General features: G+C 41.2%; 3 protein-coding genes and 1 pseudogene across 8 annotated transcripts; 3 read left to right on the top strand and 1 right to left on the bottom strand.

The window, feature by feature from the left end:
* Positions 1–62,936: 62,936 nt before the first annotated feature.
* On the bottom strand, positions 62,937–74,847 carry RMI1 (RecQ mediated genome instability 1). Its single transcript, XM_075549842.1, has 3 exons — positions 74,631–74,847; positions 66,114–66,202; positions 62,937–64,923 (listed from the first exon to the last, which is right to left on the bottom strand). Exon 3 carries the CDS (start codon positions 64,885–64,887, stop codon positions 63,007–63,009), a length of 1,881 nt encoding a protein of 626 aa, XP_075405957.1. The 5' UTR covers positions 64,888–64,923; positions 66,114–66,202; positions 74,631–74,847; the 3' UTR covers positions 62,937–63,006.
* A 107-nt stretch (positions 74,848–74,954) lies between these two features.
* Positions 74,955–85,605, top strand: HNRNPK (heterogeneous nuclear ribonucleoprotein K). 6 transcript variants are annotated; one of them, XM_075549844.1, is made up of 17 exons: positions 74,955–75,099; positions 77,022–77,098; positions 77,208–77,287; positions 77,596–77,693; positions 78,121–78,177; positions 79,604–79,647; positions 80,528–80,600; positions 81,025–81,096; positions 81,586–81,699; positions 82,037–82,165; positions 82,623–82,930; positions 83,036–83,090; positions 83,334–83,417; positions 83,698–83,713; positions 83,791–83,873; positions 84,202–84,371; positions 85,062–85,605. In XM_075549844.1, the coding sequence occupies exons 3-17, from the start codon at positions 77,230–77,232 to the stop codon at positions 85,093–85,095; spliced, it is 1,395 nt and encodes a 464-aa protein (XP_075405959.1). In that variant the 5' UTR covers positions 74,955–75,099; positions 77,022–77,098; positions 77,208–77,229; the 3' UTR covers positions 85,096–85,605. The 6 variants fall into 6 exon arrangements, with proteins under 6 accessions (XP_075405959.1, XP_075405961.1, XP_075405963.1 ...); XM_075549846.1 differs by lacking the exon at positions 74,955–75,099 and adding an exon at positions 75,312–75,461 and having other exon boundaries at positions 85,122–85,605; XM_075549843.1 differs by lacking the exon at positions 74,955–75,099 and adding an exon at positions 75,313–75,461.
* Positions 85,606–91,352: 5,747 nt separating this feature from the next.
* On the top strand, positions 91,353–91,667 carry LOC142448901 (NADH dehydrogenase [ubiquinone] 1 subunit C1, mitochondrial pseudogene; annotated as a pseudogene).
* Positions 91,668–101,859: 10,192 nt separating this feature from the next.
* QNG1 (Q-nucleotide N-glycosylase 1) lies at positions 101,860–112,668 on the top strand. Its single transcript, XM_075549841.1, has 4 exons — positions 101,860–102,398; positions 102,851–103,110; positions 109,561–109,756; positions 111,874–112,668. Exons 1-4 carry the CDS (start codon positions 102,062–102,064, stop codon positions 112,104–112,106), a joined length of 1,026 nt encoding a protein of 341 aa, XP_075405956.1. The 5' UTR covers positions 101,860–102,061; the 3' UTR covers positions 112,107–112,668.
* Positions 112,669–122,270: the final 9,602 nt, after the last annotated feature.

The raw sequence follows: 122,270 nt of genomic DNA, 5'->3' as shown, positions 1-122,270 counted from the left end.
AGTGGAGAGCAAATGGTTTGAGAATGATGAGGGCAATGAATGTACAGATGTGCTTTACACAATTGATATATGTATGGATTGTGATAAGAGTTGTATGAGCCCCTAATAAAATGATTTTTTTAAGTAAGAAAAAAAAAAGACAATGACTATATTTCCAAAAAAAGAGGACCTGATATCAAGGGCTCAAGCAGAAGTGAATTGTTTTGGAACTGTTGATAGCAACATATATACAACTGTGCTTGATATTAAATGATTGATTGTTATTAATGTCAAGACCTAGACCTAAGACCATCAGAAAACACATCATTAACTGTTATTAATTTCAAAAATGACTGTATTTCAGAACAGTTACAATTTATTGAGCATCTGTCAAGCACTATGGAAAATAAATACACCATCTTTTTCTTTTAAATTTTTTTAAAGAGAACAAAAAATCAAATCATTGTGAATGAGGGGGAGTGGGGAATAGGGACCCAAAGCCCATCTGTAGGCAACTGGACATCCCCTGACAGAAGGGTTGTGGGGAGGAGAGGAGCCAGTCAGGGTGTAGTATAGCAACGATGGAACATACAACTTAACTCTAGTTCCTAAAAGCTTCCTACCCACCCCCACTATCATGTTCCCAATTCTACCTTACAAATCTGGCTAGACCAGAGGATATACACTGGTACAGACAGGAACTGGAAACACAGGGAATCCAGGATGGATGATCCCTTCGAGACAAGTGCTGAGAGTGGTGATACAGGGAGGGTGAAAGGCAGGTGGGGTGGGAAAAGGGAACGGATTACAGGGATCTACATATAACCTCCTCCCTGGGGGATGGACAATTTAATAAATTCAGATTATATGTTTTTCTTCCTTCCTTAAAAAAATTAGATTATAGCCACAGACATAGAATCCAGGATTATAATACATCACATAAGGTAGTATGACTAGAAGTACTATATCAATTGACTACATTTCAGACCAGAAACATTAGAAATAGTATGGAGCGACAGGAAGGAAGTGACTATGGAAAACATTGAAAATAGGAATCATCAAGGCTTCTCAAAACTCACTGTCATCAGCTCAATTCTGACTCATACATAGCAACCCTGTCAAGCTTGATGAATGAATATTTGCTAAGAAAGGGGAAGTTAAAAAGTAGCCTCAGCATCATTAATATACAAAGCTGATAGAATAATAACAAGTCAACTGATGTGTATTAATCACTGTGGTGTCCTGTGCACTCCCGCAACCCCATCCCCAGCATTCTTCTTTCTTGATCATCTTTCATTGGAGAAGCTAGAAAACTAGACAGTCACTTCCTCCACCTCCTTTCCAGAGACCAAGATGAACATGCAACTTAGTCCTGGCCAATAGATGTAGGGAGGAGTTCTTTGAGAAGCTTCTGTGAAATTTTTACTTTTCTGACAAAAGGGACATTTATGCTGACACTTACTTTCTCTTTCTTCCTGTCTTGAATGCAGATGTGATGCAGGGAGCTGCAACAGCCTGGTGAGTATAATGTGAAGATTTTAAAATAGCCATATGAAAAATTAATAATTTTAATTTAATAAATAAATAAATAGAGCCATAGGCTAAAGACTGCAGGTTTGGCAGAAGGCTTATTAACAACCTGAGATAATGGAGATGACACAAGCTTGATTGGTGAAAATGAGGACTTGACGCTCTTGCTGGTGAAGATCAAGGATTACAGCCTTCCATATGGATTATAACTCAATGTAAAGAATACTAAAATCCTCACAACTAGACCAATAAGTAACATCACGATATATGAAGAAAATGTTGAAGTTGTCGAAGATTTTGGTCTTGCGTGGATCCACAATCAATGCTCATAGAAAGCAGCAGTCAAGAGATAAAAATAGGTGTTGTATTAGGTAAATCTGCTGCATAAGACCTCTTTAGAGCATTTAAAAACAAGATGTTACTTTAAGGATTAAGGTGTGACTGACCCAAGCCATGGTATTTCCCATCACCTCATATGCACGTGAAAGTGAGACATTGAATAAAACTGAGGAAGAATTTTGATAAAATTTCATTGTGATGCTCACAAAGGATATTGAAAGCACCATGTACTGCTGAAAGGATATACCAGTGGTTCTCAACCTTCCTAATGCTGCAGTCCTTTAATAGAGTTCCATATGTTGTGGTGACCAACCCAACCATAAAATTATTTTCGTTGCTACTTCATAACTGTAAGTTTGCTACTGTTATGAATCAGGCGACCCCTGTGAAAGGGTTATTTGACACCCCCCTAAAGGGGTCCCGACCCACAGGTTGAGAACAGCTGGGATAAACCAATCTGTCTTGGAAGAAGTATTGCCAGAGCAATCCTCAGAGGCAAGGATGGCAGCACTTTGTCTTACATACTTTGCTCATATTGTCAGGAGAGACCATTCCCTGGAGAAGGACATCATGCTTGGTAAAGTGAAGGGTCGGTGATAAAGAGGAGTCCCTCAGGGAGATGGATTGACAGAGCAGCTGCAACAATTGGCTCAGGTATAGGAATAATTGTGAGGATGGTGCAGGACCTTGCAATGTTTCATTCTGTTGTGCCTAGAGTCACTAGGAGTCAGAACCCACTCACAGCACCTAACAAAAACAAGCAGAGAGGAAAAACAGAAATTGCGTTCTTGGTAGTACTTTCAGTGGCTCCCCAAAATCTAGAACTGCCTGCCTCAAAAATATTTATTTATGAAAATTTAATGTTTATTGTCTTAACCACTAGCATCTAGTAGTCTGTCCAGTGATACAAGCACTGTGTACGTGTCATGCCCTACTCTAAGCAATTTAATTTCAGTCTAATGCAAGTCTAAGCATTTGATAAAGAATGTGCAATTATTCCCATTTTACAGGGGAGGAAATCAAAACACCTAAAGTCAAATAACTTTCAAAAATTCACACACCTAAAAAGTCGCATAGCATGGATTTGAACCAAGCATTCAGCCTCAAGAGCGCTAACCATTAACCACTAACTACGGCCTCTCACTAGGAGTGATATCACAGACAGAAATAAAGGTTGGAGGGGCCGGCCCAAATCCCAAGTCCATGGACACCTGCCTCTCCCCCTGGAAGAATTTATTTCAGAGGACAGCACTGAAGCTGCAGCTACAGGAGAGGGACATGTCTGATCAGAGCACACAGGAGCAAATGAAGGGGGAGGAAGAGAGAGTGGAGCACATACTGGCCCACCAAGCCTTGAAGACAATATTCCCATTGAGAGCATCCAATCCACAGAGAAAACCACATGGCTGGCCCCACTATGAGACACAACATCCCTCACTGACCTATAGCCCTACAGGGGACAACACTGGAGACACAGTGTGGGAATTGTGCCCCATCTGATCCCACTGCACCAAGGCAAAACACTAAGGTCATGCAACAGAACAGCAAGGGGAACTGAGCTATGACGTACCCAGGGACCACCAAAAAATAGACTTTGGGGCCAGGGCTTGGCACCCCATCAGACTCGACCAGAAAACACTCCTAAAGGCCAACAAACAGTCCTTGAACTAACTACAAGCTTTTCGTTTTTGTTGTTGTTGTGTTGTGAGTTTTTTGGTTTTGTTTTTTTGTCGTTGGCTTTTTGTTGTTGTTGTAGTTGTTTTCCTTTCTTTTCTTTCATTGCTTTGTTTTGCTCTGTCTGGTTTCTGTGCATGTTATTATCTCCACAGGTCTGTCTAAATAAAATAAGCTGGATGAACAAACTGGAGGAGAAAACAACAGGACCAACAGTTCTGGGGGCACATGGGAGAGAGGGAGGTCGGGGAAAGGAAGTGGTGTTAACAAACCCAGTGACAAGGGAACAACAAGTGATCCAAATAGGTGGTGAGGAGGGTGTAGGAGGCCTGGTAGGGCTTGATCAAGGGCAATGTACCCGAGAGGAATTACTGAAACCCAAATGAAGGCTGAGCATGACAGTGGGACAAGAGGAAAGTAAAAGGAAATAGAGGAAAGAGTTAGGAGGCAAAGGGCATTTATAAAGGTCTAAATAAAGGTATGTACATATGTAAATATATTTATATATGAGGATGGGAAAATCAAGCTATGTGCATATATTTATAGGTTTAGTAATAAGGTAGCAGATGGACATTAGGCCTCCACTCAAGTACTCCCGCAATGCAAGAATTTTTTTCTATTAAACAGGCATTCCATGATGCTCACCTTCCCCACATGCTCACTGAAAACAAAGCAGGTGCATAAGCAAATGTGGTGAAGAAAGCTATAGCATCTGGGGTCTTAAAGGCTTAAGGGTAAATAAGCGACCATCTAGCTTGGAAGCAACAAAGCCCACATGGAAGAAGCACACCAGCCTATGTGATCACAAGATGTCGAAGGGATCAGGTATCAGGCATCAAAGAACAAAAAATCGTATTGTGAGAGAGGGGTGTGGGGAGTGAGGACCCAAAGCCCATCTGTAGGCAACTGAACATCCCCTTACAGAAGGGTGGTGGGGAGGAGAGGAGCCAGTCAGGGTGCAGTGTAGCAACAATGAAACATCCAACATTTCCTAAATGCTTCCACTCCCACCCACCCCCACCCCCCACTACGATCATGATCACAATTCTATCTTACAAATCCAGCTAGACCAGAGGATGTACACTGGTACATAAAGGAACTGGAAACACAGGGAATCCAGGATGGATGATTCCTTCAGGACCAGTGGTGAAAGTGGTGATACTGGGACGGTGGAGGGAGGACAGGGTGGAAAGAGGGAACCAATTACAAGTAACTACATATAACTTCCTCCCTGGGGGATAGACAACAGAAAAGTTGGTGAAGGGTGACATCGGACAGTGTAAGATATGACAAAATAATAATTTATAAATTATCAAGGGTTCATGAGGGAGGGGAGTGCAGGGAGGGGGGAATGAGGAGCAGATGCCAGGGGCTAACATGGAGAGCAAATATTTTGAGAATGATGAGGGTAACAAATGTACAAATATGCTTTATACAATTGATGTAGGTATAGTTTGTGATAAGAGTTATATGAACCCCCAATAAAATGATTAAAAAGAAGAAGAAGAAAGAAAAGTACAAGGACATTGCGATAGTTTATTGTGCCAGCCTGGCAGATAAACACAAGTAGGATTAACTGAAGGGCAGAGGGATAAATGGCTCGGTGAGCCTCACCTTGCTTATTCTGTGCCTCAGATTAAAGGGGTACACTACCTGTGGGATGCCTAGCCTGTGGACTGTGTCTCTGTAAGTTGAGGTCCCTTTAAGCCCACCAGATTGGAATGTTCATCTCTGGAGCTGGGGACCGACAGTTGATGACAGTTGGGGACTTGCCTTGCTGTTTGCTGCCTGGAGATATATAGCCCAGCTCTCTCTACAGTAGGGAACTGGCAACTGGCGGCTCTCAAGCCTTAAAGGACTGCTAGTGTCTCACTGCTTTATAATTTAACTGTTAATTTCTTGTATTATCTATCTGTATATAATTTAATGGTCCATTTCTTGTATTATATATATATCTTTATAAATATATTTATATATAATTACTAGCAATCTGATTTGTCTCTCTAGAGAACCCTAACACAGACATCAAGGAAAAAAAGAAGAAAGAAAGAAAGGTTGGAAACAGATGTTAACAATTGGGAATCCAAGTGTAAATATCCATCAGGCAGTTAGAAATGCCAAATCTGAAACACAAAGAAATAAAATAACAATTCTACTGTTTAAAACTCTCATTTGCATAGAAATAAGCATTGATTGAGGACCTACAGAAGTTCCACCTACAAAGTGAGTTGAAAAGAGCTATAAATAAAGCATTCTAACTTTACCTAAATAATGAAGCTTTGTTGACAGAATGTCTTTAACTGGACAAATGCTTGCTCCCTCATTAGTGCAGCATTTAAATTCTGACTTATAGATGCATAATTTAAAGGAATATTGTGAAGCACCACACTCCTTACTGCCAGGGATGATTTTTGGTTGTACATAGCAATTCCCCAGTGTAGGCCAATGTAGAACATGACCTCAATCTTTCAGCTAGCTACAAAATTGCAAGGCTGTGCTGACCCAGCAAATTATCCAGAACCTGGAATAGGGCTTCCTTGGCTACTGACAGTATCCAATCATGTTCAACATCAGGACAGACTGTCCAAAGAAAATAAAATGGATATTGTTTACTTTTAGTCCACGGGGTTCAGAGTGAAAGGACAGATGTCTATGAGGAGGCCTAAATGAGAAGGTGACGATAACGGGTGACATTCCAATAATGAATGATGATGGCAATAGAAACTTGTATTTCTTGAGCACTGGCTCTGTTCCACGCCCTGTGTTAGGTAAGTGCCTTCCATGCATTATCTTATGCTAATAATCTCTGGTCTGATTCTATTTCAACAGAATCACAGTTTCTGGAGAAAAGCACTATTATTCTAAATTACTAGATAACTTGTCATGTGCCAATTGCTTGTTTGGCTTTTATTTGCTTTTGTATTTATTTGTTGGTTGGTTGGTTGTTTAATTAGTTGTGGAGTTTAGCCATCTTGCTCCAAAAAGACCTAAAAAAAAATGATCAACTGAAATATTCTGTTGATGCCCTGCGTGAAACACTATGATAATTCTCGGGTAAAACTGACATCAGGACAACAGAGCAGTTCTATGGAAAATAGATTATTAGCCTCACTAGGAGAACTGTGAATTCATATAAACAAGTAAGATTCATCTAGAAACTCCCTATCACCAACTTTGAAAGGTTAGTAGTTACATGGCCCTAGGAATGGAGCTGACCTAATTGCTGCTGATCCAATACAAGGCTATAAAAGGACCAGGGAAGGGAAAGAAGTCTATTATACAATCCAGGTATTGGTTGCAATGTTTTGTCCTTTCCTATGGGAAGAACATTAACCCAGTTCTAGTCTGGACATGCTGATCTTCATGATAAATCACAGATGAGACTAGAACAATTTTCCTGCCAATAAATGCTTAAATGATGCTACAATCACTTAAGTAACTAGAGTACACATATTAAAGCCTTAATTTATCATCCTTTTGACAAAGCATTTCTGTTAGAATGTAATATTTCTCTAGACTCAAACTCCAGGACCAATCATTACAATTACTTCCAGTTTTTCCACTAAAGGGTACAGGTTTTCATTTATTCTCTCTGCAAGTAAGAGGAATTATAAATGAGTGTCCCAAATCAATGTTAATACAAAATTATGAATTTAAATACTATTCATACTTTGATGAGCTTTTCTTAGATCCTTAATCTGGGATCAATTTCTCCTGGAATTTTTTTGTTTGTTTTGTTTAAATGGGAATACCTTTTTTATTATTATAGTATACATGTTTTAATGTTGTAATATGTATAATATCTATTGTTATAATCTGCATTAAGCACATATTAACTATATATTTAGTAAACATACAATTCAACATAAAGAAAACAAAAATCCTCACAACTGAAGCAATAGACAACATCATGAAAGACAGATGAAAGTTTGAAATTGTCAAGGGTTTCATTTCATTTGCATCCCCAATGTGTGCTCATGGAGGCAACAGCCAAGAAAACAAACAGCACATTACATTGGGTAAACCTGCTGCACTAGACCGCTTTAAAGTGTTAAAGAGTAAAGATGTCACTTTAAGAACTAAGCCATGGTATCTTTTAAAAAAATATTTTAGATCATTTTATTGGGGGGCTCGTACAACTCTTATCACAATCCACACATACATCCATTGTGTCAAGCACATTTGTACATTTGTTGCCCTCATCATTCTAAAAACATTTTCTTTCTTCTGGAGCCCTTGGTATCAGCTCATGTTTTCCCCTGCCTCCCCTCCCCCCTCCCTCACGAACCCTTGATAATTTATAAATTATTATTACTTCGTCATGTCTTATACTATCCGATGTCTCCCTTCATCGACTTTTCTGTTGTACGTCCCCCAGGGAGTGAGTTATAAGTAGATCATTGTGATCAGTTCCCCATTTCTACCCCACCTTCCCCTTCCTGGTGTTGCTATTCTCATTATTGGTCCTAAGGGGGTTATCTGTCCTGGATTCCCTGTGTTTCGAGTTCTATCTATACCAGTATACATCCTCTGGTCCAGCCAGATTTGTAAGGTAGAATTGGGATCATGATAGTGGGGGGGAGGAAGCATTAAAGAACTAGAGGAAAGTTGTATGTTTCATCATTGCTACACTGCACCCTGACTGGTTCAACTCATCCCCGCCACCCTTCTGGAAGGGGATGTCCAGTTGCCTACAGATGGGTTTTGGGTCTCCACTCTGTATTCCCCCTCATTCACAATGATATGCTTTTTTGTTCTTTTGATGCCTGATAACTGATCCCAGCGACACCTCATGATTATACAGGCTGGTGTGCTTCTTCCATGTGGGTTTTGTTGATTCTCAGCTAGATGGCCACTTGTTTATTGTCAAGCCTTTAAGACCCCAGATGCTATATCTTTTAATAGCCAGGCACCATCAGCTTTCTTCACCACATTTGCTTGTGCATCCGCTTTGTCTTCAGAGAGCATGTCGGGAAGGTGAGCATTATGGAATGCCAGGTGAATAGAACAAAGTGTTCTTGCATTAAGGGAGAACTTGAGAAGAGGCCCAATGTCCACCTGCTACCTTAATATTAAACCTATAAATATATATACATAGCTATATTTCCCCCTCGTCATACATAAATATATTTACATATGTACGTGCCTGTATTTAGACCTCTATAAATGCCCTTTGCCTCCTAGTTCTTTCCTCTATTTCCTTTTACTTTCCTATCATGCTCAGCCTTCATTTGGGTTTCAGTAATTCCTCCCGGTTACATGGCCCTTGATCAAGCTTTCTTAACCCTCCTCACCATTGATTTTGGATCACTTGTTCCATTGTTCCTGGATTTGTTACCACCCACTTCCTTTCCCCTTCCTCCCACTCTCCAGTGTGCCCCCAGAACAGTCAGTTCTGTTGTTTTTTCCTCCAGCTTGTTTATCTAATCTACATAGACCTGCAGAGATAATAATATGCACAAAAAACAAGACAGAGCAAAACAAAGTAACAAAAGAAAACAAAACAACTACAATAAAAAACCAATGACGAAAAGCCTGTAAATAGTTCAAGGCCTGTTTGTTGACCTTTTATGAGTGTTTTCCAGTAGAATCTGATGGGGTGCCATGCCCTGGCCCCAAAGTCTATTTTGGGGATTCCCTCGTGACTTCCTTACTCTGCTCCCCTTGCTATTCTAATGCATGCCTTTAGTGTTTTGCCTCCATGTGGTGGGGTCAGATGGGGCACAATTCCTGCACTGTGTCTCCAGTGTTGAAGTCATGGTATTTTCAATTGTCTCATATGCCTGTGAAAGTTGGACAATGAAAACGGAAGACCACAGAAGAATTGGTACATTTCAATTAAGGCATTGGCAAAGAATATTGAAAGTACCATGGACTATCTGAAGAACAAATAAATCTATTTTGGAAAATGAATTTGAATATGATATAAAGTTATGGGAGAAATTAATTAGGAGACATGATATTCTAATATTAGAAAGTTCATAGTATCTTATATTACACAAAGGTATGAGAATTATTCGAATTTTACATGGAAAAATATTATTTTTATGAACTTTTGACACCCCTCATGGACATCTTCAAGTGGAAAGTGACAGCCAGACTGATTTCTAAGATGTCCTCACCCGGACACAGGCTCCCTACTGGCTTACTCTTTGAGCTGCTAACCTCAAGGTCAGCAATTCCAAACCACCAGCTGTGGGATGGGAGAATGAGACTTTGTACACTCATAAAGATTTACAGTCTTAAAAACCCACCAGAGTAGTTTGATTCTGTCCTATAGGATCGCTATGAGTAGGAATTGATCCATCGATACCCTATCAAGCAGGGTGGACCTGTCTCTGTGTGTTTCTGTGGCATTAAATGTTTACAAGAGTAGAGAGCACCATCTTTCTCCTCCAGAGCAGCTAGTGGTTTCAAACTGCAGCCCAACACATAACCCACTATGTCACCTAAGCCTTCTTCAATATGGATACAAAGCAATGATTAAATTTCCAAGAAATAAATCTAAATATAGAATTGGGGGAAAATCTAAATGTGAAATTATATAACCAATAAAATTACATTCAACATAAGGAGGAAACAATTATTTTTGTATATCAGAAAACTTAGAAAGTTAATGAGCACCAGATTATACTGGAAAATCACTAAGAGATTTATTCCTTAAAAATGAGAACAATATGGGGGAGGGAGAAAAAAGCAAAAAAAAATTAAAACAATAGACATGTATATACAATTTTCAAAATATTTATAAAGTATTAAAAATCAAGTCACTGATTTTTATTGTTAATTTTTAATTACAATCAGATTAATTACATCTTCAGTTGTCTTTAATTATCATCAAAGAATCAGATGAATTCAAGATTAGAAATAGGAAGAAAGGTGGAAAAGCTTGAAACAATTATTTTGTTAGGAGCATACAGAATAAAAGTTAATCCTATACTTCAAGAGAAAAGTTAAAATTTAAATATGTATATTAAAGATTTAAGGGTAGCCATTTTAGCAATAAACCAACCAAAAACCCTACTTAGGAATTTTGAAGTTGTAAATCTTTGCATGAGCTGAAAACATCGTCTTTCTCCAATCTCCAAGTTACTAAAAGGAAAAGAAAAGAAAAAGAAATAACAAAAATACACTAACCCAAAGAGATACAAAAGATACATTAGCTAAAATTAAATTAAAAATTTATATGCTCTCTCTCTCTGCTCGGACCTTGCTCCTGAAGTCATGACTGAGAGATCAAGGATCACAGCCTTCAGTATGGATTAAAACTCAACATAAAGAAAACCAAAATCTTGACAATTGGACCAATAAGTAGCAACATGAGAAACTGAGGAGAAAAAATTTGAAGTTGTCAAGGATTTCATCTTACTTTGATCCACAATCAATGATCATGGAAGCAGCAGTCAAGAGTTCAAATGATACATTGCATTAGCTAAATCTGCCACACAAGACCTTTTTAAAAATATTGAAAGGCAAGAATGTTACTTTGAGGATTAAGTTGTGCCTGATCCAAGCCATGGTATTATCAATTTCTTCACATGCATGTGAAAGTTGGAAGTTGAATAAGAAAGACCAAAAAGAAAATATGATGCATTTGAACTACGGCATTGGCAAAGAATACTGATAGTATCATAGACTGCCATCTCACATACTTCAGACATGTTATCAGGAGAGAGAAGTCCCTGGAGAAGGACATCATGTTTGAGGGGTCATCAGAAATGAAAAGACCCTCGACAAGATGAATTGACAGAGGGGCTGCTACAATTGGCTCAATCATAAAATCAGTTGTGAAGATGGCACAGGACAGGCAGGGTTTTGTTTAGTTGTACATAGGGTTGCTATGAGTCAGAACCAACTCAAAGGCACCTAATGGAGGCACCAACAACACAAGTTAAGGACACACAAGAAATCCCTGTTACTGTTTTTATAATTCTGATTTCCATGCCCAAATGTGATACCTTTTGACATGGTCAGGAAAATAGTCTTGGCACTGAAGAATAATGAGTTGATTGAGACAGTTCTGGATGGTGTGCAGAAAATCATTCATTGTCGTTACACTTCCAGAATAGCTGAATTCTCTTTGTGGGGGAGAGTGGGAATACAAGTGAACACAAACAAGTGGAGTAACCATGTGAGAATATGGGAGCACTTCAGAATATTTTGTTGCTCTGTATTTTAGTCCAAAATAAGGCCAATAACACGAAATCTGCCATGGTTGAAAAATAAATAAGGTGTAGATGATAATGCTAAAAAATTATGTACAACCATAAACCCCCAAATAGGAATCCTTATGTAAGTCTTAAGAAGTATCTGTGGATAAAGATTTTATTGTTATTGTTATATTACCACCATATTAAAATTATAAGGCATAAAGTAGAAAAAAAGAATTTATTATACCTCCTTCCCAGAAGAATGTACTACAGAGGAAGCACTGAAGATATAATCTGAGGAGAGTGGCGGGTCTGTCCACAGCACACAAGAACAAGCTAAGAGGGAGAGAGAGCGACAGAGAGAGAGAGAGAACTTCATCATGGCCCACCAAGTCCTGAGGATGACATCCCTGCTCAGAGCAGCCAATGCACAGAAAGGACCATACTGCCTCACTGACGCACAGCACTATAAGGGACAGCATTAGAGAGACAGTGCAGAAAGTGTGCCCAGTCTGAGACTCCCCCCTCCCCCACAGCAGGGTGAAACAAAAAGAGAGCAACTGAGCAGCAAGGAAAGCAAAAGAAGGAAGTTCCAAAGTGTGTTAGTTCAGGTTGGTCTGATATCAGTCTATAAATTCCTCTTCAGACTCACACAACACATGCAATTATGCCAAACATAGGAAGATCACAGGCCAGTGGGTGGAAAGTCATGTGGGTTCAATGGCAGTGGAAGCATCTCCAGGGCTCTGGCTTCCATCAGTGTGTGTCCAGCCTCCAGGAAGGAAGACAGGATCTCCCAGAAACCTCAGGAGAAGGAAATGCCCACACAGAGGCATGATTGGCTATGACTTGATTGACAACATAGACTCCGCCCCTTCACTCAAGTTGACAGTTTATGTAATTGCCACAACAAGGAATCCGGAAAATTGACTTCTGAAGGGGGCAGGGCTTGGCCCCTCACCTGGAACTATTTATCAGCTCTGTCTCTCTCTTCTCTATGTCTATCTATATAAGATGGGCAGGATAAACAATCCTGAGGAGAAAACAACAGGACCAATGGTTCCAGGGGAGCCTGGGAGATTAAGAGAAAGGGAGTGAGGAGCCAACAAGTAAGAGAAAGGGAGTAAGGAAAGGGAGTAAGAGAGTAAGTAAGGGAGTAAGGAAAGGGAGTGAGGAGCCAACAAACTCAGGGACAAGGAAAAAATACGGGATCTAAAGCTGACAGCGAGGAAGGTGTAGAATACATGGTGGGTGTTGAGCAAGTGCAATGTATTCAAGAGGAACTACTGAGAGCTGAATGTAGGGCAAACATGCTAGTGGGACAGGAAAAGTAGAAATAGAGGAAAAAGCTAGGGGAAAGTAAAAATAAATAGAGGAAAGAATTAGGAAGTAAACAACATTTATAGACATATAAATATAGGCATGTATATATGTAAATATATTTCTTTTAATGATAGGTATTTAGATTTATGTACATAATATGTATATGTTAAGTATTAAGATAGCAGACAGACTTTGGGGCTCTACTCATGTCCTCAACACAAGAATAATTTGTTCTAATAGCCTGGCATGCTGTGATACTCACCTTCCCAACAAGATCGCTGAAGACAAAATGGGTGTGTAAGCATGTGGTGAAGAAAGCAGATGGTGCTGGCTATCAAAAGATATAGTGTCTGGTCTCTGAAAGCCTCGAAGTTAAACAAGCAGCCACAAGCAGGGAAGCAACTAAGCCCATATGAAAGAAGCACATCAGCCTGTGTGATCAACAAGGGTAGATGGGAACAGGTATCAGGTATCAAAAGATATCAAACAATTATATTGATGCAAACAAGAGGGGTCGGAGTGGAGACCCAATGCCCATCTGTAGACAATTGGACATCCACTCACAGAAGGATCACACAGTAGGGATGATTCAACAAGGGTGCAATATAGCACCAACGAAGCACACAACCTTCCGCTAGTTCTTGAATGCTTCTTCCCCACCACTACCATGATCTCAGTTTTACCTTACAAATCCTGCTGCACCCGAGTATGTATATTGGTGCAGATAAGAGCTCTTGACACGTGGAATTCAGGAAGATAAACCACTCAGAAACAGTAGTGGGAGTAGCAACACCATAAGCGTAGAGGGAGTGGCGATGGGGGGTGGGGAGGAGAGGGAGAAAGAGGGAACTGTGTCCGGAGCCATGAGGCCCGGCCATTGCTTGGAATTTATTAGCCTGAGCTCTGGGCATTCTTCTACCCCAGCCTACTTGACAGAGCACTGCAGCTGTAAAGCTTGAGCAAGCAAGGGGTGATGCTCTTTAGATAAGCACCTGTGTCCTGCATCCCCTTGATTGGGCAAAAGATCGTCTTCCCCTATGCTTGATTTGCATGTACATGCCACTCCTCTGCGTACCTAATTGAAGACTGTAAGCCCTTACTGACTCATGGGCAGGGCACGCTCCCCTGAACTCCCTGATTGGTCTGTTGCCAAGGTAGCCTAATCTGCATGTGCAGCTGAGGCTGCCCCCTTGGCTGGCCCTTATAAGCTGTGACACTTTGGTCATTAAAACAGGACTTGATCAGGATATTGTCTTGTCCTCATTCTCCGTGCCTCTTGTACCCCCCCAATTCCCACTCTCTCCTCCAGGACCCACGGTGAACGTCCCGCGGGACGGGACATACTGGCGCCCATCGTGTGAACTGGATACGAGGGATAAAGTGAGGGATGAAGGCGCAGGAATAAGCCGGCGAGTTAAAGTGGAAGAAAATTCCTTCGGCTGCCACGGGAACCTGCTGCGGTGAGACTGAAGGTGAGAGCGCCTAAAGATGGGTCAAGAATTAAGCAGGCATCAGATTTATGTGAAACAATTGAAAGAGGCCTTAAAGGCACGGGGAGTAAGGGTTAAAAGTTGTGATTAAAATCAGAATCCCATAACAGACACCACTGAGAAGCATGGCCGTGAATAAAAAAATAAAAAATAAGAGAGTAAGTGGTGAAAAGTTGGAAGTAATAAATTATGGGACAGAATACTAATAAATGTATGTATGTAAATATGTTTCAAAATATGTTATAAGCTAAAGGAACAAAATAAGTTACTAAAGATTACAGAAGTTTTCAGATTTTGTAGCTAGAAAAGTTCCCCCTCCACCACTGAAGCCGCTGCAAAGTGAACCTCATGGCTTTGCAAGCGGGCAAAAGCAGTTAGAGGGCAGATCAATACATTATCATGATAAGGATCTAGGATTTAGAAACCTGGTGCCTGGAGACTCAGATGTCCTGCTGGGATGAAACAAATGGCAAAGGGGGTAGCCTGGGATCAAGAGTATGAGTCATTAGCAACAAAACGGGGAGTAGATTTAGGAATTCCAGGATGTTATTCCATTCAAAACTGTAAAAGATTTAAAATCTGCTTGTTCTCAATATGGTTCTGTGGCTCATTTTACTATGGAGTTAGTAGAAGCCGCGATAGGAGAAAATGTGTTTTGGGCAGAAGACTGGTAATAGCTGGCTCAAATGTGTTTGTCAGGAAAAGACTACTTGGTGTGAAATTCAGAGTTTCTTGAGAGTTTTCAAAATACAGCAGATATAAGCTGTTTGTGTGAACAAAGTTTGTGTGAACAATGTGTGTGTGTGTGTGTGTGTGTAAGTATTACATACTCTTTCACTTTGTATGTGCAAAAAGGTTTTTTCTGAATGTTTATTTTAAGGATAAAATCACTTGCTTGTGTTTATTACTGCTTAAAGTTGAGTCTTTTTTGAGTATTTAAAAAATAATTATACCAATGAAACCACTCTCTCAAGGAAAATATTGCCATCATTTGTAGACTATGTAACTTTCAAGTATGTGCTAATTTTTTGTCCATTTGTCTAATTAAAAGCAGGACTTGATCAGTATATTGTCTTGTCCTCATTCTCCGTGCCTCTTGTACCCCCCCAATTCCCACTCTCTCCCCCAGGACCCACGGTGAACATCCCGCGGGACGGGACAGAACTGATCACAATGATGGATATATAACCTTCCACCACCACACCAGGGGGACAAATAGCAGAAATGCGGGTAAAGAGAGACAGCGAATGGTATAAAATACAAAAATAACAATAATGATATATAATTGATCAAGGATTCATGTAGATGGGAAGGTGGGGGAAGAAGAGGGGAAAAGAGGAGCTGATACCGAGGGCTCAAGTAGAAAGAAAATGTTGATGGCAACATATGTATAAGGTTTATTTTGGACACGAAAACAGAATTAAAGACCCAATTAACGAAGTTTTAGAAGCAGGCTTTATTGAGAAACTTGCGGGCGGGCTCAGCAACTCAGGGGATTGAGTTATTGAAGCCATACCTTGGGAAATTTTTGCTGTGTTTTTTATACCCCCTGTTGGTAGGCACAGCTGGGGGGGGGCATGCTTACAGAAGGGTTCTAAAGAGGGGAAACAGTCGTTAAACTTTTTCTGGGAATTGGGTAGGAGTTGAGCAAACAAGCTGAGCAAGCATCCTTTTAGTGAGAACATACACTTTTGGACATTTGTGGTTTACCGAAGGGAGGGGGAGGTTGGTGAGGGGTAAGTTTCAAGAACTAACATGGAAGCACCTGAATCAAAATGGAGTTTCTTGTGCCAAGGACATACAATATGTACAAGTGTGCTTGATACAACTAATTTATGGATTGTTATAGGATCTGTAAGAGCTCCCAATAAAATGATTAATAACACCAAGAAAGAATTTATTATGAACTTAGAGCTATATGATTTGTTACATGTAATTTCAAGTTTCATAAAAAATAAAATAAATAAATAAAATGATAAAATCATCTAAATTATCTAGAGTTAGTGAATGACATTTAGAATAGTTTAATCATTACTTAAAATAAAATCCATACGAGACACTCAAATTTTTATAAATCATGCTTCTTTTCTTTTTATTTAAATCATTTTATTGGTGTTCATACAACTCATCACAATCAACACATACATCAATTGTGTAAAACACACTTATACATTCGTTGCCCTCATCATTCTCAAAACTCGCTTTCCACTTGGGTTCCTGGAATCAGCTCATTTTCCTTTTTCCTCTCCTTCTCCCTTCCCGCTCCCCCCTCCCTCATCATGCTTTTTATATTGTATGTTTATTCTCTGATAACTATTTATAACTCATTCTCCTTACATTTTCTGACTTCCCAATTGAAATAAAATAATAAGTGTTTAAAATCTGTCAGTGCAAAAACGTCTTTGGGTGGTGCAAATCAGCAAACAATTTGCTCTTGATTGGTAAAACCAAAGGGTTGGCAGTTTGAACCTACCCAACAGCACTATGGGAAAAATGGGCCTGATGATTAGCTTCTGTAAAAATTACAACCAGGAAAACCCTACTGAGAATTTCTACTCTCCTATGTCACAAATCAAGAACAACACCAACAAAAATCTGTCACTATACAAATTAAAGATCAATAGTTCTGACTTTTTATTCTCATTCTGATTAACAGCACAAATCCTTTACTTTTTCTGAAGCAACTGTTCCTGTGTTCATTAAATCTTCTTTTATATAAGTTTTTTAATTCTATAAGTAAATTATATAAATAAAGTACGACAAACACAAATCCAGTGCTGAGAATCACTTGCATTATTATTTTCCTAATTAAAAATCATATCATGCTTAATTCAAGAATAATACTAGCTCAGTGTAGATTAGAAAAAACTGTACAAAAATTTTTCAATATTCATAATTGATAATAACAAAAACCAGAGTAAAGACCTCTGAAAATTCTCTCCTCTATGAAAACAGTAATAGAAAATTTGAGAATTTCCAGAACTCTGGAAATTAACCAAAAGTTTGCAGCAACCCAAGAGGCAATTATTTAATTTATAAATAATTAAAAAATCATTGTGGTAGGAACAAGCGTTGTGGTAATTGCTACAAGGCACAAAGCAGTTTCAAACCACCCGCTGCTCTTCAGGAAAAAGATGAGGCTTTTACTCTGTTGAAAATTTAGTCTCAGAAACTCACCAGGTCAGTTCTACCCTCTCGCATAGAATCGCTCCAAGTCAGAATCTCCTCAATGGCAGTAAGTTTAGTTTGGAGTTTTGGTAAAGTCCCCAGGGGGTTATGCCTGGTGGCTGAGTTGGTTAAGTATTGGACTGCTAACAAGGTTGGTGGTGCAAACTCACAAGTCATTCTGCAGAAATAATCAGGTTGTCCGCTCCTGGAAACCCCACAGGGAGTTTTTCCCATTAGAGTTGCTATAAGTTGAGACCAACTCAATGGCAGTGGTTTGGTTTGGTTTTAGCTCCTCCCCAGGAATCCCTGGGGAGCATAAATAGTTAGTGTTCAACTACTATCACAAAGACTGGCTTTCGAACTCCCTCAGAATTGAGAGGGTAGAAACATCTAAAAATCTACTTCCAAATGCTCACAGCCTTGCAAACCCTATGGAGCTGTTATACTCTGCACACTGGGTCACTGTGAATTGGAAATCAATGTGCAACTAGTGGCTACTAATGACCATATTCCACAGGTGGCACAAACAGGTCATGCTGAACTATTAACTGAAAGGGTGACATTTCAAACCCATCTAGCACTACCAAGGACGAGAGGCTTGACTATAGCCCAAAGATCAGATTGACGGGTCTGAAAAGGCGCTCTAGTGGTGGAACAGGTTGCACATCGTGAGCTAACCACAAGGTCAGCAGTTAGAACCCGCTAGCCCCTCCTCGGAAACTCTGTGCTTCTGTAAAGATTTACAGCTTCAGAAACCAAAAGGGCAATATTTGCCCAAAAGCAAAGATAAGAAGGCAAGGAGGGACAGGAAAACCGGAAAAATGGAAAGAGGAAGCCCAGGGAAGACATTGTTGGTGTTACAAACAAGGTCACCGAACAACTTGCATAGGAAGCATTCATGGAAAATGAATTTGCTGTGTAAACTTCCACATAAAGCATAATAATGTTCCAAAAATAAAAGAATGCAGCCAAAAAAACACCATGAGTCTAATAATTCCACCACAATCCACAACAAATTCTGATGCCTCTTCCCTAGCTCTCCTGTAGCTTTGGAAACCAAAACCATCACTATGAAAGCCAGAAACCTGCCAAGGCATTGGAAGGGTCAGAGCAAGGTTGGGGCTCCTTCAACACCTCATTCCCAGATAATTATTACTTGATCTGTTTAGACGATAAGTTATTTTTTGACCTGTTTGGAAGGAAAAGCTTGAAATTTCCCCAAAATAAAAAACAAAAGATGTTGACTTAGATACCTAGTGTTTCTGGGCCATAAATTCCACAAGTAGGTGGCTTTAAATAACAAATACTTCCTCGTTGTTCAAGAAACCTGAATCTAGGGCATCAGCTCCAGGGGAGGGTCCTTGTTTGTCTCTTTCTATTTCTAGTAGTTGCTGGCAATGCTTAGCATTCCAAGACTTTTAGACAGAAGGATAATTCAAAAGGTATAAGAAAAAGGTATAGACAAAGACATGTACATGCAAATATATATAGGAGGATGGGAAAATAGATCTATGTGTCTATATTTATAGGTCAAGTATTAAGGTGGCGGAAGGACCTTGGGCCTCTACTCAAACACTCCCTCAATGCATGAATACCTTCTTTTATTAAATTGGAACTCTATGATGCTCACTCTCCTGACACAACGGCTGGAGCCAAAGTGGGTGAACAAGTAAATGTGGTGAAGAAAGCTGATGGTGCCCGGCTATCAAAAGAGATAGTGACTGGGGTCTTAAAGGCTTGAAGAGAAACAAGCGGCCATCTAGCTCAGAAGCAACAAAGTCCATATGGAAGAACACACCAGCCTGTGTGATCGAGTGGTCCCGAAGGGATCAGTTACCAGGCATCAAAGAACAAAAAAATCATATCATTGACTGCACACCTCCATGATAGGATCGCTGAAGACAAATGGGTGCATAAACAAATGTGGTGAAGAAAGCTGATGGTGCCCGGCTATCAAAAGAGATAGTGTCTGGGGTCTTAAAGGCTTGAAGGTGAACAAGCGGCCATCTAGCTCAGAAGCAAAAAAGCCCACATGGAAGAAGCACACCAGCCAGTGCGATCATGAGTTGCCAAGGTACCAGGTATAAGGCATCATGCACAAAAAAAACATATAAGTGTGTGTATGTATGTGTATATGTGTGTATATGTATATATGTATATATGTATGTATATATGTATGTATATATATATATATACCATATTAAATGAAGGGGGAAGTGCAGAGTGGAGACCCAAGGCCCAAGTGTCGGCCAATGGAGATCCCCTCATAGAGGGGTTTAGGAGAGGAGATGGGTTAATTAGGGTGCGAGGTAGTACCGATGAAGAACACAGCTTTCCCCCAGATCCTGGATGCTTCCTCCCCCCAACTACCATGATCCGAATTCTACCTTGCAGGGCTGCATAGGACAGAGGCTGTACACTGGTACATATGAGGGCTGGAGGTACAGGGAATCCAGGGTGGATGATACCTTCAGGACCAAGGGTGTGAGGGACGATGCTGGGAGAGTGGAGGGTGAGTGGGTTGGAAAGGGGGAACTGATTACAAGGATCCACATGTGACCTCTTCCCTGGGAGAGGGAAAGCAGAGAAGGGGGGAAGGGAGACTCCGGATAGGGCAAGATATGACAAAATAATGAGGTATAAATTACCAAGGGCATATGAGGGAGGGGGGAATAGGGAGGGGGGGGGAAGAGGACCTGGTGCAAGGGGCTTAAGTGGAGAGCAAATGCCTTGAGAATGATTGGGGCAGGGAATGTATGGATGTGCTTTATACAATTGATGTATGTATATGTATGGATTGTGGTAAGAGTTGTTTGAGTCCCTAATAAAATGTAAAAGAAGAAAAGAGAAAAAAATGATTAGGGCAAAGACTGTACAGATGTGCTTTATACAATTGATGTATGTATATGTATGAACTGTGAAAAGAATTGTATCAGCCCCAATAAATTGTTAAAATAAAAAAAAAAGCAAAAAAAAAAGTGGAGAGCAAATGCCTTGAGAATGATTGGGGCAGGGAATGTATGGATGTGCTTTATACAATTGATGTATGTATATGTATGGATTGTGATAAGAGTTGTATGAGTCCCTAATAAAATGTAAAAAAAAGAAAAAAAATAACTGTAAAAAAAAAGAAAATGGAATTAAAAGATAATGGAATTTCTCCAAGAAATTTTTTAAGCTCTCTCATATGAGTTTCGTGGTCACATGGTAATTCCTCCTGTGTGTATCTCTTGGTTCTCCATTTTGTAAGACACCACTAAGAAGGAATTTCACTTACTAAATCCTAGCTCCAACTTAAGAACAATTAGTTCTTACATCATGACCCTGCTCAATACTCACCTTCAGGAAAGGAACACAGAAGATAATGGTATGATAGCAAATTGTGGCAAAGAATTTGGGTGCCCAGCTATGGTGTCAGATGGTGTGTGGTGTCTTAAAGCCTTGTCTCCAAACAAGCAGTCATCTAAATGGCATGTCAACTAAGCCCACATGAAATAAGCACACCATCATCAGTCACCAAAAGATAGAATCCATATAATCCAAAATCCAAGGAGGGATCAGAACTTAAATTGTGAGAATCCAGTGTGCAGAAGACGATGGATGACAGTGGGAGCCCAAGATTCATTTGTGGAGCTACATAGGAAATTAGCCTTCTGAGAACTCCTCCTATCTAAAATTGAGGAATGAGAGGAAAGTGGTCACTAAACTAAGTGCTTGGGAGAGAGGAGTATAGAAGATCAAAGGCATAAATCTGACCTGAACATTTAAAACTTTTCAGTAGATCCCCTCTCCACCCAATCCCCCTCTATAATGCAGGATGGATCTGATCTTGTTTCCAAAATGTTCAGTATTTTGGATTTGTATTGTTTGGTTTGGGTTTTGTTTGTTCATATTAGAGTGTATCTCAGAGGTGTTATTTCAATGGAGGTCACCCTCTTGAAATTGAGTTATATGCTTTGCCATTTTTCGGTATAAGAAACCCAGGATTGATGAATCCATACGGACAGCAAGTAGAATAAGGGGTTCGGCAATAAGTGTGGGAGGCCTGGTAGGGTATGATCAAGGGAAATGTAATCAAGATGAATTGCTTAAAACCAGGTGGGGTCTGATCATGATAGTGGCACAGGAGGAAAGTCAAGAGAAATAGAGGAAAGAGCTGGGCGGCAAAGGGCATTTATAGAGGTCTAGATAAAGACATGCAAATATGTTTATATATGAGGATGGGCAAATAGATCTATGTGCCTATATTTATGGTTTTAGTATTAAGGTAGCAGAAGGACATTGGGCCTCCACTCAAGTACTCCCTCAATGCAAGAATACTTCTATTAAATTGGCACTCTATGATGCTCACCTTCCCGACACAACAGCTGAAGACAAAATGGGTGAATAAGTAAATGTGGTGAAGAAAGCTGATGGAGCCCAACTATCAAAAGAGATAGCGTCTGGGGTCTTAAAAGCTTGAGGGTAAACAAGCTCAGAAGCAACAAAGCCCACATGGAAGAACACACCAGCCTGTGTGATCATGGGGTGCCAAAGGGATCAGTTATCAGGCATCAAAGAACAAAAAACCATACCATTGGGTGCACACCTCCATGATAGGATCGCTGAAGACAAATGGGTGCATAAGCAAATGTGATGAAGAAAGCTGATGGTGCCTGGTTATCAAAAGAGATAGTGTCTGGGGTCTTAAAAGCTTGAAGGTAAACAAGCAGCCATCTAGTTCAGAGGCAACAAAGTCTGCATAGATGAAGCACACCAGCCTCTGCGATCACAAGGTGTTGAAGGGATTAGGTACAAGGTCATCAGAACAAAATAATCTCACCATAGTGAATGAGAGGAGGAGTGCAGAGTGGAGACCCAAAGCCCATTTGTCAGCCACTGGAGATCCCCTTGCAGAGGGGTCTAGGGCAGGAGACAAGCCAGTCAAGGTGCGATGTAGCACCGATGAAAAATACAACATTCCTCTGGTTCCTAAATGTTTCCTCGCCCCCCCCTCCCGCCCCCCTGCCCACTAGCATGATCCCAATTCTACCTTGCAAGTTTGGCTAGACCAGAGGATGTACACTGGTACAGATAACTGGAAACATAGGAAGCCAGGGCAGATGATCCCTCCAGGACCAATGATGTGAGTGGCGACACTAGGAGGATAGAGGAAGAGTGGGTTGGAAAGAGGGAACTGATTACAAGGATCTACATGTGACCTCCTCTCTGGGGAATGGACAGCAGAGAAGTTGTTGGATTGGGGAAAGGAATGCGAGTGCACCTTGGGCACATGGAAGAATTACAACCAGTTGAGATGCAAACACGGCAATAGGAGTTTTTTAGTTTTTTTCTAGCTTGAGCTAGGGCTTCCCTCCCTCCACTGCCCAGCGCAGCGGGGACCCAGCGTCCAAAAGGGAATCAGCCCCAAGTTCTTTGTTCCCTGGGCTTTAAGGGACCGGGGGCAGTCCAGTGTTGCTGTTCTTTAAACTTATTGGAGAAAACTTCTAGCATCAGCGTTGTCCAGTGGTGGTTGGCAAGTAGTTCCACTCGTATTCTCTTGACTGGTCAATTAGGGATGGTGGTCGCTGCTCCCTACTGGTCAGTCTGGGACAGGTGATGCCTTCTCTGACAGAATTACCTCAGTGTCTAGGAATCTGAAATTAGAGCTTAAGCCTGCCCCAGACTTTGGTTTTATACAGCCTGTCATGGTGCTGGTGCCGGCTGTTGTAAACCAGGACCCCACAAAGTGGGTAAAGGGAGATGTCAGACAGGGCAAGATGTGACAAAATAATAATTTATAAATTATCAAGGGCTCATGAGGGAGTAGGAAGCAGGGAGGGAGGGGGGGAAATGAGGACCTGATGCCAGGGGTTTAAGTGGAGAGCAAATGTTTTGAGAATGATGAGGGCAGTGAATGTACAGATGTGCTTTATACAATTGATGTGTGTATGGATTCTGATAAGAGTTGTATGACGACCCCCCCCTAATAAAATAGGGGAAAAAAAGAATAAGGGATTCGGGGGAGGGGAGTACAGTGGTGGGGGGTGTGTAAAAGGGACACAATGTCAAGGAGAGCATGTGGGAAAAGAATGTTTGGAAACTGTGGTAGCAATTCTACTTGACATGATTGAAATATGAAATAATGATATATGTATTAAACCGTAGCTAATAACTTTTAAAAGAAGGAATTGAGTTTAAGATCCACCCTCTTCCAGTTTGACCTCACTAATATGACAAAAGAAAATTCCTGTTTCAAAATAGGATCACCTTCATAGTTAGAGAAAATTAGGGCTTGGTATCCTTTTGGAGAACAAAATTCAATCCATAACCAACAATATAGAGAAAGTGTGAGAGATAGGTAAGAGACAATGAAAATATCAATCTAAGAAGTTCACATCTGGCTGATAAGGTTCCTGAAAATTAGAACATAAAAAAATAGGAGTGAAAATTATCAAAGTCTTTATGCAAGAAGTTATCTCAGAACTAAAGAAGAACACGAAACCTCATTTTGAAACATCCCATCAATTGTCCCTCAGAACCCCCCCCCATAATGATAAGTTATTATAATCTTCTAAAGGGGTAAAGGATGTGTCAACCTGCCATTTATCAGCAGCCCATGGTACTAGAAGTCAGTGGAACAAGTTCTTCAAGGTACTGAGAGAAATTAATTTTCTAAATAAAATTCTATACCCAAACTTTCCATCAGTATGAAGAGAAATATGGACATGGCCCAGAATTCAAAAATTCACAAAATTTACTTCACACCACACCATTTCCTTGAAAGGTACCTGAGAATGTACTCCAATGAGATGAGAGAGTGATAGAGCAAAGGGTATTAAAGGGAAATTCTAAAATGATATACCCTGCAACCAACCTAAAAAGCAACTAATTTACAAATTATCCACAGGCTTTGCCCATATCTAGGATAGCAATGGGTTACACATGGTGCTACTCACCACAAGGCCAGCCAGTCCACAGGAGAAAGAAGGGGCTCAGATGCTCACGGGCAGCTCTACCATCCTATAGGGTCACTATGAACTGGTATTGGCAGAATCACGGTGAGTTTGGTTTGAGTTTTTAGATCATCCCCACACCCCACGGGAAACACTGATGAGATTCAGGGATCCATTTGTTAATCATTTAACAACACACCACTGGAGGGCGTGTGGTGCCAAAGTGTGAGGTTTTAATGAGAACAATTAGAGTCTCTATTTGAACCTTTCTCGGTATTTTACCTGACTCAAGTGTTGGGACACAACTCAAAAAAAGAAATACAACGCCAACAGATACTTAGACTCTGTATGAATACTACTTAGATAGCTATGGGTGCATATAGGTTTTGTATGTTACAGTCAAATTTTCAACTTTAAGTCAACAAAATATATCTGCCCTCTGAGAAAATAAGGTAGCCAAATACAGGAGACCAACCCCAACCTGCTTATCCCTGTGTAACATTGTAAATGGCACCACTTGTCTAAGGAACCGCCCTTTGGATATAAAATATTTTAACAGGATGTTGGAATATGCCTCAAATATTGCCCAGACTTAACTTGTATTTTTCCTTCTGTCCATTTTTAAGCCCTTTCCCCCCAAGAATGTATCCCATCATTTATCAGTTTTGACCAAACCTGGACCACCAATTATGCACAGAAACAACAGTCACAACCTTCAAGTCAAGCCAGCATAGATGTTCATTGATGAAGGAGCCAAAAATCACCAGAAAGAGCTCACCAGACATACTTGGAAGACATTTGAATGCAAGACCTCTGATAACCATTTTCTGTAAAGAATCCTAACCCTGCCCTAATGGGCATTCATGACCATTCCTCTAACCTTCCACTTATCTGTCAGTTTGTCATACTGTGGTGGCTTGTGTGTTGCCGTGATGCTGTAAACGATGCCACTGGTATTTCAAATGCCAGCAGGGTCACCCAAACTGAACAGATTCCAGCAGAGTTTCTAGACAAAGAACAGACAACGAAAAAGGACTCAGCTCCCCACTTTGGAGGTAGTAATTGCTGAAAACCTTATGCATAACTTCAAAACTTTGTCAGATGCTGACCTAATGAGGGAAGCAGGACATTGTTGGAAATCACGCCAGAGGATGGGCCCCTTGGTCTGAGGGCACTCAAAACGTGCTGAGGAGTACTTTCTCAGAGTGGAGTTGACCATGGTGGCATAAATGGAGTAAAGCATGTGGGAATGGATCCTTCAGGGTCTTCATTTGCTAATGGGGCAAAAGTCAAGGTAAGAAGAAACAGCTGCAAAAATCTGCTAATGAATGTAACTTAGAATGTGTGAAATATGAATCTAGGGAAATTGAAACTAATAAAAAATGAAATGGAATGCATAAAGATACATTAGTGAGTTGAAGTGGACTAGTATTGGCCAGTCTGAATCAGATAATCACATGATTTGCTCTGCCAGGAATAAGACAAGAAGGATGACTTTGCATTCATTGTCAAAAAGGACACTGCAAAATCAGTCCTGAAATACAGTGCTGTCTGTGATAGGACTGTATCTATCCTCCTTCATGGAAATACAAACTATTATTTCAATTTATGCACCAACCACGAAAACTGTTGATGAAATTAAAGAATTCTACCAACATCTTCAGTTGGAAATTAACCAAACATATGATCAAGATGCACTGATAATTAGTGGCAATTGGAATGCAAAAACTGGAAATAAATAGGAAGGAACAGTAGTGGGACAATATGTACTTGGTGATAGAAACAAAGTTGGAAATCACATGATAGAATTTTGTAAGACCAACAATTTATTCATAGCAAATACCTTTTTTCAATAACACAAAAGGCGACTGACTATACACATGGACTTCTCCAAATGGAATACCCAGAAATCAAATTGACTACATTTGTGGGAAGAGATAATGGAGACACTCAATATGAGCAGCTAAAACCATGTCAGGACTGTCTATAGAACAAACCATCAATTGCCCATATTTAAGTACAGGTTAAAGTTGAAGAAAATGAAAGCAAGACCATAGAACCAAAACACGACCTTGACCCTATCCCACCTGAATTTTGAGAACATCTCAAGAACAGATTGGCTACATTGAATGCAAGTGACAGAAAACTGGATGGGTTATGGAAAGACATCAAGAACATCATTCATGAAGAAAGCAAAAGGTCAAGACAAGAAAAAAAGAAAATATCAAAGTGGATGTCAGAAGAGACTCTAAAATTTGTTCTTAATCAGAGAATAGCTAAGGCAAATCAAAGAAAGATTTTAGTCAAAGAGCTGAATAGAAATGAAATGTGCAAAGATCTGGAGTTAAAAAAAAGGACAGAACACATTCAGACTATCATAAACTGAAGAAAAAACTGAAGCCTCAAGTTGCAATATTGAAAAGTTCAATGAGAAAAATATCAAATTATGCAGGATGCATCCAAAGAAAATAGAAAGAATACAGTCTCTTTACCAAAAAGAATTAGTCCACATTCGACCATTTCAGAAAGTAACATTTTAGCAAGAGCCAATGTTGCTGAAAGAAAAAGTTTAGGCTGCACTGAAATCATTAGCCAAAAATGAGACCCCAGGAATTGATGGCATACCAATTGAAATGTTTCAGCTAGCACTAGAAACACTTACTCATCTATTCCAAGGAATTTGGGATGCAGCTACTTGGCCAACTGACTGGAAGAGATCTATGCTTGTACCCTTTCCCCCCAAAAAAGGTGACTCAATAGGATTCTCAAATTATAGAACAATATCATTGCTATCACATACAAGTAAAGTTTTGCTGAAGGTCAACCAACAATGGTTGCCACAAGACATTGACAGGAAACCCAGATTCAGGAGAGATTGTGGAACAAGTGACTTTAGGATATCAGATGGATCTTGGCTCAAGATAAAGAATAGCAAAAAGATGTTTAATTAGGTTTTATTGACTATGCCAAGGCCTTTGACTGCATGGGTCATAACAAAGTATGGATAACCTTGATAAGACTGGGAATTCCAGAACCTATCATTGTGCTTATGTGAAACTTGTACATGGATCAAGAGATAGTTGTGCAACAGAACAAGGAGATACTACATAGTTTAAAATCAGGAAAAGTATGCATCAGGATTGCATCCTCTCACCATGCTTAATTCAATCTGTATGATGAGCAAATCATCAGAAAAGTTGTCTTTTTTTAAAAATCATGTTATTGGGGGCTCATACAACTCTTACCACAATCCATACGTACATCCATTGTGTCAAGCACATTTGTACATCTGTTCCTATCATCATTCTCAAAACATTTTCTTTCTACTTGAACCTTTGGTATCAGCTCATTTTACCACCTCCCTCCCCCATCCTGCCTTTCCCATGAACCCTTGATAATTTATAATTTTTTTCATGTCTTACACTGTCCAATATCTCCCTTCACCCACTCTTCTGTTGTCTATCCCCCAGGGAGGAGTTATATGTAGATCATTGTGATCAGTTCCCCCTTTCTACCCCACCTTCCCCTTCCCCTCCTGGTATCACTACTCTCATTATTGGTCCTGGGGTGGTTATCTGTCATGGATTCCCTGTGTTTCCAGTCCCTATCTGTACCAGTGTACATCCTCTGGTCTACTCAAATGAGTAAGGTAGAATTAGTATCATGACAGTGGGGGACAGGAAGCATTAAAGAAATAGAAGAAAGTTGTGTTTCATTTATGCTATACTGCACCCTAACTGGTTCGTCTCCTCCCAACAACTCTTCTGTCAGGGGATGTTCAGTTGCCTACAGATGGACTTTGGGTCTCCACTCCCCACTTCTCTTCATTCACAATGATATGATTTTTTGTTCTTTGATGCCTGATACCTGATCCTATTGACACCCCATGATCACACAGGCTGGTGTGCTTCTTCCATGTGGGCTTTGTTGCTTCTGAGCTAGATGGCCACTTGCTTACCTTCAGGTCTTTAAGACCCCAGACGCTATATCTTTTGATAACCGGGCTCCATCAGCTTTCTTCATCTCATTTGCTTGTGTACCCGCTTTGTCTTCAGTAATCATGTTGGAAAGGTGAGCATCATAGAATGCCAGGTTAAAAGAACAAAATGTTCTTGAATTGAGGGAGTACTTGAGTGGAGGCCCAATGTCCATCTGCTACCTTAATATTAAACCTATAAATATATGCACATAGATCTATTTCTCCGTTGTCATATATAAATATACTTACATACGTATATGTCAGTATTTAGACCTCTATAAACATCCTTTGCCCCTTAGTTCTTTCCTCTATTTCCTTTTACTTTCCTCTTGTTCCACTATCATGTTCAGCCTTTTATGGGGGTTCAGTAATTCCTCTCATTTATATTACCCTTGATCATGCCCTACCAGGCCTCCTACACCCTCCTCATCACCGATTTTGAGTCACCTGTTATTCCTTTGTCCCTGGGTTTGTTAACACCCACTTCCTTTCCCCTGCCTTCCCCTCTCCTATGTCCCCCCAGAACTGTCGGTTCAGTCCCGTTGTTTTCTCCTCCAGATTGTTTATCCTGCCTATCTTATCTGCAGAGATCAGAGTATGCACCAAAAAAACAAGACAGAGCAAAACAAAGTAACAAAACAAAACAAAACAAAAACAGTGACAAAGAAAAGAAAAGCCTGTAAACAGTTCAAGGTCTGTTTGTTGACCTTTAGGAGTGTTTTCTGGTCGAGTCTGTTGGGGTGCCCTGCCTTGTACCCAAAGTCTATTTTTGGTATTCCCTGGGGGCTTCATTGCTCTGTTCCCCTTGCTGTTCGGTTACATGCCCTTAGTGTTTCACCTCAGTGTGGTGGGGTCAGATCGGGCGCATGAATTACTAATCTGCTAAAGGGACAACCAGGGAAAAAAATAACTTTTTTTTTAATCCAAAGAAAGCCTAAAAATTCTGTGATTGGATTACCCAAAGAAGTCCCCAAAAAAGCACAAAGAAAAATTGTCAAACACTTGCTGGAAGAAAACTTCTCTAACATCATTAAAGGTGAGAAGATATATATTCAAGAAGCTGAATGAATCTGAAACAGGATGGAGCCTGGAAGAAAATGATCAAGGTATATCAAGTCAAAGTTCCCAAACCCAAAGACAAGGAAAGAATCCTGTGAGAAGTTAGGGAAAGCAAAGTTACAAAGGAGAACCAATAAGGCTAACTTCTGATTTCTCAGCATAAAGAAAGTAAGAAATAATAAGATGACATATATACAATTCTAAAAAAATTGAATCATATACCAGCAAAATTGTCCCTCAAATATAATCATGAAATTAGAACAATTCAAGGCAGACAGAAATCGAAGGAACTTATGAAAACAAGACCAACCTTTCAAAAAATAATAAAGGAAATTCTTCTGACCAAAAAGTAACAATTGCAGACAATAATCTGAAATTAGCATACATGACAGCACCACCTAGATGTCAACCCAGACACAGAAGTGTACAAAGTAAAACAAACCTCCAAGACTCAAAATAGTGAACTAGTGATATAATTTTGTGATAAAGAATTACAAAGTAAAAAGAGGGAATAGTGTACTTCTACGTCCTAATGGGGAGGAATTAAAGTAGATTTAACTTAAGTGAAAAGGAGGAGAGAAAAGTGATGAAAATTGAAAGGCACATGGACACAACTAGTCCAATGGACTAATAGACCATAAGAAAACCAATCTCCACGACCGTGAGTCCAGAACTAGATTGTGCCTGGGTACCACTACCAATTGCTCTGAAAGAGAGCACATTAAAAGATCCTTGGACAGAGTGAGAGTAAAACGTGAAGCAAAATTCAAAATCATAAAAATACCAGTTCAAACTTACGTATGATGGATCAAATCATTGTATTATATTATACTTGGTCTTGACCCAACCTGAATTTGCTCTAGGTTCAAGTATTTCTCACGTGTTCAATGACAGAAATTTCTTCTCTAGCTTTTTAAGTATGGATGGTGACCTTTGCTTTCTTACTTTATTTGTATTTTCATCTTTATATTATTGTTATAAGTCTCTCTTGTTATTTTGCTGGTTTTTTTTATTGTTTCTGTTGGGTTTCCCAGTTTGTGATGCACAGGAGGAGTGGATGCAGAGAGACAAGAACTAATGCAATGGTTTGTCCGGAACAAGCCCAGGTTGGGTGTGGGTGTGGGGATTTGAAGGCCAAAAAATGAATGCAAGTGGGGGAAGGGAGCACTGTAATTGATTGTGATGATATATATACAACTCCTTTTCAAAGCAACTTAATTATGGAAGTGTATGATATGTGAATGCTATACCAAGAAAACAACTAAAAAAAATTTTAAAGAAACCAAACTTGACCAATGGTTTCCATGTGTGAAGGAAGAAGAGTATTTGTTTAAGGACATAGAGTTTATGTTAATGGAGGTGGAATGATTTGGAAAATGGTATGAATAATAGTTGTACCAACACAAAGAGTATAATCAATTGCACTGAATCATACACGTAGAAGTTGTTAAATTTAAGAATATTTTGTTGTGTATATCCTTGCCATAATTTGTGGTGGTGATGATTGTACAACTCTTCTTGATAAGCTTGAATTGTATAACATGAGGATAAAGTGCAAATAAAACTGTTTTTAAAAAATCTATAGCAAGCAATATTCTACATTTTAGGAACAATATTCTTTTATTTCTGTTAAATGGAATATATAATTGTTGCCTATGCAACCAACTTTTGAATATAACTATTATTTTATAGCACTATAACAAAACACAGATGGTAAAAAGACAACGTTGTGAAGATATAATTACAATAAATAAGATAATGTTTAAAAAATATTAGGTTCACTGATCAGATAAAAACTCGAAGAACCCTCAGAACTATGGCCTTTAGTCACCCCTCATGTCTAGAACTGAACTAGAACCCAGTTCAATTTTTAGTCAAATAATAGATCTATAACACTAGAGAATATATACACACTTTAAGATAAATATCCGTTTAAAATAAAAGGGGCGAGGAGACTTCCGGGAAGATGGTGACGGAGTGACACATACCAGAGGGACTCCGCAGAATCCAGCCCAGGAGAATTGCTCAGAGGGAAATTCAACGCCACTGGATCGGAGGAGACGCATCATAAAGATAAGTAGGCTCAGATCTACGGTGTTTTGAGGGGCTGGGGGCATTTGGCTTCCCTCAGTGGAAGCCGGCTGGGGCTCGACGCTAGCCTAGCCGCTGTGTCTGCCCAAGCGAGGACCATTTGGAGCCTGTACCAGGGCTTGGCCTCCCCGCAGTCACAGTTTTCCCCTGCCTGCCTCAGGGCAGGGACAGGGCCCTTGAGGCTCCACCAGCAGGGATTGGTGTTCAGCTGCATTGTTGCTTCTGTTTGCGTCTCTGCTCTATATTCCCACGCAGCCTTGGAGGGCTGCGCAAGGGCTTTTTCGGGGCACAGCCACAGCTTGCCGCGCTGCGTGGGCTGAGCAGGGACTGAATCCAAACCCCCACAGCTCCATAGGCAGGGATCAAGCTACAGCTACACTGCGGTGCCGGTTAACATCTCTGCTCTCTGTCCCCCCACTTCTCTGGGGGCTGCTCAGCAGCTTTCTTGTGACTTTTCTTGGGGCTCAGCTACAGATTGCCACTGGGGCTTGGGGCAGGGAGTGGGCCCTTGCAGGTCCACAGGCAGGGAGTGGGACTCAGCTGCATAGTTGCTTTTCCTTCCCTCGCTTCCCTGTACCCTGCACAGACCTGTTTCACTTTGAAATTTTTCTCCCCCTCTTGTTCCTGAACTGCTCTCTCACACTCCATTGCAGACTTACGGGACACTCCCATTGACCTAGGGCATTTGCGCCTGGGCCACACCCAGCTAGGTGTGCTCCACCCTGCATAGATAGCCCAAGGCTAGGGAAAGGCCTGCTTGCTCTCCAGGGGATACTCCTCTGACTCCTCACCAGGTAGTTCCTGCCTGTGTACCTGGGGACATAAGGCAGCTCAGCCAACACTTATCAATATTCAAACCAATAGCAGGAACTTCAGCCCAGCCTCTGCAACACTGGGGCAGGCAGCCGACCTGCCATCTGGGGCACTCCTCTGATAGGGAAGCCACAGGAAGGTAAAGTGGTAGGTTAATAACCTAGCAAAATCAGCTGTAGGCAGTTCGAAGAACCATTCCTATAAGTCTTCCAGAGAGAGACTAGAAAATGGCACCTGGTCCCTCAAAAACAACTCGATGCAAACAGCCATCAGCCCCAACGACCTCAACGAAAAAACAGGAGAAACAAAAGACAAAGGCAGAAGATGTGCTGAACATAGCAACATACATAGAAGAAGCAGACATTGAGATGCCATACAAAGAAACTCTCAGAATGCTGCTTAGAGCCATGCAGGATATGAGGGAAACAATACAGAAAAAGGATGAAGCGATAGAGGAGATAAAAGCCATACACCAAAGGGAAATACAGGAGCTTAGGGAGAAAATAACGAAAAACAATAGCAAAATCATGTTCCTTGAGAATCGATTGGAGGAATCAGAGAACCGCATCAGTGTCTTGGAGGACAGCCAAGCAGACTTTAATAAATGTGAACAAAAATCTAATAAGAGCATCAGAGAAGCCGAAGAAAACCTAAGAGCTATCTCTGATGCTATGAAGAGGAACAACATTAGAATTATTGGCCTACCGGAGGAAGACACAACAAAGAAGTCATCTGCAACAATAGCGAGAGAATTCTTGTAGGAAAATTTCCCCAGCCTAATGAATGAAAACCAAGCAACCATCCAGGAGGCTGAAAGAACACCAGCACGACGAGACCCCAAGAAGAAATCACCAAGGCACATAATAGTTAAACTATCCAACTTTGAGGAAAAAGAGAAAATCATGAGAGCAGCTAGGGCAAAACAAGCAATCACATATAAAGGTCACCACATAAGGATATGCTCAGACCTATCAGCAGAAACTATGAAAAAGAGGAGAGAGTGGAGTAACATATTCCAAAAGTTGAAGGAAAACAACGCAAATCCAAGAATACTCTACCCAGCCAAATTATCGATCAAGATCGATGGAGAAGTAAAAGTATTCCCAGACAAGGGAAAACTCAAAAAATACGTTAGAACAAACCCAGCCTTACAAAAGATCCTCGCCGACTCAGTATGGGCAGAAGAACAAAACTCACCAAGCACAAATAAGAGACCAACACATAGAACAACTTCACCCAGAGCACAACAAAGAGAAAACAGGCCCCAAGATAGGAATGGCTTAAGGATGGAAAGAAGTCAAGAATGAAACACACACAAAACACATACTAATGATAAAGGAAAGTAGGAAAACTCCCAACACAAAAGGTGTAAAATGGCATCACAGAGTCCACACATTGAGATAATAACCCTGAATATCAATGGCCTGAATTCAGGCATTAAAATACTGAGACTAGCAGAATGGCTTAGAAAACACAACCCATCAATCTGCTGCCTACAGGAGACACATCTCAAGGCTACAGACAAAAATAGGCTGAGAATCAAAGGCTGGAGAAGGACCTACCAAGCAAACAGCAATACAAACAAAGCAGGGGTTGCAATCCTTATCTTGGATAAAATGACCTCAAAGTGCAAACCATAAAAAGAGATAAGGAGGGACACTATATAATGCTCAAGGGAATCATAGACAATGAACCACTAAGCATTGTAAACATATATTCCCCGAATGAGAGACCAGCTCAATATGTCAACCAAACCCTCCAAAAGATTAAGAAAGAAATCACAGACTCGACAATTATAGTGGGCGACTTCAACACACCACTCACTGAGAAGGTTAGATCACAAGGAAAGAAACTCAACAAGGAGACTAGGGAGCTAATCTCCACAATTAGACAATTTGACCTAATAGATATTTACAGAGCTTTTCATCCAAATAAAAAAAAATTTCACATTCTTTTCAAGTCCCCATGGCACATATTCGAAGATAGACCACATGCTGGGGCATAAGGAAAATCTACATAAATTTAAGCACATTGAAATAATACAGACCTCTCTCTCTGACCACTGTGCCATAAGACTGGAAATCAACAAAAGGAAGACAAAGAAAATAAGAGCAAATAATTGGAGGATGAATAACTCTCTACTGCAAAAGGAGTGCATACTGGTGCAGATCAGAGACGAAATCAGGACATTTCTAGAAACCAACGAAAATGAGCACATGACGTACCAAAACTTATGGGACACAGCAAAGGCAGTCATCAGAGGAATGTTCATAGCAATACAAGCACACCTAGGAAAGGAAGAGAGACTCATGATGGATACACTGACACAAAATTTACAAAAACTAGAGCAGAGTCAGCATGACAACCCTACTAATAGCAAAAGAAAAGAAATTATAAAAATCAGGGCTGAGATTCAGGAGAGGGAAAATTAAAAAACTATGGAAAAAATTAATATCGCTAAAAGTTGGTTCTTTGAAAGGATAAACAGGATCGATAGACCATTAACAAACCTAACCAAAGAAAGGAGGCAACAAATCTCAATAGCAAAAATAAGGGATGAAAGAGGGGTCATTATGACAGACCCTAATGAAATCAAAAGGATAGTTACACAGTACTATGAAGGATTGTACTCCAATGAATTCAACAATTTGGAAGACATAGACAAATTCCTGGAAAAACAATCCCTCCCTAGACTATGCTTGGTGGACATCAAGAATCTCAACAGACCCATAGCAATAGAAGAAATAGATAAGGTTATCAAGAGATTACCAACAAAAATATCCCCTGGACCAGATGGCTACACTGGAGAATTCTACCAAGCATTCAGGGAAGAACTAATACCAATCCTACACGAACTTTTACAGAACATAGAAAAAGATGGCAAACTCCCAAACTCCTTCTATGAAGCTAGTATAACTCTGATACCCAAACCGGGCAAGGATCCCAGAGGAATCGAGAACTACAGACCAATATCCCTAATGAACATTGATGCAAAAATCCTTAACAAAATACTAGCCAACAGAATACAAAAGTATATAAAACAAATAATTCACCATGACCAAGTGGGATTCATACCAGGGATGCAGGGATGGTTCAACATACGAAAGACCATTAGTATAATTCGTCACATTGACATGAAAAAGTATAAGAATCACATGATTATATCAATAGACACAGAAAAAGCATTCGACAACATCCAACACCAATTCCTGTTTAAGACACTAGCGAAGATAGGAACGGAAGGAAAGTTCCTCAAGACAATACAAGCTATATATGAAAAACCAACTGCCAAAGTGGTAGTCAATGGAGAAAAGACTAACACAATCCCACTGAAAAAGGGGACCAGACATGGATGCCCCCTGTCCCCACTCCTATTTAATATCATGCTGGAGGTTTTAGCTAACAGCATAAGGCAAAGAAGTGACATCAAAGGTATTCATCTGGGGAAGGAAGAGGTGAAACTATCGTTATTTGCAGATGATATGATTCTATATATGGAAAATCCCAAAAGTTCCACAAGGGGAGTACTGGAAGCAATAGAGGAGTTTGGCAGAGTGGCAGGATACAAGATCAACAAACAGAAGTCCATCAGACTGTTATACACATCAGATAAGACCACAGAAGAAGAGATCAAAAAGGTGGTACCCTTCACAATAGCCAGACACAAATTGAAATATCTAGGTATACACCTGACTGAAAAAACAAAAGATCTATACAGGGAGAACTATAAAATACTATTACATGAAACCAAGAGTGACCTCAACAAATGGAAGAATATCCCATGCTTTTGGATTGGAAGACTTAATATAGTTAAGATGTCAGTTCTGCCAAAAGCACTATATAAGTTTAATGCCATCCCGATACAATTACCTTCATCTGTCTTCAAAGAAATGGAAAAAACTGATTACCAACTTCATATGGAGAGGGAAGAAACCCAGAATTAGCAGAGAACTCCTCAAGAAGAAGGACACCGTGGGAGGGCTTGCTTTACCTGACTTTGGCACATACGATGCAGCCACAGTTCTCAAAACTGCATGGTATTGGTACAATGACAGATACTCAGACCAATGGAAAGGAACTGAAAACCCAGAAATAAAAGCATCAGCATACAGACAGCTGATCTTTGATAAGGGCCCCAAAAAGATCAAATGGGAAGCAGATGCCCTCTTTAACAAGTGGTGCTGGAAAAAATGGATATCAACATGCAGAAAAATGAAGCAAGACCCTTATCTCACTCCATGCACAAGAATAAACTCAAGGTGGATTACAGACCTTGAAGTTAAACCCCAAACTATAAGGGCCATCAATGAGGGAATTGGGACCAACTTGAGAACTTTGGCACAGGGAATACACAGGCTTTAGAAATAGGGAAGGACACAAACACAGAGGAGGCACAAATTGACAAATGGGATATACTGAAGATAAAACACTTGTGTACATCTAAAGAATTCACCAAGAGAGTAATAAGAGAGTCCACAGACTGGGAAAACATCGAAGAGAACGAAGAGAAAAAGGCTAAGAAAGTTGCTATGAGAAAAAAATCATCCATCAAAAATGCACCTACTCATCCTCCAAGAGTAGCAAGGATTGCCATATGAGAATTTCACTGGGGAACCTTTACCCTTTATGCTTTCCAGCCCTGATCTTGAACCCTTCCAGCTCTTTGGGTTCCCAAACTCAAAAGAACAGTGGAAAGAACATGATTTGAAATGCTACAGGATGTACATCAGCCGTTCTGGTGTTGTGTGAATTAAAGAGGGCAGAATTAGGGGTTGGGAGGTTACAGAGATGGAAACACTACCTTCTTAAGTGTATAGACCAAAATGGAGAACACAGCATGGAACAACAGCTTCCGGTCTGCTAGCTGCAAGGTAAGTAATTCAAAACCACCGAGCCCCACAGGGGAAGAATGAGACTTTCTACTCCTATGAATATTTTCAGGCTCAGAGACTCACAGGGACACTTCTACAGTGCCCCCTAGGATCACTATGAGTCAGTGATGTCTCTAAGGTGAACCAAAAAGGTAAACCATGCATCTAAGTTAAACCATAGATGTATGAATGGCTTTGGGGCTTACACTTAACTAGCCCCAATCTAAGATAAGTTATAATATGGCCTTTCTTGATGCTCCGCCTTATGAAAAGATCACTAGATACAAGTGCCATAGCAAAATGTGGTGCAGAAACTAGATGGTGCCTGACTACCCTACCTGGGGTCTTAAAGGTTTGTTTTCAAACAAGCAGCCATCTAAATGAGGAGTCCACATGGAAAAAGCACACCAACCTGTGTGATCAAAGGATTGTAAATCATATAATCCAAATCTAAAAGGGACAATGTTATCAGAGGTGAAATTGTGAACACCTGGTTTTCAGAAGGTTATGGATGACAGTGGAAGCACAAAATCCATTGGCAGGGTCCACACATGGATTTAACCTCTGGTGAATCCCCTCTGATCTACTTGAGGGATATGAGAGCCTGGTAAATTTGATCAGGGCAAATGAAGTTAGGTTAAAATGTAGTGTCTTATTTGATCTCCCTTTTGACCCATTTTAAAGCTGTTTACCTTTAAAAAAAAATAAAGGCGAAATACATGAACCCTTAATGTTTTTTCCATGTCTTACACTGACCACTGTCTCCCTTCACCCATTTTTCTGTTGTCTATCCCCCTGGGAGAGAGGGTTGTATGTGGATCATTGGGATCAATTTCTCCTTTCTCCCTCAACCCTCCTGGTATCGCTACTCTCATTATTGATCCTGAGGAGTTTATCTGTCCTGGATTCTGTGTTGAGAGCTCTTCTGTACCAGTGTACATGTTCTAATCTAGCTGGATTTGTAAGGTAAAATTGGAGTCACGATAGTAGGGGGCAGGAAGAATAAAAGAACTAGAGGAAAGTCATGTTTCGTCTGTGCTATACTGCACCGTGACTGGTTTGTGTCCTCCTTGTGACCTTTCCATAAGGGGATGTCCAATTGTGTACTGATGGGATTTGGGTTTCCACTCTACCCTTCCCCTCATTCACATCAATATAATTTTCTGTTCTGGGTCTTTGAAGCCTGATACCTGACCCCATCAACACCTCATGATCACACAGGCTGGTGTGCTTCCTCCATGTAGCCTTTGTTGCTTCTGAGCTAAATGGCCACTTGTTTATATTCAAGCCTTTAAGACCCCAGATGCTCTATCTTTTGATAGCCGGGCATCATCAGCTGTCTTCACATTTGCTTATGGACCCATTTTGTCTTCAGTGATCATGTTGAGGTGAGCATCACAGAATGCTGGGTTATTAGAACAAAGTGTTCTTGTGTTGAAGAAATGCTTGAGTGGAGACCCAATGTCCATCTGCTACCTTAATACTTAACATATAAATATATGTACATAGATCTATTTCCCTATCATTATATATATATATATATATATATATATATATATATATATATATATATACACACACATGTACATACCTGTATTTAGACCTCTATAAATATCCTTTGCCTCCTAGTTCTTTCCTCTATTTCCTTTTACTTTCCTGTTGTCCCACTATCATGTTCATCCTTCATTTGGGTTTCAGTAATTCCTGTTACATTTCCCTGGATCAAGCCCTACCAGGCCTCCTACACCCTCCTCGTCATAGGGTTTTGGGTGACTTGTTCCTTTGTCCCTGGGTTTGTTAACACCAACTGCCTTTCCAGCCCCCACCTCCCCCTCTCCCATGACCCCGCCTCCCCAACCCCAGCTGTCAGTCCAGTCCCATTGTTTTCTCCTCCAGATTATTTACCCTGCCTATCTTATCTAGATAGACCTATAGAGATCATAGTATACACAAAAAAACAAGACAGAGCAAAACAAAGCAACAAAACAAAACATCAAGAAAAAAAAACCCACAACAAAAAAAGCCTGTAAGTAGTTCAAAGGTCTGTTTGTTGACATTTAAGTGTTTTCCAGTTGAATCTGATGGGGTACCACGTCCTAGACTCATTTTTGGGATTCCCTGGGGACTCCTTGCTCTGTTCTCCTTACTGTTTTGTTGCACACCCTTAGTGTGGGTGGGGTCAGTAGGGTGGGGTCAGATCAGGCACAGTTCCCACACTGTCTCCAGTGTTGTTGCCCCGTAGTGCTATAGGTCAATGAGGGATGTCCTCTTGTGGTGGGACTGGTCCTATGGTGTGGGAAGCCACAGCTCTCGCCGCCATTACAAGATGGCGCCGGGCAGTCAGGGCGGTGGTCCAGTTAATGGTAAACAACCACTTAGAGCATGCGCACTGCTTAGATGACCTAGTCATAACTCCACCCTGGAGTATGCTAATAAGGGTTCTGGAGAACGCACCAATCAATGCACAGCACGTCCCCATAGAGCGCATATAAGCAGCAGTACTTTGGGGCTTCGGGGTCTTTTTCCGCATCTGCAAGTCGAACCCGCATTAAACGCCTGTGGAAGAACCCTGTTGTGGCGCGTCCTTCTTGCTGGCGAGACTGAGCGCGCGACAAGTGGTGCCGAAACCCGAGAACGACCACCTCCAGCACGAGCGGAGACCCCCTGTCATCAGGGAGGATTCAGAACCGCACGGCGTGGGAAGAAACGGTAAGTTCTGAGAGACATGAGCCTGAATGATTGTTAAGCCGCTTGCTGGTGCTTGAGTGTCAGCGTGTGAATACTTCCGCTTTAGATTTTAACGGCGAACAGCCAGGCCGCCTTTTCTTTATCGCGCATAAATCGGGTGTAGATAAATCCGTGCGCGCCCGTGTGTTAAGTCCTTGTATACATAAGCAGGCAACATGGGGAACGCGGCAATAAAGACTATGGTTACGGCTCTCGATGCCCTATTGAGAAAGAGAGGATTAAAAATTTCAGAACAGACTTTGTGTAAATTTGTAAAAAACATAGATGAGACAGCACCATGGTTTGTTTCCACAGGCTCGCTAACATCCGCGAGCTGGAATAAGCTAGGGTGAGACATAGACCGAGCCGCTGAAGCCGGATGGCTGAAGCCGGGGATTAGACCCATTTGGAAGCTAGTGAAAGCATGCATTGAGGACAAAGAGTGTGAGCAGCCATTGCGCCAAGGGCAGCAGGCTTTAGAAGATGTTCAGGAGAGCATATCAGAAACAGAGCGGGAGGAAGAACAAGGAGCTCGTAGGAAGCAGCACAAAGCTGTTAAAAATGAGGAGGCTGCACAGTTAAAATTAAAAGAGGAAGTTGATCAACAGAAGAGCCGTGCCCGCCATTCGGAGCCCTTGTACCCGTGGCGAGAACTAGAGCTTCTTGAGTTATCAGAGGAAGAAGAGGAACAGTTAGAGGAGGCAGCCACTCGCTACGAGGAGGGACGGTATAATGCTTTTCAAGTAACCGCTGTGAGCCCGTCCGCGCCACCCCCTTATAGCGAGAACAGGCAGAAAGGGTGTGGATACTCCTTTTGCCCACCCGGTACCCGCAGAGCAATACAACAAATGTACCCAGTATTTGAGGACCAGAATAATGCTCGTTATCATACGCCTTTAGAGCATAAGCAAGTGAAGGACTTAGCTGAAGCAGTAAGATCTTATGGTGTCAATGCAAATTATACTCAGTCCCTGATTGAGAGACTTACAGGCAATGCTATGACACCTGCTGATTGGACTTTTGTTACAAAAGCAGTCTTGACAACAGGACAGTATTTGGAGTGGAAATCCCTGTGGCAGGACCTATTAATGGCTCGGGCTAGGGAAAATGCCGCAGCGGGGCAACCCGCATGGAATTTTGAAATGCTGACAGGTCAAGGAAGATGGGTTAACAATCAAACAGCCTTCCCAATATAGGTATATCAACAAATAAATACTGCCGCGAGCAAGGCATGGAGGACCTTGTCTAATAAAGGAGAGGTTAGAGGTAACTTAACTAAAATTATACAGGGACCTACTGAGCCTTTCTCAGATTTTGTCGCCCGTATGTTGGAAGCAGCAGGAAAAATCTTTGGAGATCAGGACACAGCCATGCCTCTCATTGAGCAGTTAGTTTTTGAGCAGTGTACTAAAGAATGTAGAACAGTTATAACGCCCTGGAAGTCCAAAGGACTGCAGGCATGGATGAAGGCTTGCAGGGAAGTTGGCAGTCCTTTGACAAATGTAGGATTGGCTGCTGCAGTATTGGCGGCCCAAAAAAAGAGCCCCCCTAAAATGCTTTCAGTGTGGTAAGGAAGGACACATTAAAAAACATTGCCCTACTGGCACCGCGAGTCAAACTGGGATAGGGACCAAAAGGACCCCGGGAGTTTGCCCTCGGTGTGGTAAGGGTAGACATTGGGCCAACGAATGCAGATCTGTGAAAGATAGCAAGGGGCGCCCCCTAGAGCAAAATGACCAGGAGCCAAAAAACGGGAAGCGGGGCCCTCGTCCCCAGGGCCCGCAAATGTATGGGGCAATCCAGGAGGACGGCCTCCGCCCACTGGGGAGGCCACTCCCAAAAGGGCCACTGCGGGATCCGCAGGGGTGGACCTCAGTGCCACCACCAGAGCAGTACTAACGCCACAGCAGGGATGCCAGCCCATCCCTACGGATTTTTATGGTCCCCTTCCAGAAGGCACCATGGACTTGCTGCTTGGCAGGTCCTCCACCACCTTAAAAGGCTTAATTGTGCACCCAGGAGTCATTGATCAGGATTTTACAGGACAAGTAAAGGCAATGTGCTCCTCCCCACGGGGAATATATGCCATCTCACCTGGAGACCGTATCGCGCAGCTCTTGGTGTTGCCTAGCAAGCATGCACTGTTCCCAAGTACTAAAGTTAGTAGAGAAAAAATGAGCTTTGGATCATCAGGAGAAGCTGGGGCCTTTTTCTCAGTGCAGTTAGATCAACGCCCAACTTTGACATTGGACATTGAAGGGAAAACCTTTGAAGGTATATTAGACACAGGGGCAGACAAAAGCATTATATCCACCAAATGGTGGCCTTCCTGCTGGCCGGTAACACAATCTTCACAGTCTCTACAAGGACTCGGGTATGCATCCATGCCTATGATAAGCACCAGACGGTTGCACTGGAAAGCTGAGGAAGGACAATCAGGCCAGTTCCAGCCATATGTCCTCCCCTTACCTGTAAATTTGTGGGGAAGGGACATGTTGACAGACCTAGGATTAGTACTAACCAATGATTACTCACCTATAAGTCAAGAACTTATGCAAAAAATGGGATATGTACCGGGAAAGGGAGTTGGGAAACACCTACAGGGTCGTCCTGAACCAATAGAGGTAGCAGTGAAGAAAGATCGCACAGGTCTGGGTTTTTCCTAGGGGCCACTGCGGAGCCGCTACCCATTCCGTGGCTCTCAGCAGAGCCAGTTTGGGTACCACAGTGGCCGCTCCCAGTAGAAAAATTAATTGCGGCACAAAGGCTAGTTAAGGAACAGCTAGAACTAGGACATTTAGAACCATCCGTGTCCCCGTGGAACACACCCATATTTGTTATTAAGAAAAAATCAGGGAAGTGGAGATTGTTGCATGATTTAAGAGCCATCAACGCCCAAATGTCACTCATGGGCCCTGTGCAGAAAGGCCTCCCATTGCTATCTGCAATACCTAAAGGCTGGACCGTCATTATAATAGACATTAAGGATTGTTTTTTCTCCATCCCTTTGCATAAGAAAGATAAGGAAAGATTTGCCTTTACCCTACCCTCCATTAATCATGAAGAACCTGACAAACACTTTCAGTGGCGAGTTTTGCCACAGAGAATGGCCAATAGTCCTACTATGTGCCAGTTATTTGTGGACCACGCCCTAGCACCCGTCAGAGAAAAATTTGGTCAGTTAAAAATCTACCATTACATGGATGACATATTAATAACTGGAGAAGAGGAGCCAGATGTGCAGCAGGGATACAGCGAGGTACTTAAGGAATTAGAATCCCATCAGTTAGCCATAGCACCAGATAAGGTCCAACAATCTTCAATTGGACAGTTTTTAGGAGCCACAATAAGCCCATGTCACATAACGCCTCAAAAATTGACTATACGGAAGGATCAGTTAAAGACATTAAATGATTTTCAAAAGTTGCTAGGAGATATCAATTGGCTCCGCCCATATTTAAAGGTATCCACTGCTGACCTTAAGCCATTGTTCAATATCTTGGAAGGAGAAAGCCATATTACTTCTCCTCGAGAAATCACTCCTCAAGCCCAGAAAGTATTAGAACAGGTTGAAAAGGCCATTTCTGAAGCGCAGTTAGATAGAATAGACATAAAATCTTTTCAGCTGTGCATTCTAAAAACTGCCTGCGCGCCTACTGCAGTCTTGTGGCAGACTGGGCCTTTGTTGTGGATCCATGCCCACTCCTCGCCTTCCAAAACTATTGAACACTACCCTTCTATGGTAGCCACAATGGCCCTAAGGGGTGTTAGACAGCTATTATGCATTTTGGAAGAGAGCCTAGCAGCGTCATTGTCCCATATACTAGTGAGCAAGTTTCTACACTGTGCGCCACTACGGATGAGTGGGCAATTTTTAAATGCAGTTTTAATGGACTAATAGACAACCATTATCCTAAACATTCCTTGTTGCAATTTGTGAGTTCTCATCCAGTAATTTTTCCCCGTGTCACTGTTAACAACCCCATTAAGGAAGCTTTAGACATTTATACAGATGGCTCTAAAACAGGCAAAGGATGTTATGTAATAAACGATCAAGTGACTACATTACAATTTTTAGCTGATGCACCCCAATTAGTAGAATGTTTGGTGGTCTTAGAAGTTTTTAAGAAATTCACGGAGCCAATTAACATCATATCTGACTCCCATTACGTAGTCAACGTGGTGTCTAAGCTGGAAATTGCTGGCTACATTAAGCAATCCAGCAAGGTAGCAGACATCTTGTCTCAAATTAGAAAATGTATTTTGCAACGAAAACACCCATTTTATATTCAGCATATACGTGCTCATAGCTTGCTCCCGGGACCCATGGTAAAAGGTAATGATTTGGCTGATCAAGCTACAAGAGCTTTCCCTGTGTTAACTAAATCCCACTTTGAACTTGCTAAAGACTTTCATGAGCTGTATCATGTGCCTGCTGCCACCCTACGCATTAAGTTTCCAATTACTCACGCAGAGGCTCGCACTATTGTGTTGCAGTGCGCCAAGTGTGCAGAATTTATTTCCAAACCCTCGGTCGGGGTAAACCCTCGAGGCGTCCGTCCTCTCGACATCTGGCAAATGGACGTTACCCACGTATCTGCTTTTGGAAAGTTGCAGTACGTGCATGTGTCAGTGGACACCAGTTCTGGCATTGTACATGCAACACCCCTAACGGGGGAAAAATCCAGCCAAGTAATTCAACACTGCTTAGAAGCCTGGAGTGCATGGGGCAAGCCCACCATGTTAAAAACAGATAATGGGCCTGCATACACTTCCACCAAGTTCCGACAGTTTTGCTTGTAAATGCAAGTGAAGCACTTCACGGGTTTGCCGTACAATCCCCAAGGGCAAGGAATTGTGGAACGATGTCATTGCACTCTAAAGCAATATTTATCAAAGCAAAAGGGGGGAATAGAGACCGTGACGGTCACTACCCCTAGAATGGCTTTATCTCTAACCCTTTTCACCCTAAATTTTTAAAATTTGGATGAGAAAGGCCAATCAGCTGCAGACAGACACGGGCAATGGCCAAAGCCACCAAAGGAAATGGCCCGGTGGAAAAATGTCCTAGACAACAAATGGTATGGCCCGGACCCCATATTAATCAGGTCCAGGGGAGCAATTTGTGTTTTTCCACAGGAAGAAGAAAACCCCATCTGGGTGCCAGAGAAACTGGTGAGACTAATTAAGAAGGAGGATGAAGATCGTGGGAGCAGAAAGAATGAAGAGGACAGCGATCCATCCAGCGCTACTACTGACGCTAATGGTGATATGGGCCCCGGTAGCACAGGGAATTAAGAACAGTATTGTGTCTCAAACCGCTGAAGCGTTACTGCAATGTCAGCGTGTGGATGCCCATCTGACCTCTGGCATTTTTTTTTTTTTATTTTTTTTTTAAACATTTTATTAGGGGCTCATACAACTTTTATCACAATCCATACATATACATACATCAATTGTATAAAGCACATCTGTACATTCTTTGCCCTAATCATTTTTTTCCTTTTCTTTTTTTACATTTTATTAGGGGCTCATACAACTCTTATCACAATCCATACATGTACATACATCAATTGTATAAAGCACATCCGCACATTCCCTGCCCCCAGCTGCACCACTTCTAAGCAACAATTCTACCTCCTCAGGGAGGAGAGTATGCCTTTGGTGAATACCTGGTTTCTTTTTTTTTTTTTTCCTTCTTTTACATTTTATTAGGGACTCCAACAACTCTTACCACAATCCATACATATACATACATCAATTGTACAAAGCACACCCATACACTCCCTGTCCCAATCACTCTCAGGGCATTTGCTCTTCACCTAAGCCCCTTGCATCAGGTCCTCCTTTTTTTCTCCCCCTCCCTCCCTTTTCCCCCCTCCCTCATATGCCCTTGGTAATTTATACCTCGTTATTTTGTCATATCTTGCCCTATTCGGGGTCTCCCTTCCCCCCTTCTCTGCTGTCCCTCTCCCAGGGAAGAGGTCACATGTGGCTCCTTGTAATCAGTTCCCCCTTTCCAACCCACTCACCCTCCACTCTCCCAGCATCGTCCCTCACGCCCTTGGTCCTGGAGGTATCATCCACCCTGGATTCCCTGTATCTCCAACCCTCCTATGTACCAGTGTACAGCCTCTGTCCTATCCAGCCCTGCAAGGTAGAATTCGGATCATGGTAGTTGGGGGGAGGAAGCATCCAGGATCTGGGGGAAAGCTGTGTTCTTCATCGATACTACCTCACACCCTAATTAACCCATCTCCTCTCCTAAGCCCCTCTATGAGGGGATCTCCATTGGCTGACACTTGGGCCTTGGGTCTCCACTCTGCACTTCCCCCTTCATTTAATATAATATATATATACACATACATATATACATATACACATAAATACACATACATACACACACTTATATCTTTTTTTTTTTTTTTGCATGATGCCTTATATCTGGTCCCTTGGGCACCTCGTGATCGCACTGGCCGGTGTGCTTCTTCCATGTGGGCTTATTTGTTTCTGAGCGAGATGGCCGCTTGTTCACCTTCAAGCCTTTAAGACCCCAGACACTATCTCTTTTGATAGCCGGGCACCATCAGCTTTCTTCACCACATTTGTTTATGCACCCATTTGTCTTCAGCGATCCTATCATGGAGGTGTGCAGTCAATGATATGATTTTTTGTTCTTTGATGCCTGGTAACTGATCCCTTTGGGACCACTCGATCACACAGGCTGGTGTGTTCTTCCATGTGGACTTTGTTGCTTCTGAGCTAGATGGCCGCTTGTTTATCTTCAAGCCTTTAAGACCCCAGTCACTATCTCTTTTGATAGCCGGGCACCATCAGCTTTCTTCACCACATTTACTTGTTCACCCATGTTGGCTCCAGCTGTTGTGTCGGGAGAGTGAGCATCATAGAGTTCCAATTTAATAAAAGAAGGTATTCATGTATAGAGGGAGTGTTTGAGTAGAGGCCCAAGGTCCTTCTGCCACCTTAATACTTGACCTATAAATATAGACACAAAGGTCTATTTCCCCAACCTCCTATATATATTTGCATGTACATGTCTTTGTCTAGACCTCCATGAATGCCCTTTGACTCCTAGCTCTTTCCTCCATCTCCCTTGACCTTCCTCCTGCCCTACTACCATGCTTCATTGCCACCTGGGCTAGAGTATACCTCTTCTCTAAGCAACCTTACCCTTGATCATTTCCCACCAGGCCTGCCACTCCCCCTTCTCTACCCTTTGGGGTCCCATGTTTTTCCCTTGTCCCTGGGTTTGTTAACACCACTTCCTTACCCCCCCCTTCCCCCCACCCCAAGTCCCCCCGGAACTGTCGGTCCCGTTGTTTTTCATCCAGATAGTTCATCCAGCCTGTCCTATTCAGACAGACTTGTGGAGTCACTAACATGCACGAAAACTAGACAGAGGAACACAAAGCAACAGTATATAACCAGACAACAAAACAACCAAAACAAACCACTGAAAAAGAACAGAACAAAACAGTTCACAAGAGAAAAGCTTGTAGTTAGTTCAGGGATCTTTGCTGGCCCTTAGGAGCGTTTTCCAGTCCAGTCTGTTGGGGCACCACGCCCTGGCCCCAAAGTCCACTTTCAGCATTCCCTGGGGACCTTGCCACTCCATTCCCTTGCTGTTCCGCTGCACTCCCCCAGTGCATTGCCTCGGTGTGGTGGGATCAGGTCAGGTGCAATTCCCACACTGTGTCTCCGGTGCTGTCCCCTGTATCGCCCTTAGTCACTGAGGGGCATCATGTCTCATAGTGGGGCCAGCCATGTTGTTCTCTCTGTGGACTGGCTGCTCTACTCAGGAACATCATCATCACGACCTGGTGGGCCAGGCTGTGCTCCACTCTCTCCTCCTGCCCCTTCATCTGCTCCCGTGTGCTCTGATCAAATATGTCCATCTCCCATAGCTGCAGGGTCAATGTCGTCCTTTGGAACAAGTTCTTTTCGGGGGAGGGGCAGGAATCCACTTAATTTATGGTGCTGGGGCCTGCCTCCCAGACCTCTCCACCGGTTCCGTCCTCCACGCCGGGATAATGCATTCACACCTTGCGACACTGGGTTGAAGTCTGGTCCCACTTTCCCTGTGGAGATATAAACAATACCCTCCCCTTGGGTGGATTAATGCCCCATTTCTGTCATGCTGATTGTACTTACCTCAGGGGACTCATGTTGTACCTGTCCCTTTGGGACTGGCTTACCTCGCTTAGCATAATTCCTTCCAGCTCTTCCCATGAAATAACGTGTTTCATGTGCTCATCGGTGCTTTTCAGTGCTGCATAATACTCCATTGTGTGTATGTGCCAAAGTTTGCTAATCCACTCGTCTATCGATGGAAACTTAGGCTGTTTCCAAGTCTTTGCTATTGTGAATTGTGCCGCAATAAACATTGGAGCGCATATGACTGGTCGTGTTTTATTTGCTGCTTCAACCGGGTATATGCCCAGTAGAGGGATGGCTGGGTCGTAAGGTAGATCAATTTCCATTTTCTTTAGGTATCGCCAGATTGCTTTCCACAGTGTCTGTACAAATCTGCACGACCACCAGCAGTGGAGGAGGGTTCCTATTTCACCACAGCCCCTCCAACACTTGTTGCTCTCTGATTTACTGATCTGGGCTAGCCTCAGGGGTGTTAGGTGGTATCTCATGGTTGTTTTGATTTGCATTTCTCTTATGGCAAGGGACTTCGAGCACTTTCTCATATATTTATTGGCCATATTGATCTCCTCTCTAGTGAAAGTTCTTCTCATTTCTTTTGCCCACTTCCTTAGGGGGTTAACTGCTTTCCTCTTTTTGCAGGTCATGATGGTGTTGTAGATTTTAGTAATGAGCCCTTTGTCTGACGTGTCATTACTAAAAATCTTCTCCCAGTCTGTGGGTTGCCTTGTCACCCTCTTGGCAAAGTCTTTCGAGGTGCACAGGTGTTTTATTCTTATTAGATCCCATTTGTCGATTTCCAGATCACCTGTGTGTGTCCCCTTCCCTGTTGCAGTGAGCCTATGTGCTCCCTGGGCCAGTGCTCTGAGATTAGTCCCGATTCCTTCCTTAATGGTCCTGATGGTTTGGGGTTTGACTTCTAGATCTGTGATCCACCTTGAGTGTATTCTTGTGCATGGGGTGAGGTAGACGTCTTGTTTCAACTTTCTACATGTGGATATCCATTGTTTCCAGCACCACTTATTAAAGAGGGCATCTGCTTCCCACTTGACATTTTTGGGACCCTTGTCGAAGATCAGTTGTGTATATGCTGATGATTTTACTCCTGGGCTTTCTATTCTTTTCCACTGGTCTGAGTGTCTATCATTGTGCCAGTACCATGCTGTTTTGACCACTGTAGCTGTGTAGTAGGCATTAAAATCAGGCAGGGCGAGTCCTCCAATTGTGTCCTTCTTCTTGAGGAGTTCTCTGCTAATTCTGGGTTTCTTCCCTCTCCATATGAAGTTGGTGGTCAGTTTTTCCAATTCTTTGAAGAAGGTTGATGGTAATTGGATTGGTATAGCATTGAACTTGTAGAGTGCTTTAGGAAGAACTGTCATCTTTACTATGTTCAGCCTACCTAACCATGAGCAGGGGAGCTTCATCCATTTGTGAAGGTCACTTTTGGTTTCCTGTAATAGGGTTTTATAATTATGCTTATATAGGTCTTTAGTATTTTTTGTTAAGTATATTCCTAGGTATTTCAGTTTGTTCTTGGCTACTGTGAAGGGTACTTCCCTCTTAATCGCCTCTTCCATGGCCCTGTCCGATGTGTATAGAAACCCTACCGACTTCTGTTTATTGATCTTGTATCCTGCTACCCTTCCGTATTCCTCTATTGCTGTAAGTATTCCAACTGTGGAGTTTTGGGGGTCTTCAATGTATAGGATCATGTCATCTGCAAATAACGATAGTTTCACCTCCTCCTCTCCCAACTGGATCCCTTTGATGTCCTTCCGCTGTCTTATGTTGTTAGCCAGAACCTCCAAAACGATATTGAATAGAAGAGGGGACAGGGGGCATCCTTGTCTTGTACCCTTTTTCAGTGGTATTGTTCTTGTCTTTTCTCCATTGACTATGATGTTGGCTGTTGGTCTTTCATAGATAGCTTGTATGAGCTTGAGGAACTTACCTTCCAATCCTATCTTCATGAGTGTTTTGATTAGGAATGGATGCTGGATGTTGTCAAATGCTTTTTCTGCATCTATGGATATTATCATATGGTTTTTATCCTTTTTCTTCTCGATGTGGTGTATGATATTGATGGATTTTCGGGTGTTAAACCATCCCTGCATCGCTGGGATGAATCCTACTTGGTCGTGGTGAATGATATGTTTGATGTTCCTTTGTATTCTATTGGCCAATATTTTGTTAAGGATTTTTGCATCTATGTTCATTAGAGATATTGGTCTATAATTCTCTACACTTGTGGGGTCTTTTCCCTGTTTGGGTATCAAAGTAATGCTGGCTTCGTAAAATGAGTTTGGGAGCTTGCCGTTCTTTTCTATGTTCTGGAATACTTTGTGGAGGATCGGTGTCAGCTCTTCCCTGAATGTTTGGTAAAATTCTGCTGTGTAGCCATCTGGCCCTGGGGCCTTTTTCCTTGGTAGGTTTTTGATGACACTCTCTATTTCTTCCTTCGCTATGGGTTTGTTGAGGTTCTTGATCTCTGTCTCAGATAATCTAGGGATAGATTGTTTTTCTAAATATTTATCCATGTCTTCCAGGTTTCTGAATTCATTAGAATACAAACCTTCATAGTACTTTGTGATTATCCTTTTTATCTCATTGGGGTCTGTTGTTATTGCCCCCGATTCATCTCTTATCCTGGCTATTGATGATTGTTCCTTTCTATCTTTGGTAAGCTTTGCCAGGGGAGTGTCAATTTTATTAATTCGTTCATAAAACCAGCTTCTAGTTGCGTTAATCCTTTGCATTGTTCTTTTGTCTTCCCACTGGTTTAACTCCGCCCTGATTTTTATTATTTCTTTTCTCTTGCTATTGGAGGGGTAGTTCTGTTGACTCTGTTCTAGTTGTTGGAGGTTTTGTGTTAACATATCTGTCATACGCCTTTCTTCTTTTTTCATGTATGCATTCAGTGATATCAAGCTACCTCTGATAACTGCCTTTGCAGTGTCCCATAAGTTTTGATATGTTGTATGCTCGTTCTCATTAGTTTCTAGAAATTTCCTGATATCCTCTCTGATCTGGACCTTAACCCATTCATGTCGCAGGAGATCGTTGTTTATTCTCCAATTGGTGACCCTTGCTTTTCTGGGTGCCCTCCTATTAATCTCCAGCTTTATGGCATGGTGGTCTGAGAAAGACGTCTGGATAATATCTATGTGTTTGAATTTACTCAGGCTGGCCTTGTGCCCCAGCATGTGATCTATTCTTGAGAAAGATCCGTGTGGATTGGAGAAGAATGTGAAACCTTTTGCTTTTGGATGAAAGGCTCTATAGATGTCTATCAGGCCCTGTTGCCTAATTACATTGTTTAGCTCTCTGGCCTCTTTGCTGAGCTTCTTTCCCTGTGACCTGTCTTTCTCTGATAGTGGAGTGTTGAAGTCCCCCACTATTATTGTTGTTTCCGTGATTTCTTCTGTCATTTTTTTAATAGTTTGTTTGACGAAATTTGCCGCGCCATTATTAGGTGCGTAAATATTCAGTATGCTTATTGCTTCCTGGTTTACTGAGCCTTTGAGCATTATGTAATGTCCCTCTTTGTCTCTTTTTATGTTTTGGATCTTGAGATCCATTTTGTCGGAGATTAAGATAGCCACTCCTGCCTTCCTGGAGTTACCATTTGCTTGGTAAACTTTCTTCCAGCCCTTTATTCTCAGCATATGCTTGTCTGCTTGCTTAAGGTGTGTCTCTTGCAGGCAGCAGATTGATGGGTTATGTTTTCTAATCCAATCCTCCAGCCTCTTTCTTTTAACATATGAATTGAGCCCATTTGTATTCAAAGTGATTATTACAATCTCTGGCTTCATGGTTGCCATATTCTGTTTTGTGTTTTGGGTCTTTGCCTATCTTCCTTCATATCAGTGTACTGCGTTTGAGTGGAGGGTTTCTATCCTGTCCTCTTTTCCATCTGAGACCGTGTTGTCCTGGTACGTGTTGCTGGCATGTTGGCTTCTAGATGGAGATGGGCTATATGGTGGTCTCCTGGAGGTTCTAGTTGGAGCTTGATCTTCTGGCCATAGTGAGTCAGCCAGTATGTTCTGCAGGGTCGGGTGACTTGCAGTATATTTTTTGAGTTCTTCCTTGTCCTGGAAGACCCTTATCTTACCCTCTATCTTAATGGATAACTTGGCAGGGTATAGGATTCTGGGGGAGGCATTTTTATCTTTCAGAATTTGGAAGATGCTGCTCCATTCTCTCCTCCTCTTCATGGTTTCAGCTGATAAGTCTGAGCATACCCTTACCTGCGCTCCTTTGTATGTGACTGTCTTCCTTTCTCTTGATGCTCGTAGAATTTTCTCTTTTTCCTCTAAGTTGGATAATTTTACAATTATATGCCTTGGCGTGTTCTTCTTGGTGTTTAGCTTAGCCGGCGTCCTCTCTGCTTCCTGTATGAGAGTCGGATTCTCCTTTGTTAGGTTGGGGACATTTTCTTCCAGGAATTCCTTTGCTATCTTGGCGGTCGATTTGTGTGTTATGTTGTGTTCCGGTAGACCGATTATTCGAATATTATTCCTCTTCATAGCATCTGTCATTGATCTCAGGCTGTCTTCTGTTTCTTTAATTTTCCTATCTGATTGTTTTTCTCGCTTGCTTCGTTTGGTTTGAGCGTCCTCGAGTTCACTGATACGGTTCTCAGCCTCCTCAAGCCTAGATATAGCTTCTGTGACCTTTTGTGTGGCCTCTGCTACCTCCTCTGTTAGTTTCTGCAGTTCCTTTTGGTGGATAGTATTCATCCCCTCTATTGTGGACTTCATCCCCTCTATTGTGCATTTCATCCCTTCTATCATTGCATCCTTATTTTGGTTTGCTTCTCTTAGCTCCTGTATTACTGCAAGCAGAGTTCTGAAGATTTCCTTTTGTGGCTGATCTATATCTGTTTCTTCTATGAGTGACGTTAGGTCTGTTAAAGTGCCTCGTTTTTCTGATTTTTTTGTTGGGAGTGATGTGGTCTGTTGATTTTTCCTTGATCCTTTAATAGGCCCCATGCTTCTGGGAGACAGGAGTAACCTTATTGTGTGGAGGCTCAGGCCACTGTGCCGTCTCCTGGGGTGGCTGGGGCGGGCTGCGGCAGGCTTAGGGCTGGCACTGGGGACCCAACAGGGCCCCAGGTGGTGAGAGCTGGCTGGAGCTCACTGACGGCTCCTCAGGGACTGCAAAGTCGAGACCCAGGCTCCACTGCAGGTGGAGTGTTTGATCTGCCCGGGCTGTGAGCGGGGCGCGGGGAGGCCCCTTGGATAGCTGCACAGGCAGCTGCGGGACACTGCAGGGAACAATGGTGTTCGCTCTCCGCCCTTTGGGCGCGAAACCGCGGGGGGTAATGGCGCCGGCAAAGGAGGCTTGGCGCGAAACCGCAGGGGGCAATGGCGCCCTTCTTCTGCTCAGGCTCAGAGTCGCGGCTGCCGGGGTCCCCTCAGCACCCTGGGGAGGGCACCTACTCTTGTGCCTTGCGCAGGGGGGGGCCCTTGGTGGGCAGACTCAGCAGCGCGGGGCGCGGCGCTCCGCGGAAGCTCAGGGTCCGGGACAGGCGCGGGTTGGGCTATGGCTCCTGTTGGCGGGAAGTGCTCAGCGCAGGGTCCCCGCCAGGAGTGGAGCTGGCGCTAGGCTGCCAGGGGCTGGCGGGGGCGGGCTGGGGTGGGAGGCCAGCGCACGGCGGGCAGGTGGAGAGGTCCGCGGCAGCGGTGCGGGTGGATGGTCCCCCGTGGGGGTCGCCAGACAACCCGCGGGTCCGCTCCCCTGAGCTTGGATGAATGGAGGGAGGGACGTGGGCCCGAGGGCAGATCGCTGCCCTGCGGGGAGAGGGGAACTGCGGGAGAGGAAAGCTTCTCTCCCAGTGGAGATCCGCGAGTGGGGAGTGGGGAGTGGGCCGCTGGAGTAGGCAGGGCAGGCAAGTGGCTCTGGGCTGGCGTCCGGTTTGGGGATGGAGCCTAAGCCGGTCGCCAGTGAGCTCACGGCAGCTTAGTGGCCAGAGATGTCCCACTAGTCCGGTCCTCTTTCACCTAGACCCCTGCTCCGGACAAATACGTGGGGTAGGACTGGGGTGCTGTCCCAGGGGGATATTTCACTCACCAGACTCTTACTATTCAGCTACCTGGTCGCCCATCCCGCTTTGTTTGGAGGAGCTCTCAGAGTATGCGGGTGTCCCTGTCGGCCATCTTCCCCCTCCCCGGCATTTTATTATTAAATCAAAAAACAGATTTGCTCCAGCAGCAAATCAACCAGCTTACCACTATGGTACAATTAAGCTGTGTCTCTTCCACCACAGCGCTTTGCATCACTCCAGTGTTATATGATAATTTTAGTGCATTGAGTACTAATATTTCTCAGTATCTCACAGGACAATGGACCAAAGAGTTGAACCAGCTGCAAGAAGACCTCCTGAGGCACAAATCGACAAATGGGATATACTGAAGATAAAACACTTGTGTACATCTAAAGAATTCACCAAGAGAGTAATAAGAGAGTCCACAGACTGGGAAAACATCTTTAGCAATGACACATCAGAAAAAGGCCTTATTACTAAAATCTACAGTACTCTGCTAGCTTCCAAAAAGAAAAAAACCAATAGCCCACTTGAAAGGTGGGCAATGGACTTAAACAGAAGTTTCACAGGGGCAGAAATCCGAATGGCCAACAAACATATGAGAAAATGTTCCCGATCTTTAGCCATAAGAGAAATGCAAATTAAAACAACAATGAGGTACCACCTGACACCCTCAAAGGTAGCCCAATTCAAAAAATCAGAAAGCAACAAGTGTTGGAGGGGCTGTGGGGAGACAGGAACTCTCATCCACTGCTGGTGGGCCTGTAAGTATGTAGAGCCACTATGGAAATCAATCTGGCGATACCTAAAACAGATGGAAATAGAGTTACCATATGACCCAGCAATCCCCCTACTGGGCATATACCCAGAAGAGGCAAGAAACAAACCAAGACCAGACATCTGTGCTCCAATGTTCATTGCGGCACAATTCACAATTGCAAGGAGTTGGAAGCAACCCAAATTTCCATCAACTGACGATTGGATTAAAAAACTGTGGTATATACATACAATGGAATACTACGCATCACTAAAAAGCAGTGATAAACGTATGAGGCACATAGCGGCATGGGAAGAACTGGAGGAAATCATGCTAAGCAAAGTAAGTCAGGCACAAAAGGACAAGTACAACATGAGTCCGCTGAGGTAAGAATTTTAAAAAATTTTTTTTAAAAAAAAGCAAAAGTGGCATAGGGAAAAAAGCTACTGTATACAAACATTTTAGGGGTGAAGACGGGGTAGTATGGAAGAGACCAGACCAAAACCAGGGATGTACATGGTAGACAATGGTGGAGGAGGTGGGGAAAGGAAAACAAAAGGATGAATACAAGGAAGAAAAGGATAGTGGGGTCATGGGGCATTAATCCACCCAAGGGGAGGGTATTGTTTATATCTCCACAGGGAAAGTGGGACCAGACTTCAACCCAGTGTCGCAAGGTGTGAATGCAATATCCCGGCGTGGAGGAGGGAACCGGTGGAGAGGTCTGGGAGGCTGGCCATAGCACCATAAATTAAGTGGATTCCTGCCCCTCCCCAGAAAAGAATTTGTTCCAAAGGACGACATTGACTCTGCAGCTCTGGGAGATGGACATATCTGATCAGAGCACATGGGAGCAGATGAAGGGGCAGGAGGAGAGAGTGGAGCACAGCCTGGCCCACCAGGTCGTGATGATGATGTTCCTGAGTAGAGCAGCCAGTCCACAGAGAGAACAACATGGCTGGCCCCACTATGAGACATGATGCCCCTCAGTGACTAAGGGCGATACAGGGGACAGCACTGGAGACACAGTGTGGGAATTGCACCTGACCTGATCCCACCACACCGAGGCAAATCACTGGGGGAGTGCAGCGGAACAGCAAGGGAATGGAGTGGCAAGGTCCCCAGGGAATGATGAAAGTGGACTTTGGGGCCAGGGCGTGGTGCCCCAACAGACTGGACTGGAAAACGCTCCTAAGGGCCAGCAAACGATCCCTGAACTAACTACAAGCTTTTCTCTTGTGAACTGTTTTGTTCTGTTCTTTGTCAGTGGTTTTTGTTGTTTTGTTGTCTGGTTGTATATTGTTGCTTTGTTTTCCTCTGTCTAGTTTTCGTGCATGTTAGTGACTCCACAGGTCTGTCTGAATAGGACAGGCTGGATAAACTATCTGGAGGAAAAACAACGGGACCGACAGTTCCGGGGGGACTTGGGGTGGGGGGGTAGGGGGGGTATGGAAGTGGTGTTAACAAACCCAGGGACAAGGGAAAAACATGGGACCCCAAATGGTAGAGAAGGGGGAGTGGCAGGCCTGGTGGGAAATGATCAAGGGTAAGGTTGCTTAGAGAAGAGGTATACTCTAGCCCAGGTGGCGATGAAGCATGGTAGTAAGGCAGGAGGAAAGTCAAGGGAGATGGAGGAAAGAGCTAGGAGTCAAAGGGCATTCATGGAGGTCTAGACAAAGACATGTACATGCAAATATATATAGGAGGATGGGGAAATAGATCTACGTGTCTATATTTATAGGTCAAATATTAAGGTGGCGGAAGGACCTTGGGCCTCTACTCAAACACTCCCTCAATGCATGAATACCTTTTATTAAATTGGAACTCTATGATGCTCACTCTCCTGACACAACGGCTGGAGCCAAAGTGGGTGAACAAGTAAATGTGGTGAAGAAAGCTGATGGTGCCCGGCTATCAAAAGAGATAGTGACTGGGGTCTTAAAGGCTTGAAGATAAACAAGCGGCCATCTAGCTCAGAAGCAACAAAGTCCACATGGAAGAACACACCAGCCTGTGTGATCGAGTGGCCCCAAAGGGATCAGTTACCAGGCATCAAAGAACAAAAAATCATATCATTGACTGCACACCTCCATGATAGGATCGCTGAAGACAAATGGGTGCATAAGCAAATGTGGTGAAGAAAGCTGATGGTGCCCGGTTATCAAAAGAGATAGTGTCTGGGGTCTTAAAGGCTTGAAGGTGAACAAGCGGCCAGCTAGCTCAGAAGCAAATAAGCCCACATGGAAGAAGCACACCGGCCAGTGCGATCACGAGGTGCCCAAGGGACCAGGTACAAGGCATCATGCAAAAAAAAAACGATATAAGTGTGTGTATATATATGTGTATATGTATATATGGATGTATATATATCATTAAATGAAGGGGGAAGTGCAGAGTGGAGACCCAAGGCCCAAGTGTCGACCAATGGAGATCCCCTCATAGAGGGGTTTAGGAGAGGAGATGGGTTAATTAGGGTGTGAGGTAGTACCGATGAAGAACACAGCTTTCCCCCGGATCCTGGATGCTTCCTCCCCCCAACTACCATGATCCGAATTCTACCTTGCAGGGCTGGATAGGACAGAGGCTGTACACTGGTGCATATGAGGGTTGGAGGTACAGGGAATCCAGGGTGGATGATACCTTCAGGACCAAGGGTGTGAGGGACGATGCTGGGAGAGTGGAGGGTGAGTGGGTTGGAAAGGGGGAAGTCATTACAAGGATCCACATGTGACCTCTTCCCTGGGAGAGGGACAGCAGAGAAGGGGGGAAGGGGAGACTCCGGATAGGGCAAGATATGACAAAACAACGATGTATAAATTACCAAGGACATATGAGGGAGGAGGGAATGGGGAGGGAGGGGGAAAAAAAAAAGAGGACCTGATGCAAGGGGCTTAAGTGGAGAGCAAATGCCTTGAGAATGATTGGGGCAGAGAATGTATGGATGTGCTTTATACAATTGATGTATGTATATGTATGGATTGTGGTAAGAGTTGTATGAGTCCCTAATAAAATGTAAAAGAAGAAAAGAGAAAAAAATGATTAGGGCAAAGACTGTACAGATGTGCTTTATACAATTGATGTATGTATATGTATGAACTGTGAAAAGAATTGTATGAGCCCCACTAAATTGTTAAAATAAAAAAAAATAAAAAATAAAAAAAAAGACCTCCTGAATCAAGTTGTCCGATTGAATGGAACACACGTGGAACCCCTTACCCATGAAAATTTTTCTTCTTAGCTTTCATCTGCATTTTCCTACTTTAAGGAGTGGGTGGGGGTGTTTACATTTGCTGCAATAATGTGCTGTGGAGGAGTGTTGTTGCTGTGGTTGCTCTGCAAACTTAAAGCTCAGCAAAGGCGTGACAAGGTCATCATTGTGCAGGCGCTCTTAGCAATTGAGCGCGGTGGTTCCCATGATCTTTGGCTTTCTTTGTTAAAAGAAAACTAACCCCCATAAGTTGTCAGCTCTCGCACCCCAAGGGGAAGACCCCATTGCACTGGGAAGAGTGACAGAAATTGGATCTTGGCCAGCCCTTGCACCATGCGGAGCTCTGCTCATTGCATGCATCAGGGTGACCAGATTTGGGTTCTTATATCCATCTTGATCTCCTGGGGCTGCTGGAGGCTCCGGGATGGATCGATGGATTAGGCCTAAAATAAATAAGAAAGGAGGAGATGTGGGAAGCCACAGCTCTCGCTGCCATTACAAGATGGCGCCGGGCAGTCAGGGCGGTGGCCCAGTTAAGTGGTAAACAACCACTTAGAGCATGCGCACTGCTTAGATGACGTAGTCATAACTCCACCCTGGAGTATGCTAATAAGGGTTCTGGAGAACGCACCAATCAATGCACAGCACGTCCCCATAGAGCGCATATAAGCAGCAGTAGTTTGGGGCTTCGGGGTCTTTTTCCGCATCTGCAAATCGAACCCGCATTAAACGCCTGTGGAAGAACCCTGTTGTGGCGCGTCTTTCTTGCTGGTGAGACTGAGCGCGACACACTATGGTCCTCTGTACGTTGGCTGCTCTGAGCAGGAATAATCGTCTCTGGGGCTTGGTGGGCGAGGATGTGCTCCACTTTCTCCCTCCCCCTTTGTTTTTACTGTGTGCTCTGATTCGACCTGTCCCCCTCCCTGAGCTGTAGCTTCAGTGTTGTCCGCTGGGGTGAATTCTTCTGGGGAGAGGGGAGGCTGTCCACATAGTTGGGATTGGCTCCCTGCTTCACACATTAACTTTCAACATGATTTATCACTGACACCTAATTCATGATGTTTAAAAAAAATCAACCCGATGATACTTTATTAATCATCTTATGTGAAATGATTACCACTGATACTTTAATGATCATCTTATGTGAGAATCAGTAGCCAGTAGAAAAAAAACTTTTTGCCCAAAACCCATCTGCAGAGTCTATAGTCAGATTAAGCCACTGGCAGAACTCCTCTAGCCACAGGCAAAGATGGGGAACTTGACTGTGGTAGTTTGATAATCTGTTGTCAATTTGAGAGGATTAATGAAGGGGTGGTGCAGAGCCTGTCAATCAGGTTGCAGCTTAATAACCTCCTTTGGAGGCACTAAGGAGATAAATAGCTCACTGGAGGTGGGACGCAGGCTGACTCCCTGGGAGACATTGCAACTGACAAGACACATGGAGCTACACTAGTGCTGAGCTGGAAGAGCCACGTGGAGATCCCTGCCAGTACTGAGATGCTTTCAACACCACTGGATCCACAAGACTTCCCGTCCACTGGCCTATGATCTTCCTGGATTCGGCACCAGTGCATGTATTTCATGAGTCTGAAGAGGACTTTATAGATTGGAACATATGGGCTAATATCTGACTTATAAACTTGATCTGGACTGGACTAGTATGTTTTCCTTTTTATAACTTTTTTGGGGGGGTGTTTTCTTAATGTGCAATTATTCTTTATATAAAGATCTTTCTTATATACATGAGTCTCTATAAATTTTGTTTCTCTAGTCTACCCAGACTAACACACTATCAAACACAGATCATTGTAACCTGATTATGCTGAATCAAACTTGATATTTAGCTAGTTGACGTCCCAGACCCAACCTGAATTTGTTCTAGGTGCAAGGATCTCTTGCTTGTTCAATAACAAAAATTCCTTCCCTGGCTTTTGAAATATTGATAGATGTCTTTTCTTTCTGGCTCATTGTTGGTATTTTAATCTTTAAATTACAATTGTTTTATGCTTACCACCTCATTTTGTGTCTGTTCTTTAGTGTTTCTCAGTATGTGAAGCACAGAAGTAGATGCACAGAAGTGGATGCATAAAGATAATAACTAATGCAAGGATTTATAGAGGATGTAGAGCTTGGTAGGGGGTAGTTGGGGAAAGTGAGGGGGTTTCGAGAGATAACAGTACAGGTGGGAGGGGGATGGAGCACTAGAACTGCATTTGATTATACAACTCATTTTAAAGGTTATTTAATAATAGGGGAAAAAAAGAAAAGGCTCTGAAATTGATTGTGGTAATGACTGTACAAATTTCCTTGACATGATTGAACAATTTAATTGCATGCTGTGGATTATGTGCCAATAAAACTAAAAAAACAGTGTGGGAATTGCACCTGACCTGATCCCACCACACCGAGGCAAATCACTGGGGGAGTGCAGCGGAACAGCAAGGGAATGGAGTGGCAAGGTCCCCAGGGAATGCTGAAAGTGGACTTTGGGGCCAGGGCGTGGTGCCCCAACAGACTTGACTGGAAAACGCTCCTAAGGGCCAGCAAACGATCCCTGAACTAACTACAAGCTTTTCTCTTGTGAACTGTTTTGTTCTGTTCTTTGTCAGTGGTTTTTGTTGTTTTGTTGTCTGGTTGTATACTGTTGCTTTGTTTTCCTCTGTCTTGTTTTCGTGCATGTTAGTGACTCCACAGGTCTGTCTGAATAGGACAGGCTGGATGAACTATCTGGAGGAAAAACAACGGGACCGACAGTTCCGGGGGGACTTGGGGTGGGGGGGTAGGGGGGGTAAAGAAGTGGTGTTAACAAACCCAGGGACAAAGGAAAAACACGGGACCCCAAATGGTAGAGAAGGGGGAGTGGCAGGCATGGTGGGAAATGATCAAGGGTAAGGTTGCTTAGAGAAGAGGTATACTCTAGCCCAGGTGGCAATGAAGCATGGTAGTAGGGCAGGAGGAAAGTCAAGGGAGATGGAGGAAAGAGCTAGGAGTCAAAGGGCATTCATGGAGGTCTAGACAAAGACATGTACATGCAAATATATATAGGAAGATGGGGAAATAGATGTGTCTATATTTATAGGTCAAGTATTAAGGTGGCGGAAGGACCTTGGGCCTCTACTCAAACACTCCCTCAATGCATGAATACTTTCTTTTACTAAATTCGAACTCCATGATGCTCACTCTCCCGACACAACGGCTGGAGCCAAAGTGGGTGAACAAGTAAATGTGGTGAAGAAAGCTGATGGTGCCCGGCTATCAAAAGAGATAGTGACTGGGGTCTTAAAGGCTTGAAGAGAAACAAGCGGCCATCTAGCTCAGAAGCAACAAAGTCCACATGGAAGAACACACCAGTCTGTGTGATCGAGTGGTCCCAAAGAGATCAGTTACCAGGCATCAAAGAACAAAAAATCATATCATTGACTGCACACCTTCATGATAGGATCGCTGAAGACAAATGGGTGCATAAGCAAACGTGGTGAAGAAAGCTGATGGTGCCCGGCTATCAAAAGAGATAGTGTCTGGGGTCTTAAAGGCTTGAAGGTGAACAAGCGGCCATCTAGCTCAGAAGCAAAAAAGCCCACATGGAAGAAGCACACCAGCCAGTGTGATCACGAGGTGCCAAGGTACCAGGTATAAGGCATCATGCAAAAAAAAACGATATAAGTGTGTGTATATATATGTGTATATGTATATATATATATATATATATACCATATTAAATGAAGGGGGAAGTGCAGAGTGGAGACCCAAGGCCCAAGTGTCGGCCAATGGAGATCCCCTCATAGAGGGGTTTAGGAGAGGAGATGGGTTAATTAGGGTGCAAGGTAGTACCGATGAAGAACACAGCTTTCCCCCAGATCCTGGATGCTTCCTCCCCCCAACTACCATGATCCGAATTCTACCTTGCAGGACTGGATAGGACAGAGGCTGTACACTGGTACATATGAGGGCTGGAGGTACAGGGAATCCAGGGTGGATGATACCTTCAGGGCCAAGGGTGTGAGGGGCGATGCTGGGAGAGTGGAGGGTGAGTGGGTTGGAAGGGGGGAACTGATTACAAGGATCCACATGTGACCTCTTCCCTGGGAGAGGGACAGCAGAGAAGGGGGGAAGGGAGACTCCGGATAGGGCAAGATATGACAAAATAACGAGGTATAAATTACCAAGGGCACATGAGGGAGGGGGGAAAGGGGAGTGAGGGGAAAAAAAAAAGAGGACCTGATGCAAGGGGCTTAAGTGGAGAGCAAATGCTTTGAGAATTATTGGGGCAGGGAATGTATGGATGTGCTTTATACAATTGATGTATGTATATGTATGGATGGTGATAAGAGTTGTATGGGTCCCTAATAAAATGTAAAAAAAGAAAAGAGGAGAAAAAAATTATTAGGGCAGGGACTGTACAGATGTTCTTTATACAATTGATGTATGTATATGTATGAACTGTGATAAGAATTGTATGAGCCCCTAATAAATTGTTAAAATTAAAAATAAAAAAAAGAAGAAATTTCAACAATTCCTTCAACAGTTAGTATAAAAAATTTTATTTTAAAAAGTTATACATACAACAAACATGATTAAACATTTTTAAGTTTAAATGAAATAAATTATGAAACTTTCTTTTTACAAAGGCAATTTCAAAATATGGAAAATTCACGTATTTCTTGTTGCTTTATTTTCTAATACTATTTTAGCAAACTATTTATTCAATCGCTTCTTTAAAGCCACAATATGTTCCACATTAACATCATGTAGTGACAATACCATTGCTTTAGACAAGGAGGGATTAAATGAAATAGTCATCAAACAGCACAAATCTATAAGCTCTCTCTGACATTTCTGCAAACCTTGATGAAATTTCTGGTACTGAAGAGGATCCTTCTTTAGCTGTTTCATTTCTGGTACTGAAAACCCTATCAGACTAGTAAGTATTTCATCTACAAAGTCTACATCTAGATATGCAGTGCCATCAGAAATCTTTGCAGTTATATTCCAAATGCCACCAGAGCTTGAGAGATTTCCAGTTAAGGTTACAATGAATGCTTTGACTCTGACTGTTGTCACTTCCTTTGGTTTACTGGCCATTAGGACAGACAAATACGTAAAAGGTAGAGAATACAAATCCACAGTGCTAGAAAGATTGCTGCTATTCTCTGGTGACCTTAAAGAACAAGTCTGTAAATGATCATTTTCATTAGATAATTGTAAACTCTCTTTTGGTACATAATTGATTAGATTGCTACCTAATATTTTTTCATTTAAGGAGTGTTCATCTATATTACTAACAGTTTGATTTACTGTATTATCTGTCTTTGGCTTTATAATATCCTTATTTATAAAATCATGGGACAGGGAACCATTATGATCAACTGAAAAAACACTACTATTTTGATCCCTAGCAGATGGACAACCTAAAGATTTGTATTTATTAGTTATTTGTTCAGATTTTTTTTTTTCATTCCAACTATCATTTCCATTTTTGCAACTCAAAGAAAAATTATTAAGAGTATTAGACTTAAGTGATATTCTCTGTACACTTTTATCTGTTTTCCTGTTCAGAGCCAATGGCTGCAATTCTTTAGTCTTCACTTGCTCCTTCTGGACACTTTCTTCTAAAAGCAAGACCTCTTCCAATGAAAAGTCATCTAATTCTTCATCAGTGAAAGGCACAAATTGACGTGGTGGTTCCTCCTTTCGTCCTGGAGAAATAGAAAGTCCTTGTCCAAAACTCAACTGCCTTGTGGTTTTACTCTCTGAAGAACTACCTGTGTGGAAATAGCCTTCTTCCAAGGGGTCATTATTTGCTATAAGTTCAGTATTTTCATCAAAACTTGCCAATAGTTCCTCATCAGAAGGTTCTAGTGCAGGATCTAGAGTAGTTGTAGTTCTGGCGATACTTGGGTTAGAATTATTTGGGATGACTGAAACTAAAGGATCAAGTTCTCCAATTAATCTTGCAAGTACTTTTTCTTGGCCATATTCTTCTAAAAGAGCATCTACTTCACCTCCTAACACTTTTACATTTTCTGGTTTCAATAAGAAAACACCAAGACGGTAAGAAATATTTCCATAAATCAAAATTTTTGTACCTGGAGGAAGACCACTGTGAAGAGTTGGAATAGGCTGAAATTCCATTCCCTGTATTTGTAAAATTCCATCTGTCATCTGCAGCATCAGCATTCGTGATGGTTTTGCTTCCCAAGGTCTCTGTGGTACTTGTGTTTCAGCTGTAACATGATCATTTGTCGTATTCCTTCCTCTCAACTTTTGTATCTGGGAATATGCAGGTTGACTTACATCAACCAATGAATTAATCTGCAGAGCATAAAATCCAGTCAGTTCTCCTTTTGGAATTTCTAAAATGTCATCAGGTAAAACAGGATGCTCCAAATCTCTCAGATCAGTTAAGAGCCATTGTTCAAACACTTGCTTATTAATTTGTGCCTGACTCAATGTAACATTATGATTTTCTTCTTGGATCCAGTTAATACAAGCTTCCAGCCACATTGGAGGCACTTTAATATGCCAAGTAGCAGAAAGCCAGGTTTCCGCCCTTGATACAATCCCAGTTACACTCATTTCTTTTAAGTAAAAGAAATATTATGCACCAATTATCTACAAGAAAAAAAAACAAAAATTATAATTTAGTATATTTAGGTGTAGTTTCTATAATTCTCTACAACACATAAATACCCACTACCAGTAAGTCAATTCAGACTCAGAGCAACCCTACAGACAGAACAGAACTGCTCCCTTGGGATTTCAAGGCAGCAAATCTTTGTAAGAGCAAGACAGCCAGTGGATTCAAACTGCTGACCCTGAAGTTAGCAGCCCAATGCTATACCACCCAGGATCCTTATAACACACAAATAGAGATAACCAGAGGCTTTAGGTTTTTGTTTATCATCTGAAAATTCTGTAAGACCAATTCAAATGCCACAAGTAGTCTCATGGTATACTGAGAAAAGCAAAAGATTTCGAGAGAGAAATACCATATATACTCAAGTATAAGTCAACCTGAATATCAGCCGAGGTACTTAATTTTACCACAAAAGTGCATTAAAAATGCACTGAAAAACTTGGCTTATACACAAGTATATATGGTATCTTGATTTGAAAGGTGACTGGCAAATTATAAGCTAAGTGATATAGCATAAATTTCTTTATGCCTCTCGCTCAGTTTTCTCATTTGTAAAATATAAACACTACCATCAATATGACAGGATTACTATAAGGCCTGCAAAACAACTATTCATAAAGTATAAAGTGAAATCTATGAAATATAAATAGTTATTAATGTACAAATGTAATCATATTCTGATTATTTAAAATTTAATTAAGAAGCAATGTTCACTGAGGTTCCTTTCGCATCTATAAATCAGACTCTGTTAAAATTAAAAACATACCCTTGAGATTCAAAGCTGATGTAACACCTTTTATTTGTTGGCTAAATATTCTCAACACTTCTGCCACATAAACATACTTATTTTCTTAATATGATAAACACGCTGCCATCAAGTCAATGCCAACTCCGAGCAACCTTATAGGCCGATGAAGGACTACCTCTGAGTTGCTTGAGACCGTAACTCTTTTCAGGCTCAGAAAGCCCCATCTCCCTTCTATGAACTGACTGGTAGTTTCAACTACTGAACTTACACTTAGCAATCCAACTTATATCCAGTACACCAAACAGTAACAAAACACCAAGGATTAACAAGCACTGGTTCATAAAGTGTTGTGTCCATAAATAAAGATGTTTAAGAGATAGAATTTATAAGTTTTAATATGTCCCTAAGAAAACTTACCACTTGTTCAGGAGCATATGATTTGATAAGAAGTTCTGTAACTGGTTGTTCAGTGGTGTGCTTGTAACCGCTACTGCTGAGAAATGGCTCTGGAAGTCAAGACAAGAAACAATAAAGGTTATAAGAAAAGAAAATGTAGAATCACTTTGTTTCTTTGATGAGTATAAGAGTTTTGATACTGTGATCAATCAAACAGGAGGGTTGGAGTGACAGAAACACAAACCAGCAACCTTGAGAAAGTTATATACTCTCTCTAATCTGGCTTTCTTATCCATATACTTACCTCAATAGGGCTACTATGAATATAAAAGGAGACGGAAGAAACAGTGTATACCATACATACTCGTGTATAAGCAGAATTTTTGGTCTTTTCCCCAGCACATTTTTAATGCAGTTTTTGTGGTAAAATTAGGTGCCTGCTGATATTCGGGTCAGCTTATGCGCAAGTATTTATGGTAATACATTAATAGCATATAGCTCTAGCGCCACCACCCTTCACTTACAAACTCTATGCCTGAGACAAGTTACTGATGAATTGCATTTTCTGCCCAGATTTGTGATAAAGATTAAATAACTTATTCTAAACAAAGCAGCACCTGACACAAATAATTTAGTAAATGTAAACTATCAGTAGGCTTCAAGTAATCACTATGGTACTGGTAAATAGCAGCTCCTTAAATTCAAATTGATGCTATCTCTACAATGTCTCTCCAACAAATGGTGTTTCAGTCTTTATCTCTCAAATCTACTCGAACTTTCCAACTACTAACTTTCTGAATTATCATGGAGTCTGCTCAGAAAAGCAGTCAAGGTTTCCTATTCCCTACAGAACATAGTCCCAATACTTTATCATAATATTAAAGAACTTTAGCTAAAAAAAAGGCCTCACTTTTAACAATGAATTATCTAGTATTAGAAAAGACAACATAAATACAAAAAGACAAAATAGATTAATGAAATCCCATAAATATTAACAACTTTTGCTCATCAAAAGACTTGTCAAAAAGTGAAAAAAAACAAGCTAACTGAAAGAATATCTTTGGAAACCATATTCAATAATTTAACAACAAAAAGATGAATGACTCAATCATAAAATGGCCAAAACCTTGAGAAGACGTTTCACCAGAGGACATTAAAAAAAAAATTTTTTTTTAAACAAAGAGGACATTCAAATAGCTACAAAACGCTTAAACTCAGTGGCATTACCCCTTAAAGTTGCAAATCACAACCACTTCACTCTCCCTAGAATGATCAATAGAAAAAAGAAAACAGAAAATAACAGGCAAGAATATGGGGAAACTGGTACAGTAATTCACTACTGCTGATGAGTATGCAAAATAGCACAGCCACTGTGGAAGACAATGCAGCAGTTCCTCAAAAGATTACAAATAATCCATAAACCTGAACCCAATGCCATTTTCAGCCAATTGCAACTCATGTTGTTGTTTGTTAGGTGCCATCATGAGAAGAGATTTTCTATGAGCAACAGAACAAAAGACCACCCAGTTCTGCACCATCTTCACAATTCAGTTTGAACCCTTTTGTCAATCCAACTTGTCAGGGGCCTTCTTTTTCCCTACCCCTCCACTTCAACAAGCATGATGTCCAATTCCAGGGATTGGTATATCCTGAGAAGATGTGCAAAGACCATGTCTCACCATACTTGCCTTGAAGGGGCATTCTGGCTATAATTCTTCCAAGACAGATGTTTGTTCTTTTGCAGTCAAATCCACGGGACTTAAAATACTCTTTAGAAGCACTAGAACTCAAATGCACCAGTTCTTCAGTCTTCCTTATTTAGTGTCCAAATTTCATATACATGAGGCCCTAGAAAACACCCTGGCTTTGGCCAGGCACACTTTAGTCCTCAAAGTAATATCCTAGCTTTTCAACACTAAAGAGTTCTTAGGCAGCAGTTTTATCCAAATCAATGTGTCATTTATCTGTTGACTGCAGCTTTCATGAGCATTGATTGTGGATCCAGGCAATACAAAATCCTTGACAACTTCAAAATTTTCTTTATTTGTCATAATGTTACCTATAATATTCCAACTCATAACAACCCAGTAAAGGGTTTCTGAAGCTGTGTATCTTTGCTGGAGCAGAAAGCCTCATCTTTCTGCTACAGAGCAGCTAGTGAGTTTGAACTGTCAAACTTGCAGTTTGGGGTCCAACACTAACCAAACAGCATTTCCAAAGCTCGTTGGATAAATGTCACCCCTTTGATCTCAAATGGTTGATTATTGTAAGGTGTGCACCTCTTCATAGTATTAGTGTTTCCCTTGGACCTGTCCATAAGACCCAGCAATTCTACTCTTGGATACATACCCAAAAGATGTAAAATTGGACCCTCAAACAAACATGCATACAACATTTTTCACTGCTGCACCTTTCCATTGAAGGAAATCCAGTCCATACAAATATTATTCAAATCTATGCACCAATCATGAAAGCTGGTGATGAAGAATTCTACTGTGTTCAGTCTGAAAATGATCAAGATGCATTAATAATCTTTTAAATGATTAATAATTAAAAGATAATTAAATAATTATCTTTTGCATTTTAGAATGCAAAAGATGGAACAAAAAGGAAGGAACAGTAGTTGGAAAATATGGTCTTGGTGAAAGAAAGAAAGCAGGAGATCACATAGTAGAATTTTGCAAGGCTAATGACTAATTTGTTCATAGCAAATACCTTTTTTTTCCCCAACAACACAGTGATTATATATGAGGACTTCTTTGGATAGAATATAAAAATAAAATATTATAATGAAATGTGCAAGGACCTAGAGCTAGAAAGCAAAAAGGAAGAACATGCATAGTCTATTTTAAACAGAAAGAACTCAAGAAAAAATTCAAGCCTCAAGTTGCAATATTGAAAGATTCTATGGGCAAAATATTGAATGATGCAGGAAGCATAAAAAAACTGAAAGAATACAAAGAGACACTGTACCAATATGAGCAAGATACAATTATACTGAAGGAAGAAGTGCAAGATACACAAGCATTAGCCAAAAATAAGGCTCCAGGAATTGATGTTTCAACAAGATGATGAAACACTAGAACAATGGCTCTCAACCTGTGGGTCACGACCCCTTTGGGGGGTCAAACAACCCTTTCACCTGGGTCACCCGATTCATAACAGTAGCAAAATTACAGGTATGAAGTAGCAATGAAAATAATTTTATAGTTGGGGGGAGGTCACCACAACATGAGAAACTGTAGTAAGGGTCGTGGCATTAGGAAGGTTGAGAATCACTGCACTAGAAGGACACATTCATCTATGCAAGTAAATTTGGAAGACAACCACTTTTCTAGCCAATTGACCAGAAAAGACCCATTTGTACCCATTTCAAAGAAAGGTGATGAACAGAATACTCAAATTAACAGGAAAATATAATTAATATCACATTCAAATAAAATTTTGCCACAGGGGCATGGGAGGGGTGGCAACAGGGAAAGGTGAGCAGTGAGTCAACAGTGATGGGGCCAGGGCAGTAAGGGTTCTAAAGTTGATGGTGAGGAGGGAGTAGCTTTTCTGGTCATGTTTGATGAATCGAATTGTATCTGACAGGAATTACTGAAAAGTGAACAATGGGTAAACATGATAGTGGGGCAGGAGGAAAGAAAAGAAAAAAATATATAGGTATGTATATAGATAGATATGTATATATTTAAATATATAACTACAGATACATTTGTTTATATAAGAATATATCAATTCAATAAGGAAGCAGATGGACTTTGGGCCTCTACTTAAATCTTACATTGGTACAAGAATAGTTGGTTCTAATAACATGGCATTGCATGATACCTTCCTGACACAATTGCTGAACACAAAATGGATGCAAAATCAAATGTGAAGTTGATGGTTCCTAACCATTAAAAAGATGTAGTGCCTGGGGTCTTACAGGCTTGAGGTTAAACTAGCAGCCATCTAGCAGGGAAGCAATAAAACCCACATGGAAGAAGCACACCAGCATGTGTGATCATTAAGTATCATAGGAAAAGGTATCATAATTTCAAAATCAAACAACCAAATCATCGTGAAGTGTCATGGATATAGTGGAAACCCCAAACCCAAAAAATAACTGGACAGTTAATTGGACAGGATAATGTTAGACTTGTATATGCTCATCTGTATAAAGATGGTTCGACACATGAAAGCCAAGATACAGAACCCTTCAGAAACAGTAATAGGAGTAATGATTCACTGAAGGTACAGGGGGTAGAAAAGGGGAGAAGGGAAAGCTGATAGCACTAGTGACTGTATAATCCCACTCAAAGGGAGGGAACAACAAAATTGTATGTAAAGGGTATGTTGGGTAGTGTAGGATATGGAATACATAAATATGGGCTCCTTGGGAATAGGATAGGAAAGGGAAAGGATAAAGGGGAGCAGACATCAAGGAGTTCAGGAAGAAAGAAAATGTTTTGAAACTGATTGTGACATAATTGTAGAATAATAAATAATTGTACAATAATGCTTGATGTAATTGAACTATAGAATGTTAAGATAGCTGTAAGAGCTCCCAATAAAATGATTAAAAACATTTTTTTGGGGGGGTCGCAGATCATGAGCCATGGTTACAGCAGTACATTGACAGGGAACTGCCAAGAGGATGTAGAAAAAGGGATATCATTTCTTTCAGATCTTGGCAGAAAGCAGAGAGATGTTTGTGTTTTATTGACTAAGCAAAGGCAACAGACTTTGTGGATCATAAACTATGGATAGTCTTTAGAAGAACGGAATTCAAGAATGCTTCATGTAGAACCTGTTCATAGATCAAAAGGCAGCTGTGCAAACATAATAAGGGAATACTGCAAGGTTTAAAATCAGGAAAGATTTATATCAGGATTGTATCCGCCGACCATACAGCATGTTAAACAAATAACTAAATAATCTGTACTGTATGAAGAATGCAGCATCAGGAATGGAGGAAGGCTATTAACAACCTACGATATGCAGATGATCCATCCTTGCATGCTGAAAGTGAGGACTTGAAGCCCTTGCTGATAAAAGATCAGAGACTGCAGTTTTTAGTATAGGTTACAAGTCAATGCAAAGAAAACCAAAATCCTCACAACTGAACCAATAGATAAATGGAGAAAAGATGGACATTGTCAAGGACCTTGTCTTGCTTGGATCCACAGTCAATGCTCATGGAAGCAGCAAAGAGATCAAATGATATACTGCATTGGGTAAATCCTCTTTAAATGGAAACAAGAATGTTACATTGAGGACTAACATGGACCTGACCCAATCCGTGGTATTTTCAATGGCCTCATATGCATGTGAAAGTGGGACATTAAATAATGAAGACCAAAAAACAATTGATGCATTTGAATTATGGAAGAATATTGAAAATACCATGAACTGCCAAAATACAGCCAGAATGGCCCTTAGAAGCAAGGATGGCAAGATGCAGTCTCACGCATGTGTGGTAAAGTAGACGGGTAGGGAAAAGAAAGAAGTCCACAACAAAATGGATTGACATAATGGCTGTATTGATTGGTCCAAACCTGACAACTGGGAGTATGGTACAAGACTAGGCAGTGTTTTGTTTTGTTGTATACAGGACAGCTGTGGGTCTGGACCTACACGGTAGTACTCACATACAACATTGAGAATGGCTTTTAGACTTTTCAAAAGCCACAATGACAGCTAGAATGTAAAACAATAGAGCAAAAAATTTAATGAAAACTCTTTCCAACCTAATTCTCAACCCAGGCACACTAGAAATCAAATGTGGCTGTAAAATAAATACATTTTCAGAATAAGCATTATCTAATACATTTTTTGGACTGGAGAATGTGTTCTAGGAGAACATTTAAAAATTTTTAAAAAGGGAAGACAGTATATCGTGGATCTGACACACAATAAGCAAAACATTATGGCAAAGGGAAATTGCTGAATATAAGAAACATACTGCCCATAAAATCTAAGTAAAGATTGTTCCCCCCAAGATGAAGGTACAGTACCACTGCTTTTTCCAAGAATCTCATGCCTTCTTCTTCTTTTTTTTTTGTAATTTCATAAGCTAACAATGTAGACCAGGAATGAGAAATGAGTAAAACACTAAAATTTTTAATAGTACCAAAAATCCAAACACTTAAATCTAATATATACTGAAAAGTACATATTACTAATGAAGGAAATCTAAGACAATCTAAACAAATGGAAAGATATATGTGTTTAAAGATCAGAAAACTGATGTATACATTTAATAAAATTCCACTTAAAATCCCACAATTTTTATATATAAATATATATATATATAAGCTGATTTCAAAATACACATGGAAAAGCAAAGGAACTAGAATAGCAAAACAATCTAGAAAAACAAAATTGGAGTATTGACTTGATAAAGACAATATCAAGCTAAAGTAATCAAGACAGTAAGGCATTGGCTAACGGACAAGACTAATGAGAATGAAATTTTTAAAATGGGCCTTTTGTGTATACTCAATGAGTTTCCCACAAAGTTATAGTAGTAGCAATTACCTAATGATTAAAGGTCTCAATTATTGGAACCAAGTCTAAATAATATTGGGTACTCAAGAATTGCATTGTCCATATAAAGAGAGAAGAAAAACTGTTTTAATTGTACATTACGCCATTTTCATGATTCACTTCTTTCACCTTCCAGAGTTAAAGAAAATCAGAAATAGCAGAAGATTTACACGGCAGAATATTTATAACGGTCTTTATACTGTAGGAAAGCAGAAACTGGTATATAATGGGGAACTCAGTATAGTGATAAATAATAATACAAGTGACTTGTGCACAATCTCAATTGGTTTTTCTAAAGTAAACCCCATAGCCAAGCAATACTAGACTAGCTTTAAGTCTGACAATGTTTTATATAGAAAACACAAGAAGGGAAAATCCTGATTTAAAACAGAAACCTAAAGAGAAAAATAAGACTAAAGAGGTAAGGAAGACCCCCCAATAAAATGATTTTTTTTTTTTAAAGGGTAAGGAAGAAAGCAAGTGGGGAGAGGTTTGAAGAAAAACTCCACCTACAAAAGCATACAAAGAAGCTAAGGAACAGCCTTCATCAGAGCTGAGTCAAGTCAGGGTCCAGACAGGAGGCAGTGAAATTAGAAAAGGTTCCTACATCAACTGAACTGCGTGCTTCGGATTTCTGCTCAGCACTCAACACTGTTTATCAGTAGGAGGAAAAAAAAGATGGCTGTAACAAATACTAACTTGAAAGTGTCAGTATTACAGAAGTGCAGTGAATTGTCCCCAGTGTTCAAATGACAAACTGAATTTAATGTTGTAAATCCTGACTGGCAAATTACATCTCTGTAGTCAAAGCATCCCCCATCAACTTCTATTTAATAAATATTCAACAAAAATCTACCAAAACCCAAACTTACTATACCGTTTATTTTACCTCCCCAACTAAACTATACATTCTGTCAGGGTGGGGGCAATCAAAGGCTTTGTATTACTTTAAGCTGGTTTTTAGAAATTCCACAGCCTCTATAGCACTATGCTCTAACAGCATTTGTTAACGTATCCTCTCAGCTAGTACACGTTGGTGTTGCAAGAAGTACTCATTACCCCTACATGAGTCTCTTCGTAACCATTATATTTGCAAATTAAGCAAGAGGAAAATCAAGAGACAATTGTAATCAGCACAAATTAATCAAAGAAAAATTGAGTATATTCTGCTGCTGGTAGAATAACTTTTATGTGTACACTGTAATATGAGGTTGCTCCAACATGAGTTTGGGATCATGAAAACTGCGAGGAGGATTATCACTCATTCACAAATTATCACTCATTCACAATTGGGTATACAAAAGTGGACTGGCAAGTTTCCGGGTTTGTCACCAATTGAGTGACCTATATGATTGAATGGCCTATACGCCTTAGCAAAAGAAACCATCACAATTTGGCACAAGGGCCTTGTGGTGTTGCTAGGTGCCATCAAGTTGGTTGGGACTCCCAGGGACCCTTTGAATGAAACAGCACTACACCATGTTCCTGTTTTGAGCTCATGGTTCCAGCCACAAGGCCTTATAAGTAACCCAACATTTAGCAAGTATAAACGAAATGCAAACGCTTCAACTGTAGGATCTCTTGAGGGTGAGCTTTATATTCAGATTGCGATGGAATCCCGGCATATGACTGCTTTACAGATTTGAATAAAAGGAAAGCGGTATATCGAAAAGGATTTTTACGATGTGTATTCATTTTAAGGGACGAGTGCAAATCAAACGACTGACTAAACTGTAGTGGCACGACGACACTCGCCACTCGCGTCAAGGGCCACAAGAATCACAGGAAGGGAGCCCCGTAAAAACGCCTGGTTCTGCCTGCTGTAGGCGCCAAGACCCCAACCCCAGAGAACGTGTCCAGGCCGGCCGCGTTTTCTGGGGACCCCAGGGACGCGAACTCCCAGCTGCGGCCTCGGGCCCCAGCCACACAGAAAAGATGCCGCGGGCCGTTAAAACGGCGGGCTTCCGGGCGTGGATCGCGCTCGGCTGGAGGCTCGGCACTTACCAACGAGCCCCTCGTCCCGTAGCTAGGAGCCCGGGGCAGCGGGGAGAGGAGGGGAGACTGAAAACGCAGGCATTCGTCTAGGCCTAGCAGTAACCTGGGTAACCCGCACTCCCCTAGCGCAACAGCTGCCGCCGGGCCGCGGGACCTTAAAAGTCGAAACCGCCACAGCGTGAGGTCTATTCCGTTTTACCTCTAGCCCCGACTTCCCGCGTGTTCACGCCCCTCCCCCAACCCCTGGAGATGCATTCCAGCTTCGAAAACGCCCCGCCCCAGCTCCCTCCCGGGCGCGTGAGCGAATCGGCCTGAGATCTCGCGAGACCATGCTCCACTCCCCCACCCTCTAGTGGAGTGCGCGAACGAGAAAGGAGGAGGGCGCTCCAGTGGAAAGCACTGCGGACGCCATTATCCTGTTTCGTTGCCGCACCGACCTCGACGTCTAGCTCGCGTCTCGTTTGTTCGCGGTCTCTAGGTAATTGGAGTTACCGGGGCTTGGGAATTAGTGTGTTCAGGCGAGGGCTTGGCCTCTCGGAAAGATTGCGTTTACTTTTTCCTAGCCCAGTGTTGCTGGGCCCTTGGCGGCCTCAGCCCGAAGGGAGGTGCCTGCGAGAGGCGGGGCCGTTACCTCCTCCTGCGCTTTGATTGACGCGGCTTTGCGCCAATCTCTTCGGCCTCGCGCCACCGCTGAGGCAGGGCAGCCAATCTGGAGGGGCAGCGGGGCAGGCGCGCTGAGGCGGGAGGAGGAGGGGAACTGGGCCCTGCGCTCCTTCTCTGTCTTGCTGTGACCGGCTGAGGCTACGCGGCGCGGCGGCGAAGGGACGACGGCCTCGCGCGGTAAGGAGCGGAGCCGGGAGGACTGCCTGTGAGGCGAGAATGAGAAGCGAGTTTTTGCGCTTGAACGAGGCCGTCCTAGAGGACGCTTGGTGGTTGACTGCTTCCCAGAGAGGAAACGTTGCCTGCCTTTCCCCTCCCCCACCCACCTCCGCCATTTCCCCCAGCGCATTTCTGCAGTCCGCGTTGTGCTACGCGCTCGGGGAGGATTGCCAGAGAGGTTCCTTCGGGGTGAGAGGCCGTTACGTGGTCTTGGGGAACAGGCCCCTTTTTCGCTAAGGGCATAGGCTGGCTGCCGCAAGGCCGAGGTTGCCCGCCAGCCACCTCACGCGGCGGCGTCGCCCTTTGTGTGGGCCCCGCCGCACCGGCACCTCCCAGGCCTGCGGCGGGAGTCGGGATATCGGACGGCCCCCGCCGCAGCGGAGGCTTTGTCTCCGCGGAGGGGGAGGGGTATGGGGGTGAGATCCCGGGACCGCGTGGTGGGTGGGGGAGGGGGTCTGAGCTCAGCTCCGCCTCGTAGCACGTAGGCGCCATTACGCGGGCCGCCATTTCCCGTCGGCTCGGGGTGAGGAGAGGTGCGGCGCTTCTGCGATCGCCTAGCCCTTTTACAACTCACGGTACTCGGCGTCTTGGCGATCCTGGTTTCCGAGCGAGGCTGGGCGTGTTCGCCCAGGCCCATACTTCGTCGGTTTGCGAGATCGGAGGGATGGTGGGAAGGCATAGCGGATTAACAGGGGCTCAACGTTAGTCTTAACATCCTGATGCTGTTTTTCTATACTCTAGTATCTAAGTCTTTCACCGACTTACGGCTTTTACAGAGTAATACGCCAGTAGAATATAATCTTGGTCATTAGAGTTGCTCGAACGACCAACGTTAACGTTAATAGACGAGTACTGCAGAAAATGCTACCTTGGTTTGGGTGATGTTTTTTTTAACAACGTGTAGCCACTTGGCATTTAATTCATATTCCTAAAGTGCGTCTAAAAGGTGGATTGAACCCCATCACCAACCTGTTTGTAGAATCTAGCATTTTCTACATATGTGCACTAAATGGGATTTCTCTGAACCAAATTTAAAATGTATCCATAGTGAGGCTGATAGGTCCCATTAGTGGTAGGCAAGATTACTCCCACTACATAATAGATTTTTTTGAAAAGAGAATAGACCTAGTTATTGGACATGGCTTGTGTTTGCCTCTATATTTATTAAATTACCAAGATTCTGGAAATTTTAAGATCAGCCTAAGTGGATACGAAATTCCAACATCAGTCTAGTTGCTGCCTACTAAGAAACAATGTGAGACTGTTAACACTTTGTAATGAAACAACTGGCTACAGTGGTGGAAATTCATTTCCCATAGCTAAAAAGCTAATGCTTACTCGGCTCCCCCTTTTTTTACTTAAAGGCAAGCCTTTGGCGTTTGTAGTCCTAAAATGAAGAATCCAGTTTTAGAAATATCTACTTAGTTGTTAGGGACGGGTCGGTATTGTGATTAAAAATTAGTATTCTGTTATAAGAATGGACCCAAGAAAAGCAAAACTGATTTGTGTTGGTTTTTATAGGCTACTGCAGCGCTAGGGTGTCAGTTGTTGGTCCCGCCCAGAACACTTCAGTTCTGCTCTGCAAGGATATATAACTGGTACGTTCTAGAATCTGTCGTTTATTTGCTTGCCTTGATCCTTAGCAAGATGCATCCACTTTACTTCCATTAAGCCAACTGTACTAGCTGCTTTATTTGTTTTCTACAGATTACCCATTTAATAAAGGAAAATGGAAACTGAACAGCCAGAAGAAACCTTCCCCAACACTGAAACCAATGGTGAATTTGGTAAGACTTTATTAGTGATTTGTGTGTGTGTGTGATTTTTAAATTTCCAATCTATTCCTTGTTCTCACCTATGTGGTTTGATACTTAGGTTTTAACATAGGTAATTTTTAGTGTTATAACCTGAAATTACTTGTCAGTTGCATGTTTGCTGTATTTTATTACCTAAATTATTTAGTAGATGCTTTAAAGGGCAAACAGAAAGGAGTTAAATTTCGTTAGTTTTTTAAAAATCAAAAGCTAAATTAGTCTTAGGTGCCCTTTCTTAAATACATCAGTTTTATTGAAAATCTTAACTGCTGGTTTAATAGGTAAACGCCCAGCAGAAGATATGGAAGAGGAACAAGCATTTAAAAGATCTAGGAACACTGATGAGATGGTTGAACTGCGCATTCTGCTTCAGAGCAAGGTATACTTTTTAGTATTATTGATAATTTGGAAATGTGTTCGACTCTGGAACAAATTAAGGTTGGCTCTTATTTGGTACTTTGAGAAGTCTTCAAAGATTTCTAGATTTAAATAAAACAAAGGTTTGTATAACTTTGAGACAGATGTAAAGACCTGGTTTTGCCTCTGCTTGCATTTGAGATATTAAAACTCATTATTAGTGATGAATTAGAGAATTGCGGGTGGATGTAAGGAAGTACAATTTAGGATGCGTACAAAGAAAGTGTTTTTGGATTTCGTGTGTCTTGAATTTGCCCTGATGGTTTTAATAGCCCCAAATCTCTTAATTCCTGTAATAGAAAGGTTAAAATTTCAGGGGGGGTTAAATCTAAGAACAAAAAATATACTAAATTTAGAGGAAAACAAAGTAATTGTGTTTTTGCCTTTAGAATGCTGGGGCAGTGATTGGAAAAGGAGGCAAGAATATTAAGGCTCTTCGTACAGACGTAAGTATTAAAGCGTTTAAACTACTACGCAAACAGCTTGTTACATGTTTCTAGAAATTAAAAGATTTGAATCATAAGAATCATTTAATAGTCTAGATACAAGCCATTTGTAATAATTGATTACATAGCTGACTTCCAGATATGGCGCCCCTCTTCACCCTTTTTTTACTGTTTGCCAATCCCCAAATTGTAGAGAGGTGTTAAACCTCTTCCTTTATAGTATTCCACCAAATAATCTCTTCAAGCAAGATCTGAATTAGAAATGTTGACACGCTGTTAAACCCCTTAGCAACTGCATTTTCCACATATGGGTCACTTAGTCTGTTGCTGAAAACAATTGCACGTGACTGATAGAAAGCCCTCTGTTCTTTGAGAACTTACACATGGAGCACAAAGAAATATTGAGGTTGCATGGTTTAAATAGAGAATAGACTTAGGAACATATTCTTGAAGTTGGAAAAGTGTCTCAATGCCTGTGGTTTGAGTCTTCATATTATACAGTGGGTTGACTCTTGTGATTAGACACATTAATATTGGCATCCACCGATGTTCGTGCATTTAATAGGACTTGGCTACATCAAATTTACTAAAATCTCAGTATACACGTTCTTAATGTTCTTGCTAAAATTTAGGCAAATAATAACTTTGTGTTGGATACTTATTTTGACAGTATTTCATTTCTCTCGGTCGCAGATCTTTGTATGTTCCTCTTGATTGCTGTAAAACTGAACTTGAAAATTTGTTTATAATTTTACAAACCTGCCTGTTGGGATCTAGGAGTCCATTTTAAACCTCTAGGAAACCAAACTAATCTTTGAGTGCTTAAGAGTTTTTTGGTGGTGTGGGATTTTTTGTTTTGTCTTTTATAAACCTCTCTCCTCTTAATCCAGATATCTTATATAATAATCTGGGTTATTAATATCCCCATTTCCTCTAGAATTTCAGTACACTTTGAGTCTGACAGGTTTGTGTCTACCCTCATGAGCCAGCCTGCTACTGAAACATCTTGTTTTTAAAAAATTTTTAAAGGAAGGTAGCTAGACCATCATTTTAAGGTCCTTAAATGTTAAGCCACAGTCAGCTACAGAGAAGTCCAGTATTGTGTTAGTCTTCAGAACAACGTAAGCTTGTTTCATTAATTGAGAGTATGAGTATAGTTTGTATTAAATTAAAATTTATTGCTTTTCCCCCTTTTCCCTCTCCTTGTTTTTTTGGCCATATATCTCCGTTGCCCATGTACTGGATCGACTTACCCCTGCGTTGCCCACCATGACGTTGGCCCATCCGCCCCTGAACGCCCATGTGAAAACCCTGGTTGGCTATGCCCAAAAATGTGCTCGTTGCCAAACGGGTACCATACTTGACAACTACTGATTGAATGCCCATGCCCAATGCCAACATCCACGAACGCCAATGACCAATGCAGTACAATGCCAGTGTTTCAGTCCCAGACAGCAGTGGCCCCGAGCGGTATGTCCCAACAGTTTATGCCTCACTGCCTGATTAGAAAGAGAGAAATGTATTTTATTACCTGCCTTTTATATAATTAAATAGTATCCCCTTTAGACGGTGTATTGTTTTTCAAGTTTCTGTCTTATTTTCCCCATTAAGTCTTTTTGTCACTGAACTTTTACCGTGAGTTGCCCACCCGAACGGTCCACTAATTTTATTTCGATGGAAGGAGCACAGCTTCAAGTGTTGCATATTTGCTGCATTGTAAATCAAATTGTTACCAAAGTAGTCTCTCGCTCTGTCTTGTGGCCCACCTTGCTTCCCAACATTGCCTGTTCATAATTTTTTCTGATGAAATGCTAACTCTGGTTCACTTTCCTTCACTTGTCATTGTGTTGTCTTTGTTTTGTCTTGCATTTGTATTTGTTTTCTTGCAGAGCCCATTAGTGGTCTAATTTCTAACTGGTATCCATAACCTTACTCCAGATAAAATGTTCACCACTCGCATATTCCCCTCTCACCCCCCTCACCCCCACTTTGCCTAAGAGAAGGTGTGCCAGTTATACCACTGTAATAGCGAGGATATTCTTAAATTTAGTGGTGGCGGGGAACATAAATATCAACTCTGCTTCGGTTCTGGTCGATTTATTGCCCACTTAATCTGAGCCCTTCCAAAGCCCATAATCTCTGTCTCTGCAAGTCTCCTAATATTGTTACCATGTTTGTATTGGGCATAAAGCGAAATGCATGTGAGAAAAAAAACTAAATAGGCTACTGTAAATGGGGAATATTAAATGTATGTTACTTCTCTAAAGAATTTATATGGCTGCTGATAACAAACAATTCATTTTTCTTCTCCACCTTTTTTGTACTATCTGATATTTGTGATGTTTGACAGCATATTGAGTATCAGTGCTGACATTGAAACAATTGGAGAGATTCTGAAGAAAATCATCCCTACCTTAGAAGAGGTAGGCTCATAATTTTATATATATATATACACATATAGGGCAATGATTTTAAACATTGAATTGTAATGGAGTGGGGGGCATTAGGTAAAACCTTTATAATGTACAGCATCCCTTTGCTTGCATTAATCACTCAATGTAAATAGCTATTTGTGGTCATGTACTTTTAAAAGATTTGGTTTTAAGGGGACTTTTGGTCTCAGTTGTTTTAGAAATAAATGAAATTAATGGGTGCGTTGGATAGAATTTTTTGCTCTTAGACAGTGTTTTAATGCTAGACCATTTAAATGTGTAAAAAACATTAAATACTGTAGACTAGTTTATGTAGTAATAGATTTTAAATGTTATAGTAGCTTTACCAATATATGCGACAATAGCCTGATCACACTAGACACTTAACCTATTACTCTTATTTTTCTACTTTCAGGGCCTGCAGTTGCCATCACCCACTGCAACCAGCCAGCTCCCGCTCGAATCTGATGCTGTGGAATGCTTAAATGTATGTCATAGTGCCATTGAACCCCACTGAAGTATGGAGCCTGGCCCATAGGATCAATTTTATTTTTAACATAGTGTACTTTTCCCGTTTCTATAGAAAAACCTTAAAACACAATAAATGGATGTTCTTACAGCTCATGTTGACCCTGCTCCATGCTGCAGTGGGAATTAACTACATTTGCAAAGTGCTTTGCAGTCATTTTTATTGTGTTATTTGAATGTTAATAATAATTTTGTGGTAACAGCGACATGCTAAATGGCTGCAGTGTGGGTATGGTGTTGCAGGACCTGAAAATAAAATAGTTTTTTAAGGTGGTGCAGAATGTCCCTTTTGGGCCTGGCTATTGAGGATAATAAGCACATAACTGGTAAAGTTATTGAAATATAAATTCAGGTTGCTCACTGCAACAGTATATTATGCTTATAGCAGATAAGTGTGTTTGGGGGATTCATAATTTTGGGCTAAAGTTTTATAAATCTCCCTCTGCAGTACCAACACTATAAAGGAAGCGACTTTGACTGCGAGTTGAGACTGTTGATTCATCAGAGTTTGGCAGGAGGAATTATTGGGGTGAAAGGTGCTAAAATCAAAGAGCTTCGTGAGGTAATGGCACCTTTTGTTTCTCCTGCCGTATTTTGTACAGGACACTACCCTTTCTCCCCCTTCCCCATCTAATGGATTCACTAAGACTATGATTTCCGTAACAACCCCATTGTTTAAGCATTATCATCTTTGTTAGTGAGGTAATAAAAAGGCTTGGCTGTACTAGATAAAAGTTTTTGTCAATTTCCATACCTTGCCAAAGCTAGACTCTACCCTCTTTAAATTTCTTGGTGGGAGGAGGGGTAAATTGAAGTGTAAGTTTTAATTTTCCTAAATATTTTTTTGGTGCTTTGTTTCCTCTGCTATCTGATAGTTTTTCTTTGTTAACTCATTGCAGAATACTCAGACAACAATCAAGCTTTTCCAGGAATGCTGCCCTCATTCTACTGACAGAGTTGTTCTTATTGGAGGGAAACCTGATAGAGTTGTTGAGTGCATAAAGATCATCCTTGATCTGATCTCTGAGGTATCTTTAGAACATTTACTTTTGCCTCTATAGAACACAAATTGATCTCATTCACTGCTGTAGTTTCAAATATAAAAGGCAAGTGGAAGGTTTTGAAATGCTTCAAGTAAAATGTTTTCAATCCATTTGAGGAATCACAAACTGCTTTAGTACCTCTATCTTCAAGGGTCCCTGTGGTATGTGCATAGTTCTCTTTCTGTTAAAATGCGGATGGAGTTAAAGTTCTAAGGGTTATGAATAAGCAGTTTTCCTCCTGAGCAACAAAGCTCATCTCATTATTTAGGACCTATAAAAGTAATATATTTGGGGGTTCCCCAATTTCTTGGTTATTCTGTTTTCTCCTACCTTAACTCATTTGATAATTCCTAGGGAAAACATAGTACTTGAAAGGTTTTGTTTCTTGAACCAAGAGTTGTGTTTTGGTTGTCTTCATTTAGTACTGTATTTTTTGTTTTAGTCACCCATCAAAGGACGTGCACAACCTTATGATCCCAATTTTTACGATGAAACCTATGATTATGGTGGTTTTACAATGATGTTTGATGATCGCCGTGGACGGCCTGTGGGGTTCCCCATGCGGGGAAGAGGTGGTTTTGACAGAATGCCTCCTGGTCGGGGTGGGCGTCCCATGCCTCCATCTAGAAGAGATTATGATGATATGAGCCCTCGTCGAGGACCTCCTCCTCCTCCTCCTGGACGAGGTGGCCGGGGTGGTAGCCGTGCTCGGAATCTTCCTCTTCCTCCTCCACCACCACCTAGAGGCGGGTAAGTTTTGTTTTCATCAACGCGTTTCATGATGTAGGCATGTGGGTAGTCCTTAATTTGATAACTGTGGCATAGATTAGATTATAACTTGTGTTATGTTTGCAGGGATCTAATGGCTTATGACAGAAGAGGGAGACCTGGAGACCGATATGATGGCATGGTAAGAGCCTTCACTTACCAACAATTTTTGTTTAGGGGATATCCGGGATCGTAAAGCTTCATTGTTAAATCTTGAAGATAAGAATTTAACTCTCTTTGCTCCTCCCCCCCCCCAAAATAAATACTAGATAGCTACCATTTGGTGTTCTTTAATAGGGGTAAAATAATGTAAATGGGTGTTTTTTATTATAGCTAAAATTGAAATAATTACAATGTATATTAAATGGCACTATTCCTCTAACAGGTTGGTTTCAGTGCTGATGAAACTTGGGATTCTGCAATAGATACCTGGAGCCCATCAGAGTGGCAGATGGCTTACGAACCACAGGTTGAGTGTTGCATGTTCCAGTCATAATGTGTTATATAAGTACCAGTTTTAAGAATTTAAAAAAATACCTAGTTAAGCTGTATACTGCCTGCTTGTCAATAGGTTATTTTGTTTCATGCTTTGTTACCAAGAGTTGTGTTCCAAACTAACTTAGAATAAATAAACTTGGGGGCCTTGGAAAGAACATTGTTTTGTTGACCTGGGGATGTTTCATGAGTATATTGGGATAATTGAGAAAATTTGAGGACAAATTAATTTATTTTTCTCTTTCTGTTTTTAGGGTGGCTCAGGATATGGTAAGTTTTCTCCTTTGTTGAAATCAAACATAATTTCATACTTTCTAAGTGAATTTGATGCTCATTATTTAAATCAGATTATTCCTATGCAGGGGGTCGTGGATCATATGGTGATCTTGGTGGACCTATTATTACTACACAAGTAACTATTCCCAAAGATGTAAGTATCTTTAACCTTTCCCTAGAGTTAACCATTAGATTTCTTTAAAATTCCCTGGTTTTTCATAGAAGATACTTTAAAAGTTAAAATTGAGATTATCAGTAAGAGGTGTCCATTCTGGAGTCTTAATAGATGATATCTTTGTTACTAAATAGCCCATTACAGAAATCTTAATGGACAAAGTACAGGTTTTTATCTAGGCCTTGAATTTTGGGGTGTTGGATAATAAAACCACTTGAGGAAGTAACAATATTCCTTGTCTTTAAAGTGCTAGTGATTAAATTTTGATGTATCAAAATGCTAAACTTAATTTTTTTACTTCTTAAAGTTGGCTGGATCTATTATTGGCAAAGGTGGTCAGCGGATTAAACAAATTCGTCATGAGTCAGGAGCTTCAATCAAAATTGATGAGCCTTTAGAAGGGTCTGAAGATCGGATCATTACCATTACAGGAACACAGGACCAGATACAGAATGCACAGTATTTGCTGCAGAACAGGTCAGTTTGTTTAATTTTGTAATAACTTAACAAATACTAAAATCTTAAGGCTTTCCTTCTGGGGTGATTTTTCTTTTAGAAGCCATGGTATCTCAACCCTTTGAGGGGTGGGGCACCTAACTTTTAAACATCCTAATAGCTTTGCCTTGATTTTCTTCTGCTTTCTTACTAAACGAAGATATTCAATACTAATCTTGCTGGAAGAAGCCCTAACCAAGCAAACTTCTCCATTTCTCTGGTGAAAACTGCTGCCAAAACCACTTGTTAAAATTATACAAAGCCTGTAGAAAATAAAGAAGATTCAGTGGATGTTGGTCAGTTCTGTGTGGAAGACTAGTGATTTTGTTGTTTTTAGATAACTAAATTGACAACAAATCACAGTCTGCCATATGGCACAGGCCATGTCTCTACAGGACAAATAGATTGGTGCTGTGTTAAATGCAGCTTTCACACTACTCGCATTTCTTTGTCTTTTCTATCAAATATTAACAACTTTTTGTTTCATTTTCTTGTTTTAAAGTCTTAACTTTTATAATTGCTTTAAATTTTGCACTATTTATAATTGCTAATGTTTTCTAAATATAATGGACATGCTTGACATTTTGATTTAGCATTGAAATTGTCTTAATGTTGATTGAGGTATTACGAACAAAAATTCTAATTCGTACTTTTTTTTCTTTTCTTTTATAGTGTGAAGCAGTATGCAGATGTTGAAGGATTCTAATGCAAGATATTTTTTCTTTTTTATAGTGTGAAGCAGTATTCTGGAAAGTTTTTCTAAGACTAGTGAAGAACTGAAGGAGTCCTGCATCTTTTTTTTTTTATCTGCTTCTGTTTAAAAAGCCAACATTCCTCTGCTTCCTAGGTGTTCTGCATTTGAGGTGTAGTGAAATCTTTGCTGTTCACCAGATGTAATGTTATAGTTCCTTACCAGGGTGGGAGGGGAGGGTGTGCAAAAACTAACGTTGAAATTTTGAAACAGCAGAGTGAGTGAATTTTATTTTTATTTTTTTTGTTGTTCATTGTTGGTGGTTTAAAACAAATTCCCCCATGTAATGATTGTGAACACCTTGCTTTTGTGGTCACTGTAACCTTTGGGGGGTGGAACAGGGAGGAAAAGTAACGATAACAATAGTTCACATGTCCCTGGCATTCAATTCAGAGCAGCGTGCACAATGTAATGCTCTTTTGTAAGAAACGTTTTATGATTTTTAAAATAAATTTAGTGAACCTATTTTTGGTGGTCATTTTTTGAGTCATTTTTTCAAATGGCTTTAACACCCCAACTCGCTCCTAAACTAAACATTAAGTTTGATTTTCAGCTCCTCTGTTGGATTGGATATAAGTGCATCTCCTTGGACATAGGCAAAATATCTTGGCAAATTCCGTGCTGGTGACTTGGTTTGAACATCCATTGTTTTTTGGGGGGAGGAATCCATCACACATATTCATGCTTATAAGAAGCCTGTGGGTTTTTGCTTTTGTTTTTTTGCAAATGCTTAGCTCTACTTTGCAACAATTCTGTTAGTGACAACCCAGATAGGGAAGCAGGTACTACAAATTGAGTAGTGATGTAAAAGTATATATACATAAGCCTGATTTGGCAACAAGTTTTATTAATCAGAATAATCCTGGGCTGTGGAAGTGACTAATGGCTGAATAAATACTGATTATTTTTACTAGATAATTTTTCACCTATAGACTTAAACTGTCAACTTGCTAGTGTCTTAGTTAAACTTTGTAAAAATATATATATTGTTTTTTCCATTGTATGCAAATTGAAAGATGTACCATTTTTCTGTTGTATGTTGAATTATGTAGGAAATGTTTGTTAACAATTCAAAAAAGTTCCTGTGGATGTTTTTTGTGTAGTAACGGCATTTGTATTGATAGTAAAAGTTCACTTCCAAATAAAAACTCCCATGATGCTAGATATGGTGTGTGCCCCAATTTGAACTACGATTAATTGAAAATTGTAAAATTCTATTGAAACATTTCGCTTTTATAATCTAATAATTGTGAATTGGGATTTTAACATTTGTAAAGAAAAACTTGCTGTTTTTTTCCCCCTCCCAATTCAAATACTTGGATCCTTGGTTTGCCAAAAGTATTCTGACATAATGACCTGAGTCTCAATTTACTACTTAAGTTATTAAGAGTTTTCTGTTGCTATCTTCAGAATTCATGGTTTTGCTGTACAGAAATAAAGCTTGGCACTTGTATATAATGTAAGGATATGAAGTGGGCTTCAAGATAAGGCACACTTTAGAAAGGCGGGGGTAGCAGTAATAGAACCAAAGGTCCCTTGGAAAGATGGGGCTTGTATTTTCTGGAGAGCTCATATTTGAAAACTCGAACTATTCTTGGCACCAGCAAATCAACTTGGTTACTGGTGGTCTCCCCCCACACATTTCGATTCCTTGGCCATCTTCAGTTGGTGACTTCGGACTGCTGAGGGTTGTATATTCCAGAGTTGCTAAATGAGCCCTTGGAGTGAATTTAACCCCTATGGAATAAATGCATCCCAGGAGAAGTTCAAAGTATGTAAATAACAACGTTGGGTATTTACTAAATTTGTGCCTTTCACAAATATTCCTTTGAATCCATAAAATTACTGAGGACTAAATATGTATTGAAAAATTGAGTGTCCATTGGGAATGGGAGAGCACTTTTGCATTGTCAATATTGGCAGGCAATTTAAGGATGAAGTAAATTGGAAGTCGTGCAAATACTTAAAATTCTGTTCAATACACATCCCAGTATTTTAAGAGATTTTAAAGTTTTTTGCTGTTACCTGAAAATTATTTGCAGAATGAATGCCAACAGCCACTGCAGCAAGAAATTAACCTTCCTTACTAATGGACATGTTTTCATAGTTTGCCTCTTGTTCTGAGTATAATGTAAAAGTACTTGAACTTTATTGAATTCTGTAGTTGTAAATCTTTGCTCAGTGGTGCCACTGAAATACAGAAATGAAAAAGTGACGGCCATTTTTCAATGGTTGGTTTTACAATGCATTATGTAATTAGTGTTCAAAATTAAACTTACTCCACAAACATGACAGGTGATTTTTTTTAGCTACTAGGTAAACCTATGCTAGAGATTTTTCTCAATCAGTGGAATCTTCTGTCCATTATTTAAAAGCATTGAGTGCTATCAAAAATAACCATGCAAGACATCAGTCTTGATGGTAATTTAATTAAACTTTTACTGTGTTTTGCAGCTATTCTGTTTCCTCATTGGTAACTTAAAAGGGAAACACTTCGTTTGTTGCTAACACTGCGGGCATCTCAGTCTTCGTTAAAACCAAAAATGCTGGTTAAAAGTCCCTGGGCTACACTCCAGCTCAACTGAATTACAATCGAACTAAAAATGTAGGTGATTTTCAGATTATTTTAAATTGGAACATTGTAATATAAGGACCACAAATACACGTTAACATCAATTCATCAAAACTTCCTGAGGTTTGCTGGACCTAAGGATGCAGTGGTGAGCAACATCAGACTGGAGAGCAGAACCCAATAACTACAAATTATATAGAGGCAAAAATTACCCATAAGTCTACACCTCCCCCCATAAATACTCAAATGTGGTTTAAAACACTCAAGAAAAGTAGGGTTTCCCAGTACTTTGGCACTCCCCAGCTATTGAAAGCCCAAAATTTACCCTCAACAGATGAATGAATGAAAAGCATTACCTATAAGCTTACCCAAGCTGTTATAACTCCCAGTCACAAGAAAAAGCAACAGGAGAAAAGGCTCAGTTAAACTATAAAATGGTTAATCTGGGTGGTGGTAAATGCAAATGTTCTGGGGATGGATTCTACTTGCTTACAAAGGTGGTAGAACTCAAGATTCAGTGAGATGGTTAGGGAGAGAACAGGACCTTGAGAAGGAAGAGGCATGAACGCCTCTCACTAAACCTTGAGAAAAACTTGCAAAGTACCCCTATGAACACATGATATACTCAAGTATAGCAGAAATGAAAACGTCAAAAAAGAAGTCAATTTTGATTTCTCACATGTAGAATTTCCTTTAAAATTCATAGAAAATGAAATTGATCATGAAGGACGCCAGTGAGTGGATTTATAGCAGAAGCTGTGGTCGACAGCCTACCTAGAAACTAGATAGTGGACAAGGTGACAGGCAAAGGAACTTCCATTAACAGTGAAAGCCGAAGTGGGATCAAGTTAGTCAAGGACGACCACAGCTGAGTGCTGAGAAATTATATCATCAGCTAAACTAACTTTTTTCATTCAAATGTAGTTATGTAGAGAGCTAAGATCAAGATTCAGACATAGGCACAACTATCTCAGCTACATGTCAGCTTGCTGATGAAAGGCCCTTCATATCGGGAGAAAGCCAACACTGCCCTTTGCATTCAGAAGACACCTAGCAAACATGAAGGGGAAAGGAAAACCCTTGAAAGCAATTTTAAGAGGGTTTGACCATTATCCATAACAAACCCACTACCATCTAACCAATTCAGGCTTTGTAATTACTCTATAGGGCAGACTAGAACTTCTCCGTCTGAAAATGTGTACGACAGTAGACACTCCTCTTTCTCCCACGGAGGCCTGCTGCTCGTGGAAGTTAAAACCTGAATGCCCTCAAGTCGAAGTCGATGTCAGCTCTGCCCCTGTGGGTTTCCAAGACTAACGACGGAAGTAGAAAGCCTCATTTACCTGAGGAGCCATTGCTCACTGTTAATAGCCAAACCTCTCCTACTACCAGGGCTTCTTGGGGGTTAAAGAGACCACATAAAACTGGAAAAGACCAGGTGGAGGGAGAAAGTGGGAACTGATCCCAATCATATAATGCCCCCCTCCCCCACACGCATACCCTGGTTGACAACAGAAATGTGACGGGAGACAGCGGACTGGGTGAGATATGAAAATCATTCTATCAAGGATTCATGAGGACACATGCTTGACAATGGATATATGGATTGTTATGAGAGTCCCCAATAAAATTATTATTTAAAGAAAACTGGTAAAGACTAATTTACTTTCATTATGTGGTGTTTCTCTACTGGAAATATGTTTTTTTCTTGTGTTTTTTAATCATTTTATGGGGGCTTGTACAACTCATCACAATCCATGCATACATCCATGTTTCAAGCACATTTGTACATTTGTTGTCATCATCATTCTCAAAACATTTTCTTTCTACTTGAGTCCTTGGTATCAGCACCTCATTTTTTTCGCCTCCCCCTTGCCCCCCTCCTTCATGAGCCCTTGATAATTTATAAATTGTTATTTTGTTGTGTCTTACACTGTCCAACTATCTCCCTTCACCCACTGACTGGAAATATAAGCTAATGAGATAGTTGAGCTCAGTTAGAGGGCATATGAATTGGGAAGCCCCAGAAACTTCATGGCATAGTCAGTCACATGCTGGGCTGCTAACTGCAAGGCCAGCAGCTCCTCTGGAGGGGTGCAGCCTTGGAAACCCATAGGGGCAGTTCTCTATGGTTTGAGTGGGGGTCATCCTGATGGCATTCTAAGTCAGAATTGACAGGATGGCGATGAGTTTGTTTCTTTTATTTCTTTAATTTTTGGAAGACCTCCATAGAAACAGAGGAAGCAAGGCTATTGTTCTCAAACCACAAATTCACAGTGCAGATGATCTCAGTTGATTGGCGGCCTTGTAGATCATGCCTTTTCTGAATCATTTGCTCGTTCCTGTGTCCCATGCAATTTTGACTTTAGGTAGAAATTAATCTTTACCTGAGACCAGATCATGGCTTCACTATTTCCACTTACCATAGCCTGTCCTCTCCCCTCAGCTGAGATGACTCCCCAATCATTTGTACAAGATGCCCAGTCAGGCTTTGCTTCTAGGGACTTAATCTAAGAACAAAAACATATATAAAAATACTTAGGTTTTGTTATAGTAACTAATGAAATTGCATTATTTCCCTCTGGGAAAAGAAGAATTTCTCATGAGGAATTATGCTAAGAATATTTTTTAAATATACATTTTTGCATGCTGAACAGCCCGAGGTGAATTGTAATGGGCATTTTTTTTAATGGCAAAACATCAGTTTCTCCTTAATAACATCCTGTTTCCTTTTGTAGCCTTTCTGTCCCTATTGTATATAGACTTAATGAGATCGAAATCTTGGTCCTTAAGAGGTTTCTTAATACCCAAGAGGGTGGGTATCTGACCTAGGTTTGGCCAACCATACTGTCTCCTGGGATTTGGGATGTAGAACAGAATGATGCAAGTAAGTTGTAATGACTTTAGAGTTTCTTAGGAGCACTTCTAGATGTGATTTGGGGTAATGTTCACTCTCACTATACTCTCTGTCCTTTACTAGTCTGGTACTCCAAATTTCCTTTCCATCCTGAGTCTTTCATAAGCTGTCAAAAAAGTTCCTGTTTGCTTGAATTGGCCCAGAGTAATCTGCGCGACCCTTCAATCAGAGAGGTTCACTGCTACTTTCAAGGAAGGCAGCAACAAAGAATAGGTGGAAACTACTTGCTCCACCTCACTTCAGCTGCCACTGCAGCTCGCCATTGTCTCTTGGGCTTTTAAAATTACTACCTTTGTGTCTGACTAGTCATATTCTGGAATATCCAGACCCTACATCAGGGCTGCTACTGCGCATCTCCAACTCCAGACTTGAAAAAAATGCTGCACTTCATTAACATGGGATCTGACTCCCTGAGCAGCCACCAAATGGGCTGGATAATTGTGTTGGTTAATTTTATTGGTCCATTTGACTAAGTTAGCATATCCCGTTACTCAAAGACAATCTAGATGTTACTAGGCAAGTATTTTATGGCTTTGACTAACATCTATACTCAGTTGACTTAAAGTTATGTGGGTGGGCTTTTTCCAGAAAAGTCTTAAGAGCAAAACTGAGCTTACCCTGGGGAGAAAAAAATTCTGCCTCCTGATTGCAGTATCAACTCCCACCTGCGAGTTTGCAGCCTTTTTGGAAGTACAATAAGAATGTTCCTTAGCGCTCGTCAAGATGGCGCCGCCCGCGGTCCTGCGCCTTCTCCCGGCTGCTGACCCCCGCCCGGCTCCCGAGCCGTCTGAGCCGTCTTTCAGCGAGGTCGAAGTTCTACGTTCATGAGCCGATAAATAGCAAACCTGATTGGCTGAAGGTTGGGCTGACCTTGGGCACCACAGTCTTCCTGTGGGCCTATCTCATCAAGCAACATAATGAAGATGTTTTGGAGTATAAAAGAAGAAATGGGTTGGAATAAACTATTGAAATACTGATACAGTCTGCTCCATGTAGTGACTGCAGGAATTCTTCTGGATTCACCAATCTTTTGAATGTAAATGAAAAAGGAAAGTTATTTGTGAATGTATATCTCAGCATTTGTGGGTTACTTCATTATGTGAAACAAATTAGAATACTTCCTTATTCTTCAGATAATGCACCTTGTGATAACTTGGCAGAAAATGTCCACTTTAAGGTATAAAACTAAAAGCGTTTCAATTTAGAAGGTATGTTGTGTTAAATGTACAAGTGGAAAAGGTTACTCATTAAACATTCAATGCAGATTTAATCTAAAAAAAAAAAAAGAATGTTCCTTAGCGGTGAGGATGGCAAGACTGCATTGCATGTACGTTAGATGTGTTATCAGGAAAGACCAATCCATGGGAAAAGATACCATGTTTGATAGAATGTCAGTTAAAAAAGAGGAAGACCCTGTCTACAAGATTGTCTGACACGAGGCCACCGCAACAATGGGTTTGGAGGTAAGAATATGAAGACGGCTCAGGACTAGGCAGCTTTTCGTTCTGTTGTACAGAAGGCTGCTGTGAGTTATAACGGAGTTGATGGTACCTAGCAACAACATGCTCTGCACATCTCCAACTTGAAGCTCTCAAACCCCCGAAGTCATTTTCTTGAAATACACAATATGTGTCATTTAAAATCTATTCTAGCAACATCTAAGCACATACACTTTTATAGTCTCATAAGGGTATTCGTTTATTTTTTTTATTTCTATTGTGATTTAGCTGAAAGTTTACAGAGCATATCACCAGTTTTACATTCAACCATTTATCCAACGTCTCAATAGCTTGCCCTGCCCCTCTGTAGGATATTATATTCTCCCTCATCCAAGTTAATATCTGTTTACCTTCTAGCTGACTATTTCCCAGAGTGGATGATAATAGCCCCTGGGCAGGCACTGGAACAACCCAGGAACACTACAAGTCAAATCAATGTCTATTCATAGTGACTCTATAGGACAGAGTAAAACTGCCCTTGTAGGTTTCTGAGACTAACTGTTCACACGAGCAGAAGGGCCCTGTTTCTCCCTAACACATATATCTTCACTACACTATATCACCAGGGTAGAAAGCTTCATCTTTCACCCCCTAATGGTGGTTGGTTTTGAACTGCCTACCTTTCAACTAGTAGCCCAATGCATAACCACTACATCACCAGAATTTCTCATAAAAGCAGATAGCTACACTTTATCTTGGATTATGGGCTATAATAAAAAAAGTCTTTTACTTGCTAGGGATCAATGAGTGATTTTTTTTTCTGAAAAGGGAGGAGTAGGCCAAATATATTTGTGAGCCAATGGAATCTAGTCTATTACTTTCTCTTTCCTCTCTTCCCCTCTCATCACTGGAAACCATCAAAGTCATTTTCTTTTGGTTGGTATGAAATGTGTTTTAATGTGTGTGTGTGTGTACCAAAAAAATTTTTTTTCAAAGTTATGTATTCAATTTTTTTTTTACAAAACAACCTTATCATCTTCAAAGTACTCTTTGAAGTAAATTCCACTTAAGTAATTGAGTACATTACACTTGATACATTAATCAAATCTGCAATTCCATTCTTGGAAACCTTTTTCAAACCCATGTTTGGAAGGCTGCACTTCCCTCATTTTTTTCTTCATGTCTTCTATGTCATCAAATCACTGTCCTTTCATGTTCCTCTTCATTCGTGGAGACAAAAAGTAACATGGAACAAGGTCAGGTGAGTAAGGTACGTGGGGCAAGAGAGACATGCTGTTTTTTGCCAAATGGCACACTGAGATGGCTGCGTAAGCAGGTACATTGTTGTAGCAAAACCAGTCCCCTATCTTCCACAAATTAGGCCTTTTTTGTCGCACACTGTTACACAATCTTTTCAGAACCCCTAAATAGAAAGCTTGATTAACAGTCTGACCTGGTGGAATGAACTCCAAATGCACTATCCCCCTCACATCAAAAAAACAAATGAGCGCCATCTTGATGTATGATTTCACTTGACAAGATGTGGGGCCTGAGGTAATGATGGAATCTTCCACTGACTTGACTGATGTTTGCTTTCTGGGTCATAAGAATAGCACCATGTTTCATCACTAGTAATGACTTTGGGGAAAATGTCTGGGTCACTTCCAAGCTGTTCTTTCAATGTTTCCCATTTACTTTTTTTCCTGGTCAGTCAGAACCCAAGGCACAAATTTCGCAGTGAACCTTCTCATTCTCAAATCTTAAATGAAAATCCACTGAACAGAGCTCCAAAATAGTTCAGACAACTTCCGCATCGCTTCAATGGTCCATCTTTGGTCTTTGAGCACAAGTGCATGAATTTTGTCAACATTTTCATCTGTTTGGGAAGTTGACTGGACATCCAGAATGAGATTTATTATCAATTGAGATTTCACCTCATTTTGAAATGAGAAAACCACTTATGTACTTGAGTTCTTCCCATAGCGCTGTCCTTGTAAGCTGTCTTCAATATCACAACAGTTTCTGCAGCATTTTTTCCTGAGCAGGAAACAAAATTTCACAGCTGCATGCTGTTTTCTTGAATCGGTCATCACAAAAAAAAAAAAAAAGGTTCAAGTGAAACTGTATTTACAAAAAAATTCACTGTGACCAGAGAACCTTCCCAGGCAATGCTGCTGGGTGCACTAACTCAAAGTGAGTTGCTTGATGCTTGCCTAGCAGGAAAAGTGCGTGCTATGAAAGTTGTGCCCGGTGTATATCTTCCCAGGTTTTTTTGATGGGTTGCCACCTTATCTATATGTGTGTGTATTGTCAATCACATATATCTGTTTGTTGATCACAAAGGGACAAGTGTATCAGACCACTATTATTTATTTTATCATATTAATATATGTATACTAATATATAATGTATGTGTGATTGAATAACTTCACTCAGCTTAATATTCTCCAAATCCATCCATGTCATGAGATGATCAAGTTTCATCATTGCTTAGTATTCTATTCTGTGAATGTAATACTAATACTACATACTAGTTTATCTATTCTCCCACCAATAGACATTTAGGCTGTTTCTGTCTTCTTGCTGTTACGAACAATGCTGCACTGTGATGAACATGGGTGCACCTCTGTTCTGTCTATATTCCTTATTTGTGTATTCTCTTCCAATGTGTGAAATTCTTCTTCCCTCTTCCTTTTCTTGTGGTCTAGCTTTCACCTGCATAATGAGACGAATGAAAAATACCAGGGTCAGGTACACCTTAGTCATCAAAGTGGCATCTTTCCTATTGTGCTAGAGTTTAAATTCTGAGTTTATAATCCATTTATCGCTTCCTATTGTACATCTTAAAAAACAGTTCTTCAGGGGAGGCCCTACTTCAGAAAGGATCAGCTTTTCATTTAATTTGACGGCTGTGGGAAAGGACTAAATAATTCTTGCAATTTAGCACTGTTCCACAATTGCCCTATTTTATTTTATTTTTGAATTTTAGATGATCTATTTTATTAGAGTAGACTGATCACATATGGTCCAAGAAAACTCAAATAGCAAACCAAATATAATCAGATGTTAAAGACTTGTCTTCAAACATCATAGCCAATGATGCCTCGTTTGCCTATGATCTCGCCAATATAACACCACATCCACACTTCAGTGGCCACCAAACCATTCAGCAGAGCTTCCTTAACTGTGAGCTGTTTGAATCGCCCAGGCTTAGCACTATACTACTTTTTTCAGGCTCTGAATAGCTGCAGGGACCTCAGCAGGGGGTGGAGGAACCAGCTCCACCCTGGCATAGTGCCAACATGTGGCCAATCAAGGCTTCGAATAAGTCCCAGAAGCGTTTACCATCCCGGGAACTGGGCCGTTGTTCCAGGAGAGAAAGCCCGTGGCCCGAAACGAATTGCCCTATTTTAACAGACACCCTGACAATGGTTTTTGGTGATTTTCAATAAAAATTGAATAATGCATTTTGACTGAATTTCTTTTCTGCCTTTGGTGATCCTTGTCTCATTCTTTAGAATATTCAAATTTTAGATTTTGCCTTTGTAAGGTGTACAGCGTTCTTCATAGGTCACACCAGAAGGACCTGATTTCAAAACGCAATTAAGTAAAACAGACTTTATCTTAAACACACCCATTATAGATGAAAGGAACTGAAATGCTCCTTTGGACCTAAAGCTGAGATGCCCTAGTGTGAGAAGTCGCAGAAGACAGTTATTGCACGCTCATGGATTTTGAAGTCATTGGACATAGGTTCAGTTCACTATTGCTGTGGAGGTAGCCCAATAATTAGCAACTTCAAACTACCATATACTTGCTATTTTCTTGTTCTCTTTGTTTTTTTTGACAAGTCTTAGTTCTGCAAACAAATAATTTTGCCTTAGTGAATGAGTAGTATTGAAATTATTGTTTTATGACTAACTCTCACTGTACTTAATGTATTTATAAAGCTAAAATTATTATTTTTTACCCGAAACTTGGTAATGCTTTCCTCCTACTAGTTTTCACTTACCTCTTATGTTGTGACTGAAAAATATAGCAAAGTAACTAGTAAAAAACACAAAATGTTGGAAAGCTGACAAACGTGATGCACAATCGTCATGGCTTCCCTCTAAAAACGTTAACTAGCCCTGCGGCTAGGTATGATTCATAGCAGCCCAGCCCCAGAGTGCTCTTTGTAACCTTTTCTCCAGTGGGATCTGTTTCCATTACGTGACACTGAGAGTGGCAGACATCGCTTCCAAATATCGCCGGAACTGAGTCAGTGTGTTTATACATGGCCACAGGCCCCCAGGAAAGGCACTGGGCCACATGTATACTCATCTTTAGTAGTTAAAGGGTAAACGAGGGAATTGTGTATGCTATTGCCTCCATCTCCCCTAAGCGCTATTTTATCCATAAACTTTTTTCTATTTTCATTTTATTTCAGAGCATCACAGGCCACAAAAAATTACTGGGCCGCCAGTTTGACACTCCTGATATATCATTCTATAGTTCAATCACATCAGTATTGGGCAATTGCTACCACCATCAGTTTCAAAACATATTCTTCTTGAACTCCTTAACATCAGTTCCCATTTACCTCCAATCCCCACTGTAACCCCCAGGAACCCTTTTTCTACCTGCTATCTTAATAAATTCATCAATACTGGATTTCATATACTGAGGAACATAAAAACATATAACAAAAAATTCAAGAGGGCTACCCCCCAAAGACAAAATAACACCTGAGATAAACCCCACTATAAAAAACAAACAATCAGAAAGTATTGAAAAACCAGTTCAGGCCCAACTTACACCAGAGGAGGGATCAACTGACAAGGTTTAACAGTTCAAGTCAGGTTCATCATTTTGATCTTCTATCGTCATCTCTCCAATGTCTCGCTGTTCTCTTAATTAAGCAATGTTTTGTCACTTAAGTTTTAAAATCTGTGTAAGTGAACATTCCATTTACTTTAAGAAGCTTTCATACACACACACACACACACACACACACACATACCACACTTCCCTTTCTCTCTAGTACTTTAAATTCTATACCACTGGCTAGATAAACGATATTACTATTAAAATTACCAAATCGCTCTTGAAAATTACTTATTTTAATTTTACATTATTTCGCAAGAAGGTTCACCTCTAAAGAAGACTATAAATATATATAAACCTTAGATATATGAATGTTTTAGCTCACACTTAATTGTGAACTCTAATCTGAGAACAATTGGTTCTCACATGTAACCATGTTCTCTACTCATTTGTGTTGTCTTAATTATTTATTATTCACTATTTTACCTCACTGGGTTCTAATAACCATTGCAATGGTTACACAGAATTCACAGATAGCATTTATAATTCAAGGGTTTATTGAGGAAGTTGATAGGTTACAATACAAGTGAGAAATGCTGAGGGTGCAGTTGTTTATCAGAACATGCTACCAAGTCCTTTCAGATATGTTCATAAATGCTCAAAGGGGATACCACTCCATTCCAAATCTGGAGGCAATCGCCTCAAATTCCATAGATCAGCAGACCAAGCTCCCTGAACTAAGTCCCCCAAAGCACCCTATTCCAGTAAGCCTCCCTCAGCCCAAAGGCATGCAGTGTTATTTCTGGGGATCAAGGAGCCCAGCTTCCCCACTTAAGTGCCCAGAGGTACTCCACTCCAGAAGCTGGCCTCCTGCTCCACAGTACTCAGCTTCACTTGTTCCGGGAGCTGGGAAGTCCACCACTCTGCTTCATCTTCTGGCTCCTGGGTCTGCTGCTGCTCCTTCTGGATCCAGGAAGTTCACTGTACAGGGATATCAGGTCCGGAGGATGTACTCCACTCCTGGCTCTTGTTGATAATGATATCAATCTTCTCCTGTTTCTCAGAGGGTTCATTTTATACACAGTAGGATGGTAGGTGAATCCTATGAATATCTTTACCCATCTTCTTACCAGACCCATGGAGGGGAAAGGTTTATTGGTGGGAGTTAAAGTCTTTGGCTAGAAATGCCACATTACATAATTCACTGCCCCTGCACTTTCCCTTATGTAGTGTTCACTAAAGATATGCTGCCATCCCTGAGCTATTGTCTGATTAGTATTGGTTGGAACTTTACATATAGATGGATTAGTCTACATTGAATAAAAAGAGTAGAAAATAATAGTTTTAATAGCAATGGGAAGACTGTAAACTAAAGATTTTTTAAAGCAGTTAATTTTAAATATTGAATATAGACAAATCAGAGAGAAAAGGCACAGAAGAAAAACTATTTTCCTTGAGTAAGCCACATCACCTTTTTGCTAAGCATTCTTTTAAAGTATTCATCAATCTGGGGACTTGGTAGAATTGTTACATTAGGTGTACTAGCTTCACGATCCACTTTACTACTCTGCATAGCTCCTGAATATGTAAGAAACCACAATCTCCTCTCTAGTAATGTCGATCGCTATTCATCGCTCTAGTCAACTTTTGCTGCTTTTCCTTAGGATGCTTCTTAACTTTGCATTTTTATTGTGTACAGGGGGCTTCATAAGTTTTAGGGAAAACTTCATTATTTTTTAATTCCATTTTTTCATGAAGCCCTTTTTATAAGTGACAGAAAATATTAGATTTAACAACAGTTGTTGCCAAGTGCTTGATATTTAATCAATCCATTCAAAAGGATGACTTTCTTGGTAGTTAAAAGAACCTAACTTGGATACTATTCAGTGGTAAAGCAATAAAGACTTAAAATTGTTAACTCAAATAAATAAAGACTAGAAATGATTTAGAGCGCAGTGTGATCTTCTCTTCAAAAGTATATGCCTACAGAGTTAGTACTCTGGCTCAGGTTTTCAAAAATCCTCACTCAGCTGAAATGTTTCTCTGGTTCTCCATCCCGTTTACTTTCCTCTTTTTGTGTGTGGGAAAAATGCTTAGAGATGTGAAACCAACTTACAACTACAAAGAGGAAATTGACATGCTTGGGGTAGTATATCAGAGAGCAAGAAGGAGTCCAAGTCCTTGTCATTCCCCAGCAGTTGCACCAGTCAGGGAGAGCTTATCTCTGGTCTTACTACATGAAAAAAACACAATTCTCTTTTTATTCAAGTCACTGTAGTCTGATTTTCAGGTGCTTGAAGTACAAACCTATCCATGTATTTGATTATCTGCCTTCTTTACTTGATTATAAGATGTCACACAGAAGGGCTGTAATTGCTTCCTTTGCAAGATAGATGTTTTCATAGAAGTGATAGAAAATCCAGCCTCAAACTGTTTTACTCTGTAACACCACATAACTGGAGATAACAAACTGGGAAAGACAGAATCTCACTGCCATCAAGTCCATTCTGTCTCATGGCCATCCTATAGGGCAGGGCAAGGCAGAGCTGCCCTTTTGGGTTTCCAAGACTGTAACTCTTTAGGGGAATAGAAAGCTTCATCTTTCTCCTTCAGAGAGGCTGGTGGTTTTGAACTGCTGATCTCGTGGTTAGCATCTCAGTGAGTAATTGCTATACCAAAAGAGACTTTAGAACTAACATAATCACCGCACAGCTCCATTTCTTTGCTATTCTCTTGGCCTTGTCCTCCCTCCAACCCACCCCCCTCCTTGCTGACTTCACATCCATATGACAATGAATGCAGCACGTTAGCCATCTCATATCCAAGTTCAATTAGACCAGGAAGGAGTAGGAGTCATATCTGGAAGTTCTCTTGGAAGAGTGAGAAAAAACCTCCCTGGAAGCATCTAGACAACCTCTTCTCATAATCCATTGAGGCGAATTGGGGTACATACATCATCCTAATCCAGTCCCTGACATTGTCAGACCAGTCTAGACTACTACTGGAGCTGGAAAGACTAGATTACCCAGATTGTTGATCAGAAAGAAGGATCTCTGAGCAACATGAAGGTTCTGTTGGAAAGGAGGAAGGAAAGGGTTGCTGTGTAGGGAAAGAACTTACTTTTGGATTGCCAGCATCTTATACATATATTTAAAAATAAATACAATGATTTTTTTAAAAAAATCATTTTTTTTATCTTAACTATAAATTACTTGAAAGAAGAGTGTTTTCTAGTTGCTTACATGAATATTGGAATTTTCTGGGTGAGGAGCCTTGGTGGAACAGCAGATTATGCATTGTACTGCTGTTAGAACCACCAAGAGCTTCATAGGAGAAAGATGAAGCTTTTTACATCTGTAAAAGAGTTATAGCCTCGGAAAACGCACAGGGACAGTTGCACTCTGTCCTGCAGGGTCACCATGAATAGTGTTAAGAATTTTTTGCGGGGAGTGGTGTGGTGGTGTTGGAGTCTCTGGGTACACAAACTACTACTGGTTTGGCAGTTCAAATTCACCCAGAATTGAAAGAAAGGCCTGGAAATTTGCTTCCAAAAGGTCAGAGCCTTGAAAAAGGATAGAGCTTATTCTGACACACAAGGGATGTTTATGGACGAACTCCTTAACAACTGGAATATTGCTATTGTCTAACTCAACTGCAAACATAAGAATTCATATTGTTGGGGTTTTTTTTGGGGGGGTCAAGCTTAAATGAGAAGGGTAAGTGACCTGAATTATTTAATCAACTAGATTTTTTTGTAGATTGCTAAATTTTCTTGCTAATCAATTTATTATAACACCCTCCCCCACCCACAAGACTTAGAGCAAATGGGCTAACAGGAAAAGTCTCAAATGGACAGAAATCAACTCATTGCCAGAGAAAACACAAAAAAGCTTACTTCCACTGAGTCAATGCTGACTCATTGTGACCCCCTGTAGGTTTCTGAGATTGTAACTGTAACAACAGGAGTAGAAAGTTCTGTCTCTCTCCCATAGAGCTGCTGGTGGTTTCGAACTGTACCCCATTTCAGATCACAGTCCATAATGTACACTACCAGGGCTCCTCCCCAGTGGAGGGTTGCAAATCAGTGTCTCTGTACAGGGTTTCCAAAGCTGTACCTTTGTGGAGCGAAAGTTTCAATTTTTTCCAAGAAGAGGGTTTGAACTGCCCACCATGCGAGTATGCAGCAGTTCAATGTTTACTTGACAACGCCAAAAGGGTTCAGATTTACATTTATTGAACAACTGCAATAATGAACAGGTGACTTCTATCTGTAAAAATAAATCATAGTTAAGTTCTTAATTTTTTATAACCAAAATATAGAATGATATTAAGTGTCCTTCTGAACAAAGCCGTTAAGCACAAAACCCCTAATTTTCCAAAAATCCAGGGAAGACAGTACTGCTGATAACAGGAGAGGATTGTAACTGGGACTAAGAGTCAGTCCTCAAATATGTATCTTAAGCATATGGTTTATTTTTTATTATTTTAAAAATCATTTTATTGATATTGTTAATGTAACTTTGATCCACATAATTCTCATTCAATTTTCCAAACAGGCCAGAAATGTAGCCAAGAAAGAAAGCAGCTGGCGCCTGCCTTGCCCACAGACGGTCGCTAGGTGTCCCAGTTTGGGGTGCCGTGGCTCCCCACTCCGAAAACAAAGGTCACATGACTCATGGTCTCCGGGCTCGGATGCGTGTTCTCACAGAAGTGTCCCGCTCCGACTTCGCCCTCCAGGGTGAAAAAATGGGCCCTCCAGGGTGCGGTGCCCGGTCAGAGTCATAGCAAACGGGACTGTACCGCAGTTTTCAAGTGTCAGCTGCAAGGGGGAGGGGTGGGAGGCAAGAACAAAATGGCGGCGGCGCCCGCCTGTAGGTGGGCAAGCCTGGGCCGGCCCGTGCAAGCCGGAAACAGGTCCGCTGCACGCGGAGGCGACAGTAGGCCGGCCCCTCACCCGGAAGTGCCTCCTGCCGGCCCCCTCACCCGGAAGTGCTTCCTGCGCCTCCCCGAGTGTGGGCCCAGCGAGTTCGGAGTCCTACCGCGCCCTCCGACGGCGGGACCGCTCCCAAGTAGGGAGACGACGCCGTGGGTAGGGCGTCCCTGAACCTCGGTCTTTACCGACTTTGTGCGTCTCTGCGCTGAGAGGAGAGTCTGGGCAGTTTTCGAGTTATTTCGCAGAAAGGCAAGATGGACGGGCCCCTGTCTCCGAGAGAATCCGCCAAACTCATCGCAGAAAGCAGTCGGGATGTGTTCGTCGACGCCGCGGGCGTGCGGCGTGTGGCCGAGCTGCTGCTCCCGAAGGCCTGCGGGCCGGAGCTGCGGGTGCAGGGATGGAAGACCCTCCACGAGCTGAACCCCCAGGCGGCCGACGAGGCGGCGGTCAACTGGGTGTTCCTGGTAGACACGCTGAACTTCTCCTTCTGGTCGGAGAGCGACGAGCACAAGTGTCGGGTGGGCTACAAAGGGACAACGTACAGCGGATTCTGGTCGCTGTGCGCCGCAGTCAACCGAGCCCTCGACGAAGGTTGGTGCAGGTTCTCGCCGTGGCAAGTTCCCGTGTCCCGGGGTCTCCCGGAGGGCCTGGGGGCGGGGAGGGTGTGTGTGTGTGTGTGTGTGTGACATACTGTATGCCATGTATTATGGATAAGGCAAACCCGAAGCTTTTCATGGCCAGCTCCTCGGCTTAACCTAAAGGTACCAGAAGAGGCCGGCAGGAAATCCTTAGTAGAAATGAACCTAATATTTAAGTCCGCTAAATGAACCCTAGCTAGTACTTAAATGAATCTAGTTATTTAAGCCTGAAAATCCGCTTTCCTAAAGAATAAAGCTGTAAATATTGAGAAACGCTTTACGTAATTAAAACTCATCTGATGCAATATCAACAGTTGCTAAATACAGACAGAAAATAAAAGTTGTGATTTTAAGAGTTTAAAGGTCGAATGAATATATAAGAATGAATTTTTTTTTTCCCCAAAGGGGTACCAATCACTAGTGCCACCTACTATGCTACAGTGACCTTGGGACAGGTTCATCACATATTCCGATCTGACACAGATGTTCCCATGCCTTTGATTGAAGAGAGGCATCAGATTCTCAATGAAACCGGGAAAATTCTACTTGAGAAGTTTGGAGGCTCATTTCTTAATTGTGTTAAAAAAAGTGAAAAGAGTGCACAAAAATTACTGCACTTGGTAGTTGAGAATTTTCCTTCTTACAGAGATGTGACGAACTTTGCGGTGAGTTGTGTCCGGTAGGGTTTTTAGAATTCTTAATGATGCTTAATAAATGAATGCGTTCCCATCTAGAACTTCTTTAACGGTTAAAACCCAAATATCTGATGTTAATTCCCTGTGCACAAGAAATAGTAACAAAATTGTTAAGTAGTGTTTCGGGAACTTTTGATTTCTGGTCAGTATCTTTGTTGTAGTTGTTAGCCCTTTTTTATTTTGTACTTTTAAAATATTCCAAACTTGGCCCTCAGTATGATATTACCACTTGGGGAAAATGAGGTTCTTCAGAAACTTTGGTTCAGTGGATGATAATCTATTCTGATAAACATACTTTTTTTTTTGCACAATTCACATATATATGATAGTATATACTTCTTCATACTCAGTATAATTCACAGTATTGGTACGAAAATAAGGTTGAATCCATGTACTTTTTTTTAAATGTACTTCTGTGTGTGAATATTTTTATTATATTCTCCCAGTGTGTACCTGGGTTTGTTTCTGTAAAGTTCTTTTAGAATCCTTTATTTGCATTTTTTTGGTCACAAAAGTAGAGGCAGCTTCACAGGAATTGTTTTTGGGCAGAGACTCAAGACTTGTTTCTAAGCCTTGTTTTAGTACTTGTCCCTCTCATTCCATATAGCTTGCAAGAAAGATTTCAGGCGAGGGACAAAATTCAGGCAAGAGTCAGAGCAAAGGTTTGAACAGAAAGAGTAAGTATATTGAAAAGGGATACTAAAAGGCCAGGCAAAATGTAAAGCTGAACCATATGGTCACTGATAGTGGACTTCTCACCATAGATTGGCTTACTGGCAGGTTTTCTGCTTATTGGCAGGAGCTCTATTGTGTACCTTCCTCCTTTCAGGTAAGTATATTCTGGCACCCTAGCAAGCAGACTTCATGTTGTGGTCTTGTCACAGATGCAAAACTCAAGAATCTATTCAGTCATTGTGGTTGTGTGAACATCCTGTTTCCCCCACCCCCTCCCCTTTCATTATCTCCAATATCTAGGGTTTCTTCCATTGATAAGGGATCCTGTTTTGTTCTGCCCTCTATCTACCTTTGGGGCTGGAGGCTATGTGCAGAAGCATGTCTCTACCTCTCTTTTGTGTTTAAGATTCCTATCAGTTTCCTTCTCCCCTTGGTAGTTTCTGACTAGCTAACAGAATCATAAACATTTATTTATTGCATAAGCAAATAATATATATCAAATTGAAAATTTATATCCTGTAATTACAATTCAAAAACAATAACCAAATACTGTTTTAATTGTTCTTTGTGATTTATAGGGCTTTTACACATACAATCTTATTTGATCTGCAGAACAGTTCTGTAGGGCCTACAACTAGGATCATTGTTTTCCATTTTCAGGCCAGGAATCAAGTCTGAGATGTTAAAAGTCAGGAGATAAGTAACTTTTATGTTGTGTGTTTTTTAGAGTGCCTTTATAAAATGAGAGATGCTGGAGTATGTATGATAATTAAGTCCTTTTTTATATAATTAAGAGTCTTTTAGTTGCAAATGGAAGAAACATAAAATAGAAAAAAGTTTAAAAAGAGGACTTCTTGAATGGGCTTAGGGATAGGTTTACAGCCCTTCATGAACATCCAGGACCTGGGACTCAAATGTCATCAGGATTCCGTTTTTCATCTTTGCTTCTGTAGTGCCACTTTCACTTTGGACAGATTTTTCCATGTAGTAGGAAATACAACTGTCCATTAATTTGTCATCTTATTACTTCAGCCATCAAAAAGGAGACATATTTTCTCAGTTTTGGTTCAAAAAATCCTGGACAGGGAGTGATTGAATTAGCATAGATTATAACCAAGTAAGTATGGCTGCAGGGGTGCGTGGAGCAGAAGCAGTTCCCAGAAAAGAGGTCCCAAATTACTATTGAAGGACATTCTGTTTCTGACCATTTTACTAATGCAAAGGTTATTTTGAGATTTATCTTTTGTCTTTGAAATAAAAGTTATTTTAGAATTGTTTTGAAAGATATTATGTTTCAAGTTCTTTGATGTACATCATTTAAGCCAAAGGTCCCCAAACTTATTTGGCCTACCACCCCCCTACTCAGTGCCCCCTGGCAACTAAAAAGCTTTTGTACTATATCTCATAATCCAGGATAATGTGTAAATACCCACTATTGTAGCCCCCTGGGTTGTTCTAGTGCCCTCCCCTCCCCCAGGGAGCAGTGTCACCCAATATGATTTCTCAAATTACTGATTTAGACCAGCTAAAAATATTTAACAGTGCTTGAAAGATATTTTATCAAACTGCCATTCATGTAGCTAATAATACATATATTTCATAATCAGTGGTAGTGGAAGAAAGATTAAACCTTTTTTTGTAACCAATATACAGGTTTTATTTTGTTTTGTTTGTTTTTTTAATCATTTTATCAGGGGCTCGTGCAACTCATCACAATCCATACATACATCAATTGTGTAAAGCACATTTGTACCTTCTTTGCCCTCATCATTCTCAAAACATTTATTCTCCACTTAAGCCCCTGGCATCAGGTACTCATTTTTCCCCTGCCCGCCCCCCTCTCCCTCATGAACCCTTGATAATTTATAAATTATTATTTTGTCTTATCTTTCCCTGTCCAATGTCTCCCTTCACTCACTTTTCTGTTGTCCGTCCCCCAGGGAGGAGGTCACATGTAGATCCTTGTAATCGGGTCCCCCTTTCCAACACACCCGCCCTCTACATTCCCAGTATCACCATTCACATCACTGGTCCTGAAGAGATCATGCACCCTGGATTTTCTTTGTTTCTGGTTCCTATCTGTACCAGTGTCCATCCTCTGGTCTAGCCAGACTTGCAAGGTAGAATTGGGATCATGATAGGGGGGTGGGGTGGGAAGCACTTAGGAACTAGAGGAAAGTTGTATGTTTCATTGTTGCTACATCGCACCCTGTCTGGCTTGTCTCCTCCCCGAGACCCCTCTGCATGGAGATCTCCAGCGGCCTACAAATGGGCTTTGGGTCTCCACTCCGCACTGCCCCCCTCATTCACTATGGTAAGATTTTTTTGTTCTGATGATTATCAGAACAAAATACTGACCCCTTCAACACCTCATGATCGCACAGGCTGGTGTGCTTCTTCCATGTGGACTTTGTTGCTTCTGAGCTAGATGGCCGCTTTTTTACCTTCAAGCCTTTAAGACCCCAGGCGCTATATATTTTGATAGCCAGGCACCATCAGCTTTCTTCACCACATTTTTTTTTGGTCTTCAGTGGTTGTGTCAGTAAGGTGAGCATCATTGAGAGCCAATTTAATAGAACAAAGTATTCTTGCATTGAGGGAGTACTTGAGTGGAGGTCCAATGTCCTTCTGTTACCTTAATACTAAACATACAAATATATGCACATAGATCTATTTCCCCATCCTCATATATAAAAATATTTGCATATATACGTGTCTTTAGACCTTTGTAAATGTCCTTTGCTTCCCAGCTCTTTCCTCTATTTTCCTTGACTTTCCTCCTGTCCCACTATCATGCTCAGTCCCCAGCAGGGTTTCAGCAATTCCTCTTTGTTATATTACCCTTGATAATGCCCTACCAGGAGAAAGATTAAACTTAACATGAATTTAGCATAGAATTAATTTGGAATACCATGTAGTTTACTTTTAAGTTGTCCTGAGGTTTATTTTTAAATATTTTTAAGAAAATAAGTTTGGACAGTGGAAGATAATGACAAAATAATAATTTATAAATTATCAAGGGTTCATGAGGGTGGGGGAAGCGGGGAGTGAGGGGGAAAAATGAGGAGCTGATGCCAGGGGCTTAAGTGGAGAGCACATGTTCTAAGAATGGTGACAACAAATGTACAAATGTGCTTTACACTATTGATGTATGTATGGATTGTGATAAGAGTTTTATGAGCCGCCAATAAAATGATTTAAAAAAGAAAAGGTTTTTTTAATAAGTTATTTTTTTAAAATAGATAATGGTATTGATGTAGCAAACAATTACTGAGATTGTTTTATCTACAGAAAATGCTTTTGATTTGATTTACTTTGTTAAATTTTTTTAAATGCACTAGGACATAGATTATATTTAAAATTGAACCATTTCTCATCAGTACTAATATCTAAGATACATTCTTACAGAAAAATTCCCAAATCTTAACACATTCTTAAAGGAATAATATATGTCAATCATTTTTCAGTTATGATATTGCTTATTGGTTCAATCATAGGGATTTTTGTCTCCTTTGAAGTGTAATCAGTCCATACTGAAAGCTATTGTTTGATCTTCAACAGTAAGTGCTTTAAGTTTTCTTTGCTTTCAGCAGACAAGATTGCATGTTATTCATTAAACTACCTCCTATTCTGATGCAGTATACTTTTTTACTTAGTCCATTTTGTTAGATTATTTTCTCAGCATGCAGATTGAATATGATATGAGTATACAATCCTGATACACAGCATTCTCTTGTTCTGTTTGCACAGTTGCCTCTCGGTCTATGTACAGGTTCTGGTGAGCACAACTAAGTGGTGTGGAATTTCCATAGGTTGTTGTGATCCATACAGTCGTATGCCTTTGCACACTCAATATGGTACAAGTAAACTTCTTTCTGGGTTTCTGCTTTCAGCTAACATGCATGTAACATTGGCAATAATATCCTTTGTTGTTGTTTTTCTGAATCTGACTTAAATTTTTGGCAATTCTCCGTTGATGTAATGCTACAACCACAACCATGGCTCTAGTGTAGTTTTACTTGTGTCTGATGTTAATGATATTGTTTGATAATACCCTCATTCTGTTGGATCACCTCTTTTGGAATGGTCATAAATATGGATCTCTTCCACATAGTTGCCCGAGTAGCTGTCTTCTACCTCTCTTGACATAGATGAGAGTGTGCTTTCGTGTTGTATCCATTTGTTGGAATGTCTCATTTGGTATTCTGTAAATTCTTGTAGGCTTGTCTTTTTAAAATCATTTTACTGGGGGCTTGTACAGCTCCTATCACAATCCGTACAGACATATTGTGTCAAGCACATTTATACATATGTTGCCATCATTGTTTTCAAAACATTTTCTTCCTGTTTGAGCCCTTGATATCAGCTCCTCATTTTCCCCCTGCACCAACCTCCCTCCCTCTTGATCCCTTGATCATTTGTAAATCCCCACCACCACCCCAGGCTTGTCTTTTATGGTTGCCCTAAGTGCAGCTTGGATTTCTACCTTTAATACTATTGATTCTTGATCATTTGCTACTTAACTAAAGTGATTGAATGCCAGCCAGTTCTTTTTGGTGACTCTGTCTTCCTTTTATTCCTTCCATATTTGGTCATATTATCTATAAATAGAGATAACTTATTTCTTTTCCAATCTGTATGCCTTTTATTTTTTTGGTTATTGCTAGATAATACAGGATTGAATAGAAGTGATGAGAACTGACACTTATGTATTGTTTCTGAATTTAACAGGAAAGCTTTCACGCTTTCTCCCTTAAGTATAATGTTGATTTTTGGCTTTCCATATGTATTCTGAATCATATGGAAAAATATCCCTTTTCTTCCCATCTTTTTTAGGATTTTCATGAAGAAAGAGTGTTGGATGTTAACACATGTTTTACCTGCTCCCATGGAGATGAACATGTGTTTTTTTCCCTTTGTTCTGTTGATGTGGTATATTACATTGATTGGTTTTCTAATATTGACTTATCCTTACATTCCTTGAATAAATCCCATTTAGCTATGATGTGTGGCTCAATGTACTTCTGGATTCTGGTTGCCAGTATTTGGTCAAGAATTTATACATATGTTGTTATAAGAGATATTGGCCCTTAGTTTTATTTTTTTGTGTGATGCCTTTGTCTGGTTTGGGTAGACTAGATAAATTCTGGTTCTTGATCAATTCTATTTCTATCACTGACCAAATTTAAGTTATTCATTTTCTGACAAGACATACTTTAAAAATTGTGATTAAAAAATTAATGTGATTATCTCCGAAGTGAGCTTAGAATGATTTTCTTCCATATATTCTTCAGTTAGTTATTTAATTAAGGGGGATTACTAATGTAGTCAGAAATATATATATATATATATATACACACACACACACACAAAGAAATATATATACACATACAACTAAATGTGTATATTTGATTTTAGAAACTTTTGAAAGGGCTAACCTAGCTGTTGGATAATGTTGACACATAGAGACATGCATGTGGAGTAATAGTATTGAAAAAGAACAGTAAATAGCAGTACTAGGATTGCATAAATTGTATTTGATATGCCATAAAAATAGGACATAAATTTGTAGTAGTGTAGGAAATGTGTTTATTAGATTTTTTTCCTTTAAAGGGTCTATAAATTATTACTAACAAAGTAAGAAAGATTATTTTACCCCTGAAAATGTTCGTATGTGCCTGTTTGTATACCATGTGTAAAGCTTTCAGGTACCTAGTTTACATTTATATTCTCTTTGTTCGTCAGGGAAGACAGATCTCTTTTTATAAACGGGCTCAGATCCTTGTGGCAGATACCTGGGGTGTGTTAGAAGGAAAAGGAGATGGCTGCTTTAGGGACATCTCCAGTATCACCATGTTTGCTGACTATAGAGTGCCTCAGGTGCTCGCTCACCTTGGGGCCCTGAGATACTCCGATGAACTACTGAAGAAGCTTCTTAAAGGTTTGCAACTTTAATTCTTTCAGATACCATGAATATCTAAGTAGTTTTGTTAACACAAATTCTCTTTCATGAAAAAAAGCACTATTTATTGCTAAAAGTACAATAAGGAGAAATTGCTGTTTTTGTTATTGTCCTTTAACTGGATTACAATACAAATATGGAAAATTGTGCTATTTGGACATTATAATTTCAGATCTTATTAGTAAAGTGAAACACAAAGTTGCTTTATCTAAAGGTGTCCAGCACTATGAACAGTTCATTCGCAGTGTTTAGCAGAAGAACACACTACTGAGTGGCTTAAAAAGACAAAAATATATTGTCTCCCACTCCTGGAGGCCAGAAGTCCAAAATCAAGGTGTCAGCAGGACCATTCTCTCTAAAGGTCTCTAGGTCCTTCCTTACCTTCCTAACTCTGGTGTTTGTGGCAATCCTTGAAGGCCCTCGGTATGTAGCTGCCTCACTCCAGTCTTTGCCTCCATTATGTCTCCTTTATGACTTTGTGACCACTCCTCAGATAAGGATTCTAGTCATTGGATTTAGGACCCATCTATCTGCAAATAATTTTTTCCCCAAATCAGGTCACCTTTGTAGGTAAGGCAGAAGTGAGAGTGGTGGTGGTTAGGATTTGAAGCTATCTTTTGGGGAAATGGAACTCAACCCACTGTAATTATCTCTGGCTATGTAACAAATAACTAGTGTAGTGATAATGTGTTGGACTAGAAGGCTAGCAGTTCGAAATCACCAGCTGCTCTTTGGGAGGACAGGCTTTCTATTCCCGTAAAGAATTGTGTTCTTGGAAACCCACATTGGCAGTTCTACCCTATCTTATAGGGTTGCTGTGAGTCAGCATCATCTCAGTAGCATTGAGTTTGGCTTTTGATTTGTATAAAAATGTTGTTAAGATTTAGTGGTTTAAAATAGGCTTCACCATTTCAGTCGTTGGGAATATGGGTGCTGCTATCAGCTGTAGTTGACTAGGGGGTAGTCTGCCTCCATGCTCACTCTGGGGTTCTTAACAACCTTGGTGCCTTACTGCAAGAACTTCTCCACAGATCTGCCTCTTCACAGGGCAGCTGGCTTCCCCCAGAGTCAGAGTGATCCAAGATAGAACAAAGATGAAAGAGCACCCCAAACAGAAGCCATGGTCTCGATATCTGAATTTGGAAGTTACATTCTATCAATTCTGCTAAATTCAGTTAGTTAGAAGCAATTCACTTAATCTAGCAGAGAATTATACTATGGTGGTATGACCAGGAATCAGGTGTCTCTAGGGCTCCTCTAGAGGGTGTCTTCTCCAGTTAGCATATTTAGTTTTGAGTTCTGGGTTTCATACATGGTTTGACAATTAGAATGCAAGTTAATGGTCAAGTTTGAAGGAATTAATTAGCAAGAGACCTGAAAGATGGATTTGTGTACTAACACTTGGGGCAAAGTACAGAAATAGATGAGCCATTTAGTAATGTTCTCCGTGCCCAATCCTGAGGGAGAAGTGGTTGTGGGGGTATAAGGCACACTATTTAAGATCCCAAGTGACAGGAGCATAGTGAGGGTAGGGTACCACGATCCCTCTGGGATACTGAGAAGCTTTATGTGAGGGGAATGTGGTGGTACAGATAGTAGCCACATAGAATTTGATCAAATATTTCCTTTTGCCTGAAGAGTGCTTTACACAATTTTGAATTCGTTGTCAACACTAATTAAATTAAGTTGCCAATTATAATTAGTTGAAAATTTAGGAGATCTTGCATAAAAACCAAACTTTGTAACTTCTCTTAAAAATCTAGAAATATAGAAACATTAGGTCTCTTTGTAGAAAGGGCAGCACATCCTCTAGCTCACCATTGTTTGCATCTGACTGCTTTATTGAACCATGAGGCTTCTAAAAGTTCAAAGGAAAGTGGAATGAAAAGCTAATGGAATTTTTCCACAAACTTTTGGATATTGATGCCTAAATTTAGAAATGGTTTCAGTTACTAAAATTTAAAAATCTGAGGCTGGTGTTTTTCAAATTAGTTCTATTTAAATGCTGCATTTTGTTCTGCATGAAGGTTCTTGGTAGAGTTTATATCATTGGGTGTTGATATTTCTTGGTTCTGAATTTTCCTCTTACCTTGCAGGAGAAATGCTCTCATACGGGGATAAGCAAGAAGTTGAAATTCGAGGATGCTCAATTTGGTGTGTTGAACTGATCAGGGATTATCTTCTGGTGCTTATTGAAAAAAAAGGTGCAAAAACTAGCGGAGAGATCAATTCTGTCCTTCTGGATTATTACTTATGGGACTTTGCTCGTGATCACAGGGCTGACATGAAAGGAATTCCATTTCATCGCACACGTTGCATATACTATTGACCTAAAGTATGAATTGATCAAAGAGATCTCCTCTTCCATTTCTCTGACATAAAATAATTAATACGGCTTTGCTTTGATATTAGAAGATAATACAGATTACAGGTACAAGTCGATGGATGATCCAGCCCCACTTAATTATTTTTTTGGTGACATGCCACAGTGTGTTCTGAACTTTATCCTTTGCTTATGTTGTTCTGACTGTATTTCCTCTTTATATGAATGCAGAGTGATAAAATTATAAAGGAATTATGCTTTCACTTTTGAGATCTCAGATTTCTTAAAATTAACCAAGCCTTATAAAATCTGATAAAAACATCATGAGAATACTTTAGCCATTCAATTGGTATTTAAAGAGAGAGAGAGAGGGTAGGGTTGTGAATATTACAAACACCAATGTTCTTATAAAACCAACCTTGACAGTGTATTTTAAGTTTTTTTTACTGGTAATTGTGAGTTTTGTATATGATGACTTTCAATTTTGGATATGGTTGCTGAAAATTTTTCTCAGAATATGTACATTAGATTTAAATAAAGATTATCTAAAAATTGTGGTTTGTGGTAAACATTTACAGAGCAAATAAATTAGTTTCCCATGCACCAATTTATGTACATTTTATTCACGACATTAGTTGGAATCACCTCAATGTAAGCACTCTTCTTTTTTTTTTTTTTTGATCCCACCTGTCCAGATGTTGCTTTTATTTTTATTTATTTATTTTTGTTTTCATTTTTTATTGTTTTGGGTTTTTTTACATTTTATTAGGGGCTCATACAACTCTTATCACAATCCATACCTATACATACATCAATTGTATAAAGCACATCGATACATTCCCTGCCCCAATCATTCTCAAAGCATTTGCTCTCCACTTAAGCCCTTTGCATCAGGTCCTCTTGTTTTTTCCCCCTCCCTCTCCGCTCCCCCTCCCTCATGTGCCCCTGGCAATTTATATATCGTTATTTTGTCATATATTGCTCTATCCGGAGTCTCCCTTCTCCCCCTTCTCTGTCGTCCCTCTCCCAGGGAGGAGGTCACATGTGGATCCTTGTAATCAGTTCCCCCCTTCCAATCCACTCTCCCAGCATCACTCCTCACACCCTTGGTCCTGAAGGTATCATCCACCCTGGATTCCCTGTGCCTCTATCCCTCATATGTACCAGTGTACAACCTCTGCCCTATCCAGCCCTGCAAGGTAGAATTCGGATCATGGTTGTTGGGGGGAGGAAGCATCCAGGATCTGGGGGAAAGCTGTGTTCTTCATCGGTATGACCTTGCACCCTGATTGACCCATCTCTCCTAAACCCTTCCATGAGGGGATCTCCATTGGCCGACACTTGGGCCTTGGGTCTCCACTCTGCACTTCCCCCTTCATTCAATATGGTATGTATATATATATATGTATATACACACACACACATATATACATATACACACATCTTTTTTTTTTTTTTTGCATGATGCCTTATACCTCGTCCCTTTGGCACCTGGTGATCGCACTGGCTGGTGTGCTTCCATGTGGGCTTTTTTGCTTCTGAGCTAGATGGCCACTTGTTCACCTTCAAGTCTTTTAGACCCCAGACACTATCTCTTTTGATAGCCGGGCACCATCAGCTTTCTTCACCACATTTGCTTATGCACCCATTTGTCTTCAGCGATCCTATCATGGAGGTGTGCAGTCATTGATATGATTTTTTGTTCTTTGATGCCTGATAACTGATCCCTTCGGGACCACTCGATCACCCAGGCTGGTGTGTTCTTCCATGCAGACTTTGTTGCTTCTGAGCAGCTAGATGGCCGCTTGTTTATCTTCAAGCCTTTAAGACCCCAGTCACTCTTTTGATAGCCGGGCACCATCAGCTTTCTTCACCACATTTACTTGTTCACCCCCTTTGGCTCCAGCAGTTGTGTCGGGAGAGTGAGCATCATAGAGTTCGAATTTAATAAAAGAAAGTATTCATGCATTGAGGGAGTGTTTGAGTAGAGGCCCAAGGTCCTTCCGCCACCTTAATACTTAACTATAAATATAGACACATAGATCTATTTCCCCATCCTCATATATATATTTGCATGTACATGTCTTTGTCTAGACCTCCATGAATGCCCTTTGACTCCTAGCTCTTTCCTCCATCTCCCTTGTCTTTCCTCCTGCCCTACCACCATGCTTCGTCACCACCTGGGCTAGAGTATACCTCTTCTCTACGCAACCTTACCCTTGATCATTCCCCACCAGGCCTGCCACTCCCCCCTCTCTACATTTTGGGTCCCGTGTTCCCTTGTCCCTGTGTTTGTTAACACCACTTCCTTACCCCCACCCCAAATCCCCCCAGAACTGTCGGTCCCGTTGTTTTTCCTCCAGATAGTTCATCCCTCCTGGCCTATTCAGACAGACGTGGAGACACTAACATGCAGGAAAACAAGGAAGAGGAAAACAAAGCAACAGTATACAACCAGACAACAAAACAACAAAAACCACTGACAACAAGAACACTTCACAAAAGAAAAGCTTGTAGTTAATTCAGGGATCGTTTGCTGACCCTTAGGAGCATTTTCCAGTCCAGTCTGTTGGGGCACCACGCTCTGGCCCCAAAGTCCACTTTCAGCATTCCCTGGGGACCTTGCCACTCCATTCCCTTGCTGTTCCGCTGCACTCCCCCAGTGCTTTGCCTCGGTGTGGTGGGATCAGGTCAGGTGCAATTCCCACACTGTGTCTCTGGTGCTGTCCCCTGTATTGACCTTAGTCACTGAGGGGCATCATTTCTCATAGTGGGATCAGCCATGTTGTTCTCTGTAAGCGCTCCTCTTATCTCTTCCCTGGTTTCCTTGTTTCCATTCCTGTGGGAACAGGGAAGAGAGTGTATGAGGACAAACTCTCAAAAGGCATACGTTAAGGAGTCTGGGAGGCCAAGGCACCTTTAGAGGAAACCTTCACGTTCATGGGTTGGAGGTATGTCCCACTCACTTTGTCCTAAATAAAAGTTAATCCCCATGATGCACCCCATGCTAATGCCAAATATAAGATGCTCTTTGCAAACACATAATCACTGACTATACTCTTGGAAGGCAACTGCTTGAAGGCTATCTTCCTGAAGGTTGTCTGTCATCAAAGGCATCCAGGCTCTGTTGTCTGTCCCACCCTAAGTAGGGCCCATTCTCCCTTCTGATATCGATCATAGATTGTTCCTCTGGAGAATTGCTCAAAGACACCTAAGGTCATGGCAACTCAGATGACCAATGTTAGGCTACCATCCTGACTCTAGAGCCTGCCCATCTTGTAACTTATGTGCCTGCCTGTCAAATGTATGCCTGTTGTACAACCCCTTCCTGTTAACATATGTGCTCATTGTGGCCTGCATGCCAGGGATTATAGACACTTTGACTACGGTCTCACTGCCCAACCCTGGCTCCTGAAGTTATGGCTGAGGAAGTGAGCCCTTGCATGCTTTATCTTGTCTCTAATTTATTCCTCAGTTATACAACCACTCCATGGACCCATTTGTTGTGGGGAACCTGATCTCCCACACATTCAGCCATCTTGTCTGTTCTGTCTGCCTTCTGACTGGGAAAATGCTGCTCCTTTGGTCTTCTGTGGCTGCTTGTTCCTGGTCATATTCTCAGGAATTTCACCAGCCTCAGTAAGAACAGTGAATCTGTTTTTTATGATGCTGAATTTTCTTCATTTTTGCCCCCACTCGCGCAAAGATATATTTCCAATCCCAATTGGAGTGGTTGGTAGTGATAACCCAGCAACATCTCCTGGTCTCAGGCTTGTGAAGGCTGTAGTTTTTGTGTTCCATTTGTTCTTTGGCTAATTGTTTTCTTATGCAATAAATGGCAATGGAGATGGACATTCTGGCTTCTCCATTGCCACAAGGCAAGGGTTAGACGTGACTCTGTTAGGTTTGTTGAGTGGGAAATACCTCAGTTCTTGGCTTCGCACGAATTCACACCAAAGCCTAGTTTGTGATCCCAGTGAGTTCTCATAAAAGGACAAATTGTTTCAACTTATACAGTCACTGAACATGGCAACTCGTGGGACTACACATCCACACGTGGTAGCCTGAGGCCAGAGAGAGACCACGGCTCTGCCAAGTGAAAGGTGGAGAAGAAACAAGGGTCCCAGTATTTGGAGCCTTCAGCTGCATGGTGTGGTCAAAATTATTGGTTGACCCCATTGGCTGAAAGTAAGTCCACCTGGCCTAATTTGGGCCCACTCAGGTGTACCGCCCACTTGGCTTGGGGGCCAACTTGGTACATGTCCTTTAGTTAAATACCCCTGCATGTCCCTAACACCCCCATATCCCATCCTTCACCTACACTGACACCAACCATTCCTCCCACAGGATTCTGCTAATATGCTGGGTTCTATAGTTTGTTGCAATAGCCACACAGAACTCAAGAGACAGTATTCACAATTATGGGGATTGATTAGGGAAATTAGAAGCTCTGGTGGTGTAGTCATGCACTGGGCTGATAACTTCAAGGTCAGCAGTTCAAAACCACCAGTTTCGGCAGGAGAAATATGAGACTTTCTGCTTCCATAGAGTTACAGTCAGAAACCCACGGGCAGTTTTTACCCTGTCCTACAGAGTTGCTCTTACTCAGAATCTGCTAAGTGGCAGTGAGTTTGGTTTTGGGTTTTTATTAAGGAAGTTTTTAGGTTACCATACATCAGGATCTATAAACAGCATATAGTAATTGGTAGCCAAATTTTTCTCCAATCCTCAGCCTCTCAGTCATGTGGCCCCTTGACCTCTGCGTTCCTGGACTAGGAAGCCAGCCTCACTGTCCGATAGTCTTCATGTCAGTCTGTGGTGCTTCTGGTCTCTGCCTCATCAGCCACATCAGACAGAGACCTGGAATGTGCTCTTCTAAAGGTCTTGGGCTTTCTGCCGATGCTTCAGAGGGGGTTTATTCTTTAAAAGTCAGTGGTGGTGGTAACAAAAACTGACCCCTATTATAACCCAAGTTAGTTAATGTAGTTAGAAAAATCTCCTATACGAAATACTATTTTACTGACTGGAGTCTGAAATTTTTATAACTTACATTGGTCAAAAGCAGACATGTTAGATGCTCATGTCACCTACAAAAAGGCCAGACAGTGTTGAATCTTAATTATCTTACTGTTGTGATTAAAATTTAGGCCCTGTTATCCAGTCAACAAGATATCCTGAGACTGGTCTAAGACTTTACAAACCTTATTGTGCTGTTTACTTGCTCTTGATCCACAGTCCTTTCCCATGGTTACCCAGAAACCTAAGTTAATGAAAAACATCTATATGTGACTCCCCAAGGTGTAAATTCCAAAGCCAAAGGTATGTATTTTTATTTCAAAGAGGACACCACAGGGACAGTCTGTGTTACTATTGGCCTCCTTGCTGGTCATTCACTGCCATTGAGTTGATGCCAGCTCATAGTGGCCCTTCAGGACAGGGTAAAACTATCCCTGTGGCTTCCCAAGACTACAGAATTAGAAAACTGTCTGCTGGTGTACCTTCTATATAAAAAAAAACTATTCTTTTTTCTCTGGCTTGGGGTGAGTAAATTAATTGGCTGTGATGTTCCCGAGTGAAATACCTACATTCCAAGTTTCATTATTTGGATTGTCTCACTCATTGGTTTTATTGGGGTTACAAGGGCCATTGTAAGAACTTTAAGACTTTGATTTTTCTCACTTTGCTCTGGACAGGAAGAGATCAATAATTGTATTTTAGATGGCTGCTCACAAGTTTTTAAGACTGTAGTTGTACTCAAGAAAATATTTAGAACCATCAATTCCCAAGACTATGGTAGGAAGCCCTCACGCCCAGTAACTGATTCGCTGAAGGTGTTTGATAAGGGTTAAGAAGTTTGCCTAACTTTGACCCTTTTATGCTCTACATTTTGTTGCTAACGGCCATCAAGTCAATACCCATAGTGATCCTGTGTACAACAGAACAAAACATTTTGGTTGACCCATTTTGCAGTTGTTTCTATGCCTGAGCCAACTGATGTAGCCACTGTGTCAATCTATCTTCTTAAGGACCTACCTCTTTTTCACTGCACCTCCACTTGACCTACCATGATGTCCTTTTCCAGAGACTGGATTCTCCTGACAATATGTAATATAAGATGAAGTCCTGCCACCCTTGCCTCTAAGGAAGCACTCTGGCATACTTGTTCCAAGACAGATCGTTTGTCCTTTTAGCAGTCCATAATACTTCAGTATCCTTCATGAGCACCATAATTCAACTGCATCGATTGTTCTACAATATAACTGGTTATATTTACAACCACCAACTGCCACTGAGCCAAATCTGACTCAAACTGACCCTATAGGAACCCCTTAGGGTCTCTGAAACTAGGGATTTATATAGGAGCAGACAACTTTACCTTCTGCATCGTGACTGGTAGGTTTGAACCATCAACCATGTGGTTAACAGCCCACTATTTAAGCCACTATGCCACCAGGACTCCTTGGATATACTTGCAGCACATACAAATATGTATGAGTGGGAACCCCCTGAAAATGGAAATTGCACTAAACAGGAGCATTCCTAGTATTCATTTTTCCCACTAGGCAAGCATCAAGCAACTTGCTCTGAGTTAGTGTACTCAGTGGCATTGCCTGGGAAGGTTCTTACTGGTCAGATTGCGTTTTTTACATAAAAGTTTTGCTGGAATATCATTTTTTGTGATGGCTGATTTAAGAAAATAACATGAGGCTGTGAAATTTTCTTTGCTGCTTGGGTGGTAAAAATGCTGCAGAAACTTGTGATGTTGAACACAGGTGACAAAACCAGGGTAACAGTATATGGCAAAAAAATAGAGGCCTGATTTGTGGCAGACTGGTTTTGCCACCATGACAATGTACCTGCTCACGCAGCCATCTCAGTGCACCAGTTTTTGGCAAAAAACAGCATGCCTCTGTTGCCCCATACAACTTACTTGCGTGACCTTGCTCCCTACGACTTCTTTTTGTTTGTGCAAATACAGAGGGACATGAAAGGGTAGCAATTTGAAGACATAGAATAAGTGAAGAAAAAAAAGGAGGGAGGTGCTGTCAGAAGAATTAGAAAATGTTCCCAAGAATGGATTCACAGATGTCACAAATTTATTAAGTGGAATGGAGAGTACTTTGAAGGTGATAAGCTTATTTTGTAAAATAGATTAAATACATAGCTTTGAAAACAAACCCAAAAATGCAGGTTCTTTTGGTACCCCTTCATATGTAGAAATACTCTGTCACATCAATGTATGTTCATGGTTATTGTGCCAGGCTGGGTTCTCTAGAGAAGCAAAACCAGTGGCAGTGACATATGTATGTGTACCTTAGGATAACTGTATTTTGTAAGGGGGATTTTTCGAATTCCTTAAATAAAATAACTTGGGTTTCAAAAGGGCTTGTGTCACTCTTTCAAGGGGGTTGGTAGTTTTTGTCACCACCATCACCACCACCACCACCACCACCACCACCACCACCACCACCACCACCACCACCACCACTGGTTCTAAGGATGAACCACCTTTGAAACAGCAGCAGAGAGCAAGCCAAAACCTTTATTTAAAAAAAATTATTAGAAGCTTGTAAAATTCTTAATTGCAATTCATACATACATCCATTGTGTCAAGCACATTTGCACATTTATTGCCATCATCCTCAAAACATTTGCTTTCTACTTGAGCCCTTAATATCAGCTCCTCATTTTACTCACTCTCTCCCCACTCTCCCCCTCCCTCATGAACTCTTGATAATTTACAAATTATTATTATTTTGTTATATCTTACACTGTCCGATGTCCCCCTTACCCACTTTTCTGTTGTCTATCCCCCAAGGAAAAGGTTATATGTAGATCCTTGTAATTGGTTCGCCCTATCTAACCCATCTTCCCTCCACCCTTTCACCATTGGTCCTGAAGGAATCATCTGTCCTGGATTTCCTGTTTCCAGCTCCTATCTGTACCAGTGTACATCCTCTGGTCTAGCCAGATTTGTAAGGTAGAATTGGGATCATGATAGTGGGGAGAAGCATTTAAGAACTAGAGGAAAGTTGTATGTTTCATCGTTGCTACCCTGCAACCTGAGTAGCTTGTCTCCTCCCTGAGACCCTTCAGAAAGAGGGTGTCCAGTTTCCCATAGGTGGGATTTGGGTCTCCACTCTGCACTCAAGTTCATTTAAGGATATGATTTTTTGTCCTTTGATGCCTGATCCCTGATCCCTTCGACACCTGTAGTCACACAGGCTGGTGTGTGCTTCTTCCATGTGGGCTTTGTTACTTCTGAGCTAGATGGCCGCTTGTTTATCTTTAAGCCATTAAGACCCCAGGTGCTATATCTTTTGATAGCCAGGCACCATCAGCTTTCTTCACCACGTTTGCTTATGCACTCTCTTTGTCTTCAGCGCTTGTGTCAGGAAGGTGAGCATCATTGAGAGCCAATTTAATAGAAGAAAGTATTCTTGCATTGAGGGAATACTTGAGTGGAGGCCCAATGTCCTTCTGCTGCCATAATACTAAACCTATAAATATATGCACATAGATCTATTTCCCCATCCTCATATATAAATATATTTGCAAATATACATGTCTTTATCTAGACCTCTATAAATGCCTTTGGCTCCCAGCTCTTTATTTCCTTTGACTTCCCTTCTATCCCACTATGATGATCAGTCCCCACCAGGGTTTCAGCAATTCCTCTTTGTTACATTACCCTTGATTATGCCCTACCAGGTCTCCCACACTTCACCACCAATTTGAATCACTTGTTTTTACCTTATCCCTGGGTTTGTTAACACCACTTTCTTTCCGCCCACCTACCCCTCTCCTCTGTCCCCCAGAACTGTCCCGTTGTTTTCTCCTCCAGATTGCTCATCCAGCCTATCTTATTTAGACAGACCTGCAGAGATAACATACACAAAAACAAGACAGAGCAAAACCAACCAACAATATACAACAAAACAACATCAAACCAATGACAACAAAACACAAGAAAGAAAAGCATGTAGTTAGTTCAAGGATCGTTTGTTGGCCTTTAGGAGTGTTTTCCAGTCCAGTCTGTTGGGGCACCATGCCCTTGTATGGCTGGATCAATGCCAGGCCCGCTTCTAGCAGCAAGTGACCTTGAATCTCCCCCACCCTTGCGGAGCCAACCAGAGCTGGCTGAAACAACTAGCAGCAAGTGGCCTTGAATCTCCCACACACACCTGCGGAGCTGACCAGAGCTGGCTATGTAACCTGTCAGTTGCTTGGTAAGTTTTTTCTTTCTTTTACTCACGGCCTGTTCTGTTCACGGCCCGTTTTGTGTACGGCCCGTTTGGCTCAGTGCCCACTTTGCTCTTGACCCTCCACTCTGCACCCAGCACACCCCGTTTGGCTCAATGCCTGCTTTGTTCTTGCCCACCGCTCTGAATCCAGCATGAATACACCTGGAACCAGAAAGACACCTTACGTTCCAGAAACCCGGACCTACCTGTCCATATATAAACATCATCCCTGTAGCCTGCTGTGCGACTCCTCCGGCCCAGACACTGTGGACCATAGGACTTCGCCCAGGCTGGGTCTTTCCTCCAATAAAGCCTAATTCTACTGATTTGGTCTAATTCGACTGATTTAGTCTCTAGCGCCTCTCGACTTCCTTACAGCCCTGGCCCCAAAGTCCACCTTCAGCATTCCTGGGGACCTCACCGCTCTATTCCCTTGCTGTTCTGTTGCACCCCCTTAGTGTTTTGCCTCAGTATGGCAGGATCAGATTGGGTGTAATTCCCACACTGTCTCTGGTGTTGTCCTCTGTAGAGCTATGGGTCAATAGAGGGGCATCATGTCTCATAATGGGGCTGGTCATGTGGTTCTCTTTGTGGACTGGCTGCTCTAATTGGGGTCATTGTCCTCAAGGCCTGGTGGGCCAGGATGTGCTCCACTCTCTCATCTTCCCCCTTCATTAGCACCTGGAGCTGCTCTGTTGTTTCTAAATCGCTATTATTTTATTTTCCAGGTGAGATATTGTTGTTTTCATTTTCTTCTCTCTAGTAGGTAATGAGGCAGGAAAGAAAGGACCAAAGTAGATGTCAGAAGAGAATCTGAAACTTGCTCCTGATTGTAGAGTAGCTAAAGCAAATGAAAGAAATGTTTCAAAGAGCAGCACAAGAAGACAAAGTAAAGTATTATAATGAAATGTATAAAGAACTGGAG

This window comes from Tenrec ecaudatus, chromosome 5 (assembly GCF_050624435.1).
Source record: "Tenrec ecaudatus isolate mTenEca1 chromosome 5, mTenEca1.hap1, whole genome shotgun sequence".
NCBI classification, from domain to species: domain Eukaryota; kingdom Metazoa; phylum Chordata; class Mammalia; order Afrosoricida; family Tenrecidae; genus Tenrec; species Tenrec ecaudatus.
This window is presented reverse-complemented; position numbering and strand designations above follow the sequence as displayed.

Coding starts and splice junctions, on each gene's coding strand:
- RMI1 (XM_075549842.1), bottom strand. CDS start 64,887: ATGAGTGTAACTGGGATTGTATCAAGGGCGGAAACCTGGCTTTCTGCT.
- HNRNPK (XM_075549844.1), top strand. CDS start 77,230: ATGGAAACTGAACAGCCAGAAGAAACCTTCCCCAACACTGAAACCAAT. Junction 82,931..83,035: donor CCACCACCACCTAGAGGCGG/GTAAGTTTTGTT, acceptor TTATGTTTGCAG/GGATCTAATGGCTTATGACA. Junction 83,874..84,201: donor AAGTAACTATTCCCAAAGAT/GTAAGTATCTTT, acceptor TACTTCTTAAAG/TTGGCTGGATCTATTATTGG.
- QNG1 (XM_075549841.1), top strand. CDS start 102,062: ATGGACGGGCCCCTGTCTCCGAGAGAATCCGCCAAACTCATCGCAGAA. Junction 103,111..109,560: donor GAGATGTGACGAACTTTGCG/GTGAGTTGTGTC, acceptor TTTGTTCGTCAG/GGAAGACAGATCTCTTTTTA. Junction 109,757..111,873: donor ACTGAAGAAGCTTCTTAAAG/GTTTGCAACTTT, acceptor CTTACCTTGCAG/GAGAAATGCTCTCATACGGG.